The 127861-nt window shown below is 40.0% G+C and overlaps 17 protein-coding genes and 1 long non-coding RNA gene across 22 annotated transcripts; 10 read left to right on the forward strand and 8 right to left on the reverse strand.

The window, feature by feature from the left end:
- The first annotated feature begins 22968 nt into the window (after nt 1-22968).
- LOC123766108 (uncharacterized) lies at nt 22969-24881 on the forward strand. The gene is made up of 5 exons (XM_045754972.2): nt 22969-23053; nt 23190-23264; nt 23780-24345; nt 24422-24613; nt 24693-24881. Exons 3-5 carry the CDS (start codon nt 24181-24183, stop codon nt 24729-24731), a joined length of 396 nt encoding a protein of 131 aa, XP_045610928.2. The 5' UTR covers nt 22969-23053; nt 23190-23264; nt 23780-24180; the 3' UTR covers nt 24732-24881.
- Nucleotides 24882-27945: 3064 nt separating this feature from the next.
- On the reverse strand, nt 27946-30628 carry LOC123766103 (uncharacterized). Its single transcript, XM_045754965.2, has 5 exons — nt 30522-30628; nt 29480-29548; nt 28468-29361; nt 28194-28384; nt 27946-28105 (listed from the first exon to the last, which is right to left on the reverse strand). The coding sequence occupies exons 2-5, from the start codon at nt 29546-29548 to the stop codon at nt 27991-27993; spliced, it is 1269 nt and encodes a 422-aa protein (XP_045610921.2). The 5' UTR covers nt 30522-30628; the 3' UTR covers nt 27946-27990.
- Nucleotides 30629-35132: 4504 nt separating this feature from the next.
- LOC123766111 (uncharacterized) lies at nt 35133-37895 on the forward strand. The gene is made up of 5 exons (XM_045754974.2): nt 35133-35242; nt 36678-36749; nt 36834-37283; nt 37366-37556; nt 37658-37895. Exons 2-5 carry the CDS (start codon nt 36678-36680, stop codon nt 37782-37784), a joined length of 840 nt encoding a protein of 279 aa, XP_045610930.2. The 5' UTR covers nt 35133-35242; the 3' UTR covers nt 37785-37895.
- Nucleotides 37896-41194: 3299 nt separating this feature from the next.
- On the reverse strand, nt 41195-43591 carry LOC123766109 (uncharacterized). Its single transcript, XM_045754973.2, has 5 exons — nt 43504-43591; nt 42379-42462; nt 41792-42280; nt 41524-41714; nt 41195-41447 (listed from the first exon to the last, which is right to left on the reverse strand). Exons 2-5 carry the CDS (start codon nt 42442-42444, stop codon nt 41321-41323), a joined length of 873 nt encoding a protein of 290 aa, XP_045610929.2. The 5' UTR covers nt 42445-42462; nt 43504-43591; the 3' UTR covers nt 41195-41320.
- Nucleotides 43592-46545: 2954 nt separating this feature from the next.
- Nucleotides 46546-48093, forward strand: LOC123766113 (chondroitin proteoglycan 1-like). Its single transcript, XM_069321394.1, has 4 exons — nt 46546-46565; nt 47311-47395; nt 47497-47790; nt 47873-48093. The coding sequence occupies exons 1-4, from the start codon at nt 46546-46548 to the stop codon at nt 47984-47986; spliced, it is 513 nt and encodes a 170-aa protein (XP_069177495.1). The 3' UTR covers nt 47987-48093.
- Nucleotides 48094-51308: 3215 nt separating this feature from the next.
- Nucleotides 51309-53999, reverse strand: LOC123766104 (uncharacterized). Its single transcript, XM_045754967.2, has 5 exons — nt 53860-53999; nt 53148-53225; nt 52229-53046; nt 51960-52150; nt 51309-51477 (listed from the first exon to the last, which is right to left on the reverse strand). The coding sequence occupies exons 1-3, from the start codon at nt 53875-53877 to the stop codon at nt 52504-52506; spliced, it is 639 nt and encodes a 212-aa protein (XP_045610923.2). The 5' UTR covers nt 53878-53999; the 3' UTR covers nt 51309-51477; nt 51960-52150; nt 52229-52503.
- An 851-nt stretch (nt 54000-54850) lies between these two features.
- LOC123766105 (uncharacterized) lies at nt 54851-57311 on the forward strand. Its single transcript, XM_045754968.2, has 5 exons — nt 54851-54970; nt 55562-55639; nt 55749-56561; nt 56642-56832; nt 57138-57311. Exons 2-5 carry the CDS (start codon nt 55562-55564, stop codon nt 57259-57261), a joined length of 1206 nt encoding a protein of 401 aa, XP_045610924.1. The 5' UTR covers nt 54851-54970; the 3' UTR covers nt 57262-57311.
- A 4157-nt stretch (nt 57312-61468) lies between these two features.
- Nucleotides 61469-64272, reverse strand: LOC123766107 (uncharacterized). The gene is made up of 5 exons (XM_045754971.2): nt 64137-64272; nt 62946-63014; nt 62226-62705; nt 61947-62137; nt 61469-61839 (listed from the first exon to the last, which is right to left on the reverse strand). The coding sequence occupies exons 1-5, from the start codon at nt 64233-64235 to the stop codon at nt 61716-61718; spliced, it is 963 nt and encodes a 320-aa protein (XP_045610927.1). The 5' UTR covers nt 64236-64272; the 3' UTR covers nt 61469-61715.
- Nucleotides 64273-71535: 7263 nt separating this feature from the next.
- Nucleotides 71536-73833, reverse strand: LOC138349455 (uncharacterized). The gene is made up of 5 exons (XM_045754964.2): nt 73683-73833; nt 73482-73559; nt 72250-72951; nt 71943-72133; nt 71536-71761 (listed from the first exon to the last, which is right to left on the reverse strand). The coding sequence occupies exons 2-5, from the start codon at nt 73557-73559 to the stop codon at nt 71638-71640; spliced, it is 1095 nt and encodes a 364-aa protein (XP_045610920.2). The 5' UTR covers nt 73683-73833; the 3' UTR covers nt 71536-71637.
- Nucleotides 73834-76437: 2604 nt separating this feature from the next.
- Nucleotides 76438-78620, reverse strand: LOC123766114 (hepatitis A virus cellular receptor 1-like). Its single transcript, XM_045754980.2, has 5 exons — nt 78510-78620; nt 77262-77306; nt 77096-77179; nt 76711-77004; nt 76438-76625 (listed from the first exon to the last, which is right to left on the reverse strand). The coding sequence occupies exons 2-5, from the start codon at nt 77304-77306 to the stop codon at nt 76512-76514; spliced, it is 537 nt and encodes a 178-aa protein (XP_045610936.2). The 5' UTR covers nt 78510-78620; the 3' UTR covers nt 76438-76511.
- Nucleotides 78621-81978: 3358 nt separating this feature from the next.
- On the reverse strand, nt 81979-83886 carry LOC123766101 (putative per-hexamer repeat protein 5). The gene is made up of 5 exons (XM_045754962.2): nt 83745-83886; nt 83575-83652; nt 82657-83427; nt 82387-82577; nt 81979-82195 (listed from the first exon to the last, which is right to left on the reverse strand). The coding sequence occupies exons 2-5, from the start codon at nt 83650-83652 to the stop codon at nt 82075-82077; spliced, it is 1161 nt and encodes a 386-aa protein (XP_045610918.2). The 5' UTR covers nt 83745-83886; the 3' UTR covers nt 81979-82074.
- A 3489-nt stretch (nt 83887-87375) lies between these two features.
- On the reverse strand, nt 87376-88986 carry LOC123766118 (uncharacterized). The gene is made up of 4 exons (XR_006773794.2): nt 88844-88986; nt 88127-88224; nt 87852-87911; nt 87376-87516 (listed from the first exon to the last, which is right to left on the reverse strand). It is a non-coding gene; the product is annotated as an uncharacterized lncRNA (long non-coding RNA).
- A 2217-nt stretch (nt 88987-91203) lies between these two features.
- On the forward strand, nt 91204-93961 carry LOC123766106 (uncharacterized). 2 transcript variants are annotated; one of them, XM_045754969.2, is made up of 5 exons: nt 91204-91291; nt 91420-91488; nt 92303-92941; nt 93018-93208; nt 93787-93961. In XM_045754969.2, the coding sequence occupies exons 2-5, from the start codon at nt 91420-91422 to the stop codon at nt 93905-93907; spliced, it is 1020 nt and encodes a 339-aa protein (XP_045610925.2). In that variant the 5' UTR covers nt 91204-91291; the 3' UTR covers nt 93908-93961. The 2 variants fall into 2 exon arrangements, with proteins under 2 accessions (XP_045610925.2, XP_045610926.2); XM_045754970.2 differs by having other exon boundaries at nt 91212-91299.
- A 3234-nt stretch (nt 93962-97195) lies between these two features.
- Nucleotides 97196-98964, forward strand: LOC123766115 (hepatitis A virus cellular receptor 1-like). Its single transcript, XM_045754981.2, has 5 exons — nt 97196-97308; nt 98138-98182; nt 98266-98349; nt 98425-98718; nt 98807-98964. The coding sequence occupies exons 2-5, from the start codon at nt 98138-98140 to the stop codon at nt 98918-98920; spliced, it is 537 nt and encodes a 178-aa protein (XP_045610937.1). The 5' UTR covers nt 97196-97308; the 3' UTR covers nt 98921-98964.
- A 2945-nt stretch (nt 98965-101909) lies between these two features.
- Nucleotides 101910-115030, forward strand: LOC123766099 (uncharacterized). Of its 3 annotated transcripts, none has more exons than XM_045754954.2 (5): nt 101910-102031; nt 102145-102222; nt 102739-103629; nt 103710-103900; nt 104372-104543. In XM_045754954.2, the coding sequence occupies exons 2-5, from the start codon at nt 102145-102147 to the stop codon at nt 104493-104495; spliced, it is 1284 nt and encodes a 427-aa protein (XP_045610910.1). In that variant the 5' UTR covers nt 101910-102031; the 3' UTR covers nt 104496-104543. The 3 variants fall into 3 exon arrangements, with proteins under 3 accessions (XP_045610910.1, XP_045610909.1, XP_069177297.1); XM_045754953.2 differs by lacking the exons at nt 103710-103900; nt 104372-104543 and adding exons at nt 114180-114370; nt 114852-115030 and having other exon boundaries at nt 101914-102031; XM_069321196.1 differs by lacking the exons at nt 101910-102031; nt 102145-102222; nt 102739-103629; nt 103710-103900; nt 104372-104543 and adding exons at nt 112767-112846; nt 112964-113041; nt 113543-114097; nt 114180-114370; nt 114852-115030.
- Nucleotides 107810-109754, forward strand: LOC138362707 (hepatitis A virus cellular receptor 1-like). 2 transcript variants are annotated; one of them, XM_069321201.1, is made up of 6 exons: nt 107903-107921; nt 108522-108645; nt 108898-108942; nt 109034-109117; nt 109201-109494; nt 109587-109754. In XM_069321201.1, exons 3-6 carry the CDS (start codon nt 108898-108900, stop codon nt 109698-109700), a joined length of 537 nt encoding a protein of 178 aa, XP_069177302.1. In that variant the 5' UTR covers nt 107903-107921; nt 108522-108645; the 3' UTR covers nt 109701-109754. The 2 variants fall into 2 exon arrangements, with proteins under 2 accessions (XP_069177300.1, XP_069177302.1); XM_069321199.1 differs by lacking the exon at nt 108522-108645 and having other exon boundaries at nt 107810-107921.
- A 3639-nt stretch (nt 115031-118669) lies between the features above and the next one.
- On the forward strand, nt 118670-120619 carry LOC123766116 (hepatitis A virus cellular receptor 1-like). The gene is made up of 5 exons (XM_045754982.2): nt 118670-118777; nt 119766-119810; nt 119903-119986; nt 120066-120359; nt 120452-120619. Exons 2-5 carry the CDS (start codon nt 119766-119768, stop codon nt 120563-120565), a joined length of 537 nt encoding a protein of 178 aa, XP_045610938.1. The 5' UTR covers nt 118670-118777; the 3' UTR covers nt 120566-120619.
- Nucleotides 120620-123625: 3006 nt separating this feature from the next.
- On the forward strand, nt 123626-125823 carry LOC138349462 (uncharacterized). The gene is made up of 5 exons (XM_045754959.2): nt 123626-123736; nt 123850-123927; nt 124435-124989; nt 125071-125261; nt 125652-125823. The coding sequence occupies exons 2-5, from the start codon at nt 123850-123852 to the stop codon at nt 125773-125775; spliced, it is 948 nt and encodes a 315-aa protein (XP_045610915.1). The 5' UTR covers nt 123626-123736; the 3' UTR covers nt 125776-125823.
- Nucleotides 125824-127861: the final 2038 nt, after the last annotated feature.

The raw sequence follows: 127861 nt of genomic DNA on the forward strand, positions 1-127861 counted from the left end.
AAATAACAAATACAAAAAGAACATACACATTCACTGATGAATGTGAATCATTCGTCAGAATCATGTTATATAAAATGGCTTCGATTATAGCCATTCAGACACCCCAATCTTAGACTCAAACAAACATTTGTATTTATTTATTTGTTATGAATTTATTTTGAGTTGACCAGACCACACACTAGAAGGTGAAGGGACGACGACGTTGAATATATGAATTTATTTTTTTATATACAAGAGTTCTTATATTCTTGTAAATGTAGTTTCACACACACTCACACCACACTCAAACTCCATCCCACCTCGAAAATCCAAAATGATTCCAACTGAATTATACATTGCCAATATATTTTAGAATACTTTTTCATGGCTTCATCCCACCCTTGTCCTACCCCTCACCACTCCCCCACACACAAGAAGTAAAAAAAATATCTCCACTATCGCTCTCACAGGTACTGTATGCACCACCACCACGAAAATCCTCAGTCCCTCAAGACATATGACGGATAGGATTAGAATGACTTTTTCTCCCCCACTCACATACCCCCCATTGCAGATGGTAAGACCCTGTTACCCCCTAATGCTCGTCCGTAGGGAAGTAGCAGACTCCACAAGTTGCTGAATCTAGTCACGTTTCTACTCATAAGAAGAGGCACCAGAGAGCAATTTTTCCCAAGGAAGCCCTTGGAGATTTGGAAATAATCCTCAGATTCAGCCCAGTTTTCCTTCTGGGCTGTTGTCCCTGGCTTTGTTGGGGAGAAAGAGAGAGAGAGACAGACGGAGCTGCAGCGGTAGTACAGACCTTAATCCCGAAGTCTGTTCCCTTGTTCAGGAGGTGTGTTCGAGACCCATGTTAGGGTGTACGTCATCTTCCTTCTGACAGAGATAGTCGGATACGGGTGATTCTTGGGGTTATGGTGAGTGTGTTGGGAGATGAAACCGTGGAATGTGTGTGTGTGTGTGTGTGTGTGTGTGTGTGTGTGTGTGTGTGTGTGTGTGTGTGTGTGTGTGTGTGTGTGTGTGTGTGTGTGTGTGTGTACTTACCTATTTGTGCTTGCGGGGGTTGAGCTTTGGCTCTTTGGTCCCGCCTCTCAACCGTCAATCAACAGGTGTACAGGTTCCTGAAAACTTATCAAATCCATATGTGTTTGTGTGTGTGTGTGTGTGTGTGTGTGTGTGTGTGTGTGTGTGTGTGTGTGTGTGTGTGTGTGTGTGTGTGTGTGTGTGTGTGTTTGTGTGTGTGTGTGTGTGTGTGTGTGTGTGTGTGTGTGTGTGTGTGTGTGTGTGTGTGTGTGTGTGTGTGTGTGTGTGTGTGTGTGTGTGTGTGCACGCTTACCGGCAGGATTGAATACCATTCTCGTAAGGAAATCTGCTGCAACTGTTTGCAGTTTCATGGGATATTATCATATATGTTTTAAAGTTTCTTGTTGCTTCCCCCCCCCCCCTGCATGTGCCTCAAAATACAACACATGAAGCGAAGGACATCAACGTTCACGTCTCAAAGGACTGTGACTAATCCCGGTAGCGGAGTGGGCTTCGCTTCACTTTCATTCCCTCCGTCATCCCACCGCTGCGCTCGCTGTTCTAAATCTATACACTCAATTAGGAAACATCAGAGCCGCCAACAGTTTAATATTAAAATGTTGCGCCTCTGGGATTAAACTTTAGGATGTAATCTTCTGCGTGGGAGAACTGGTAGGATTTCTGGGAAGAAAGATTTCAGCCAGTAAGGTTTTAGTGTGTAAGATGGATTTACATCACCAAATTATTTGACATGGATGGAAAATACCCCCTCCCCCCCCCCAAAAAAAAAAAAATATTCTTTATTTGTTTATTTCTTCATTTATAATTTAGACATTTATTTATTGTCTAAATTATTTATAGTTGCATATGTTTGATAAGTTTTCAGGCCTTTAGTAATTATTCGTTTATTACAAATGTGGTTTTAATTTGAATTATATATATATTTTAAGACTATTACAGGAACATTCTCAAAGGCAGATATGAGATACTTTCTTGAGTAAGTATCTCATATTAGTATCTCAAAATATTACATCTTTTTAATGCTTCACTCAGCGAGAGTAAACTATATTTTAGTGTTTTTTTTGTAAGAGTATATCCTGATTTAGTGCTTGTCTCTGTAGAAGTATACTCTGCTTTAATGCTGCTCTCTGTGTGAGTATATCTTGCTTTAATGCATGTCTCCCTAAGAGTATACCCTGCTTTAGTGTTTGTCTCTGTATGAATTCATCTTGCTTTAGTGCTAATACTCCACTCTACACCGGTATTCTCCACAGGAGTGTACCCTGAATTAATACTCGTACCTACCTAGTAGTATTTACATGATTTGAGCTCCATCTCTTTGGTCCCATCCTCTCCTCCCCCTCTCTCAACATTCTATCGACTGAAGAGCAGTTTTCGGTCCTATTAGAATCTGTAGGGGAAGGAGAAGGAGGGGGGGGGGGTTGTATAGTCGGCTACAATGCAAGCAAGTGCAAAATGCATAGCATTAAGAATGATTATGTTTGCCAATATATAGTCGATGCCACACACTGATAACATATTATAAGAAATAATTGCAATGCTTGTTTACCTGAGTCAAACCTCGTTCGAACGTTGTAGTAGCGTCGTAATTTCGTCGTGTGTTTGGCGGGAGAAGAGTTGTTGTGGTAGTGGTTGTCACTGCATCAGAACCTGCGGAGGGAAGAGAGGGCGAGGAGTGTGCTCTAGCTCCTTAGCCCCCGCCTTCTGCCCACTTATATCTGACGTGCAAATTGCCTCACTCGATATTTACGGTTTTCATCATATTTAAATTTTATAGTCGTGGATGGAATTGGCTTCAACACGTTCTCCCTTCAATACATTCCACTTTTCAACCACTCGTACAGGGAAAGAGGACTTCCTTACATCTCTACGACTCAATTGCAGGTTCCACCGACGTCCCCTTTGTCCTGTCTCTTTGTAATTTAAATTGGCTAACTGGCTTCCTTTACCCACTTTATCTATTCCACTCGAGATCTTGTACGTAGTTATCATATCCTCTCTGAGGCTTCCCTCCTCTAAGGTTGTGAGGATATTCTCTCAACCTGTCCTGGAAGATGATGCCTCATCGATGCTAGTACTAATCTCATCTCAAACCTCTGAACTTTCCCGAGTTTATTTTTTTACGATTCACAAGGTGAGGGGGTACCATGCTGGAGCTGCATACTCAAGAAATGGTCTCACATAGGTAGTGTGTATAGACTTAAGAACCTGCTTGTTTAGATTGTTAAATAACGTAAGAGAAGAGGTTGTGGTGACAGCAGTAAAAATAGTTTGTATTCGTGGATATATATATAAATATATATATATATATATATATATACACACTCAGGGGAAGACAAACATTATACTAATAAATATTATACACAACTAAATTTTAAAATTAGAAAAAAGTGCTTTTTTTGGTATAACGATATTGAATTAAAGTGTTCTCTGTTGGTGAATAACTTCCTCTGATCACTTTAATAATCTCCAGTGTTCTTTGTTATTTAAAGAACGCCTTCGGTCTTTGTTTTAGCGATTTATAATTTTATTTTTTTGTGTGCGAGTCTTGGCCACATCGGGAGATCCGGAAACTTAATTGTGAGGCAGGATTATTACATCAGCAATGCTGACAGTTGTTCTTTCTGTTGCAATAATTTTTCCTCACTGTCTGTCTGTCTTTCTGTCTGTCTGTCTGTCTGTCTGTCTGTCTGTCTGTCTCTCTGTCTCTCTCTCTCTCTCTCTCTCTCTCTCTCTCTCTCTCTCTCTCTCTCTCTCTCTCTCTCTCTCTCTCTCTCTCTCTCTCTCTCTCTCTCAGCTGAAACACACACATCTACTGCAGGGACCATCAGCTCAGATAATCTAAGTATCTGTAATTGACCATTCAGCGTAAGTGCTCTTAGTGTTCCCAGAAATACAACAACGACAATTCCTACTCGTTCTGGTAATCAAAATGGCCATAGTTGGGGCTTTTGAGCTTGACGGCGATGGTAGCCATTGTGCTACACAATAATTACAGTCTTTGCCCTTATTGGCATTATTGAATTATTTAATTATTGGCAATGTTAAAAATACGAATTTTAGAATATAAATTTTAGTTATGATTTTATTTGAATTGCCAAAATTATTCCATAAATTTAATCAATAAATCGTATAAATACTAATATATTAGTAAATTACTAATTATAAAATACATTACAATAAATCCCCGCTGTTTCGTACCAAAATGAATCGCTAACCTGACCTAATCTAACTTAACCGAACTCAAAGTATTTAAAAAAAAAAAAGTTTTAGGAAACAGAAATTGAGCTATGCGAGACGACTTCTATAAGAATACATCAAAGACAAGGACGACACAAGACTGAATAAATTATACCAATACCTTAAACTTTAATAATCTCTGCTTACTGAACAAATCCACAAGGGCCGTGACGAGGATTCGAACCTACGTTCGTAGGCATCCCGTAGGTTCTGCTTACTGAATTTATAATCGTTCTCGTTTTATGACTGGTCTCGGTTCTGTTTCATATTTGACAGCGGATAAGAGGCATGTTTTCGGTCCACCACTATCCGAATACATACTGTACTTACATAAACAAAATTAAACACTTTACCCCTTAAAAACAAGAACAAAAATCTTTAAAAATCACTCTCAATAAATGTCTGATGAATCATACTAAACAACCAACCACTTGGGCTGGACGGTAGAGCGACGGTCTCGCTTCATGCAGGTCACCGTTCAATCCCCGACCGTCCCAAAGTGGTTGGGCACCTATTCCTTTCTCCCCGTCCCATCCCAAATGGAGTGGGACAAGGTCAAATGACCTTGACCCCCCTTCCCAGTGCTATATAGTCGTAATAGCTTGGCGCTTTCCCTCCCTGATAGTTCCCTTCATACTAAACAAATTTTATCCAACAAAATATCCTTGAGAATTAGATCCAACTTATACACCAGCAATATACGGTATTGTTTATATTTACTTCGTTAATAACAACTACAGTAACATTTTAATTTCTCTCACACTGGCACAAGTGGAAGTGCCAGAGCTCACCAGTGAAACTTCTGTGGAAAAGCAGCGCTTTCTTATTAAATCTTGCTCTCTTTTTTATGCAATTCATTAATTTGACACTGAATACAAAGACGGCGTAATACAAAATTTGTATTCCCTTCTCCCCACCCCCCCACGGAGTAATAAAAAAAATTAAAAAAATCATTGTTTAACAATTAATAACCATTCGTCTCCTTTAGCCCAAGATCCAGTTTTTATTTAAGCGTTTTACAAGTGTCTTTCGTTTTTGAGGTTCTATTTAAAGAAATAATATTACATAATATAATATTAACTAGACCTACTTGAGGCGTCCTTCGAGAAATGACTGACGACCCACCGAAATTATCATACAGCTCAAATGAAGAAAAAAACGGATTATTTGTCTAAATTATCAAATTATAAACATTGAGCGGGATTCGAACCGCATTTCCCGAACGCATCGAGGCCACTTAATGAGTTCTATACCTCAGTAAGGAACTCGGAGCGAGAGCCAGAATGTGGGATTCCAAGATTGTATGACAATGTTAATGGGGCCCCTATTAGGCGCGCCTAATGGGTGAACAATAGCCACGTAATGGGTGTGATCAGAGACGGTATACTACCCGCACTCTGGCTCCATTCCCTGGACGTTTACCCCTAGTGAGAGGGGAGTGTTCCATGAACCTCACTCGATCCCCCTTTACCCCCTGATCACAACCCTTTTCCCCCCACAATCCCTAACAACTACCCCTTTGTCATAGTTCCTCAGTACGACCTCACTTCACTCGAAAAAAGTAAGAATATCCACCCCTGACATTCCTAAAGCACAAACAAAAAAGTTCCCTCATGGCAGTAATTTAGTCGAGGCGCCATACGAGTTTCATTGTAAATTTAGCTTCGTTGAAAATTAAAAAAATACAGCGAGACTTCGCATTCCTGTCTCGCATTCCCTAAACCCGCATTCCTGTTTGGTTGACCAGTCCAGCAACCAGGAGGTCTGGTCGACGACCGGGCCGCGGGGACACTAAGTCCCGAAACCACCTCAAGGTAGCCTCCCAATGGGAAACGTCATCCCAATGGGGTTTGGGGGGGGGAGTGTGTAGGATGAAGGAGCATGGGGGTGAGGGGGAAGGTAAGGAGAACTATCAGGGGGGAAAGCGCCAAGCCATTACGACTATATAGAACTGGGAAAGGTTCAGGTTTGGGATGGGACGGGGGGAAAGGAATGGTAGGAACGATGTTTAATCATGGGCTAAATTATAGGGTGTGGAAGGAAAAGTTTAGTTGAATGGGGAAAATGGGTAAATATGGGTAATTTCTGAGCACTGTAATGCTCAGAAACTTTCAAGGAACGTTTTTCATATGTTTTTAGATCACTCGACCCGGAATTTAAACATTTTATATCTAAAACACAAGTTGTTTTCAGAGCAAAATATACTCAGAGGAAGAACTTTTACTCACTGAATAAAAATACTTTGTTTAATAACCACTTACTTAAGTATGCAAATTTTATTTACCCAATTAAAACTTTATAATCTTTTATAAAGCTCCTCGTCTATTACTTCTTCTCACTTAGACGGGCTTCAGGTAATATTAATGTCAATAGGAATCGTCAAAATATTTAGAACTAACAAGTCTCTGTTAGTTCTAACAGTCTAACAAGAACTCTGGTGTCTACCAAAGGCCAGACTATGGAGTCCACAGCCCACGCTATGGACTCCATAGCCCACACGCTAGAGCTCACATCTCACACTATGGAGCTCATAAGCCACTCAGAAAGGACTTAAGATGAGAATGACGGTAACTGCAGAGGGCCTATTGGCCCATACGAGGCAGCTCCTATTTATATCCACCCAATATCATTCAAATATAAGTCTAACCTACGCTTGAAACAATCAATAGATCATACGTCTATTATGTAACAGGGTAATTGGTTCCACCAATCAACAACCCTGTTGCCTAATCAGTATTTACCCAGGTTTTTTCTAACTCTAAACTTATCCAATTTTTACCCACTTCAATAATTAGCTTAACGTCTATTGTGGGAAAGTTGCTTGAATCGATAATTGCAAGTAACATTAGTCTTCATCTTGAAAAACATAGATTAATAAATGATTCACAACATGGTTTTACTAATGGCCGTTTATGTTTAACAAGTTTACTATAATTTTATTCCATCACAGATTGAGGTAGTTGATAGTGGTATGGTTTGTGACCTTGACTTTAGCAAAGTTTTTGATACATGTTGACAAGACCACACACTAGAAGGTGAAGGGACGACGACGTTTCGGTCCGTCCTGGACCATTCTCAAGTCGATTGTGATACAGATACGATTTTTTTGATACAGTATCAGATGAAAGATTCATTAAATATAAATAATGTTTGAATATAATTTCAACAGCAATGAAACATGAAGTGCAGAACTAGGACTCGTAATTTCTTCTCCCATCACCTCCCACCACTCTTCCACCTCCCATGCCGGCTCTCAAATAATATACCGTTGCAGGGGAAACTGAGGTAGAGCTTAAAATGTTTGAAATATGAAACGTGGGTAAATTTAATGCATTACCCGGACTGTTCCTCGCTGCCCTATTCACACTCAGTATGGTGTTTCGCCTCATACGGTAGGGTTAAGGGAACTACGTTGACCAGACCACACACTAGAAGGTAAAGGGACGACGACGTTTCGGTCCGTCCTGGACCATTCTCAAGTTCGATTTGAGAATGGTCCAGGACTGAACCGAAACATCATCGTCCCTTCATTTTCTAGTGTGTGGTCTGGTCAACATAAGTTAGCCACGTTATTGTGACTCATCTGCCTGCTTAACGGACTACCTGTCTAAGGCCACCTTAGAAGGTGTCCATATTACGGGCTCGTTTATGTACGTTTCGTATGTCCAATCATCCAGCAGGGTGGAAAAGTCGATTCATCGTCGACAATCGACTTGAGAATGGTCCAGGACGGACCGAAACGTCGTCGTCCCTTCATTTTCTAGTGTGTGGTCTGGTCAACATACTTCAGCCACGCTTATTGTGACTCATCGCCTGCACGTCGATTCACCGTCTTCGGAAAACATGGCCTTTGACAGCTTGTTGGTTCCTTCAGCGAGTGCTGCGGAGGAGTAAGAACTGGCACTCCCTCTGCTTTAAGTCGGGATGCACGGGTCCTACCAAGCCGGCTTCAGAGCGCCCTGGCTTAGTTGGCCGCCTCTTCCCATCCCACGGGGGGACGCGAAATCAAATTTCACTGAACTGTACGTGTATGTATCCGCGCTCTCTTTATTTCCTCAGTGGCTCCCTTTATTGGCTGTGATGGATACTTGACTCTGACCTCTGGCGTTGCGCGCCGGAGTGTGTATACCCGGATGATGAATGTGTGTTTGTGTCTTGGAGCTATACCCAGGTATATGTTGACCAAATTGCTTATCTAATAGTGTTTACGATCAAGGGGGGGGGAGGCAACATTTGTTGGGCTCTCGTCTTCAAAATTGATTATCTGGTGAGCATTTATACTTGTCAATTCATATGACTTCTGATCAAATTGTTCCTTTGCCTTCAGCACATTTGGTAACTCTGAACGAGCTATGGACATGCGGTTTTATTTCAACTTAGTTCTACATATTGAACAAGAGTCTCTTTTGGGAGATATTTTGTTCAATATGCTCATATTCTTGTTCATATTCAATATAAACAAGATATATAATATGTGTGTGTGTATGTTTCGCTTATAGTTCGTCCCTGTCTGCTGTGTTGCTTACGTAGTCAGATATAATGGCGTCTTCCATTATAATTGGTAAGACACCACACACCAGGTAGTGTGGAATGAACGCCTCTGTGTGATGCAGAGGTTAGTGAGATGAGGAAGTACCGTATCCTCATAGGAGGAGGAGGACTCACACACGAGAGAGAGGAAATACTGGAAAGGTTATATTCATCTACCAACCTTTCCCACCTTTGGTTGTATGATATTAACTGACTTACCTCTGTACAATATAACTGACTTTGTATAGCGCCACTGACTCTCCTTTCCGTATCGTCAGTGACTCGCCTCTATGTATTGGTTATAGTGACTCATCTTTGTGTACTGTCAGTGACTCGCCTCCGTGTTCCGTCTCTAGCTCAGTCTCGTGTACCGTCACAGACTCATCTGTGCAGGGACTGCACTCGTACCGTTTTCCACCTCCTGTGTACCATAATGCATTACGTGACAGCTGGGCAGAAAATTGGTTAAAGTTGATGACACTATCTCCACCGCCATCACCCGTATACTGCCTCTCTCTCTCTCTCTCTCTCTCTCTCTCTCTCTCTCTCTCTCTCTCTCTCTCTCTCTCTCTCTCTCTCTCTCTCTCTCTCTCTCTCTCTCTCTCTCTCTCTCTCTCTCTCTCTCTCTCCATTGATTGCTCCATCTCTTACTTCAGTTGGAGAGGAAGATGGTTAAAATTGAAGGAGGAAATATTGTTGTGATGAAAGATAATTGCAATGAAAGATATATATGGTTTATATATATTGGGCGAAGATGGATTTTATGGAATGGTAGAAGAGAAGTTGGTTACGAAAAAAGGGCGAAAGATATGATATAACTAAAATAATGATAGAGAGAATTAGAAATATGATAGAAAACTTAAAAATAAATGGCTGTGATAGAAAAGGAATTATTGGGATGGTGTGTAAATGATAAAAGAATGATAGTGGAGAGGCAGCAGATTGTCATGAAAGAGCAGGTAGTTAAGCGGGCGAGATAGTCGTCCGGTCGGATAGTCGTTAGTGGGAAGCTTGTCATCAGGCGTTGGTGTTGGAAGAGGTTAAGACGTTCATTACTTTATTGGTAATAACGCCGAGGGCGTCAGATAGTTGTGATGGTATGAAAGGGTCAAAGCTTCGTGATTCAGGTCAGTGTGTGGGGGACGAAGTTGATGTTTGTGATGAGTGAGTGAGTAGTAGATGATGATTAAGGAAGGGGGAGCTGATGAATGCATTGGAGGTCAGATGATGCATGATAGCAGGAGACGGGGGTAGAGGGTCAGATAGATGGGATGGTAATAGATGGTGGGGGATGTATGGGAGAATCCCATTGTGGTGACAGAGGGAGAAATTGGAGATGATGAATAGATAAGATAGATCAGGGCAAAGTAGAGGTAGACGAGGGTAGATGATATGGAAGAATGATATTGAAGTGTAGAAAGACATCATCGATGAAAGGGAACGAAGATGGGGGATGATGTAGAATAAGAAACAGTTATCATAACTTTGAAAAGAAAGAGGAACTTCCCATTTTCGTGCATAATATACATAATTCGTGCCGGCTTAACCCCCATTCTCTTTCACGTTCGTGCATTCGTATCTGTTAGCTTAGCACTGAAGGTGTGATTGGCTGTGCAAGCACAGCCAACCTAATCGTTGCGTCTAAACTCCCTCTAACTCCAATATATTCCCAAGACTTAACTCCAAGTAACACCAACTCTTTCCCAAGACTTAACTCAAAGTATACCCAACAAAACGTGGGACAAACCTACCTCGTTCGGAAGAGAATCTCCAGGTTAACCCAATATGTTCCCTAAATTTCTTGATTAAACACAATACTTAAAGCTCCCATTTCACCTTTTAAACATGAGATTGCCCCATACAAATTTTTCTATGAAATCCTCCGCTGTAAATCAGCCCATACAAATCCCCGTGTAAATATCGTGAGTCTATTCAGTGCCACAATTCTTCTCATTAATCATTATTTCGGGGATTTTTTTTGTTTACAATAGGGGAAACAGAGAACAAAAATTTCATCACATCCCTCTCCCCCCACCTTACCCCCTTCTCCCCCACACACCCTCCTCTCCCCCACACATCCTCCTCTTCGCCTAGTGATTTGAAAAAAAATTATTTTCTCCCTGAGAATCGCATTACAGACGAAATAAAACTGGAAGAGCACGAATAAATCTAATAATCCCAGCCCACGGATGCGTGAGAGCGAGCGAGCGAGCGAGAGAGAGAGAGAGAGAGAGAGAGAGAGAGAGAGAGAGAGAGAGAGAGAGAGAGAGAGAGAGAGAGAGAGAGAGAGAGAGAGAGAGAGAGAGAGAGACAGACAGACAGACAGACAGACAGAGACAGACAGACAGACAGACAGACAGACAGACAGACAGACAGACAGACAGACAGACAGACAGACAGACAGACAGACAGACAGACAGACAGACAGACAGAGACAGACAGAGAGAGACAGACAGACAGAGACAGAGAAAGAGAGACAGAAACAAAGAGACAGAAACAACGAGACAGAAACATATAAACAGACAGACAACCAAACAGACAGAGATAGATTGGAAGGGTTGTTATGGGTGAACCGAGACACGAGTAACTTGAAGCAGCCCGTCCTCGCATGCAAAGATCCAAGCTCGTTAATCCAGCCACCAAACCCCCTGTTTGTGAGTGAAAAACAGTTTACACACGACTTACAACTGATTTCGTCCGAACACTTCCGGAACAAGTGCTTCACTGACGAATTTTGTTCGAACCACAAGGCTGTAAATGCTTCACTACAAATACAAATACACAATTACACAGCATGTTAAAATTGATGAATGCGTCTGGGGAAGACGGCCGCTGCTTTCACCAGCCTAGTGTGAGGACGGGTCGGTTAAGGACGGGTCGTCTAAGGACGGGTCGTCTAAGGACGGGTCGTCTAAGGACGGGTCGTCTAAGGACGGGTTGCCTGAAGACGTGTTCTGTCCCCGACTGTCACATTAATCAATTATTCTATCTAAAGTTTCTCGACGACTGATAGTGACTAACAGGAGGTCCCCCTCGGCCGCCAGAATGGCATCCTTCCCCCCGTTCTTGTACTTAACCAATGTTTATTTTGTTAATGGATGTAAGGTCACTAATGCGATTCACTTTGTGGCTGGAGAGGCGGCCAATATTATTGCTGGTTTAAGGCACTAGTCACCGGGCGTGCTTGGCAATTGCATTCGTTCTTGCAGAACTTATTCTGCAACCGATAAGGGAAGGGAACTATCAGGGGGGAAAGCACCTAGCCATTACGACTATATAGCACTGGGAAGGGATCAGGATAAGGATTTGGGATGGGACAGTGTGAGGAGGAAAGGAATGGTGCCCCAACCACTTGGACGGTCGGGGATTGAACGCCGACGCTTCTAACTGTGTTAGAAGCGCTTGATTATTTTCTATTGCAGTCAAGGGTCAATATTCTGTAAGTATTTTACGCGAACTATTTAGGAAATCTGTACAACTTTTAAAGAATTATGACGGCTTTGTTTGCGTGTATTAAACAGTTGTTGTTGTTGTAGCTCATGAATCACTACGAGGTTGTTTATGACAATAATAACCTTGGGTGTGTGATCTTTCGAAGCTCGTAAACTGTTAAATAAATGTAAGCGAAGTCGCAGTTATTGAGGAAAGATGTATAGGTTTCGTAAATGTTGCGTATGTGCTTGATGTAACCATCAGTGGCGTGATTTAATTATTGTTTGCTCGCTTTTACAACTGTTCTTTGTTTACACACACAATCGCTACACGGTATCAAGATAGTGTTGGCATTGAGGATCATTTAGTTATCTCTTGAATCTGACGTCAATGCCACTTGCAACTGCTGTATTTTTACGATTTCTTTCAGCTGAATATTTTACAATGTCTTGAATCTGACGTCAATGCGACGCAACTGCTGTATTTTTACGTTGTCGTTGTCTTCAGCTGCATATTTTACACTGTCTTGAATGTAAGATAATTGTTTATTTTCAACAGGTGCCTTCGCTGCCATATATATTCCTTTCCCTTTCCTCTCCGTTTACAATGCAAGTGAACCAGATTCTCTTGTATTACGGTTGAATCATAAAATCATTTTAGATCTGTATTATCAGTTGTTTAAATGGACTTCCTGTCATTACTTCCTCATTCCCAATTCGCACACTCCCCTTCCTTCCTTCCCTCCCCTCTTGCACCCTTCTCTATCACCCCCTTCCACTAAAACCCCCCCCCTTTTACACCTCTCCGCCCTTTCCCATCCTTGTCGTCGTCACACTGCACTCAGAAAGCAATATTAAGCCTCAGGTCGTGTTGCTTACTGTATTAGTAATGGGACTGAGCGTCGTTCCTCTTAATACAGTGATGTCGGATGTATTTACTGTTTGTATCATGCAGAATCGAGCTATTAGCTCTTGGACCCCCAGCCTTTCTAACCAATTTATTTTTCCTCTATTATGTCTACTACATATATTTCTCTTACATACACACACATATACATCCACGAGACAGCAGTCCATAGCAGCTGTCTAACTCCTAGGTACCTATTTACTGCTGGGTAAATAGGGGCATCAGGGTGAAAGAGACTTTGCTCATTTATCTCTGTCTCTGCCGGGGATCGAACACGGGCCCTTAGGACTACTACCCCAGAACGCTGTCCACTCAGCCGCGAGGCCTGTGTGTGTGTGTGTGTGTGTGTGTGTGTGTGTGTGTGTGTGTGTGTGTGTGTGTGTGTGTGTGTGTGTGTGTGTGTGTGTGTGTGTGTGTGTGCGTGCGTGTGTATTTGCTTGATATATTTGCATTTATGAAATATGATTTGGAATTAGCCATTAATTTGGAATTATTAATCAAATCACGTTAAATTGACGCTTGCCCTCCCATCTCTCTCTCTCTCTCTCTCTCTCTCTCTCTCTCTCTCTCTCTCTCTCTCTCTCTCTCTCTCTCTCTCTCTCTCTCTCTCTCTCTCTCTCTCTCTCTCTCTCTCTCGAATAAAAAGATTTAACCACAGGGAAAATGCCATTAACAAACGCTTTATAGACAAAAAATCAAACTTAAATATTTCACAGACTACGAGTGAAACATTTAATAATATATACACAAAATCACAAACACAAACCCATAAATCAAACAGGCACTGAGGTCTAAATCACAATTACGAGCGATTTAATTAAAGCATCAAATTTCTAAAGTCATAAACACAATCATCTAATCACAAGCCAAAACGTCTAATTTGCAATCAAAATCAAAATCCACAAAGATTCAAAGAACACAAACATAAGATCCTTCCATGACCCTCAGAAAGTTTTTTCTTTTCTTTTCTTTTCTCCGATTTGAGCAAAAGCTTTTTAAACCAGATGTTCGTCTTAAAATCTGAAAAGAAGATCGAAATTGTTCGTCTTAAAATATGAAGAAGGAAAAAAAAGGTTCGAAATTGCCTCGTTTCAAAGGAGCCGACAAGTTCTTGATGTGAATTTTTAGCCGTAAACGGGTGCAAGCGGATGGAAAGGTCGTACAATGTCACCTTGACGACGCAGTTCAATTAGTGGATCTTAGACCCGCTCCTTGGAATGGCTGGTGGATACCGAACCATCGGACCTTAACGATATTCCTCGGGGGTCTCCTTCAAAAAGGGGAAACTACAGAGATCAGCTGTGAGTAATTTTGAGTGCGAGAGGCGAGTGAATTATTTTGTGAATTATTTATACAATGGATGAGCTAGCGAATGAGTAACTCGGTGTGTTAGGGAATGATTTATTGAGTGCGTTAGCGAATGACTACGTGAATGCGTTACTGAGTGACATCCCACAACCGCAGCAATAACTACAATCACAATAACAACAAACCCAATCACAGCAAAAAATCAGTCACAACAAGAATCACAATCACATTTTTATCACAACAGCAACAGCAACTGCAACCCCAACCTCAACCAGCAACCACAACCTCAACCAACAACCACAATCTCAACTCACAACCACAACCACCATAACAATGGTCACCAGTTCGAAACCCCACAGCAGCTTATCAAAACTGTAATTAGTCAGGTTCTTATGCAAAATTTAACTATATCTAACGAGTTCTTATTTTTCTCTTTCTGGAGACTAAGTTTCAGAGGAATTATAGGGCAATTTAATGTGACTTTTAAGACGTTATATTTTCAGAAACCAATATGGTCTCATTTCTTATAATTTGACTTGGTAACAGTTTATCTTAAGCTGACATATATAATAGCAATAAACCTTGTACCGCATTGCTTTTATGTTCTAATCTAATTTTGGAGGTAGGCTTTAGTTCTTGGGTCCTGCCTTATAAGTTGTTGGTCCTCAAATGTAATATTTCTCGAGCTGCAAGAATACTGGCATATCTACACCCCCCAAAAAATAATCGATGGATGTGGTTAGTCGCAGTTTCTGTAATTGACCTCGTGCGATTTTTCTCTACTAGTTTTACGCTAAAGAAAAATTTTCTTACACTCCCGAGGTTGATCTCTGTCTCCAGCTGTCGTTCGTTCTGACATTACTCTTGGTGAGATTTTCGTGCGTATCTACTCTTTAATCTGTGGTTTAAACAGTTCCTCAGTGGTCAATGGTCAGCCTGTTCTCCTAGCATGTTCTTCGCCTCCCTGTACTCACCCGAATCAACCTACCCATGGCTTTGCGCCCTGGTGAGGCCACTCCAGACCAGGCCGACATCAGAGCCCAACTCCATAGTCTCCTGAGACTGATGGATGCCTACTACTACTCACCTATTTGTGCTTGCTTACGGGGGTTGAGCTCTGGCTCTTTGGTCCGTGTGAGCGTCTTTCTGGCAGTCTCGGAATTTTGTTTCCTAATCTATTGTTGTTAGTACTGAAGAACTCTTGGTAAGTTTTGGTCACGTTGTTTACCTTTCAAGGTGCTATAGAGGTATTCTCTTCGTTAGCATTTTTACTATTTTATACTAAATGTAAGATATGTATGTATGAAACACTGCTATGTAGTTTAAGGTTTAAGCCTGTCTCCAGGCTTAAACCTGGAGACAGGTTTAAGTAGCTTAAGTTAAAGTTTAAGGCTTTAGTTTATGTAGTTTAAGGCTTTAGTTTATGTAGTTTAAGGCTTTCAACCTGTTCTCAATTCTTCTTTACTCACTACATGTGATATTTTCCAGATTGTATGGCAACTTTTTCCAAGCCTTTGATGCAATGAAAATTGCTACAATAAGAAATTTGCTTTGTTATTAAGTCCACTCAATAGCTCGTTCGATATAGCTTCGGCCTCACACATGTGAGGGAGTGAGTGTAACGTCCTAGTAGCACCTCAAAGTTCCGCACCTGGCCTAACCCCGTGGACTATCAGTATAGTTGCCACCCGTAGCACTAGACTCTCTCTCTCTCACACACACATGTGAGGTCCAAGGTTCGAATCTCCTAGAGCCCCGGTGTATGGATTGCTACAAGTGGCTGACACACCGAGTCTCTACAGCTCCCTCTGGTATACATGGAGAGACTCTGTCGGACTCTATTGCCTTAATGCTTTTGTTGCTTTTTTAGACCTGTACAGAGATCTGCTCTACTGTCTACCTGCCTGATAGACTTAGCTACCACCACTGCCACCAGCAGCAATAAGACCCTAGTACTACCACGATCACTCAGCAATACCACCATACAATCACCGCACCACAACTACCACCACCATCTTCACTGGTACTACCATAACACCACCACCACTACCACCATCTGCGCGTCCCCACCACCACCTGTGGCAAGAGGCTCAGGTTCCCAGAGGTGGCCATCTGTCAGGACCAACAGGTGTTAAACCGTACAACTTGTGTGTGTTGTTTCTCTACAACACACACACACACACACACACACACACACACACACACACACACACAGTTGAGAGGCGGGACCAAAGAGCCAGAGCTCAACCCCCGCAAACACAACTAGGTGAGTACAACTAGGTGAGTACACACACACACACACACACACACACACACACACACACACACACACACACACATACACACATATCTAGAGACCCTAGAGCCGCTAGTTTCCTCTTTCAGCGCCTTAGTGTGGCGATCCAGAGGGGAAATGCTCACTGCATCCATGGTTCCTGCCCGCCTATCTGAGGAGCTGGAGGAACTCTACAACCTGTGACAAGTTGCCTTGTCCCCAATGTTGTAACCCTTTCTGTGTAATGAAATTTAAAAATAAAGTGAGATTTGAGAGAGGGAGAGAGAGAGAGAGAGAGAGAGAGAGAGAGAGAGAGAGAGAGAGAGAGAGAGAGAGAGAGAGAGAGAGAGAGAGAGAGAGAGAGAGAGAGAGAGAGAATGAAGAATATACACTTATCCCTTGTGTCCTGCGTTCTAACGTTAATCTGCACTACATACGATATCTTCCTCTCCCTCTTCCTCTCCCTCTCCCTCTCCCTCTCCCTCTCCCTCTCCCTCACCCTCTCCCTCTCCCTCTCCCTCTCCCTCTCCCTCACCCTCTCCCTCTCCCTCTTCCTCTCTTTTCGCCACAACCTCCAATATATAATGTTGAACTTAGTTTACATAATAAATTCACAATGTGTCGGACACTAGTATTTATTTTCCGAATTATGTCCCGTTGTTCGGAGGACAAATTGTCCGTGTAATGTATCATGGACTTTGTTATTTGAATTTTTTTTTCAGCGTCGGGCTGTGTGGCGTTGGTTTCCAGGCCGACAAATGTTGGACGATTCAAACGGGTTTCGAAAGTGGTGTGGTTGAAAGATTCGTCCTCTGGATATGCTCGTCTAAGTTATACCCGACGCCTAAGCAGCATTTATCAATGTCTTACGTAGAGTTATAAACAATTATATTACTGCATATTATAATTTTGTTTATATTTAAGTCTAAGGTTAGGCTCGGTAAGGTTAGGTTAGGTTAGGTTAGGTTAGGTTAGGTTAGGTTAGGTTAGGTTAGGTTAGAAATTTTGGGTTTATTTGCAATTATTTGTATTTGCAGTGGATGAAACGTTTAAAAATGTGAGCAAAGAACACAAATAAAAAAACTCAATATTGATCAAGAAACGTTAGAACGTCATCAGATATGAGTCACGTGTAATAACCCGGCTTAATCAACACAAGCCAAATGTTCATTTATCCAGCACCCAAACCCCATGTTTATGAATGAAAAAAGTTTGCATACATCCCGTCCTCAGACTAAGTTCATTCCATCCAGCGGCCAACCTCAAAGACACATTCATCAATTTGGTTCATGCTGCTCATTCAAAATAGGTAATTTCTTAAATCTAAATGAATATTATTATATTTTAGCATATTGTGAATATTTAGGACTCTTCTTCCTCTCATGACTTACCCTTTTTAAAGGGTTTCTTGAATCGTAACTCTGTAAATGCTTCACCCACGTACTGCAAATACAAATAATTGCCAACAGAAATTAAACACTTAACCTAACCTAACCTCTTCATAACTATACACGAAATTATAACATAGAACAATGATTTATCTGAAAAATTACAAAATGTGGATACACGATACGATTACATTTATGAATGCGTCTTTGAAGACGGCCTCATCCTGGACTGGATGAGTCCAGGATGAGTAAGACGAGGGTGGAGGATGAGGCTTTTACTGTTTATCTACCTTATTTTGTTCCATATTCATCTTATTTTCTATCTGTAACTTATTTCATCTCGCTCTTTTGTACTAATCTCTCTCTCTCTCTCTCTCTCTCTCTCTCTCTCTCTCTCTCTCTCTCTCTCTCTCTCTCTCTCTCTCTCTCTCTCTCTCTCTCTCTCTCTCTCTCTCTCCTCTCATGAGTTACAGCCACCAACACACACATACTCGAAGTACAACCTATGACAGTGTCGCCAAACATCATGGACGACTCGCTACCGAGCTGCTAGTATCGCATACACATCCTCCACACGTAAAGAAGAATTTCCAACATTATCCGACCATTTGCATTCCGGCGAGCGGTGTGAGGCCCACACAGAAGGCCAGGATGGTGGCCAGGTAGGTTAGGTTGTCTGGCAGGAAGGCTGAGAGGAATGCAAGTACACGAGAAAGCAGGCAGACAGGTAAACATGTAGGCAGAATTACTTTTGACATTTCCTCTACTAAAAATGACACGTTAAATATATTATAAAGGGGAAATTGTCATTCCTTTCGAAAGTAAAATGGTCACAATAAATACTTTACAGTCATTGTTATTTTTTTTTCAAAGTGTCTTGAAAATCTCAACATGTGTAATATTGTGCATGCTGTAATTAATTATGAATTTAAGTTGGGTTACATATGATGAGGTATATGTTGGGTTAGGTAAGATGAGGTACAGGTAAGTATGAGTAAGATGTGGTATGGGTAAGGAATTGGATTACGTAGATGAAGCGAGATTTGATAGAGGGATATAATAGCCAAGAATTAATACAAAAGACTCAGGATGTATGGAAAACTGGAATAATACAATACTCTTATTCTCAAATAATTACACCTCAATACGCAGACTTAATCTCATAATAATTACATCAAATCACTACACATCTGCAACACAACAGGTGACTGGAATATGAATGTAGCTAAGTAAAACAGAAACGTATGTGCTCCCTTAATAAAACCACATATGTTTAGCTCAGTGCTCCTTTGTTTCGTTCAGTACTCATTTGCCTCGTTCCCTGCAGTAACATTGTAATAGAGCCTTTGATGGAGGAGATATTAAGCCCCAATCATACGTGGATCTCAATAATGGTTGCATTTAATACCGGTTTACAAGACATAGAAAGGGGGGATATTATATAACTTTAAACTGTATGATATTCCTATGTTTCAACTACGAGATAAACTGTCCTATTAATTTTGATTTAACTCTACATATAGTCATTACGAAAACTTATGCAATAATTCGATGAATTGTTTAAGAATCAGTCAGAATCATCTGTCAATTATCCATTGAATAATTCTCTCAATTATTTCAGGATTTAATCAATGAACCAATAAATCAACTCGTGTCCATTTTACCAAAAGTCTGAACGCAAGAAAAAAACAGATGTAAATGTCGTTTGCAAGAAAAAAACAGATGTAAATATCGTTTGCAAGAAAAAAACAGATGTAAATGTCGTTTGCAAGAAAAAAACAGATGTAAATGTCGTTTGCAAGGAAAAAACAGATGTAAATGTCGTTTGCAAGAAAAAAAACAGATGTAAATGTCGTTTGCAAGGAAAAAAAACAGATGTAAATGTCGTTTGCAAGGAAAAAACAGATGTAAATGTCGTTTGCAAGATAAAAAACAGATGTAAATGTCGTTTGCAAGAAAAAAACAGATGTAAATGTCGTTTGCAAGAAAAAAAAGATGTAAATGTAATTTGCAAGAGAAAAAAACAGGTGTAAATGTCGTTTCAGCTAATTTTGCAAATGCATGTGTCAATAGGTCGAGAAGTGGCACTTGGCTGATATTAGCATTGGCAAACAGATATCTTCCCCCTTCCTCTTATAAGGAAGAGGGAAGATATTTTCTTATAAGGCATCCAGCGGTTAGATTTCGGAAATTTGAATCACAAGTATTTCTCCAACTCGTTTTCCTCTCCCTCCGTCATATTTCCCTCTCCCTTCCTCGCTCTTCCTACCTCCTTCTCTTTCCTCCTCCACTAAAGAAAGACTTCACGGAAAAAGTTCACAAGCATTGAGCTAAACTACGGGAAATGACGTGAATAAATTAGCCAATGATGTACTGACTGAATGCATGTCTAAACCTAAGACAATGATTATTTCGAGAGTGAGAACGAGGACATCCTAATAGCCTCCTCTGAGACTTTCACTTGGATAATCCAATATAGTTTTGGATAATGTACTATGTAATGAATATGAAGTGTCTTAAGTATATTGCAAAGATGGATAACTAAGGTATGGGGTTTCAATCAGAAAAACTCATTTTTTCCTGTGGGATAGAGAGACCTCAGTATACTCCTCCGGTAGTTCCAGCTAGGAGACCAGACCTCCGTATGTGATAGCCATAACGAGAACCATACTGTACTCTTAATATCGGCTGATAGCAACCTCACTTGTAAACAGAAACATTGCTATAAAGACGACCAGCAAGAAGAGACATGATTGATGTTTACAAAAAAAGATGAAGAGAATTATCAAGAGAATATGGATGAAAGGGTTAATCAAGGGAGTAATATGAATGAAGAGATTTATCATGGAAGATTTAAATATATCTTAAAATATCTAGTCAAATTAAAACTCGAAACAACGGATTGATATTGAGAAACTTTAGATTTAGGAAAAGAAAAATAGATACCCAAACAGATATAGAACTGCTGCTCATTGGAGCAAGTTACCAGAGCAACATTATAGGAACAAATTAAACGGAAAGTTTCATTAGATAAGTGCACGAGTGGAGGAGTTTGTATATAAATTGAAATTGCCTCACATGCCCCAACAAGCCTTCTGCATATATCTTAGGAGTTATATTATAATATCCACGTATATGAAAATGAAAGATTAAATGAAATAATAATAATACACTATATAGATAACAATAATAATGAACGTAGTAATTTAAAATTATAAAAATTATTTCAAACAGTTGGACAAAAAACTTATAAAGCTGGATAAAGTTTAAATACAAAACGAGGTAATCAATTAATTTATTTAAGAGCGGCTAGACTGTTGTGGCCGGCTCTGTGAAATTGTGTCTTATTAAGCCGGGCTACAGTTGCATTAATTACTTTTCCCTGAATAAAGGATCAAGGGCTTAGAAAAAAAAGATAATTACACGATTAGTGTTTATTTAGAGTTGGCAGGACACGAGGTAAAGTGAATGACGCGTGTCATTGTGTGTTTGTGTGTGTGTGTGTGTGTGTGTGTGTGTGTGTGTGTGTGTGTGTGTGTGTGTGTGTGTGTGGGTTTGTGTGTGTGTGTGTGGCAGTGTGTGTGTGTGTGGGTTTGTGTGTGTGTGTGTGGCAGTGTGTGTGTGTGTGGCAGTGTGTGTGTGTGTGTGTGTGTGTGTATGTGTGTGTGTGTGTGTGTGTGTGTGTGTTTGTGTGTGTGTGGCAGTGTGTGTGTGTGGCAGTGTGTGTGTGTGTGTGTGTGTGTGTGGCAGTGTGTGTGTGTGTGTGTGTGTGTGTGTGTGTGTGTGTGTGTGTGTGTGTGTGTGTGTGTGTGTGTGTGTGTGTGTGTGTGTGTGGGTTTGTGTTGAGTGTGTTTGTGTAGAGTGAATGTGAATACGTGTGTGTGTGTGTGTGTGGGATGGGTGTGTTTCTGTGTTGTTGTTGTTGTTGTTGTTGTTTTAGAATCAGCTACTCGGAACAAAAAGATCCAATTATCACGGGCTATGGTGAGCCCGTAGTGGACTGAACTGGCACAGTAGCGGGTCTGTAACTATGTGCTTCTACGTGGAGCCGGTGGCTGAGCGGACAGAACACTGTACGCGTGATCCTGTGGTCCCGGGTTCGATCCCGGGCGCCGGCGAGAAACGATGGGCAGAGTTTCTTTCACCCTGATGCCCCCTGTTACCTAGAAGTAAATAGGTTCCTGGGAGTTAATCAGCTGTCATGGGCTGCTTCCTGCGGGGTAGAGGCCTGGTCGAGGACCGGGCTGCGGGGACACTAAAGCCCCGAAATCATCTCAAGATAACCTCAAGATAACCTTCTGTGTGCTGGGTATGTATTGTGTGGGGTGATATAGGTCAGTGTAGGATTGGTGTAGTCATCTAATTGTGCTTGCGGGGGTTGAGCTCTGGCTCTTTGGTCCCGCCCCTCAACCGTCAATCAACAGGTGTACAGGTTCCTGAGCCTATTGGGCTCTATCATATCTACACTTGAAACTGTGTGATGCGGTGGTTGTATACGTGTGTAGAGAACATAAATAAGCCTTTTAATTTTTATAAGTGCTGCAAATTAGTTTTAACGAAGTCTAGTTACTGAAGCAATCTACATATTTATTTAATAAGAACGGTAAAATAATAAAGAAAGAGTACTTGAGTTACGATCAAAGAATATCGGGGATATTATTGGATATATACAATATCCGGTGGTGTTTGACACGGTCAATAGATGGCGCTATTATGGTGGTATCTGGCATGTCACGATGTGGAGAGCGGCATGTATGTCTTGGCTTCCCCCAACGACCACCCCCCCTCCCGCCCCCCCCCCCCATGTAAAGGGTGGGGGGGCTGGGGGTGGGAGGGGGGGTGGAATACGAAGACAATGAGGTGCCCTACATTCATGTAATGGTCACTCCACTCGCATTGACTGTAGCAGCAGTTCATCCTTCTTATCTTCAAGGTTTGGGTAGTTTTATGAAATATTGGTGTACAAATATTTAATGTCTTATCTCTTTTCAGGTTGTTGTGGTGTTAATGTAAGTTGAGAATTTTATTAAGGTAACATATCTATTTAACACTTTGGTTTTACTCGCCAGATGTCTGGGGTTTGTGCTCTAGTGTGCGGTGTGTTGTCAATACTGGTATTATCAGTGTCCGCTCAACCTGGTTCCGTGAGTATACTGAAATTAATCTTTTTTTTTTTTTTTTAACCTGTATATGCATATATTCCCTTAAGTTTAACCTTGTTAATCTATAGATTTTAAAAACCTAAACTTTGTCAATTAATATTTAACCTGTATTGGTATTAAAGCTTCACATTAATTTCGCAGATTTTAAAAATTAATATCTTTACTTTGTTTACGAATTTAAAATATTAACTTTTAAAAGTACATTCCGCGCGCTTTCAATCGAACTATATAAAACGTAGCGAGGCACCTTCAAAAGTTTCAATGGCGGCTAGTAAAATTACATTTAAACGTTATATTATAGTCTTGCAAAAGTTTAGTAATTACTAAAATTTTAGTAACTAATTTTTTTGTTCACTTTTATAACAAAGAGCTAAAACTTTATTTCGGAATGGCCCTCAATAATTAGTTACTACTACTTTAAAGCCATAAGGTTCTCTAACACTAACGTAGACGGAAGAATTCCGCAAGTTTCAACTAGTTAACTTCTCTCCCTCCAGCCTGGCTCTGGTTATGCTGGCTTGGGAAGTATCTTCAGTGGAAGCCAGGCACGAGGGACGCCAGCAGCAGGAAGTGCTAACCTATTGCACCCTGATCAACAGAGGCCCTCTCAAACTGGCTCCAGCCAGGGTGCTGGAATTAGACGACCCCTTCCAGGACGCCGGTTCTTCTGATGGCTCCAGTCACGCTGGCACTGGAAGCAGCGGTCCAGTGACTGGTTCCAGCCTCGGAGGCGGTGACAGATCTGGTCAGGCTGGCAGCGGACCACGGGTTTCTTCAGCCAGCAGCGGTCCTGTGGTAGGATCTGGTCAGCCCGTTGATACTAATCAGGGATTAGGTGCAGGACCGCGCGTCACTGCGGGCAGCAGTAGCGGTCCGGCATCTTACGCTGGTCAAAGGTATGGCAGCCCTCAGGTCAGCAGGGTGGACGCAGTCTTCCACCCCACTGTCACCCAGCTTAGTCACCGTCGACCGCTTCGTCACCCTGACTGACCAAGCTTTCCAGAGCGTGGCTGTCACCCTAACTTCCCTCACCGTCCAGACTGTCACCACAGGAACGCGTGGAGTAAGTTTAATGAAGTTTACGTGATGTACAAATTACACAAATGCTAAAGACAGAGCTTAAACAATGTCTTACACAGGTGCTGCAGACGCCCGTGGATGACCGCGTCGCCCTCCAGACAACGGTACTCTACAAAACTTCTACACTAACAGTCACGCACGTACAGTCAGACTTTAGGATTGTGACTGAAAGGTCTTTAGACTACGTGACCATCAGCCCACACTTCATACATCATCGTGCAGACTACCTACACCACCACAGCCACCCAGGTGTAAGTAAAGGCACAATACTGTGTTGCAATTGCTAGCCTATTTAATAATTAGGTAATCTAATAAAATTTATCTCTCCAGGCTGTCGTACACCACAACGCTGGTGCGGACCAACATTAAACACGAAGAGCACAGCGTTCACCTGACTACCGCACCATCACCGACTACGGTCCTCGTCCCTGGAGGCTACTATGGTTTCAGACAGTCTTAAGACTTCAAAGAATGCTTCATAAACTGTAATATTAGACCCAATAAAGTGCTTTAAAGAAGTTTCAGTGTATTTACTTTCACGCTTTACATTTGTTACGTATGAATGTTGTGGAACTATCGCCATTGAATTATTGAAATCAACAAGGCTTTGAAGATTACGCCTGGAAAATCTGCAGGAATTGGTTTTAACATGAAATCTATACTACGGTCCCATAGTACTAGGGGGAGGGGGAAATCCTGGATCCAGAATAACTTAGTTAAGCAAGCACTTGCGATTCTTTAAATTTCTCTTTGGCGGCTTTAGTAGACCATTGGTTAATGAGCTCAGAAGTACTGGGAGGATGTTTATATCGGTAACGGTTGCATGGGAAGTTTTCATGCTAGTAAAGACTACTTGTTACAAACGTGCGTCTTTCCCAAATCTTTAAATGTAAGTACTTGTGTAACTCCAGCCCTGGAATTTGATTAGTAAACAAACTAGATTGCTGCCTAGTTAATGCTGTGCGTATTACTGGCTTTGGGCATTTTGTTCTAGTTTTCTAAAATCTAACTCGTCTGGTATGTACTCCCAGATTAACAAGATACGTATTTAATACCTGACGCAAATTAAATGTTAGATTCCTATGTACATAAACTGCATCAAATGGAGTTTATTTTACTTGCACAAGGTTTACCATACTTTAAAGATGACTTGTGGTCTGAGGTGTAAACTAGCTGTTAAAATTAGTCCTGGTATTTGAAACCAATAAAGACTAAGAGGTAATTCTAGTTACTAACTAAACTGTAGTCTGCCATTACTTCAAATACAAAGCTGGGACGACTGTAGCACCTACCCAAGGATTAAATGAGTAAAGGTTCACCTCTTTGATCTAGGACCAAAGCGTTAAATAAATCTTAAGGGGGTAATAATAATGCACTGCCTGAACAGAGGGTGAGTTCGCTATCTATGCCACTCCTCCCCCCCTCCCTCCCCATTCATCGGGTAGTTCGTAAGCAGTGGCAGACGAGACTAAGGGGTTAAAGCCCTAGTTTAAAGGTATTTGATACTCCCAATCTTATGGTGTACCACAGCTTCAACCCAGTATTCCCATAGAGGAATCTGCAGAGGCCGGCCTCTGTACCATTTGGGAAAAGTTTCTGCGGCTAGGTTACAATCTTCCCAGTTTGGTGTCTTTGTGGCTAGGTAATTTAAAGTCTTTCTGCAATAACGTTGGCATAATTTAATGGCAAATCCTTGCATGTAATTCACCAAATTGAATGAGCTACGTGGAACTCTTGCCATTGTCCGGGTATCAGCAGTCCCAGTGGCTAATGACCCCGAACAGTTAAAGCAATTTAAAATTTAAAACCCTAGAGTAGCAATAGTGAATTACTTTCCACCTCGAATATACCGCACTTGGTGCTCCAGACTTGTAGCTTCGTGCCTTTATTGAGGCAACTTATAAATTGGGAAACAAAAACAGCAGCATTCACATGTACAAAGAAACTGAAACTGTAGATCAGGAACAGTTATACAACAGAAAATGAGCATAGCTAACAATGAATAGAAAAAAAACCACTAGAGCATTTTTACCCAAAAATAACTTGGCTGAAAACATAAGGCAACACAAAACTAGAACCACAGTTAATCATCGTATTTATCCGGATAGAAACTATGCGGGTACTACTGCCCGTAGGCAGCCCACAATTCCGCAGACGCATTAACGTGACTACACGAATCCTCACTTAAAATATGTAGTTGTGTAATGTTGTAGGAGCACATGTCTGACAGCGCACCTCGTTATCCTTTAGACAAATGTGTTCCAGGATGCTGGACACTACGGGCGGGGTATTTTCGAAACTTAAAGAGACCAGGTCTATGCTTGCATTGTGTTCAGAGGGAGCTTTAAAATTTAAACATTGCTTTATAAGCCCCATATCAACGTTGAAGATTTCAGGCCAAAGCCGTTTGTTACACATACCGGTGCTTTCCCCTTCAGATACTTAACGATTCTTAGTAAATTTCCCCTATACGAAAACTTATTTTGCCCTGATTATTAAATATTAACTCCAAAATAAGAACTTAAAGAGTCAATGAAGCACTCAAGGGGGGCATATTATGGAAAAATGTGATAAATGAAAAAGGAGTATTTAAAACTTTAGTGGTTGCATATAAAATTTGGTACAACTATCCCAACTCATTGTAGCAAATATAGGGAGGGAAGAAAAAAAAGTCGAAGATTTTCCAAAATGGTTAAAAAGTGTCAAACAAGTCTCAACTGAAGTGTCTGACTAAGCTATCACAATAGTAAAGTATTTTATCCCAAAAGAAATTCAGATGTCTCAAATGCCATTTATCAGCCGATTTGAAAACATTACCTAGAAACACCTTACAGAACGTATGGTCATCTGTAAAGATGCAAGTGAGGAAATTTGAAGTCTACTTCCAACCACAGGTGGCAGTGGGTTTGATTTTTTTTTTATTTCCCCCCCCCAAGTGACAATTTCAATTTTTTTTTCAATTACGTAAAGGATGTAAATTTCGCGTAAGTCGCCGTCTACAATAATCTTAAAACACTTCAAGATCATTTATTGATTTTATAAATCTTTGCAAACATTAAATATTTATATTTGGGGGAAATTTGACTTAGTAAAACATGTTGGATAATCCTTCTAGCCAAATTCTTTATTATATGATGTAATATACGAGTCTCAGAAATGATGTCTTGAAACTTGTGGTTGTAGTCTATTTAAAAAATTGTGAAATTCGTTGGAAGAAATGATGTCTCCTTTCTATATATGGTGCGGTACTGAAACCAAGAACAGTTGCAGCCCTTTATATATTAAGGAGGGGGGGGGGGGGTTGACATTAAACAAAGCTTAATATTCCCTCTTAACGAGGGTACCAATATTTTGTGAAAGTACATGTAATTTGTATTACATGTCTGCCAGCCTAGTTACAGTTAAAGGACAGTAAGTCTCCCAAGCGACACCAGTATTTGCTACCCTAGTTTCGTGCAGTTTAATATTTTGATCTTTGCAATCCTAGGCTTCAAATCAGGCCTTTTTCCAAGGGCTAGTTACCACCCAAGTTGATTACTTCCAAATTCATCTTCCACACATTCAGAGGATGAAAACAGGCAAGAGTTCGAAGAGCGTTTATTGAGGAGTACAAAGCGAGAACAAAGTATTATGCATGGTAGCCTGCGTTGACAAACACCGTATCAGTCACTGTCCTGTAGTTTGTGAAGGTAGTGCTCTGGGTACTGATGTTTGTGCGAACAAGTGTAGCCGTATACGTCAACCTGAAATAAAAGGAATAATTACCAAACTATACAATTTAGCAAGTAATTTTTTTTTTTTTTTTTTTTTTACCTCAAGTTTTCAACTTACACTTGGGTGGCCGTGGTGGTGAAGGTGTACTGGCTGATGACGTAGGACGTGTGGGCGAGGGTCACGTGGGTTAGAGAAGTCTCCGTTACGATCCTGAAGTCAGACTTCACCTCCGTTAATGTTACGGTTCCGGGCCGGACAAACACCGATGTCTGGAGAGCGACGCGATCATCGACGGGCGTCTGCAGCACCTGTGACGAAACATTAGTTAATGCTAGTACTAACGTAGATTAGTTAACAGCATACCATCAGTAGTGTTACAACGTCTACTTACTGCGCGTGTTCCCACGGTGACAGTCTGCACGCTGAAGGAAGTCAGGGTCACGGCCACGCTGTTGAAGGCCTGGTCGGTGACAGTGATGCAGCGGTCGATGGTGATAACTTGGGTGACAGTTGGGGTGAAGAGTGCGTCCACTCTTCTAACTTCAGGGCTGCCAACATTCCTTACAACGTTAACACCCGAGCCACTGGTAGCACGAGGAACATTTATTTGATTTAATGTGCCACTGCCGAATACTGTAGTTCTACTACCAGAGCTTTGACCAAAAATTGCACTAGGTGCCTGCCCCGCAACTACTCCCTGGCCAGATCCTGCACCAGCGAAGAATCCGCTACCAATACCTTGCCCCAATCCAGCATTAGCCGAAGAACCGTGTCCAATGCCCTGTACAAAGCCACTGCCAATAGAAGAATCTCTTCCAATGCCCTGAATAAAGTTGGTACCAATTGAAGAACTGCTTCCAACGCCTTGGCCAAAGCCCGTACTAACAGAAGAACCGCTTCCAACACCCTGGCCAAAGACTGTACCAAGTGAAGAACCGCTTCCAACGTCCTGCCCAAAGCCAGCACTAACCGAAGAACTGCTTCCAACACCCTGGCCAAAGCCGCCAACAAATGCAGAACCGCTACCAACACCTTGACCGATGTACCTGCCGGCATTTATACTACCAACGCCCTGTGAAGGCCCTGTAGTTGATGAATCTATGTCACCACCTTTAATGAAGGCGACGTTAGAGCCACTGGTTGGAACGTTGGAGATCACAGGACGACGAATGCTTAGGAAGTCTTGCAGTGCCCCTGTTGCAGGGCTCAGGGGGAGACCAAGATTCGTAGGTGCATTGCTTGCAGCAGAAGAAGAAATGCCAGAATTTGGCCGGGTGTCTGGGGACTGAAACAGAACATAGGGCGTAATATAAAGTGATGGAAGTTTGAGTAATTGGTCTATTTAACTTCAAATTGTGGAAAAAAAATCCATCTGTGACATCTTAAATCATGTCTTTACCTACCTGTAACTGGATATATTGGCTAGACACACCAATGAGGAGAGTAGTTAGTAGTAAGTTAACGGACCACATCTGGAATTTAAGCACAATATTTTATTTTCCAAGCATTTGAGTAGTAAGCCGTTCTGTTTTACCCAGTGTAATAAGCAAACTATGCACAACTATTTTAAATTTAGTAATTTATACGGGGGGGGGGGGGAAGGGGGAGGTGAAGGGTAATTCCGCATGAAGAGAAATTAGCAATCTTTCGATCTTCGAGACAACGTTGACGCTGTCTTATGTTTTTAGTGTAGAGGGCAAGAATATATTGTTTTTGCTTAGCTGCAATAAATTTTGCCAGAAAAATTTAATTTAAAGAAGGTTTTATAGAGAAGCTATGCTTTATTAGGTAAAGCAAGCAGCATTTAAGAGCTTTGACGAGGTAAGAGGTCAAGGCGTGTTTAAAGAGGTATTAAAAAGTTTGCTTCGTGCAATATTAGACTATATTGCCATTTGTTTATCAAATGGCACCTACAGTAAGTTAAGAATTTCAAAACTTTAGATTTAAAGTGCCATGCCACCAAACTTTGGCGACAGCTGGAAGTTTCCCTTTAAGGTCTCTTAAAGTGTCAAAATACTTTTAAGTATTTTAGCAATTACACTTTAGTAGCAGCAAGGTAACAATTTTTAATTTTCCATCTAGTTTCTTTTGGAAATATATAAAACTCAAAGTTAAAATCCATATAGTATACCAAGTAATACGTACTTAAAAACCCTTTGTGGCGCCGAGGCAAAATAGCGATATATTTTGTTTAGAGTTAAAAATTCTTTAACTAGAGTTAATCAAATATTAATCAGTGTTAATTCTGTAGTACTTAAGTACTCTATTTCTCGATTGACGGGACTGATACAAGCAATTAAGGGCGGGTAACACCACAACGAATTACAAAAAAAATCAAAGCTTATTAGTCTTAATATTTAAGCCCCTTTTCCAGAATCCACTTGTATAAATGAAAAGCATATAGCAGACATAAGACGACCATTAAAAATGTAATATTCTTCAAACCTTGAGATATCTCCCCTTGCCGTTATTACTAGAAAGGTGAGGAGTGCACTGGTCACCTAGTACCCTGCCCGTGCCCGTCAACACCTGCCTCACTCCCTCCCCCCACCCTTCCCCACCCCCCAACCCCCTCACCTGGTCCCTCCCACCTTATCCCTCCCTCCCACCCCCCAGATCCCATCCCCCCCCCCCCCTCCCCCGTGACGCGTTCAGAATAACGCTTTGAGTTCACGTATGTAATTCTCTTTGTTTTGGTTGGATCTTTAAGCTAAAATTTAAGTTTTTTGTCTCTCGCTAAAAACAACCTAATGTCGAATGTAAGCTAAGCAAACTGCCCTTAATGAACGATGCAATTTGGCCATTATGAATAGGGTACAGACATTCGCCCTGCTTGACATGGCAAACATAAGTCATGCGTGGGTCAAACAATTTTACCCATCGAAATGTTTACTAATAAATTTTGTTTTGTCTAACTGCCTCCATTAGGGAAACCCAAGTAAAGAAAAATAGAGTTTTCTCATAGAATCCAAAGTGTACTATCACACATGTGACATAATTGGAAACCCCCCCTCACAGCATATGGGCGTAGCTTGAGGTTTATCATAGTTACTTTCTTTAGAATTAATGTGCAACCAGACTCATTCTTGATTTATGAGTTTTCGAAGCCTGTACACGTGGAAAATGACTTGGGCGAATGATAAAAGTGATTCATTTATCGTATTAGCATCAGTAACTCTTCCCAACAATTGTTTCGACATAAAGAATACACAGCAACTAGTCAAACTGACTGAGTCTTCTTGAGTAATTGTTTTTGATATGTTTAATAATAATAATTCTCGTTGTCGAGGACAGGACGCCTGTGTGTATACATATTTACTTCAGGCTTAAATCAAGGTCGCTCCACAAGGTCGAACAATTGACCTTCCTCAGGATTCAACCCCACAATTGTTGCCCAGCTCCTGGAAACCCATTTATTGCTAGGTGAACTGACACATTAGGTGAAAAGAAACGTCCCCCAGCTATTTCTGTGCCACCCGGGAATCGAACCCGAGTCGAGAATGAAGCCAACGGGAATGAAGTAAGTTCCTGATATTTTTAGGCTACCAAACTTTACATAAAATATCCAAGCTGATTAACACGTTAAGGTCCGAAATATCCTGATTTCATGGGACTTGTTCAGCGATTGAAGTCGAGTGTCCTTCATATTATGTCCGAAGACCAATCAGATTTAAGCGCAACTGTCCATACTTTTGAGATTCGTGCCTTTTGTACCTAGTGAACGCTGATTCATTCTAAGTGGCTCTTGCATTTGTTCCAGTGACCTGTGCTTGGGGACTCCTATTTGGTTCAGATTCCTATTTTACAGAATGGCACTCAAGAGTTGCAGAAGGGACTCTGAAATACTCAAGATTTACCTTTGCATTATACCAAGTGGCACGTTACTAATGTGATGTGACTTTTTTGTACTTGAACAGATTGTACAAGATGATTTGTTATTTTACAAATTGTCTCTCGTGATTAACCCAAAATAACTCGTGGATTATGCTATGTGCTTCAGGGCTTGTGTTTGGGGACTAGTGCAGTACTGTGATTGATAGTTAGTACACAGCTACTCGTGGCTTGTACCAGGTGATTCGAGTCATCAACAAACTGATGAGTTAGGCGACGTAAACTTGTTACATGTACACAGCAACTCGTGGCTCGTACCAGATGGCTCTCGAATTGTACCAGGTTACCAGTGGCTCCTGAATTGAGCCAATTTATATTCTTGGCTTCCAGCATACAAGCTTTTATTATATACCAGGTGACATGTGGCGTTTACCTGGTAATTCGTTACTTGTATCAACTTGTATACTTGTATCAATCGAATAATATACAAATAATCCGATAACTTGTAAAATAACCAGATTTAACACAAAATTTCCGCATTTTACAAAGTCAATAACCATGGCCATTGCGCATGCGTCGTTCAAAAGGAACAACTGCCTGTTATTTTTAATAAACGGGTTGAGACTCATTGTACTAGCACAATAATGTGAAATAATGGCCAATTCGAAACGATATGAAAATAATTTGAACACGTCATGAAAATATTTATAAAACTATTTCAAATATAGTTTTGTATTTTTTTAATATTCAGTACACACATGTTCAGTACATTCGGCTATTAATACTACTAATTGTTTGACTTCTGCTCCTACTTCTTCAGTTATTGTTGTTGGTAATACTTCTGCAACTTCTTAACACTAATCTCAAGGCACATAGAAATGTATCAATGAGAAAATCATATTTTTTCATTGGTACATCATGTGATTTATTTTGTACATGTAAAGAGATGAGTAGAAGATAGAATTCCTAGCCTACAAGGCAGAGTGCATCGGGGTACTGTGTTAAACACTGGTTTAGGTGTTAACTTATGGTGCTTATGCTTAGGTTAACATAAGATTTAGGTTAAGCATAAGCAGGTTAACTATTTATGCTTCATTGTAAGCCTCAGGAACCCTACAAGATTCAGCTGAATCCCAGATTGCATTGTTTTTTGATCATGTGGTGGTGTAGTTGTCTGAGGCGTTTGCTTGCGAGTACCCAGTGCATAGGTTGGAATCCTCCTCATTGCTCCTACTGATTTTTTTCAGTAACCTCAATTTATTTTATATTATAAATGTAAAGTATGATTGCAAAGGAGTATGGCGTCACACACCATACACCATATAAAATGTGGTGTATGGTGTCTAGTAATCCTCAGTATTATAGCAGTGTACTATAATACTTCACTACAGTACTATGCAATAGTACAGCATCTTAGTACTACACCAGAGTACTATACTATAGTAAAATATAGTATAGAACTGTACCACAGAACCGTACGATAGTACAGGACTATAGAATGCGTTTTTGACTAGTCTTCTTTTGTTATCTCATAATAGCATGTTATCTCATAATAGACGGGTGCGACGTTGTATTAAGATATATATTAAGATAATATATATCTATATTAAGACAGAATCTAGGCTCCTGTTCTTCAATAGTTCCTCCAAAGGCTCTTGAATTCAAAATCTATAGAACAGCAGCTCATTGAGTTACCTTTGTTCTTTATACCATTAAACGTAAACTAAATATTGAAATAATGTTTGTTCCTGCGAATATTACATATTTCCTTCCCGAGAGATTGTAGACGAAGAATTTAATATCACATCCACGTCGACAGGAAGGAAAGAGAGATGGAGATATTATACTGTTTCTAAATAATAAAATAAAATACATTGAAAATTTAAACTTTTTCATTTCCCAATTAATCGGTAGATAAAAACTGTACATATTCATTCACTAATGCAAGAGGCATTAAGGCAATTATAACCAAGTTATATGGTCAATATATTTCTTAAGACTTTGAACAAAAGTGGATTTGTCGACTATAGTGACATCACACATGCAGATATTAAGCTGCACAATCGACTTGAGAATGGTCCAGGACGGACCGAAACGTCGTCGTCCCTTCACTTTCTAATGTGTGGTCTGGTCAACAGATACTAATGAATTTAGTAAAAAAAATATGGCAGGTGTGTGGGACCAAACTCAATCATTTATCAACATGTTCAAACACCTAACCACACCCAAGATAGTGGCCCTGCAATGCAAGGACTCCTAAAGCATTTACATGTCAACCTACGAAACCTGTAGATCTTTTCTCAGCTCTGGCAGCTTAGTCTGTACTTATTAAATACTTTATGAACGCAGAGGCTTCACGACGCATGTTTATTATTGTCATTGAAATTCTCGTAGCTCTTTGGAGCACGTAAACCGTTAAATAAAGACAGAGTAAGCCGCCACGACTGTAGAAAGATGTACTGGTTTCGTAAGTAGACACGTAAATGTATGATGAATCCTTGATGAGTCATAAATATAATTTTTTAGGGGTAAATAGTCCTTAGCAAATATAGGATGAGGTTGGGGCAAGGGTCAGCCTTTACTTCACATAGCACTTTATATGTTGTACTTTGGGGGACCATAACATACAAAATAAGACGTATTAGTTGAGAGGACAGGTTGTATATATGACACGTAAATATGAAAGCATGATACAGGTGAGTTGACGTATTATATGTGAAGCCATATATGCATGTACTCACTTCACATATCCCGTCCCTTGTGTTCTCTTTTGGCAAGCCTGTGTAGAAATCGGTCTAGTATTATTCTAGAAAATGTCCCAAAAATTGGAATTACAAAAAAAATTAACGGATTTTTCCCGTCATGAGATATTGCCACCTTTATTTTCCTACAAGCCGAGTTCTCTCAACGGGGGACTTAGCAGAAAAGCGCAATGGTACTAACTATTTCAGACACTTAAGGTAGCTTTAGCAGGTCATGACCTAGGCTTTCAGATATTATATCTCCAATTCTTGGGTCGAGGGACGTGTGTGTGGCTGCGTCAGGCAGCCGAACGTCACTACCTGGTGAATATGGGTCACTTAGCTTTGTTCTCAAGTGCCGTGAATAAATAGTTATCACGTTAAAAATATCTTGTAACTTAGCATTTGTTAACTTAACCCAAATAGCAATTGTATTCTGTGTGTTGTTAACAATAACTGGCTGTGGGGAATCGGCGAGAAAGAAAACGAGAGTTGTTGGTGGTCAGGAGGTGTAGAGGGGGGCAGAGGAGAGGAAGGTAGTCAGTGTGTTCCGCCCCTCAGTACTGCTAGCACCTTCAACACTTCCTTTCCAAGGTTACGTTTGTGGTTGTTTAGTTTATGTTGTCATGTTTGGCCTGTATATTGTAGCAACACATAGTGATAAAGGGAGAGTTTGTACCAAAGAGATATTTATATTTAGTTTTCTAAGAGTTCTTTTGATAGTTACTACTTCATTGGGGGAGAGGTCTTGGCGTCTAGAGTATTTGCTCGACGAATTCGGTTTTACCATAATCTAGTTTTTCTTGCATAGTACTATAAATAGCGTGTTGCCCGATTTAATTTAGAAACCTAGAATTGCCAAATAACCATTTACTACATTGTATACACTTGGGCACTGGTTAAGGGTTTAGGTTCCTGTTGTAGAGTATTTCTAGTACGTGGGGTGAATAATTTGTGGTTCTAAAAACTGGTCAGGGAAGCAGTTTTTCAGGAAGTGTTCAAAACGTACTAATAAGTTTTGAGTACCATGTAACAGCCCGTCCTCGAAGGAAAGACCCAAAAGTTTATGCTGTAAACCAGGCATCCTCTGCTCCCCCCACCCTTGTTCGTATAGTTTCTAGATACATAATCGGGTATGGAGGGTGTAATAATACATAAAGCATATATTTATCAAAAAGTACATGCAGGATATTCTGCTTGTAATTTGCTTCTCGCCCACCTAGATCTTGATACATAACCCCTGTTACCAGACATGACCCCGTGACTTCTAATTATTGGCCTAATGACTAGTCGAGGATACTAGGTTTATCTTTGTTTGAGCACTCTTCTGAAATGTTTGAAAAATCCTTTGTATTAACTAAGCAGCTGTAACCTCGTCTGTAGTAATATGGAACTGACTTTTGACCTATAGTCATGGGTTTGCCAGACTCCTTACTACGTAAAAATAGGATCGCACTGAGCTTCGATATATCTGGTAAACTCAAAATGCTGGCATGTGGGTGAGAACGTTAGTGATTGTAAGGGTCATTCCATGGAGAATGAATGGGTTGAAGGTACTCAGGTTGCCTGGCTGGCTGTTTAGTCGGTTCATACTCGGCATAAACAAATCCAGCCCCTCTTGTACATTTGTGTATGATTAAGTGGTTATAAATGGTGTTCTTTAGTTTAACGTTTGAATGCTTGGAGAAAGTGCAATACAAACTAGTCAAGTCTTGGATATTAAAGTAGGTTAGAAACCGTAAGTGTTAAAAGCCCTGTATCCAACTATTGCTCTAATGGTGATGGTTAATTAGCATGGCTGCGTATGATAGTTAAAATGTACCAACTAGGAATATTAACTTCGCTTTAAGATTTCTCCTTCTGCACGAAACTTCAGAAAGATGTGCTCTTAACTGTTAAGTGTTTATGCAATTGAAACGCTTAGTTATCAAATCTAAAAGTCTTAAATGTTTAAATATTTAAGTGTTAAGCAAAACCTCAATTATATTAAAAATGCTTACTCTAAAATATTGCATTAAATATCCCCCAGATGTATCTACGTGTCACCCTACTTACGTACGTGGCAGTATGTTTGGTGGCAGTTCTGGGACAACCTCGCTCGGTTAGTACCGGAAAAACTTTTAATTGTGCCGCTTCTCTTGCTTACTAACAAAATTGAGACTTGACTAATGTTTACTCTCTTCAGGGCGGCACAACTCCGTATGGCGGTCAAACACTTGGCAGTGCACCTCTTCCTTCTGGTCAGAAAGTCGGAGGCGTTCCATCTGCCTCACCAGATACATCTGCCCAGGGCGTCGGTGGATCTCTTGCTTCCAACCAAATCTTTGACGGGTTTGGACAACTTGGTAGCGGACCGCGCGTCTCTGCGGGCAGCAGCGGTTCAGTTGTAGGAGCTGGTCAGGGACTCGGTAGTGGCCAGCGCGTCGCCGCGGGCAGCAGTAGCGGTCCGGCATCTTACGCTGGTCCAAGGTATGGCAGCCCTCAGGTCAGCAGGGTGGACGCAGTCTTCCACCCCACTGTCACCCAGCTTGTCACCGTCGACCGCTTCGTCACCCTGACTGACCAAGCTTTCCAGAGCGTGGCTGTCACCCTCACTTCCCTCACCGTCCAGACTGTCACCACTGGAACACGCGGGGTAAGGACTTGGTTATATTGGGGTAACCATGAGTGAGGTAAAGACTGATAATCTTAAAGTAACTAAATATAACTTCGCACAGGTGCTGCAGACGCCCGTGGATGACCGTGTCGCCCTCCAGACAACGGTAGTCGTCAAACCTTCAACACTAACAGTCACGCACGTGCAGTCGGACTTCAGGATTGTGACTGAAAGGTCTTTAGACTACGTGACCATCGCCCACACTTCATACATCATCGTGCAGACTACCTACACCACCACAGCCACCCAAGTGTAAGTACATGCTGGTCTCCAGTGCTATATTAAATAGTTAAAATAGAAAATATACTATTTATCTAATGCTTTCTCCCTCCCCCCCCCCCCCCCCACCCAAGGTTGTCGTACACCACAACGCTGGTGCGGACCAACATCAACACGAAGAGCACAGCGTTCACCGACTACCGCACCATCACCGACACGGTCCTCGTCCCTGGAGGCTACTATGGCAACCGCCAGTTTTAGCCTCGACTTGTTGTTATTCTTTGAAATATGTACATTATTATTGACCCGGAAGACTGCTTCAAATGCAGTCCATGCAATATAAACTGACTTAATAAAATTAAACATGCGTAACTTCCGTATCATTTGTCCTCTTAATGTGTGTTGTTGCCGAAGAGCGCTTGCTAGTCCCATCAGACGGGCTCTAAAATACATTAGTCTAGTGCATACAGATGCACCGTTGGTCAGTGACCTTGGGACTACTGATGGACAGTAAGCATGGAAAACATTAGTTTCAGGTATACTTGTACATTAGAAGCCATGCAATCTATACTCTAAGTGTACGTCTTTTTCCCCCCCCCCTCCTAAGTTTTTCCTTCCTACTTCTAGAATCGCCAAAAGCGAATACTCTTTAGGTCGGTTATGGGTTTTCCCCGCACCCAAAAAAATGTAAATGCAACTAGCACCTAATTGCAGATGAAAGCGTTAGGGAAACTTCTCATTCCACTAAACGAATGAAGATCCTCCTAGGGTAAGAAGTAAATAATTATCATTAAAAACACTACAGCAGTGACGATTTTCTTTCGATATTTTCCCTTCAACGTAAACGTCTTCCATCTGGAGGACTAAGAAACAAATGATCGCTTAGGCCCATTTTTTATTGTTCGACGTGACTACATATTAGTCTTCACGTAAACCGTTACACTAACATGGCTATCCTAATCAGAGTAGCTGACAAACCTTATGGTTCAAAGTAGCATGGGGTATGGTGAGCCTGTAGTGGACGTGCCTGAATGATGGTTTAAGAGATTGTTGGTCGTAACAATGTCCATGTAGCATTACATGGACATTTCATGTAGTTTTATACATTTGTAAGTGTGGGTATACCTCGTGAAGATTCGCCTTATCATTAATGCTAGGGATCGGTGACTTGCCTGCTCTCTGCCAGGTTCCATCACTCGGAGGACCATCGAACAGTTATGCTCGAAGTCTAATTCATATGTTTATTACTAGTTGGCTGCCGAATGAATACTGCCTCCTACGATCGTCTGTGCGTGATTACTGTTGTATCTTTCACAGTCTTGTATTAATGTTGCTTAATAACAGTCTCCCTTTTGATATCGTTCGCCTTATGCGTTTTTGTTCTCGTATTGGCATCCTTGGTGATATTTAGCGCCCTCTGATTATTTTGCGTATTTGATGGTGCTACATAGCCTTCCCGGTTTGGTGCCTTCTTTTGATAATTACTTACTTACTTAATAACAGTCTTGCAAACGACAAGTCTTTATTCGTGATCCGTCCAATGTAGCACACATCGGGGGTCTCCAGAGATGTTTTAACTACATTAGTGCACCTCGGTTTGTCAGAGGCAGCAGCTATGCTATTTCTCATAAGTGAAGATGAGAGGTTATAAATGACAGGACGAATCTGCGTTTTCACTGAAAGGTTTGCAAATCCATTCTCACCTTATCCTCCTTGTATGCCTGAGTGAATTATAAAAATGTATACTGCAGTGTCTTCTTGGGGGGGGGGGGGGAAGGAGGCTGATTGTCACTTGCTGGACTAAAAATTTAATTCTGTAATCGTTGCTCAATTCGGCGGATTCATGGTGCAAACTGCAGAAAACGCATTGGACGACGTGTAAAAGCGTCATCCGTGCATTCACTCTTATCGTTAATACAATTTCCTGCAGTTGGTTAACATTACATCCGATAAATATCAATTACAGTCAACGAGAACACTTGTGGAAAGTCAATTTTAACAGCTTGCCACGAAGACTCCAATGTCTGACGTACCTGTAGTCGATACTAACCCTTCCCTCGTCCATGGCGACAATTGGAACCCCAACCTGCAAGGAGAGGTTACCCTCTGGGAACAAAAGGAGGTGGTGCAGGCTTCCAGTTTATTCATTAAGATTGCCCGAGGTACCTTGAGGGAGGCAATTTACATTTGACCTTTTAGGCTAACCAGTAAGGTCTACTCTATGCAAGGAAGCATAGGTGGTTGGGTCAAAAACTTTATGAAAATGCTTAGATGGTTCACTAGAAATACTATCAGAAGCTGCCCCTTCAACATCAATCATGTACAAGTTATTACTTCACTAAGATAGAGTACCGCACTAATAATTTGAGCAGCACTGGAAACCTAGAATGCTGGTTCGATACCGACACCAACTTTCATGGAAAAAATTTGCTACAACAGCAAAAAGTCATACATGTAGGCGAACTCTGCTCCTGGAAGGCAATTCTTTGATACCTTTGAAAATGCAGGCCTAGTCAGATCCGCCACCAAGCTCAGTTTACTTGTAATCACATTATTGCACTGGTAGAACCGTGAGACTTTCCCCATACCGTGAAGCACTACAGGCAACTCCAACGAGCGTAGAATACAGTGACACGTACCACCGATCCAGTTGAAATGCAAAGCATGGCCACAGTAGGAATAATTACTTTCTGAACCGGGCGACATCAACAAAAATAGTCGGGCAAGTATCGCCGACATACATTCATTGAAGTAGAGTTTGATGCAGTGGGAGGAAGCCTTTACTTTCTTCGTGTCAATTGCACTCAATATTTTCTCTGCTATCTTGGGTTACACATTTTTCAGCCTGGCTGCAATCCTGCCAACTGTATAGGACAACTCACTACGCTAAATTTAGTTGCCACTACTTCAGACTCCAAATCTGTGCCTGTACTAAAGTAGAAGCTCGAATACTTTCGCATAATGTGCAACAAAGCAGCTTTCGAGGAATAGTAATTTTTACAGAGGGACCGGTGTGGCAACGGGTAGGTTAAAATTGAGCATCTAAAGATCACGCCATTTTATCTATAAAATTTGAAAGGAAAAGTATAAAAAGGAAACCCTTTAAGACTAGTGATCTGGATGCCGAGGATTCCTAGGGCTTCCTGCTTTTAATTGATAGGAGCATCTCCGGATTAAACCTCGTGGTCTAATTTTAGTACCACTATTATCTTCAGACCTGAAGATAATGTGCATAGTATACTGAAGGTTGGGTAGTGAATATGCTGTTATAGCGTCTAGGGAATGAAGCAAGTACTAGCGTAATTGTTCGAGAAACTGGCGTAGGAGGGTGAAGCGTTAGTTAGTTTTGATTTTTATTGAAACCGGATTTTTATGATTAAGCGTGGCAATAAATTATGTTTGAGACATGCGAGTGCCTACATATGCATTAAGTTTGTTAGAGAAACTTTTCACATGCAACGAATGTTTAGAATTTCACAATTTAGTCAAGAACGATGAGGTATAGCAAGAAAAGAGTCTCACTAATTTTGCAGCTTTATACGAAAGGTATCAAAATGCCGTTCAATAATTTACTACTGCACGGAATGGTCAATATACTAAGAAGTATTCTAGTTAAGGTAGCTGCCGTACAAATTAGTGGTAAAAGTTAAGGTACGTAGTAATGTATCCAATAGAATATATTTTTATTGAAAGTTACCCATAGAAATTTAGTTACGAAGTGCTAGTGAACAGTAACATTTAAGTAATGTTCACCAACACATTAAACCTAGTCATGACGAAAAAGTATGCCAAAAAAATTAAAACTGGCGGTTGCCATAATAGCCTCCGGGGACGAGGACCGTGTCGGTGATGGTGCGGTAGTCGGTGAACGCTGTGCTCTTCGTGTTAATGTTGGTCCGCACCAGCGTTGTGGTGTACGACAACCTAGGGGAAGACCAAGTATTAGGTAGGCAGGACATAACATGTTTAGTACTGCACATAAAGTATATCTTTAACTTACACTTGGGTGGCTGTGGTGGTGTAGGTAGTCTGCACGATGATGTATGAAGTGTGGGTGATGGTCACGTAGTCTAAAGACCTTTCCGTCACTATCCTGAAGTCTGACTGTACGTGCGTGACTGTTAGTGTAGAAGGTCTATAGAGTACCGTTGTCTGGAGGGCGACACGGTCATCCACGGGCGTCTGCAGCACCTGTGTAAGCCATTGTTTAAGCTCTGTCTTTTTAGCATTTGTGTAATTTGTACATCACTTAACTTCATTAAACTTACTCCACGCGTTCCTGTGGTGACAGTCTGGACGGTGAGGGAAGTTAGGGTGACAGCCACGCTCTGGAAAGCTTGGTCAGTCAGGGTGACGAAGCGGTCGACGGTGATAAGCTGGGTGACAGTGGGGTGGAAGACTGCGTCCACCCTGCTGACCTGAGGGCTGCCATACCTTGGACCAGCGTAAGATGCCGGACCGCTACTGCTGCCCGCGGTAACGCGCGGTCCGCTGCTACCCTGGCCAAGTCTGTCACTGCTGCCTACGCCTTGCCCGGCTCCCACAACTGGACCGCTGCTGCCTGCGCTAAGGTGCGGTCCACTACCAAACCTGTCACCAAAGACAGAACTTGAACCCGAAGAACCACCAGGAGCAGAACCAACAGTTTGAGCACTGCCAATTCCCTGGCTCGATGCAGACTGCGATCCGCTGCCGGCTCCCTGGCTAGAACCGGTAGCTGGTCCACCGCTCTGGCTGGCATACGGAGCTGTGCCGGACTGAAATTATTTTAGAAGATATTAAAACCGTCTCATTTATAATGAATATTATATCATTATAACTTAATTATACGAAGCATAAACCACTTGTTACTAACCGAACGAGGTTGTCCAAGGACTAACAGTGTCAGGGATAATGTTAGCGTTCCGTACACAAACAGCATGTTGATGCGGGTAGAGCTCTGAAAACTTTACTGATTAGACAAACTAGCATTTCAGAGTAATTAAAATTAAGTCTTAGGCCTACTTTTCCTATATTCACTAGTTTAGTGAAGACAGTAAGTCTATTCATCCGTGTAAATATATAGAAGTGGAAAACTAGGAAGAGTAAAGTTTAACTTTAAACTTTAAAGCTGAAGCCATTTAAAGTTGGTAAGCTTTATGCAAATCAAATCCTTTGCGTCCTTATTTATAAAGGTTCAAGTTACTCGTAAATGCCTTTACGATAGGCCATGTCATGCTTTGAAGTTAGTAAAGCAAACAAATTTAGCCTTGTTAAACAGCTGAACTCATTGTAAAGGCGGTAGGGTCAAGATAGACGCGCGTAGGGGTGAATGTGTATTTAGCTGGACACAGACGGGGTGATAGATAATACGTACCATATTGTATATATCTTTCACCATGCTGGGTGGCCGAGATTGACAGCCCAGCAAAATGAGGTACCGAGCAATTTCTCCAATTTAAACTGATCCAAAGTAATCTGGTACCATTTGTTTCAGTAACGGGACAAGAGCCATTTTATATTTTGGATTTACTTAATGTCTTACCATAGACGGCAATGTCAAGTGAAAAACATCTTATAAAATTTAATTACCAGATTAAAAAAATGCAGGGGGATGGCTTTGAGTAAAATTGGTACTCATGTTAAAAGTATTTATCCACTCAAGACCTAGCTATTTAAGGATTACATTAGAACCTATTTTAGAAAAAAAAAAAAAAAAACTTTTCAGTGAAAGCAAATTACTGCACGACAAGAGTTGCGCCGTTATTTTAGGGAGTATTTAATGTAACAGATTAAGTGTAGTTTAAGGCGTCCTTTGGGAAAACCTAAAGTACTACCCAAATTCTTTTAACCATTTCCCCCTATAACTGATATCCCGATGAGTAAATATCTCTAAATGTTAAAGAAAAAAAAAAATCACCGAATGCTTAAAAAAATACATTCCCTCACCTACAATCTAAAACCAAAGTAACCAACACTTGCAAATAACACACAAACTAACCACTGGACTCGAGTCAGAGGAAGTTCCGGTGGGAAGGTTGAGTGTGAACTGAGGGCTGTCTACCAGGCGCCCTCCCTTAATGCCTCGGCCCCCCAGAGAGAGTAAATTCCCCCTCATTTCTCATAATGACTACCCATTCACACCCCCCCCCCCCCACCCACCTTTGCCAATATTTTCAAACTATATCATACAGGTATTTTATATTTAGAACAGTTTAAAGTTTCCTTCTATCACTTCACTTAGTGTCTTCCACTTGTTCACTAACCTGACATTGAAACAATTATTTGTAAGGTCTGTATGTTATATTTAGATTCTCAGCTTCCACCTGTGTCTCCTTCTTCACGATGTTGTTGTTGTTGTTGTTGTTGTTATAGATTTAGCTACTTGGAACTAAAATATCTATGTAGTACGAGCTATTGTGAGCCCGTAGTGGATTTTCCTGGCAGAGGAGCGGGGCTGTAACTACCTTGTTCACGGACTGCACATGTTAAATAGTCTGTCCTCGTCTGCTCTATTCCCTGAGTATTTTGCATATGGTGATCAGGGGTACCCTGTTCCTTCTCACTTCGTAGGACGTTAGATTTACCTCCTTTAGTCTTTCTTCGTAACTCATACCTCTAAGCTCTGTGACTAATTTGGTGGAATATCCCTAAACTTTCACCAGCTTCGTTTTGCTTTTAACAAGAAAAAGGATTCCATGCGAGCTATGCATATTTAAGAACTGATCTGACATAAATTGTATACAAGATCCATAACGATTCTTTGCTTCTCGTTCCTTAAGGCAATTTTGATATTTGTCAACTTTCCGCATGTAGCCGATGACATTGATTGATGTGGCCTTGTGGTAACAGGTTCGGAGGCTCTGTCACCCCCCTTCTCCCTTCCTCCCTTCCATCCCTGCATCCCTTCATCAAACCGTTTCCTTCTGTTTGATTCGATGAGTGGCTTCCTCTCCATTGTAGTACCTACAATCTGACCATTTCCCAGCTTCATTGCTTTGCACTTCGTAGAATCAAACTCAAACAGGCACTCATTAGCCATTTTAGGTGTTTTATCATTGTCTCTCAGGCAGCTGAACAATTAAATTAAAAAAATGTGAGACAGAAACCGATATTAAGTATTCACATTGCTGGGAGAGGTTGTGAGGTTGACACCAAAAGTGAGGTGGACAGACACTGCGTTTGCAAATAATGAAAGTAATTTCCTTAGTATTTATAACAAGAACAGTTGAAAAGAAATAGGTAAAGTTAAGAGAAATTATGAAGTGTAGGAATTTTTGTAGATAAATTTAGAAAGAAAGTTTTTGCCTGTACATTAGTACAGACAAAAGGAAATCCTAAAAATGAATTCTTCAGACATCAAGCAAGATTAGGGTGAAGACTGAACCACCTTCCGGGAGAGGGAGCCTGTCGGCCGAGCGGACAGCACACTGGACTTGTGATCCTGTGGTCCTGGGTTCGATTCCCAGGCTCCGGCGAGAAACAATGGGCAGTTTCTTTCACCCTATGCCCCTGTTACCTAGCAGTAAAAATAGGTACCTGGGTGTTAGTCAGCTGTCACAGGCTGCTTCTTGGGGGTGGAGGCCTGGTCGAGGACCGGGCCGCGGGGACGCTAAAGCCCCGAAATCATCTCAAGATACCCTCAAGAAGATAACCACCTGTGCATTTCGGCAGCTTTGGTAACTGATAATGATAAATAAATGTATTATACTCTAAATAATTATTAAGTATTTATAGAGAAGAACTTGGTACTTTATTTCAGCTGAAGAAAGCGAGATTTTTTAAGCATGTTCTATTTATTTTGTTTAATAGTTGAATAGGAAAAATCTCTAAATCAATAAAAAGACGCATTTTAAGGTAAAAATATATTTATTTTAAAAGTAGATTCGACAAAGAAATAACAAAGCAAACTTTTTAATTGAGAGACAATCAATAAAGAGAGAGCTATAATACTAGTAATTAAACATACATCATAGGGAAATCGAATGAAGCAATGTGATTTCACAAAACCCAAATGTATAAATCAACTCAATGTGGCATATAGAGATTAAATAAAATGTTTTGCTTCAAATTTAGATATCCTGTTAAAGTGTTAAACTCTCGTATATTGAGTTTTTGAAGCAATATTGTCGGTCCAGTCCGTCCTCATCACAATGGACTACATTACACACAGAGATCCCACTAACGTGATGCATTAGATGAAGTGTATGAAATGCATCAATTGTAATGATGTAAGGGCGAAGAGGGAGAACGGCCTATTGACATAGCTCGGGATGCAGGGGGGGGGGGGTTGTGTAAAATCCTGGTTTGTGCCTCGGAGATGCTACAGGATCCAGTAAGTTCAGTAGAACTTCGGTTTCAACCCTTTTACCCTGTCGTAGCTCAGTCGATTAAGGCAGTGTCTGGGATGCTCCCGGACGCAGGTTCGAATCCTCGTCACGGCCCTTGTGGATTTGTCCAATGGACTACATAGTCTTCTCGGCATGATATCTCCTTTTGATAATTACTTACTTATAAACAATGACCTCGTTAATCAAGCCTTTAAACCACCTTGTTTACGAATGAAAACGCTGTTCTGTATACACAAGACTCCAATCCGTCCTCAGGCCAGGCTCGTTATAAATGGGATCTACCCCCGTCACATTTATTCATCAATTACGACGAATTGTTTATCAAAAATAGGTTTGTTCTCATTTATTTAAAATAATTAGTATTCTATATTATAACTCTAGATTCAGTTAGTCGTAGGTTAGGTGTTTAAGGTCTATTTGTGATTATTGAATTTAAAGTAAGTGGGGAGGGAACTATCAGGGAAAAGCACCAAGTCATTAGAACTCTATTTGCACTTGCAAGGGATCAGAATTGGGATTGGGACGGGAAGGAATGATGCCTAACCAAATGGACGGTCGGGGATTGAACGCCGATCTGCATGAAGCAAGACCGTCGCTCTACCGTCCAGCCCAAGTAGTTAGATAAGTGGAATGAAGCATTTACAGCGTTGTGATCCGAACAGGTGGGACGCCAGCGAAGCATTACTCGCGAAATGTTCGAATGTTATCAATTGTGAGTCGTGTGTATATCGTTTTTCATTCATAAGCCGGGAGTTTGGCAGGTGGATTAAATAGCTATTGTTGATAAGAATGGGCTGACTGGTAACAACTGAAACTTTCCTGAACGGTGCATCGTTAACGTCTTCTGTTCGAAGCGCAACTGTAAATGCCTCACCCACATCCTTCAAATACAACTAACTGTCAAGCGAAACTAAACACGTAACCTAATATACGGCTGACTATACATGAAACGCTAATACATAATAATATTACCTTATTCACGAGAAAAACAAATTTTCATTATACATTGTTAAAATGGCTGAACATGTCTTTCTGGTCGGTCACAGAACTGACGAGCAAAGCCTTGTGACGGGTAGTTGGGTGGGAGAGGCAACGAGGGGGAGTGCTTACAGGGAACCCACATTCCACGCTGGACACTTGACTGTGTTGTATTGTCTGAACTTACTCTAGACGGTTTTATTGCACCCTGTCATGGTTTGTAGTTCGTTTTATTTCTCGTTGTGTATTTTTGGTCAAGCGTCACATTTAGCATATTAGTTTGATACTTATATATGAATTTTAATTAGAAGTGGATGTTGTGAAAGTAATGTAATTGAAATTTATTGATCTTTCAGATGGCTGTTGCTCTCTTGCTAATAATCTTCGGGTGTATAGTGCAGGTAAGATTTCTATATAAGTTACTCTCTCTTTTTCTATGTTAAGTGTTCGTTATTAGCAATTTGTTTCTATCTCGACAGAGCCAGGGTCAGGCTTACCAACCTTACGGCACCCACGCGCCCGTTCCAGTGGTCACCCCCTACGACCTCTACTGTTACAGCTGAGGTTAGTAAGAAAGTGAACATGGGTTTTAATTTTCTATTTATTACCCTGCCAATAACTTATTAATTAGCAACATTTATCTAATAATTGTCATTCATTTTCAGACGACCCTGACCCACACGCTGCGGGAGACGACGACCTCTGACGTGTGGGTTACAGAGCAGACGGCGATCACCCTGACAGTCACCCAGACAACCACCCAATGGGACTTTGTTCCCCAGTATCCACAGACGGTGACCTCTGTGATAAGGGTCACCTCCACACCGGTAGTGGTTGAGACGGCTACGGTGGGGGTCAACCCAGTGAGCACAATGGTGTCCATCTACAGTCAGTTCGTCACCACCACAGATACTGTTAAATACTGGCAGACTATAACCCACGTCGCTGTCACTCACGAGGTAACTAAAGAGTTAACTTCAAGTAATTGGGGAAGCCGACTTAAAACTTCCTTAAACCTAATTGCTTGTTTTATATTTGCAGATCCAGACGGTGCCTGTGGTAACTACACAAGAGCTCTTTCAAGAGATAGTGACTACGGTCACCCAGATAGTAACGACGACGGTTACCTCCTCCACTGCAAGATACTATGCTTGATCTTCTTACCTTTTGTTTAATTCGTGTCTAGTAATTCTTAATGTTAAATACTCTATTTAGAGTGAAATATACTAAACTTGGGTCCTAATAAAATGAATGTTGCAATACTGGGCTTGCTTACTGTCACTAATATTTAGAAGTACATTAAAAAGGTTAAAGTTCCCTAATGCAGATGAAATGCATTAAAATAAAACGAAGGAATATTTATAGTTTCGTTTAAATCAGTTTAGTTCATTTTAAACTAGCAAGTCTTGGAAGACTTCCCTCGGCTCAAGAGCCTAAAACAAACCATTCACTCAACGCTCCGTCTCGGGTGAACATTTTTTTTATGCAGTATTACAGCAGTTGTAGCTGCAATAATTAGTGTTTGCTCAACAATTTCACGGTCATAACTTATGAATATTAAGACCTACAGAGTTGTAGCATCTCTAAACTTCTTTGAAGCGTACGTGCGATAGTAAAGTTAGTGCTAAAGATTTCTAATTAGATTTCCTCTTAAAGGTGATGTCTTCGCCAAACGTTCGGAAATATCTGTTAATAGATAAAGGGTGGAATTGGCAGGTTTTAGTGCAGTGCGTAAATACCTGGGTTTTACTGGCACTTGATTCTCTTTACTTCCCTGGTAGATTATAGGAAGTTGTGTAGGAAAGAAATGTCCATAGTAATTTATTTACAGGGGGTTTTAAGCTTCGACTTAGACACATTCCATAATGGGTTGATCATTTTAGATTCCGGTGTAAAGAGCCGTTTAGTCTACTGACGGGTTGTACAGGGGGCTAGCAACCTAAAATTGAATTTTAAACGGGCAATGCTTTTAGGGTTTTGTGCCAGAGCAGTTGAGTTTGACAAAAGATCTAGGCAAGTTGACCTTTTTACCTATTCGTTATCTCGCTTGCAGGTCTTTTCATTCGTCTTTCTAATATTTCTCGTATTGTTCCTTCCTTGCCCCCGTGGAGGGTCCCCCTTCCGAAGTTTTTGTACATCCTTGACCCGCATTACTTAAGCTTTGCTACTACTACTACGGTTCTAAAACGCTTCTCACTCCCGCTCAGTTTCCATCTTCACCGATGGGATCTGAGTCTGTGGACGGTGTTGGCTACTGTTTTTCCTGATTGCCCTTGTCGCTTACCTCCTGAGACTAGCATCTTCACGGCGGAACTTTGCTATTCTCTATGCTCTTCGTCTCCTGCTTTCTCGTTGTCAGTCTTCCTTTGTAGTTGTTGACTCTCGCAGTGCCCTCATGGCTCTCGGGTCCTTTAATCCAGTAGTTGTCGAGATCCAGCATTGGCCGTTTCTTGTTCACTATAAATTTAAGTCGGTTGAGTTTTGTTGGGTTCCCAGCCATATTGGTGTCTTTAAATGAGCGTGCGGATGCTGCAGCCAAGGAAGCTATCCGCTCTTGTCCCATCTCTCTTAAAGGCATTCCGTATTCCGACTTTTACCGGTTATCCATTCCTCAGTCCTTTACCAGTGACAGACTACCTAGGTAGTCTGCTACTGGTAACAAGCTTACGTACTCTTAAATGTTGTGTTTCCTCGTGGCCGTCCTCCTTCCACCGAAACCGGCGGTGGGAAACAGCTCTGGCGAGGTTGTGTATTGGCCATACTCGCTTAACCCATGGTCACTTGGAGTGCCGCCCTGCTCCTTATTGTCCTAGTTGCATTGTCCCTCTTACGGTCGTGCATGTCCTTCTTGAATGTCCTGACTTCCAGGACGAGCGTGTGTCTTGCTTTCCGACCGCCCCTCGCGGTCACCTGTCCCTCAATAGAAGTCTTGGTGACTTGATACTTTTGATATCGTTCGCCTTATGCGTTTTTGTTCTCGTATTGGCATCCTTGGTGATATTTAGCGCCCTCTGATTATTTTGCGCATTTGATGGTGCTACATAGCCTTCCCGGTTTGGTGCCTTTTGATAATTACTTACTCGTTGGCAGGCTTATTGGTCTTCTGTTACTGGTAAACTGCGCACTCTAAAGTTGTCCTCGTGGCCGTCCTACCACTGTAACCGGAGGTGGGAAAACGGCTCTGGCGAGGTTGCTTATTAGCCATGGTCACTTAATGGAGCGCCGCTCGGCTCCTTATTGACCAAATTGCATATTTGTTCCTCTTACGGTCGTGCATAGCATATCCTTGGTGAATGTCCCGACTTCCGGGACGAGCGTTTGCCTTGTTTCCCGACAGTCCCTCGATAGTTCTTGGTGACACTATCGTTCGCCTTATGCGTTTGTTCTCTTATTGGCATCCTTGGTGATATTTAGCGCCTATTTATCCCGCACATGTTGCTACAGCCTTCCCGGTTTGGTGCCTTTTGATAATTACTTACTGGCTGGCGCCAGAAGTTCATTCTTTGATTTCAACCCGGTCACTAATGCCGAAATGCTCCTTTCTTCCTACTGTGCGATGGAAACTTTAGTGGGTTTATACTTTCAGGTCCTGCTTTACATATCTAATAGATTTTTGGCCTATTCCTATTGTCTAAGATTTGTCCAGCTAAACCTGGATAATCTTAACCGAATTAGATGTCCTTCAATATCACGGTAGTGATGGTGCCAAGTAGTCCTACCACCCAACCGATGTTTTGCCTTTTATTGGACCATTCTATTTAGTACCTTTGACATTGCCAGTATTTAGAGACAAGATAAATATTCTACAGTATGAACTATGGATCTGAAAACTTAATTCTAATAATTTGCCCGAATTTGAAAGTTGCGAATGTCAATCTACCATGGTAGATCTTTGGCACGAGACTTTGTACTGGGGAGCCAAGTAGTTTGACCCAAGATATAGAAGTGTCTGGTTCCTGTGGTCAAGAAATTTGAGTCTTTTCCTGCCAATTTCCCGCTTTAATATGATCCTCCTCTACTTGAACATTTTTCGTAGGTCAGTCTAGGAAACTAGTTCTTACGGGGTCTACGTAATTTAATTTTGGTTAGTCCTTCCAATTATAACTGGCAAGTTTGTTGGGTTGGGCAACAGTTTGTATGCCGGTTAAAACATTACAGCTCTATACTACCGTTACTTTTAGCCATTTGTGCTTAGATCTGAAGCCACGATAAAGAATGAACCGTTTGAATGTGTTGATAGCTATAATAACCGATGGGCAGAATTAGGAGTAGTTAGCACTAAACTAGTGAAGGTCTAAGTTTATATTTCTTATTTTTCGTTTTAGCGATATTAGCACTACTGTTTAAGCGAACCAGGTTAATTTCAGTCAAATTGGACTAGATTAAGCCCAATATAGTGCCAAGTACCGAAAGTTGAGAGCCTTGACAGGGGCACAATATTAAGAATTCAGGATATTTAAGTAATTAAGAACCCAAATAAAGGCATCGTTTATTGACGTTTAAACACACCAAACAGTATCACATTTCATTGACGATAGCCGTAGCCACTGTTGACGTACACGGTGTCAGTTACCGTGCGGTAATTCGTGAATGTAGTTCTGTGGGTATTTATATTGGTGTGGACCACCGTTGCCGTGTACGTCAACCTGAAAGATATTAGACGGTATATTATTATGCTAATGTCTACCCGACCCCTGTACCCTTACCCGCCCACAAGTTCTTAAGCATAAAGAGGGCCTAGTGAGCTATATTTAGATTTTGATTAAGCATAGTAGCTTCATAGTTCATTTACTATTTAAAGCTAGCTTCCTCGACGCAAAGAGGCTTTAATTTAAACTGTATAGCCCTACAGGGAAGTTACTATGCTTGGGTCAAAGGTCCCGTGTCGGTTCAGAGAGTTGAGGGGAAGTGTAAGGGGGGGGGGGGGGACATGTCAAGCCATTACGCCTATAAAAACTCTTACGGGATAAGGATGAGAAAAGAGGGGGGGGGGGGAGAAAGAAGAGTGCCCAACCACTTTGACGGTCGGAGTTTGAACGCCGACCTGCACGAAGCGAGACCGTCCAGCCAAAGTGGTTGGTCAAGAAATAAGAAAATTATAGCCAAGTTAGGACAGTTTCCAACTTACACTTGGGTGGCCGTGGTGGTGAAGGTGTACTGGCTGATAACGTAGGACGTGTGGGCGAGGGTCACGTGGCTTAGGGAAGTTTCAGTCACGATCCTGAAGTCAGACTTCACCTCCGTTAATGTTACGGTTCCGGGCCGGACAAACACCGATGTCTGGAGAGCGACGCGATCATCGACGGGCGTCTGCAGCACCTGTGACAACACTTTGGTAAGTCATCAGTTTCAGCAATGATTGTAACATTTGAACAAAGACAGTAACAGTCCACGTACCGCTCGTGTTCCCACGGTGACAGTCTGCACGCTGAAGGAAGTCAGGGTCACGGCCACGCTGTTGAAAGCCTGGTCGGTGACAGTGACGCAGCGGTCGATGGTGATAACTTGGGTGACAGTTGGGGTGAGGACTGCGTCCACTCTTCTAACTTCAGGGCTGCCAACATTCCTTATTATGTTTGCTCCTGGCCTACTAGTTACACGAGGAACATTAACCTGGCTAGACCTGTCACTTGTTATAACATTTATTTGACTACCAATGCCATGAGAAAATCTTACTCCTTCAGCTGAAGGAGTAGGGATGCTTTGAACAAAGCCAACAGCAGGACCGGTGGCAAAGCTCGCGCCTGAAGTTTGACCACTGCCAACCCTTGAGCGAAGGCGGCACCAGTACCAAGGCTTTGAGCTGCGCCAACATTTTGACCGCTGGCAAAGGCAACACCAAAAGCTGGACCACCTCCAATGTGTGGTGCAGACACGGCACCAGAAGTTGGTACGCCGATGAAACTTTGGGTAGTGTCTACATCAGGTCCACGGGCAATTATTTGACTGACGCGATTATCAGAACTGGGTCCAGCTTGGTTCTGGTAAGCTGGAAGGCTCAGAGGAAGACCGATAAATTGAGGCGAACTGCTAACGCCTCCCTGAGGAGAGGTGCCACTGGTGGCTGGAGCTGTTCCAAGTGGCTGGCTGAAGAAGGCATTTCCTATGCCAGTTTGGCTGTTCACAGGGAGGTTTTGGAACACAGTAATTGGACGACCTTGGCTGCCAGGTACAGCCTGGAGGAAAGTACCCGTGTTTTGACCGATGACTAGGTTCTGAAAATAATTTAAGTAAAAGATTAATGATGTCGATTAATACTTCAATGTTATTCAGGATGCATAAATAATTCAGGCAAAATTATTTCTTCGAAGCTTACTTGCGGTTGAAGGTACTGGCCTGTTACCGTGGTTACGAGCACAAGTAATGTTACCAGCACGGATTTCGGGCAAGCCATCTGTCAAACAAATTATTGTAATGTTATCTGCGGGTAGCAGTGAAAGGTTTATATAGTATGGGATGGAAAACCAGAGTTTTGTAGGGTTAGATTATGGGAGTTTAGTATTTAGAACTTTGGATGATAAGCAGCAAGATCATATGTAGTTTTAAATTTAAGCAAAAAATTTTTTTTTTTTTTTTTAACTTTTACATCACGCATGTACATTAAGACATTCAGAGGGTTAATTTACAGGCGTTCGTGCGACTAAGAGTTTCAGAAGTTAAACATGGGAAGGGGTTAAGAATTAGGTTTCTAGAAAAATGTATAGGCGTGCAAGAATACACGACTTAACATTACTTTTAGAAACGAAATAAGTACGTTACTGAAAGTAACGAAAGTTAAGTACTTTTGTTCAAATAAATGGGAACTACAGTTATATAAATGTACATGAAAGTCACTCAAACATTTGTGAATAGTTAAAATCTTAAACTTTAATATTTTTCAGTACCCAAGCCTCAATAAATATATAACTAAAGCAAAAATAATTACACAATACCAACAAGTAAAGCACTGTTCCATGCGGTCTAATATTTATACTTGACCAAATTCATTATTTCAAACACATTAAAAACTATCACTACATAAGCCAAACCTTGAGATAATAGTCCATTCAATGTTAACCCAAGGAAGGTGAGGAGCACAGTGACCGCCTCGGTTCCGCCCAGTCCCCTCTACACCTTCACACACACTCACGCACGCACACACACCCGCACGCACGCACACACACACACACACACCACCTTTGCCGCCATCCCGATTTCTCATTTTCTTTGTCACCTAAATCCTATTTAAGGTAAATATGCACTATTTTGGGATTTGTGTTAGGTAGGGGATTTTTATTATCTATATACAATTTTTGTCCCTTATAATTTATCTGCGACTGAGAACAAGGCAAAAATGGTCTTTATACATTTGGGATTAAACAGTAGATTGGTAGGTGTTGTTTTTGTTCCCAGACTCCCATCTTCAACAATCTAATGAAACATAATGATCACATCTTCAATGTCTTGACTTTGATATATTTAGTTATACTGTCCTTGAACTTTCTCGACAGTTTTCTTCCTTAATTTATCCCAGTAAAATTTTGGTATTATATAAATAATATGTCTCATAAACCTCGAACTAAGTCCTGATATATGATTGATTGATGAAGATTAAGCCATCCCTGAGTTGGCACGGGCATGAATAGCCCGTAAATCTTAGCCCCGTATATTTGAACCCATCTCTCCTGACAATATTACTGGGGACCTCGGTCCCGTATTAATCATAATGGTGAATTTATCGGACACACTGAGCTGGACCAGCTCAGTGTGTCAATGATTTATCCAGCAAAAATAAATACACAAATAATCACCACTTTCATAATTTGTCCATTAGCTTCACACCTATGAAACGTAATATTATTTTTTAAGTTTCATTATATTGTGGCCCCATATACAAAAGTGTATTAGCTAAATAAAAAATCACCTTCCTAACGCAAATTCCCAAATAGTACATATCCACATATGGGATTTAGGTGACAAAGAAAACGAGAATTCTGAATGGCGGCAGGCAGGTGGTGTTTAAGAGTGTGTGTGTGTGTGTGTGTGTAAGTGTGTGAGCGTGAGTGTGAAGAAGGTGTAGAGGGGGACCAGTTTGGACCGAGGTAATCAGTGTGCTCCTCACCTTACTGGGGTCAACATTTAATCGATTACACTCTCAAGGTATGGTTTATGGATTTTTTTATTTTTAGAACATTACGAATTCGGTGTGGTTTATATATTAGAATATATGCAAGAGTCAATCATTCGTCGGTTCTGTGTAATTGTTGCATTTTAAACTTCATAGTAAAATTTGCATAATAATTTTAAACTCGATAATTGTTCAACAGTCTTGTTCAGTATTACTTCAGCTCTGCTTTATTTACATAAAGTATTACCTTCTGGTTATTAAAATAACTTAAAGCAACTTAAATCAGAGCTTCCTTCCCGGAATAATTGTTCAGACCCACATTCCCAAAGTCTTGACAAATTTCTTTCTTAAAACCCATAGAGCTCTAGCGTCTAAAACGCTGAACTTCTCATACATGCTTGTTAAATTTGTCAATCCAGTTACTTTGCATAAATATGAAATTGAAGGAAGTCTAAATTTCCTAGGCAATGCCCTAAACGTAGAATTCCTAAACGGTTCTAATAGAAAATGGCCATAAATGTGCATTTAAACTCTTCCAAACTTCTTTAAGTTCAATAAAACTTATTTTATCTGCTAGCTGCAAAACTACCAAAAATAATTGAAAGAATTTTATCTAATTTCAGATGGGTTACCCAAAAACTATGCTGATAACGTTAGTTTTATTCGTAACAAGAATAAAAGGCCAGTACCAACAACCGCAAGTAAGCTTCAACTCTAGTTTTCTTGAAATGGTTTAAGCGTCTAAAATGCTGACACAATAATCTCTGGCATTTAACCTTTGTAAATAAAGTCCGGTGAATTTATTTTCAGAATCTCGTCGATCAAAACACGGGTACTCTTCTCCATGCTGTACCTGGTAGCCAAGGTCGTCCACTTCCTGTATTCCAGAATCTCCCTGGGGACAGACTGCCAGGCACAGGAAACTCTTTCAGCCATCCACTAGGAACGGCTCCAGCCACCAGCGGCACCTCCCCTCGGGGAGGTGTTGGCAGTTCGCCTCAGTTTATTGGTTTTCCTCAGAGCCTTGGTGCTTACCTCGCCCAAGGTGCACCCGCTCCTGACGAACGCTTCAGTCAGATAATTGCCCGTGGACCTGATGTAGACACTACCCAAAGTTTCATCGGTGTACCAGCTTCTGGTGCAGTGTTTGCACAGGGTATTGGAGGCAGTCCAGCTCTTGATGCTGGCTTTAGCAGCGGGCCAAGCGTTGGCGCAGCTCAAAGTTTTCGTAGTGGTGCCACCTTCGCCCAAGGCTTGGCCAGTGGTCAAATTTCAGGCGTAACCTTTGCCAGCGGTCCTGGTGTTGGCTCTGTTCAAAGCATCCCTACTGGTTCAGCTCCTAGAGCAGGATTTTCTCATGATATTGGTAGCCAAATAAATGTTATAAAAAGTGACAGGTCTAGCCAGGTTAATGTTCCTCGTGTAACTAGTGGGCCAGGAGCAAACATAATAAGGAATTTTGGCAGCCAGGAAGTTAGAAGAGTGGACGCACTCTTGACCCCAACTGTCACCCAAATTATCACCATCGACCGCTGCGTCACTGTCACCGACCAGGCCTTCAACAGCGTGGCCGTGACCCTGACTTCCTTCAGCGTGCAGACTGTCACCGTGGGAACTAGAGCGGTAAGTAGACTGTTAAACTGTCCTTGTAGAAATATTACTATCATTACTGTAGCAGATGACTTACTAAAGTGTTGTCACAGGTGTTGCAGACGCCCGTCGATGATCGCGTCGCTCTCCAGACATCGGTGTTTGTCCGGCCCGGAACCGTAACAATAACGGAGGTGAAGTCTGACTTCAGGATCGTGACTGAAACTTCCCTAACCCACGTGACCCTCGCCCACACGTCCTACGTCATCAGCCAGTACACCTTCACCACCACGGCCACTCAAGTGTAAGTTGGAAACGTTCGCATAACTTGTGTACACTTTCCCCCTCCCTCACTTTATTTGTTGCCTCTAGTTTGAGGCAAGATAGTTCCCTCAGTCATGTTGACTTCCCTGGATGACTGAAATATTATTATAGTCCTCCTCCTGGCGTCTAAGACTTCTATTTGTTGGTAGTTAAAGCACTTTAACCCACAATGCTTAATCTCTCCAAATATTGCATACACTTGGTATACGTTTGAGTTTTTGGGATGGATAGGAGTATAGGGACTATTTGGTAAACCCTGACACCGCAGTATATCTTCTTTTCCAGGTTGACGTACACGGCAACTTTGGTGCATACAAATATAAGTACCCACAGAACGACGTTCACGAATTTCCGCACAGTAACGGACACCGTATACGTCAACAGTGGCTACGGCTATCGTCAACAATAAGATGACATATTGTATTTGGTATGGTATAGTCAATAAACTAACTAGGGTTCTCCATTGCTTGAATATCCTAACTTTATTTCTCCTAAAGTTTTGGACTGGGCAGTACCTTCAATTTTCTTATTTCAGTCAAATGAAAATAACCTAGTTTGCTTCAAATTAGTGTTGGCTATTGATGCCTTGCCTAAACAAATCTAATTGAAATTACATCGGTGAAAATACATAAAATTTAATATAGACTGATTAAGACCATAAGTTATGGCTGGCCACGCGTTCAACCAGTTCATTGCCTTGACCCTAAGATAGTAAAGCATAAATGGATGTTAGTAATGGTAATGCAAAGTTGTAAGTTTTGCGACCACGCAAACGGTTGCTAGAACCAGCTCCATTACCTACTATAATTGGTGGAGGGAGTAACCGTGAGCTTTAGTCTTAAATTTTAATTGCGTAAACTTTCTATTAACCAGTAAGAGCACGATGCAGTTTCTTAGGTTGACCTAAAACTTTAATGACAAACGCTGAAGTTGTCCTCTTACTTGCGCATTCAGGTGTTAGTAGCTAAAAATTGCAGGAAAATTACTTTAAAACCCAGAAACTACTTTGCCACTAACCAGAATACTCCGGAATTTGTAAATATTGCTTACTCCACCCCCTTGGAATTTAATCTTCACCAGGACAGATGTGCAATGGTAGACAACTTTGCGAATATGGACGTTTCAAACTAATAGAGGGGGAGTAGATGACTGTAGACTAATTAAGCTCTTTTGGCATTTATTTGTATTTGAAGTACGTGGTGTGAAGAATTTCAACCCATCCTCGACTAGTCCCTTACATCCAGCGGTAGACACCACAAACGCATTTATAAATTTGTACATGCTGTCGATTCAAAACGAATAGTTTTACCAAATGCCTCAACAATTATAGCGCCATAACCGTCTGGTGGTTGTTTAACGACCTTATTACAGCAGATCGAACTGTATCTTTTTAACGTGGGTTTTGTTTCATTTAACGTTCCGTGGTTAACATTTCCGCAGGTACTTGTAATTATTTAAATATCTTTCGAAATCTCTGCAGGATCTTTCACATTCTCATCATACGACTTGGTTGATCAATTAACAATTTGGACCGGATTTTCTCGGTTATAATTCCTTGCATGTATAATCTCTCGTTTCCCATTTGGAAATAATTTGATTTCGGTAGTAATTTTGTATATTTAAAATCTTTATAAAATAATGTCTGTTAGCCCAAAGTTTAAAGCCGGAAGCCTTTGCCTGGTGATGGTATTGAGGCGGATTGGGAGCGGCCTTCAGGAATTAAGTTGGTAAAATCTACGGACTCTGCCCAGAATATTTAACTGATTGTTCATTACTAATTGGTATGCATGCACGTTCTGTGACGTCGGTAGAAGATAAAATGGGAGGTATCTATGGTCCCGTTACTGAATGCAGGTACAGGTTCCGCGTCTGAACACCAGTAGGTGCCGTGAGTAAAGGCAAACCTTCGGTTGTGAAGGAATGGTTAGTACTATTGAATGCTTTGATTTTGCCAGTGTCTAATTACATACTTCGCGACGAAGACTAAACTAGTCTGGAAAGTTTAAAAAGTCTTGAAGCTTCCTTTCGTAAATGTGTTTTCCTCTTTCTTGATACAGTTGAAAATTCTTAAGTGTTTAGTAAAAAATTACTAAGATGGTTTACTCCAGCTGTCTTGCGCCCTGTGACACGCCAACCCGTCCTCATATACAAAGATCCTAGCTCGTTAATCCAGTCGCCAAACCCCATGTTTATGAATGAAAAGGTTTAAATACTCTACTGATGTCGTCCGAACACTTGGTCGGGAAGTGCTTCGCTCACGTCCTCTTTTCGAACCGCAAGTCTATATGTTCAGCCTAAGCGGAAAAAAATAGTAAATGAACAATCACTAAAGTCTAGGGAATCAGCACGGAATATTTAACTTACTGAATTCCTAAAGGTAGTGCAAAGAGGCCGCCTCCAACCCGCCTCTTAACACTATACAAATCACCAAGCAAAGTTCCACAAGGGTTCTGGTTTCCAACTTTGGCAAAGACATTCTATTGTATAGATAAAAAAATTTAACAAATATACAAAATTGCTACCGAAATCAAAAATTTCCAAATGGGAAATGATTGAGATCATACATGCAGTATGGAATTATCACTTACAATGAGAAAATCCGGTCCAACTTATTAATTCATCAATCAGTTCATATAATGATAATTTGAAAAATATCCTGCAGATTATTTCGAAATAAAATTTAATTTAAATAATTATGTTAAAACGATAATAAGCAAACGGTTCGTTCTGCTGGAATAAGGTCTTCAATGAATCACCAGACAATAGATGGACAATAGGTTTGGCAATATTTGGTAACGCTCTAGCCCGGAATGTGTTGTTTTTCTTGGCAAGTAAGTGACTAGCCATCTGTTCTCTACTCTTGATGGGAAAGTAATGAGGTGTGACATTTGCACGTACGTCACATGTCTGTAGTGTTCACTGATTATTCCATTTTAGTGTGCGTGTTTTGTTTGCTCAAGTTCATTACATCCAGCGGTCAACCCCACAGACGCATTCACAAATTTTAACATGCTTTTCATTCAAAACTGAAATTCTCATAATATTAGTATATTGTACATAGGTTAGGTTAGGTATTTAGGTTTTGTTGGCGATTATTTGCATGTGCGGTGCCTTTTGATAATTACTTGCATTTGTAGTACATGGGTGAAGCATTTACAGCGTTGCAGTTCGAAAAAAATTTGTCAGTGAAGCACTTGTTCCGGAAGTGTTCGAACGTCATCAGTTGCGAACCATGTGTAAAGCGTTTTTCATTCATAAACGGGAGGGTTTGGCAGGTGCATGGAATCACTTTTGAGTCTTTCTTTGGATGACGGGCTGGGTTGAGACGGCTATGGTGGTGGTCAACCCAGTGAACCTCTAGTACGTAATTATGAAAGTATGTAATTATCAAAAGAGGGCACCAAACCGGGAAGGCTATATAGCACCATCAAATGTGCGGAATAATCAGAAGTCATCCTCTTAAATCAGTTCCTTTGCTTTGCTTTAGGAACCTCCTGACAAACGTTGTCTTGAGAATTTTCCGCTGTGGGATACGAACCCATAAAGTAGGCTTATCTGACGCGAGCCAGGACCAGGGAGCGGCAGGTAATGCCAGGGGTAAGAGCCTTGAGCAAGTTTTAATTGGCCAGTCTAGTTTTTATTGCCCCGCTTTTCATTACAGCTTTCCATTGCCCCGCTTCACGCTTATCCTTTACTGATAAGACAATTTAAGGTGCTCCGGCGACACGTTCATAAGAGCCATAATGGGTCAGGGAAATGTTAAGTCTTTACTGTTGTTAACTGGTCTAAGTTTAGTTGAGGTATGATCGTCTTTTCAGTGAGGAATTTAAATCTAGTAATTTCTTTACCTTAAACTCTCATAAGTATCCAAATGAATTTGAGACAAGAGCAATATGATGGTAACTTTTGAAAAGGGAGGCTGCTCCTGGGAGGAGCAGCCTCTTGGTATAATTCTTAACCTTTGGTACCCCATTCCGTTTCACCAAAACATTTTTCGAACCAGTGTATAAATCAGAGCAACAGCTGTGAAATCGATAAGAAGCTCCCCTAAATTAGGGCGACAAGGACCCAAGCATGAGCTCTGGTTGTGAGAGATTTATCTTTTTCCAGGATGCAGAGCGGCACGTGGAACTTTAGCGACGTTGTAGCCAAGCTATTTTGTAGCTACTTTACCCTTTAACTGCGGGGATGGAGAGGTTATGCCAAAGACTTCCCCCCCCCCCCCCCCCCTGCTAGCGAAGGTCTTAAGAATACCCGCTTGTTACCTAACATTTTAATTTCCTTCAGGAATCAATCGGGATAAAGGAATTAATGTTATTTACTGTAAGTGTTTTAAAAAGGCGTCGGCATTGTAAGCAAGGTGTTAGAATGCGGAACACTGGCAAGTGAATCATTAATACAAAAGTAATTTGTTACAACATCCAAAAAACAGCACGTAAATCCTTCAAGTAGTTTGAAGAAACTTCAATGTTTTGTTTACCACTATAGTGCATTTAGACCATTTAAGAAATGGTTATGGAAAGTAATCACCTTTATGAACAATTATAACATTTACAGAAATATATAGGTCAGGAGTTATTAACCTGGCTTATGGGGAGGGTAAATAACCACTCTGGAATAGTTGGCATTTTAATTTTGACAAAACTTCATACCCAAAGTAACAACGCTTTCACCAGGTGAAGGCATTTTTTTTAAGTAGTGTACATAATATGCAACAAAACTTTGAACGTTTAAGATCATGAAGCTACTTTTATCGTTAGATGCAGGTCGTTCCTGGGCAATGAAGATTATGTTTCTACAAACTGCAGGCTACGATTAGCTATAGCCCAAGGGAGAGTCGAGGAATGTAATACCGCTGGAAGGCTACTGCGTTCGATAACCATACCCACTATTGACGTAGACAGTGTCGGTCAGCGTGCGATAGTCCGTCAAAGTAGTTCTTTGGGTACTTATGTTCGTCCGCACCAAAGTTGTCGAGAGCGTCACACTGGAAAAATATAAAACGGTAGAAAAAAGTTTTAGTGAAGAGTTATGAGGACAACCCCTCCCTGTCTACACATTTGTTGCACTTCACAGGAACAGAAGTTTACTTACACCTGGGTGGCAGTGGTTGTAAAGGTGGACTGCACGATGACATACGAGGTATGGGCAAGCGTTACACGGTCCAAAGACACTTCAGTAACGATTCTGAAGTCAGATTTCACAGACGTTACCGTTAAAGATGTCGGTTTGTAAACTAATACAGTTTGTAGAGCCACGCGGTCGTCCACGGGAGTCTGTAGGATCTGTAAAAAAAGGTTTACAGTGTATACCAAGGATCAAAATAAAGGAATTAACTAGTTTCATGTCTTATAAGTATTTTAAAAGACTCACCGCGCGTGTTCCGGCCGTGACCGTGTGCACGTTAAGTGAAGTTAGCGTCACGGGCACGCTGTTGAAGGCCTGGTCGGTGACAGTGATGCAGCGGTCGATGGTGACAAACTGAGTGACAGTGGGGACGTAGGGACTGTCTACTCTGACGACACGAGGGCTGCTGTACCTTCCACCAGCGTAAGGAGGAGACCCAGCTGTGTCGCCAACCGTGACCTGTGGTCCGCTCTGAGGAGCCGGCCCAGAACCGACACTCTGCTCGGGTGCACTGGTGGTAGACGAAGCTGGGAACGAGCTATCGCCGAGAACTGCAACTCTAGGAGTATTAGCACCCTTAAGGAGGGAGCCAAGATCAAGCAAGTTACCTTCGGGCCCTTTGGTCTTTATAGGGATCGTTCTGGCCACACCCAAGATTGTAGCAAGAGTGGCAGTAGGAGGTAAAGTGCTGGTTTGTGTGGCGTTAGACGTTCCTATGATGTAACCCTGAGGGAAGCGTTTTGGTTTCTAATAAAAGTAATCAAATTATAAATTTAATAATTCCATTAACTTTCCTAATGTCTTAAAATACTTTGAGTGAAGACTTGCCAGTACTCTATCTCTGGAAGTTATGGAAGTCAAAGTACAAAAAAGTCTTCACATATGCAAATGGTATTAGCAATGTCAACCTTTAAGTTGACCGAAGGATGAAAGATTAAGATGAATCAAAGCAAAGTAATTTATCACCTGAACAGTTCCAAGCTGCAAGGATGAGAGCGCCACGAGAAGCATAGTCAGGGTCGCTGACGGACACATCTGTTAAAAGTAGACATTTATCGACAAATGCATTGTAAAATTTTACTAGTCACCATTGCAGTAACTAGAGAAATGGGGGTGTAAATCAAATGCAAAACCTTCGGTGAATCACTAAGACCTTTTCTCCCCCCCTCCCCCCATTATCTAGGGGAAGAGTTCAATAACCCTAGTGTATAGTATTGAAAAGTTTGGGACACCGCTAGCAGGGGTATAATGAGATTTTGAATCGTGCCGGTAACAAATGTTTCACCGGCTCTTTGGAAACTTAAGAACGAGAAATTTTATTTTTTGCCCAACAAGACTTTAGTACAAGAAGTTAAAACTGAACGGATGGGGGGGGGGGGAAGACTTTGTGAAGGGCATAGGTGGTACTACCGAGGAAAGAAAAAGTTCGAAAAAGTTATGAACGTTAGAAAAAATAAAGCTATATGAACTAAAACTTCGCTACTGATAGCGAATTTTATTACTACCAATGAAAGTAGAAGACTCCTTCGCCTCATGTCAAGCATTTTCCTGAAAAGTATATAAACGAGTGCATCAATTAGTTCCCATAACGGATTGAAGGGGAAAGGGGGGGGGGGGGGGGGAAGGAGTTTTAAGGGTTAACAATCCATGTTTAATTTCAAAAACATTTCCCCTTTCAAATTATTAGTTTGAAATTTCGTTTCTATGGTTTTATTGAAGTAATGCCTAAAGCAAATTATGTAATTTAATCCCTTTTAAATTGTGTCCAAAGCGATCAGAGACCATCTGAAGTAATTCTAAACTACACCAGAATCCGAGCATTAATATATTTTATTTGAAGGGAGGGGGGGGGGGGGTGAAGAAATTATGGAAATAGCAACATTCCAGGAATGTTACATAAAATAAACATTCCGAAAAATCTTTCCCAAAGTCAGTCAGGTATACGGATATTGTCTGTACAAGTTGGGCGCTTCCTTACTAGCTTGGAAGAGAAAAAAAAAATCTTCAGTATTTATAGATTTCAGAATATTATCAAGTTAAAAATCTAAACCAACCAAATACTGAAGTTCTGGAAGGTGCTAAATTAACCATAAGAGTCGGTATATCAAGGAATTAATACAAACCCCTTTCCTAACGCCCAACATAAAAAACTCTTACCTTCCCAACGTTCGTACGATAACAAATACTAAATATGTTATGCCAACAGCGTTCAACAGTACAATGAGCGACCACAGCCCGCACTCCTGACGACAACATCTACCCCGTTCCACTACACTACCCTGCCCACCTCTCAAAAGGTCGTTTTCTGCTTGTCAGACAACCCGTCCACGACTCAAGGCCATTACATCCAGTGGTCGACCCCACAGACGCATTCATAAATTTTTACATATTGTTCATTCAAAACGAGAATTTTCATAAATATAAATTAGTATTATAATATATTAGCATATTGTGCATATATAGGTTAGGTTAGGTTTGGCTAGGTGTTTAGGTTCTGTTGGCGATTATATATATTTGTAGTACGTAGGTGAAGCATTTACAGCGTTGTGGTTCGAATAAAATTCGCCAGTGAAGCACTTGTTCCGGAAGTGTTCGAACGAAATCAGTCATGAGTCGTGTGTAAACCGTTTTTCATTCATAAACTGGGAGTTTGGATGGTACATGGGATCAATTTTGGGTGTTTGTTTGGAGGATGGGTTGAGGATGGGACGGGAGAAAGGAGTGGAAAAGAATGGAAAGGACCGGTCGAAGATTGAGGGCCGACCTGCTAGAAACAAGAGCGTCGCTCTACCATCCAGGCCAAGTGGTTGGGTAGTCTCTGTAACATTTATTACTATATAATAACTGAAGAAAATTACTCTTCCATCAGAACTTTTTAAAATTTGCTGTTGTATTTTGGTACGTTTGAACGAAGCTTCCTTAAACTAAACTTTCACCGTATTACAATTATTTTCTCATAATTGCATTTTTTCGAGCATTGGTCTAATTTTCCCAATTTTATATTTTGCTCGATGCGAGATCAATTAATTTTTTTCATAGGCATTTATTGTAAATTATAATATATTCGTCTTATAAAACGAATGAGTTTAGCCTTCTGAAGTTGAAAATAAAATAATTCGTTTTGTCAGGGACAGACACTATTATATATATATATATATATATATATATATATATATATATATATATATATATATATATATATATATATATATATATATATATATATATATATATATATATATATGTCGTACCTAGTAGCCAGAACTCACTTCTCAGCCTACTATGCATGGCCCGATTTGCCTAATAAGCCTAGTTTTCATGAATTAATGTTTTTTCGACTACCTAACCTAACCTAACTTTTTCGGCTACCTAACCTAACCTAACCTATAAAGATAGGTTAGGTTAGGTTAGGTAGGGTTGGTTAGGTTCGGTCATATATCTACGTTACTTTTAACTCCAATAAAAAAAAATTGACCTCATTCATAATGAAATGGGTAGCTTTATCATTTCATAAGAAAAAAATTAGAGAAAATATATTAAATCGGGAAAACTTGGCTTAATAGGCAAATCGGGCCTTGCATAGTAGGCTGAGAAGTGCGTTCTGGCTATTAGGTACGACATATATATATATATATATATATATATATATATATATATATATATATATATATATATATATTAGTATATTTTGGTAGCAGTCTTTCCTGTAGACATATAATATTAAATATGACCGAAAAAGTAAGATTAATAATTCTAACACGAATTTTCTCAATCTTTCGTACATTACGCTTCACTGTTGGAGGTAAATCAAAAATCACTTCTCAAAAATTCATTTTTATTTCTAGTCTGACGCGACACGGGCGCGTTTCGTAAAACTTATTACATTTTCAAAGACTTCACAAATACACAACTGATTAGAACGTATCTCTGATTTTATATCTACATTTGAGTGAGGTGGTAAGGGTGATGTGGCATTAACACAAGACAGAACAGGAGGGGATATTAATAGGGTATTAAAAGTATCAACACAAGACAGAACAGAAACAATGGGTATTGAATAGAAGTGTTTGTAGAAAGCCTATTGGTCCATATTTCTTGATGCTTCTATATTGGAGCGGAGTCTTGAGGTGGGTAGAATATAGTTGTGCAATAATTGGCTGTTGATTGCTGGTGTTGACTTCTTGATGTGTAGTGCCTCGCAAACGTCAAGCCGCCTGCTATCGCTGTATCTATCGATGATTTCTGTGTTGTTTACTAGGATTTCTCTGGCGATGGTTTGGTTATGGGAAGAGATTATATGTTCCTTAATGGAGCCCTGTTGCTTATGCATCGTTAAACGCCTAGAAAGAGATGTTGTTGTCTTGCCTATATACTGGGTTTTTGGAGCTTACAGTCCCCAAGTGGGCATTTGAAGGCATAGACGACATTAGTCTCTTTTAAAGCGTTCTGTTTTGTGTCTGGAGAGTTTCTCATGAGTAGGCTGGCCGTTTTTCTGGTTTTATAGTAAATCGTCAGTTGTATCCTCTGATTTTTGTCTGTCCAGACAAAAATCAGAGGATACAACTGATTATATATATATATATATATATATATATATATATATATATATATATATATATATATATTATATATATATATATATATATATATATATATATATATATATATATGTGTGTATATCACGAAAATAAACACGTGATTAAGAATGTGACAATGTCAGACCACGGAGGAAAAATGAAACAGGAAATTTCCTTAAGTACTTTCGTATATTAAATACATCTTCAGAAGGTCATTTTACAGATCGAGTGATGGGTATAAATAGGCAGGAGAGAGTGGTGAAGTAAGGTGAGGTACAATACTTGGACAACGCAGAAGGCCCATTGGCCCATCAGATGCACCCAATTAGCCCATCCGATGTAGCCCAATGGCCCATCTGATACAGCAGACATACAAGCATAATACATAGGTAATTATAACATAAAGAGGTAAATATATACAATAAATTAGTGAGACAAATGTTTCTCAATGATTCTACTTAAATCGCCCTTTAGCTGATCTATTAGAAATGGATCTAAGTTATATAGACCACTGCTAATATTCAAATTACTTTCTTTGGTGATCTGTATCAAAGCGGATTCAATTATGTTTCTGTTATAGGTGCTTTTACAATTTGTAAAAGCACCTATAACAGAAACATAATTGAATCCGCTTTGATACAGATCACCAAAGAAAGTAATTTGAATATTAGCAGTGGTCTATATAACTTAGATCCATTTCTAATAGATCAGCTAAAGGGCGATTTAAGTAGAATCATTGAAAAACATTTGTCTCACTAATTTATTGTATATATTTACCTCTTTATGTTATAATTACCTATGTATTATGCTTGTATGTCTGCTGTATCAGATGGGCCATTGGGCTACATCGGATGGGCTAATTGGGTGCATCTGATGGGCCAATGGGCCTTCTGCGTTGTCCAAGTATTGTACCTCACCTTACTTCACCACTCTCTCCTGCCTATTTATACCCATCACTCGATCTGTAAAATGACCTTCTGAAGATGTATTTAATATACGAAAGTACTTAAGGAAATTTCCTGTTTCACTTTTCCTCCGTGGTCTGACATTGTCATATATATATATATATAATATATATATATATATATATATATATATATATATATATATATATATATTATATATATATATATATATATATATAATATATATTTATATATATATATATATATAATATATATTTATATACATACATACCCGGTAGAATCATTTCGAGGTTCACCTCGATCGAACTACCGACCCTCGACTATGCATCCCCGCAACTGTTGATTTATTTACACACAACTGCAAGCTTATTTGCTGCTAAGTGAACAGAGACATTAAATGCTAAACTATTTCTGTCTAACCCGGGATTTCAACCCAGTATTATTTGGAGTCGAGAACTAACCTAACTATACTAACTAAGAGTGGCGATATGATGCCTAACCTCAAACTCAATCATTAGAACTCAAAAGTAACTGAAACTAAAGTTAATCCTCGTTTAAACCATACGAGGCAGCTCGTATTTATATCCACCCAAACTCATTTATATATGTCTACCCTACGCATGAAACAAATCAATCGTTCCCTCGTTTTTATATAAGTAACACAAAGTAGAATATTTAACCCTAGAATCACCATTTATATCCAGCACAAGGACTAAAAGCAAGGATGTATCCAGATAAATAGGGTCGATCATACGTTCAAAATTGGGAAGCAATGAAAATAGGTCACAGCCAACACATTTGAAATTGTTCGAGAAATCCTGCAAAATTCTTTGAAATACTTATGAAGAGGGGGGAGAAATCCAGAAATAAACCGGTAAATAAAAATTCCGACACGATCTGAAAACCCTATGAAACACTGTTTTACATAACAAAAGACAAGGATTCTGTTAGTTATATAAACGAGAACAAACTATATGTCTTTGAAACTACCTAAATACATAATTTGGGATCCCGAAAATATGTGAAAACTAATTTGAAACTTCCTGGCTAAAGAACCCAATAAACTATTCCTTAAACGTGTGATCAGCCATCAATACAGACTGAAATAAATACTAACGTTTACAGTATGAACTAAAAACCATACGACAGCTTACCATGGGAACGATAACTTCCAGGTATGACAGGGTTACCATAAAGTATACGGAACCGTATACGTCCTGACGCAGAGAAAACGTGAACTACCTGAAGCAAATTATGTAGGCACTGTATTCTACCTAAACTAAAATATGCAGGCACTGTATTTTACCTAAACTAAAATATGCAGGCACTGTATTTTACCTAAACTAAAATATGCAGGCACTGTATTCTACCTAAACTAAAATATGCAAGCACTGTATTCTACCTAAACTAAAATATGCAGGCACTGTATTCTACCTAAACTAAAATATAATGAATTGTATACTACCTGAACCAAAGAATACAGCTGCAGCTTATAGTATCAGGCAGAAGATATATATATATAGGAGCTGAATAATATCTGACGGATCTATATAGTAAATAACAAAACATACAATTTAATATAAATTAATGTAATCTGATCAACCGTAACCTAGAAGAAGAAGAAGAAACGGGAATACCTGAAGTTAATTGACCAAAAAGACAAAATAAACCAGGAATAACAGAAAAGAGAGAACTGACCAAGGGGACGAAACAGAAGCAGGATGGCCTCAACCCAGCTCAAGATTAACTAGTCATAAAGGTCAAAACTCAAAAATTCATTACGTTACTGACGAATAACAACACTATTATGAACTATACTATACAACACTATAATGAACTATACGTACATATATATGTATAGTTCATGGACCCCTTCCATGAACTATATATATGTACGGTAGATTCATTTCGAGTCTACCGTAGAATCAAAATCACTATCGAGTCAATAAAATAAAAAGACTTTAGTCTTTTCCTCCCAAGGCGAGGAAGAAATAATGGAATTAAGAGCAAAACAGTAAAGTTACAGAAAAAATCATTAACCGTTATTTTTTTTTTACATGCCAAAGTGTCTACATATATACAATTTATGAATACAATTATCAAACAAACAAAACTACATATATACAATAAATAATTTTTACTGTGTACATAAATACAATAAAATAAAAGGCACCGAACCACCCCAGAACACAAAACACCGAACAACAACTACATCACAAAATCATCACAAGTACAGGAGAACACTTAAAGTACACAGAAGTACAACAGAAATAATGACAAAAGTGCATAACACCATTACCGAACACTGGGGCACAAATCACGAGTACGAAAACAGTAGAACACATACACCCCAAAGCAAGGCCTATAGGTATTTACGCAGAAACGCAGCCTTAGCATACCGCAGACGGTACGCTTCCCAGAGCCCCCAATCCCATTTGTCAAGGCGAACACCGGGCGGCGGCGGCACAGGGCGTTGCTTAAACTCCGGAATCACGTAGAAGAAAGCCCTCTCGCGCTCCACCCACACAGGAGGCAGAGACAAGGGGTCTCATTGACCAGATCCCACGGCGGCCTCCGTCACTCCAGAGGCCGAAGACTCCCGAGCACTGTTTGCTGGGCCGTGATATGACGTGAACGAGAGTCCGTTCGTATATATATATATTTGGGTTGTGCAGTAATATCAAAGGACCCCAATGGCCGGGAAAATCCTATAGCACGTTCCGAATGGCTTCGAACGACACTAAATATCACTCAAAATACCAATACGAGAACATCAAAAGTTGTTGGATTTGCGAAGGATTCGAACGGGATAAAATACCTATATTGACGTCAGGAAACCAAGGTACTATCCTGAAAATAGGGGCATAGTACAAGGACATCCATGGCAAAGTTGGTACAAGGAACAGTTAGGGAGAAATGAAAATCTTGTCACACTTTCATTTAATTTTCCTACACCAGATATTTTCACATCACAAGCAACGTTGACCTTTAATCATTCCGACCAGAATTGCTCTTATTCTGCTTTCTTACCTGAAAGCTAATGAAACAGTTTCTTTACGGCTATTAGTCAGGCGTCAAGTTAAAACTATAACTTGCATAAATACTCTTGGTATACACCCGTTTAAACACTTCAAACGTAGCCACTCACTAAAAGCAAGAGTGACGTCACTCGGTGGAACAACCCAAGGGAACTAGTCAAAGTTGCTGCGGTTTGACGTCGAATACGTTATCTCACTTCAACCCTGAAATATACGTTGGCCGACTGCGTCGCTCCTAAGGAGGCCGCTGGGAATATCCAACCGGAACGTTAATTCAACGGAGAATTGACGTACAACTTTAGTTCTACCTGAAGGAAGAAGAGAAATCTCCTTTTACTTGCAAAATCTAAAGACGAATTCTTGAGATTATGAATTAAACATTCCATAATGGACGCACCACTTTTGTACTAAATTTAGCATAATTTTTAGTGGAGCACGTTCTTTTTTTGGATAAGAGTTAAAGTGGAACAGTTAACACTAGGTAGTTACTCTATGTCAGCTCTTGCTAATCCCGATTGAATTAAGGAGCCTAATTGTTCCAATTTGAAATGGAACTTCATGCTTATTCCATTTCCAATGTCTTACTTTATTTTTAATTAAAATTTTGATATATACACAAGCCGTCTTACATTCATTTCTTACATGTACAGTCACTAGCACTTAGCGTGTTGCGGGTAAGTCTTTAATTCTATGTTCCCCGCCAAATCTTAACCAGGTACCCATTTTACTGTTGGCTAAACACAGGCTGTAGTCAAGCATTAGTTATACAGATACTTTGTGCCGGAGACTTTATATGGTTTTAAGCAAACTTTTTTTAAAAGACCTCTTTACAAACTTGTTTGTGGCAAGCGCGTTTCATGCCTTATTTTATTTTTTTTAAATAATCCCGATATAGATACCAGGCAAGGGCCTTGTTAAGGTTCAAATAAATTTACAATGCTAATCAATTGTTATGACCAAGAGCTTCGAAAGAGGTCTAAGAGGGTTTGAGGGGGGGGGGGAGGAAAAGACTAGGAAAGTTGAAAAATTTTATTAGTAGTCACTCGAAGTTTAGAGAATTGTCATAATGACATTGGTACTCTTTACTTTAAGAACGGTCAAGATTAAGAAAATGCGGCTATCGTGCCCGGTAGCCGTAGGCGCTGTTAACGAAGACAGTGTCGGTGACAGTCTGGTAGTTTGTGATGGTAGTCCTCTGGGTGCTGATGTTTGTACGCACCAAAGTCGCCGTATAGGATATCCTGGAATTAAAAGGTACTTAGTCCTGTGCTGCAATTCTAATAATTATGGAAACTAAAATCCTACAACTTTAAACGTAATCTGGAATTTTTTTTGTTTACAGTACAAGCTTTACCTGAAGGGGCTTTAGCAGCAGTGTTCAGGTTTAATATGAACTGCGATAAAAATGAATATTTAACTTACACTTGGGTGGCCGTGGTGGTGAAGGTGTACTGGCTGATGACGTAGGACGTGTGGGCGAGGGTCACGTGGGTTAGAGAAGTTTCAGTCACGATCCTGAAGTCGGACTTCACCTCCGTTAATGTTACGGTCCCGGGCCGGACAAACACCGATGTCTGGAGAGCGACGCGATCATCGACGGGCGTCTGCAGCACCTGTGACGAAAGTAAATATCAGAAGAAGGCACCAAGCCGGAAAGGCTATTAAGTACGTGATGTAACAGTTACATTAACTGCCTCCAGTATTTATCTTATCAGGAAACTTCACTTACCAGGCGTGTTCCCACGGTAACAGTCTGCACGTTAAAGGAAGTCAGGGTCACGGCCACGCTGTTGAAGGCCTGGTCGGTGACAGTGACACAGCGGTCGATGGTGATAACTTGGGTGACAGTTGGGGTCAAGAGTGCGTCCACTCTTCTAACTTGAGGAGTACCAATAGTCCTTATAATGTTAACACCTGATCCACTGGTCACACGAGGAACAGTTACTTCTCTAAACTGACCGCTACCCACGCCCTGACCGAAGACCGCCCCAGACGCCTGACCGCTGCCTACGCCCTGACCGAATACCACCCCAGACGCCTGACCGCTGCCTACGCCCTGGCCAAAGACCGCCCCAGACGTCTGACCGCTGCCTACGCCCTGACCGAATACCACCCCAGACGCCTGACCGCTGCCTACGCCCTGGCCAAAGACCGCCCTAGACGCCTGACTGCTGCCTACGCCCTGGCCAAAGACCGGTCCAAATACATGCCCGTTACTAATGTCTTGAGGAAAGACGGGGCCGGATGGGCCAGTTAGAATAATGGGAGGCGACTGACTTATGGCAACATCCTGGCCAAGGTGACCCGTCCTGCCCGAGGACCCGAGACCATTTGTAGGTAAATTGTGTGGACCAACGAGTGGGTTAGGAAACCGTGCATCAGGTATGTTGTTGCCGAGAGTAGATCTCTCAGGTACGGAGAGATAAGGGATCTGGAAAATTAAAAATACGTTAAGACAAGCAAATGTCAACATTCCATCCGATTCAATATATATATGTCGTACCTAGTAGCCAGAACGCACTTTTCAGCCTACTATGCAAGGCCCAATTTGCCTAATAAGCCAAGTTTATGAATTAATTTTTTTTCGACTACCTAACCTACCTTTTTCTGCTACCTAACCTATAAAGGTAGGTTAGGTAGGGTTGGTTCGGTCATATATCTACGTTAATTTTAACTCCCATAAAAAATATTGACCTCATACATAATGAAATGGGTAGTTTTATCATTTCATAAGAAAAAAGAAAATATTTTAATTCATAAAAACTGCTTATTAGGCAAATCGGGCCTTGCATAGTAGGCCGAGAAGTGCATTCTGGCTACGACATAATATATATATATATATATAAATCATGCTGCTCTAGCATGATTATTTGTCCATTAAGTTTAGATTTAGGAAATTTATAAATTTAGAAGGAAAATCTCTATTCAGTTCCTTAAGGTATTATGATATTCAAGACTTACTTGAACTGGCCTGTACTGGGCTGACACATTGACTACAAATAGAAACAACGCTCCCAAGATTGCAGTGAACATCGCCATCTGTAAAGACCCAAGTGTATGTTACAATTAAACACGTATTCTCAAGTTGCATTTACAAAATGTAAACAGACAACGAGCATTCGGTACAACAATTTTCCTAAATGCAAAAAGGAAACGCATCACCTTTAAACAGCAGGGAAGTTGATGTTTACTCAGTGAAGGTCAGGAGGCAACTGACTACTCCAGTCCCCGCTGCCTACGTCAACACCTCCCTCACACCAGGGAGGGTTACCACCTCGTCGCTAACCTCGATATTACGACACATTGCTACATACAAGGTCATGATTACATGCCCGCCATGCTGTGCTGTAATGCTGACCTTAGGCTACATGACATGTAATATTATATTTATTAAATTATATTTACTAATTAAAAAGTCACCACGAGTAGATTTAATTTTACTAATTAAAATGTAATAATATTTTTGTAATTTCTATATTTCGAGTGAGAACGAAACTAACTGACGACTATATACCGAGTATTGACAGTTAATATTAGGTATTATGGACTGTCATATCGTTCAGACACAGACTGGCAGTTATCGTTGACGTGACACTATCCGAACACTCATTAAGACAGGTAAAGCCTTGCACAATGAAATCGTATTAACGTGGTGTATCAATGAGAAAATTAGTACGAGCCACTTTGATGTTATTTCATTGGTCATTTGAAGAGAAGTGTTGGAGGTAGAACTCCTTGATCACTGCCAGAGTGCATGGGGGGGGGGGAATGAGTGAAGCCCCTGATTGGGTTTCAGTGGAAGCCTCAGGACCTCCAGAGGATTCAGTTGAATTCCAGGTTGTATTGTTTTTTATCATGTTGTGGTGTAGTGGTCTAGTGCGGGGGTTTGGGAGTACCAAGTGTGCGGGGTTCGAATCCTCCTCGTGGTGACTTATAGGTAAAGGTCTGATAGTAATCTTAACAATGGGGCTACCTGGTTCTCATTCATATATGATGTATTATGTAAATACTTCCTATATCAACGTAGACTCAAAATGTTCAGGCAGTATATTGGCAGTGTTGAAGTAGTATTTTCACAATGTCAAAGCAGTAGGCTCAGAATATCCAAGTGGTTGCCTCAAATTTTCCAAACAATGCTCACAACGTTCAAGCAAGAAGCTCTCAATACTCATGTCCTAAAAAATAAAAATATTAGCGGAAGAAAATACATTCATCCCGTCAAAAGAGATGATTAGCCATCAATATTGCAAGGCCGAGTTACACCGTGACCGAGTTGACAACGCAGATTATTCCCGTTATGTTCACGATTCTGAACATGTTCAGTGTCAGACCCAGGTGCAGGGGTTCTCTTATACCACATCTATTAACATATGGTATATCTTAAGAAATATTCCTTGGTGATATTTAGCGCCCTCTGATTATTCCGCACATATGATGCTACAAAGCCTTCCCGGTTTGGTGCCTACTTTTTGATAATTACTCATTCTTGCTTCCTACAGGTTTTCGCATGGAAACATTTTACGAAATTTCCTGCCACATTATAATACTCATCAATCTTCATTTAAACAGTTTATATACCCAGACTGATGGTATTTTGTATTTGTGCCTGCAGGAACAAGCTGTTAACTTTGGGTTAGAAAGGCGGAGTCAAAGTTGCCTAATGTACTGACGCATTACGTATTTTCCCCTTTCATATCCTCAACATATATTTAACATTTTCTAAGGATAAAATCCGTAGCAGCTGTAACTCCTAGGCACCTATTTACTGCTAGACGAGTAGGGTATCAGTCGAAAAGATACCCACTTATTTACCTCTACCGGGACTAACCCAGGATCTTAGGATTGCGACCCCCGAGCGCTATCTACTCAGCTAAGCACTATATCCACAAACAGCCATGTTACCTACAAACTCGTGCACGATAGCTGCAGAACTTCCCATTAAGGTTTTGACCCAATGACTTGTGTAAACACTTGTAAGAGAGGTCTAACCAATGACCTAAAAATTTAAACCTGTTCGCGTCTGCCGTAAGAAAGTTTGCACAGGCGCCGTGAACAACGAGGTGCTTCAAGATGAAATATTAGTCATTTACTAGAGTCCTTTAGATCAAATTAAGACCATTAGTACAAAAGTTTATACTAGCAGTGGGTTCCAGCGTGAAGTAGATGAATACGTCTTTAAACCGATGGATACCTACTACTATTGTCCCCTGAAGTTAATTTCCCAATCACACATGGCAAGTGCGCGCCTGTACATTGGGAGGGTGGGGGGGGGGGGCTCTTCAAAGTTAAGACTCATGAGGTACGTAAAGTTTTAAACCAGCAACGTCTGACAAGCACGAGTAACCAAGAATACGCACCTCCGGGAGTTTCAAATCTGCATCGGTACAAAATATTTTGTTTACCAGACCACACTAGATAGTGAAGGGACGAAGTTTCGGTCCGTTCTGGACATCTGGATTGTGAAAATCTGCTCTAGAATCTACTAGAGAATGGTCCAGGACGGACCGAAACATTGTCATCTTTACTTTCTAATCTGTAGTTTGGTCAACATTTCAACCACGTTATTGTAACTCTTCGTCTGCAAAATCTTTTCTTTACTGCCAGAGTTTGGTAACAAAAGTTTAATTTTTGAACCGTTATCCAAGTCGAGTCCCTGGTTCACGAATATTAAGTACAGGTCTCAGACCAGTCATGATTATTAGAATAAAGGAGTGGGTTAAGGAGTTATATCACGTCCCCCTAGTTTTGACTACTGCATCACACTAGTTTGCATTTTTAACCACTAGCCTCTTGTGGCTGGCATTGATATCTAGAGATGGCGTGCGCCTTAACCCTCCGACTGACTTTGCGTAACCTCATTTTGGCTACATTCTTTAACCAGTTACTTTCTTGGAAGCAAGGATTTCCATAATACATCTTACTCTTCAATCTTTTATTGTAAAGTTGATACATGGTTTTCAAACTAGTATGCAATGTCTTTGGAGGGTCACATTATGCGTAGTATCTGGCAGTGGTGGAGGTAACCGTGGTTGTCACTATCTGGGTGACTGTAGTAACAATATCTTGTACTAGTTCTTGTGTAGTCACCACAGGTACCGTCTGGATCTGTAATTCAGATAAACCATTAGTAGCAATAAATTTTAGTTACGATGGGTAATTTGTAGTACATAAAACAAGCCTCCTGTGTTACCTCGTGAGTGACAGCGACGTGGGTTATAGTCTGCCAGTATTTAACAGTATCTGTGGTGGTGACGAACTGACTGTAGATGGACACCATTGTGCTCACTGGGTTGACCCCCACCGTAGCCGTCTCAACCACTACCGGTGTGGAGGTGACCCTTATCACAGAGGTCACGGTCTGTGGATACTGGGGAACAAAGTCCCATTGGGTGGTTGTCTGGGTGACTGTCAGGGTGATCGCCGTCTGCTCTGTAACCCACACGTCAGAGGTCGTCGTCTCCCGCAGCGTGTGGGTCAGGGTTGTCTGGAGAGAACCAGTCAAGTTAAGACAGCCAGTTTAAAAATTATATTATGTATACTATATATGTAGACAAATATATTGAAATACTACGTACCTGAACAGTGACTGTAGAAGTTGTTGGAGTGACGACTGGGAGGGGCGCGTGGGTGCCGTAAGGGACGAACCCCTGACCCTGGATCTATGGTGGAAGAGCATCAAAACATTAACATTCATTATGTGTGGTAGACTGTAGTGTATTTGACTAATACTATGGTTCTTACCTGAGAGACCAGGCAGAGAACGGAAAGTAGTGCAAGTGCAGCCATCTGAAATTATAATTAATGTCAGCAGTTTGTCTTTAAGCTTTCTAAAGGGATTTATTTTTAACTAGTAAATGTCAAGGCTTAATTACTAGCTAAATTAGTGCATCAGGCAATGTGAACGTTCCGAGGTCACAGTACGAGCATATTTAACGCCATATTTACTTTATAGCAAAAGAACTTTTACTATAAGCAGTAGTTAAAGCATTGTATTTAAGTTTTGGCGTAGCTAACTTGCGTACACTGGTACACTATGCATTAGTAATAAGACTTAAAAAAGCACTATTAGCATTTATTTTGCCATTGTTTCTAGCTCAATGTGATAATGGTTATATGATAAGACTTCACGTCTTTGAGCTTGAGCGGTGGGCTGGTTTTAAATCTATAGCATGTGATTTAGTGTGTACTAGTACAAACTAGCGTGTGTCTAGGTAAAGTTTCGAGGATGAAAATTTTATTGCCCTTTTAGTTAAATTAATATAGTTTAATAAAAGTACGTACGCAATTTCTTAGGTAACCCTAGCGTTTTAGACACTAGGGGTTGCGACAATGCAGTTTTGAAAGTGCAAGCTTTTAAGACAATCTTAGAAAGGTATGCTATTTAACCATGAGAGGGGAAGGGGGTACCTGGGTGTACGTTTTCCCCTTTAACTTATGTTTAGTTAACCCTGCATGTTTGGTGTAATAGTATGAAACTTTCACCCTGGGAACGGCCATTAAAACATTCTAGCACTTTTAGAATCGAGTTTGAATTAAAGCCTATTAGTTTTAGTCTGCCTATTAAGGTATTACTTTTAGTAGTTAATACCTACTACAAATAAGGTGAAACACTAAAGCAAGTATATTTAGTATATTTATTTGTCTAAACTTAAGATTCTTAAAGAGTAATTTCAAAAGGTTACGATTAGCATGATTAACTAGCCGCCTTTACTAGGAAGAGCTAGATCATACCATGAAACTTCCCTATCGACTTAAAGTACCAGTTAAGATGTGAACGTTTATATAATAGTTGACAACCTAAGTTTTTAATGGTACCACTATTTAGTTATGAAAAACTCCCTCAAAGCCATAAACTTTTTTCTAGACATTACTTACAAAAATAAGTTTCTAAAGCTATTTTAAACGATTTACCAATATGGCTAAATAGCCATTACATTATAAAACTATTCGAAATGCTCAACCACATACAACAATGAACTATTAACTAACCTTTAAGCTAGAAGTCAAAGTTGCTTTACCTACCGCAGGGAACACACTGACAACTGCACGGCAGAAGGCCACCTTGTTGCCTCTCCCTCACCTGGAATGGTTGCCTTCTGAACGATTAGGATGCCTACTAAATTAGCGCCATCTGTTGTCCAGAGAATACCCTAAAGTTGTTATTGGAAGAGAGAAAGGAACGAGGGAAGGGAGAAGATCTTACATTTCGTTTTTGATTTATTGATTTTCATAAAATCACTGGTTTTTCATCTTTTTACAAAATTAGCTTTCAGTAATTTGTTTACACTAATGATTGCAAAAGCATTCAGCATAAATAACAACTGTAAGACGTGTATGGGCAAAAATAATAGTTAAAAAACTAAATCTTTAATTTGTTGTATATTAGAGTAGATTACATGGATAAAAGCGAAATTATATAAGAGAAACATTGTACATAATGTCATCATCATCAGAAGATTAAGGAGCTGACTAGTATTAGACTCGCTTTTAACACTGAGTTCATGTAATAGGATTGTTACTTCGACAGATCAGACCCACTTTGAACAAACAGTTCATGACTTCGAGAGGATCTAGAGTAGTTTTCAGCAAAGCCATTTGTTTGTGACAAGAACTGTGCAATAAACTCCTGTAACCAGCGAGGAATACCTATAGTTAATATACACATTAACCGACTACCAATAGATCACATATTTTGTTTCATTATCGGTTAATTTGTCTTTGGGATTTTTGTATGCAGCGAATAATTAACACGGAAAAAAATCTGTTGTTTTTCCTGACAGTTTTATCAAAGTCCAAGTTATATTTTTAGTAATTTGTGATAACTCGGAGAATAATTTAATGTTTTATACTTTTCACACAGAGATCACACTAACGTGATGCATCAAATGAAAAAATCCACAAGGGCCGCGACGAGGATTCGTTCATTTAGTGTTTTTCTTGGTATAGTTTACGATTCCATTATTTCCGTATCCCCGATGGGATATATACACAGAGGTGTATCCCACTGCTTAGCGGCATGTTCCGGTGTATATTCACAGTGTTTACGACTTTAATATGCTTACTAGTTTTAAAGTTAACTGTTGCCGTGGTCTTAATAACCTTCCAGAGATTGATAGGCCTTAAACTCAACACTAAACGATGACTTACACTCACTACGGATAACGTAATATTACTATACCTGACAGTAACTGACAATATTTCACAATATCAAACAATACCTGACAATACTTGGTAAAATATTTCGAAACCTTTAAATACAAATAATTTGACATTTAGATGATTATGAGAGACTTAAACTACACTCCAGGAGATGAGGATACGACGACGTTTCGGTCCATCCTGGACCAGAATCGACTTATTAATTACTCTGGACAGGCTGAAACGTCGTCGTCTCATCATGTGTTGTGGGGTTTAGTCTTCATATCTTCATCCACATCATTGCGACTCATCGTCTGCACTTAGATGATTATAATCCGAGGATTAATTCTCACTTCTAAATAATTTACTTTGCTGTGGCCTTGGCTTATCTATGTTGGTCTTATCCTATGGTTTCTGGGTTGGAGTTGGTTAAAGCTACGTGCCTTGGGATTTAACTAAAGTTATGTCTGGTAACGAAATTCATGTAACCATATTTTAGCGCTGTAATTAAATTTCCAGCAATATTAGAGCTACAGTTACGCAATAAAGTCTGCCAAACTAACGTCATAAATTAGATATTTTATAACTAGAACCACTAGTAAATAATATATTTAATTTTACCGAGGATTTCCAGTTTTCTCTTCCGCCGTGTGAAATAAGAGGCTTTCGGTTATACGTAGTCAGACTTGTGTTCCTACGTTCAGTTCTATAATCGCAATATGAACATCTCTTATAGAGCTTGTTATTTCTTGTTAATGTCAAGAGAAATAGTCAATGTATATTCAACTGCTAGAGTAAAATTGCGTTTAATGTTCCTGTTATGATTAAATAAAAATCTTGTAAACATTACACTAATTATAAAATGTTAGAAATGATTATAAATTAATAAAATAACCGTATTACAAAACTTTCGATTTGTTAACTTAGTACCTGTAAAATCTTAATGATAAAGAATGTGTCCCAAGATAGGTCAGACGCTTGCAGATAGTTCCATACAAGACAAAACATTGCCTTTAAGAATTATTGCTTGCGACATGTTAAAGTGATAGTTTTCCCCTAATTCTTCCATTTCCTAACGTTTAACATGTATGGATTTTTTTGTACTTTTATGACTTATCACCGTCTTCGATTTGACGTTCTTGAAAGCTGAACTTTTATAGACAACTTATCTTCGCGTCATTGTTGGCAAAACTGTTGATAATTAGTGTTAATCATTTCTTTAGCCGGAATAAAAACCACTGCTACACAACGTTAAAAAAAAAACTTACATTAGGTATAGAAGAAGTTACATGGGTGCCACCTTTAGATTATAACCCCCAAAGATACAAGTTTTTCCGTATGCAATGTTTACCGCTGTATTCTTGCAGATTCTAACAGTATAAGAGTGTCTTATAAAAAAAGTTTAATTCAACAATGTTCCGTTTGTCACCTTTGTAAACTTGTCCCGAACAATACGAGACCTATAGTAAAGTTCTAACTACTATACACAGTTTATCATAATTAAAAGATGACAATTGCACCCTGCGGGTTGAAAACCTTTTTAACCCTATTAAACGTTTTTTTGAACATACAAAGGCAGTTTTCTGCCTTACCATTGTAATGATTCTGGAAGCCTACTTTTTAAACAAGTCTTGGAAAACCCACCCACGTAAAGTGGCCATGTTTCCACAGTCGAGGTAATTGCTGGTGGATTGTATTTTACTTCTAAAATTAGACTGACCGTTTTAGACTAAAAGAAGGCAAGCAAGCCACAAAAAGTACCAAACCGGGACTGCTATGAAGAAAGAATCTAGTATCTTGTTTAATTACCATAGTAATGAAATAACATTGCTTAAAGACATTGCTAGGGTTACTAATGTAGTGGCAAATATACAGTCAAGGGACGAAGTTTGTCCTACTTATATGGCACGAACATTTATCTCTAGGTCGGTTGTTTAGGATGTTTACAGGAAACTAATTTCACACCGTTTTTTGTTATACAAAAATTTGATATATTTATCAGAAAGTCTGATTTATAGTCAAATTAACAGGTTCTCAACTAGAGTATTGGCCGGTGGAGAACTGGTTGGGAGAGTTTCCTAACACCTAAAGGCAGTGTTCACCTTTCAGTAAATAGATACTCCGAGTAGTGTTATCCAGGGTAGGGTAAATTTATCCGGGACAATGGCGGCCATCTCTTTCCCGCCTTAGGGAAAGATGGCATTGACCAACTTTCATACAAGTCTTCAAGAAGAGAAGTCTGGTAATTATAGTACGAGGCAGATAATTTTGTCGTATAACTACAACCAGCGCCCCAAATTACAGGTAGTAAAACATGATAGATTTACTAAATGTTGCATACAATTTATTAGTCTAAGCAAGTCTAGTATTTTAGTTAACATTGGAATATTTAAAAACAGGAGTAAACCGCGCCATTTTAAGCCCTGTAGCCGTAGCCGCTGTTAACGAAGACAGTGTCGGTGACAGTCCGGTAGTTTGTGATTGTAGTCCTCTGGGTGCTGATGTTTGTACGCACCAAAGTCGCCGTATAGGATATCCTGAAATGAAAGTAATCTTAAGTTATAAAGTTAACCCACCTCCATACACACCAAATAGTCATTTTGAACACAAACTAATACGAATTACATACAGTAGAAACTTTCTAAAAGACCGAAATATTTATTTAAAGTTGAGAAAAGCTAGGTTTTAAACCAGTATTAAACCCAGCTTACTTCAGTTTCCAACTTACACTTGAGTGGCCGTGGTGGTGAAGGTGTACTGGCTGATGACGTAGGACGTGTGGGCGAGGGTCACGTGGGTTAGAGAAGTTTCAGTCACGATCCTGAAGTCAGACTTCACCTCCGTTAATGTTACGGTCCCGGGCCGGACAAACACCGATGTCTGGAGAGCGACGCGATCATCGACGGGCGTCTGCAACACCTGTGACGAAACATTGTTAAAATCATCTGCGTCAAGACAGTGTTCTCGACTTTGAATCAGTATTACTGTGTCAACTTACCGCTCGTGTTCCCACGGTGACAGTCTGCACGCTGAAGGAAGTCAGGGTCACGGCCACGCTGTTGAAGGCCTGGTCGGTGACAGTGACACAGCGGTCGATGGTGATAACTTGGGTGACAGTTGGGGTCAGGAGTGCGTCCACTCTTCTAACTTCAGGGCTGCCAACGTTTCTGAAGATATTACGACCTGGGCCACTGGTTACACGAGGCACGTTAACCTGGTTAGACCGTCCACTATCAAGAATTGTAGGTTGACCAATGCCCACACCTTGGCCAAACACACCCGCACCAGACGCCTGAGCACTGCCCACACCCTGGCCAAACACACCCGCACTGGACGCCTGAGCACTGCCCACACCCTGGCCAAATACACCCGCACCAGACGCCTGAGCACTGCCTACACCCTGACCAAACACACCCGCACCAGACGCCTGAGCACTGCCCACACCTTGGCCAAACACACCCGCACCAGACGCCCGAGCACTGCCCACACCCTGACCAAACACACCCGCACCAGACGCCTGAGCACTGGCCACACCCTGACCAAACACGCCCGCCCCAAGAGTGCCAGATCCTACAGAGGAAGGAACGGAAGCGCCATGACTTAAAGCAACACCCTGGGGAAAGTTGACCGTCCCGCTTGGTAAGGGTTGAGAACCAGCAGGGAAGTTATTGCCAGGAACGAAGTTGAAGTGGCCGGTCTGTGCAGGGAACTGGTCGACAAGTATTATGGCAGGGGCGGGTGACTTTGCTGGCAGACCAGTCTCCGAGATCTGGAAATATTAATGATAGAATGTAGTTTAGAAGGAGAGATTTACGGCCACGCCAGAGTGAAAAATGAAGGTTAAGACTAAACAGTAAATTGAGTAATTTTAAATTATTAACAGTGTGCCTTAAGAGCAAGATTAGAAGAAACTTACTTGAACTGGTCTATATTGGCAAGACACATCTGCGACCAGACAAACCAACGCTCCCAAGACTGCAGTAAACAACCCCATCTGTAATCAAGCCATGTGTACATTATACTTCACACACGTTATATTATCACATGTCTAAACGCATCAAACGGTTTTAATGTAATTGAAACTACCTTAAAACCGTAGACAAGTTGATGTTAACTCGGTGAAGGTCAGGAGGCAACTGACTACTCCAGTCGCCGCTGCCTACGTCAACACCTCCCTCACACCAGCGGCCTGGTCGCTATCCTCGATATGACGACACATTGCTACATACAAGGTCATGTTTACATGCCCGCAATGCTGTGCTGTAATGTTGACCTTAGACTACATGACATGTAATATTTATTTAACAAAATATTAAAAAATAACGAAATTCCGAGTGAATGAGGTTAATTGACCACTAATTATCAATTGAACATTGACAGTTATGAAGGAACAGACTGTCAGATATCATGTACTTGACCCACTGGCGTGTATTATCACCATGACACAGGTTGTCACATCACCTTTCAACTAGGTAAGTTCAAGACAAAGTTTGAGAAGATTCAGAGGTATGCCACCAGATTAATCTCAGAACTGAGAAGTATGACCTACAAGGAAAGGCTATGGGAGCTAAACCTCACGTCCTTGGAAGACAGAAGAGAAAGGGGAGACATGACACCTACAAAATTCTTAGGGGAATTGATAGTGTGGACAAATACAATCTATTTAGCATTATTGGAACACGAACATGAAGACACAGGTCAAAACTTAGTACCCAAATGAACCACAGAGATATTAGAAAGAATTTTTTCAGTGTCAGAGTAGTTAACAAATGGAATGCCTTAAGCAGTGATGTTGTGGAGGCTAACTCCATACACAGTTTCAAATGTAGATTGATAGAGCCCAGTTGGCTCAAGAATCTGTACACCTGTTGATTGACAGTTGAGAAGCGGGACCAAACATTCAAAGCTCAAGCCCTTCAAGCACAACTAGGTGAGTAGAAGTAGGTGAGTAAAGACTGTCACGTATAGTGACCTTGACACTGTCTGAACGCTCATTATGAGAGGTGAAAGATTGACAGCCCATCATCTTACATCTGAACAAAAGACTGTCCTGATCGCAATGTATTTCACAAATATTGGCTTATTATCTTGAGGTTATCTTGAGATGATTTCGGGGCTTTTTAGTGTCCCCGCGGCCCGGTCCTCGACCAGGCCTCCAACCCCAGGAAGCAGCCCGTATTAACCTAAATGTTTGTTTTCTTAGACCCATCAACCTGACGACGTTCGAAGCTATGAGACTCATTATGTATTTCGTTCTCTTGTAATCTTTCATGTAAACACTTCTTAAGTCAACTTAGACTCACAGTAGTCAAGCAGTTGGCCCACACTGTTCTTCTTCTAAACAAAATTCTGCTATCTTCTTTGTCTGCCATCAGCAATATTTCAAGAGAAGATTTTTCATCGGAACTGCATACTTTACGTTAAATTAATACTGATAATCGGCCTATAATCTCTCCGTCTGTAAGTTGACGCATATTAGTAATGTTACATTTAAGATGCTGTACAACCTCAGTGCTAGTTCCAGATGCAAGGCGCTCGCTTATACTACATCTGCTAAGTCCCAGATGAGCCACAGAGACGTTAGAAAGAATTTTTTCAGTGTCAGGGTAGTTAACAAATGGAATGCATTAAATAGTGTTGTGGTGGAGGCTGACTCCATACACAGTTTCAAATGTAGATATGATAAGAGCCCAGTAGGCTCAAGAATCTGTACACCAGTTGATTGACAGTTGAGAGGCGGGACCAAAGAGCCAGAGCTCAACCCCGCAAACACAACTAGGTGAGTACATCTAGTAAGTCTTAAGACTTTCTTGCTTCCCAAACACGTTTGTCTAAGGAAACGATTAGGAGAAAGTATTACAAAAAATAATTGAAAGGTCTAAGAGCGCATTACATTATTTAGATTTGTTACATATCCAAACCCAAATCCTGTGGGGTTTTTTTTTCCTCTCATGGCTAGAAGGATGGAGCTTTGTTAGGTTAACCATATTGAAGTGGCAGATTTAGTGGCCAACATGACCATATCTATGAGCGAAAACTACAACCTAGTGGGCAGTTTCCAAGAGCAACGCCAATTCAACGTTCAATTAAAGGCGATTTAACATCGAACAAACACCAATCATGTGTATGTTGTGATCACTGGGAAAACATTCCATTTTCTGATTTTTTTTCCCCTATAACCACTGACTATACTGCCCGTTCTCCTAATGTCTCCCAACATCAAGAAAACGGTTAATTTAAGGTCCTCTGCTAACCTACCAGAGGACCCAAAGCAGAAAACGGGACATTACGTCACTTCCGCGAACAGCTTCTATTTTCTAGTGTGAAAATTTTTGGCCTTATTTAACGCATACGAGCGAAAACCGACGTTCTTTGCAGGACACGTTCAACTATAACCACTGGGAAGATAAGCTACACGTCCTCAAACCAAGTCCATTCCATCCAGCAGTCGACCCCAAAGACTCATTCATCAATTTTAACATGTTCATAATATGAATTCTCATAAATTAAGTTATATATTAACATACTGTGCATATTTAGGTTAGGTGTTTAGGGTCTGTCGACTTATTTGTAGTACGCGAGTGAACCATTTACAGTGATGTGCTTCGAACGAAAGTAGTCAGTGAAGCACTTGAGAAGTGTTCGAACGTCATCAGTTGTGTAAACGGTTTTTCCCCTTTCATAAACGGGGTTTGGCGGCTGCATGGAATGGTCTTTCGCCTTTTGGGACGGAATTAATCTGCAACCAATAACCAGTTCTCGTATCTAGAGAGACCTGAACCTTCAACCTTGCACTTTAGTGGGCATAAATGCAAAACTAGACATTGGTTGCACCTTGAATCAACGCTACGTTAATTTAATGTGAAATGAACGTTATGCTGCGTAGATTCTCAATTTGTGCCAACTTGGGGTACATCTGCCATAATGGGTCGTCCATATAGCGAGGTCCATAAGGTGACCAATATTACCGAGATTCTCGGTTCGAGTTTAGTTTTGATCCAATATTTTCTGCCATATTCATTCCAGTGTATTCCCGGGAACAGGAGAAAACCCCCACCTCGAGATAATAAAATGTTGACTTCGCTCGCAACTATTACCTCAAGATACAACTTTGAAAATGAGATGGTATGGGGGCCGAGGAGGAAGTTTAAGTATTTGGAAGAGGGCACTATGAGTACTAGTCTCAAGACGTCTGATGAAAACGCCAACGTTACTATTTTGTAAGTTTAGTAGAGTATATACATAAAGGCTAGTATCCTAAAGACTTTTCTTCCGTCTTCAGATAATTTCCGATATACCCAATTTTTACCTAGGGCAGCGGGCCGCCAACCTCCGAGGCTCACGGATCACCAAATTCATTATTTTAGGTCCCCGGGACCAAACAAATTAGTCTATTCCAATTATGACATTACATAGCTTAGAAGAAATACATAGGGCATAAATCGTCTGGAGAACAATTAGTGGTCCACGGACCACCAAATGGTGAACGTCAGACTAGGGAATAAGATTATCAACTGAGGGAACCGCTTCGGAAGCATCAGCGAACCTGCCGCCTTTAAGCAATTCCGAAGGGATGGCCACCGCCCTACCAGAGACCGGCAGTGTAATAGGAAGTCTGTGTCCTGTATTGCGAGGTTTAACCGAAACCTTCCTCATTTAACAGTAACACTTAAATCTTCCTACATGGCTTTACTTCTCGTGCAAGTAATTGAAGATCAACGTTTTCTTTAGCTTTATTAACAATCTATATAAATTTTATATTTAACATTAACAATATTTAGTAGACAAGTAGAGTTATCTGGATGACCGTAGTTTCCATCTGGCAGCATTTTGTCGTTACAACAGGAACCCTCTGGACCTGGAATAAGAAAACCATTAATTTGAGAAGCGTTACTACGTGCTTACATATAGGCAGCAAGGAACCAATACAAGATTTCATCGTATCGTTAAAAAATTTTACCACGAGACTGACAACCACGTGGGTTATGGTCTAGTATTTAGAGCATCTGGTAGTGACAAGACGACACCATTGTGCTCACTGGGTTAACCCCACCGTAGCAGTGTCAACCACTACCCGTGTGGAGGCGACCCTTAAATAGGGGGTCACCGTCCTGTATACTAGGGACGAAAATTACCTTAACTAGTTACCATGGATCAATTACTGCAGGAACAACACTAGACTGGTATACTAACGCAGGTTATGAGAGATGCGCACCCTTCATGTACAATTCCGTGAGATAGTGGTACACCATTCTGCAAGAAATAATTATTAATGTAGATATTGGCACTTTCAAAACAAAATTTGAAGCCAATCTAAAATTTCAGAAAAAAAATTTAGTCAGGGTCGTGCTAATGACAGGCTTTTTTTTTCGGGCTATTATAACTAGCGGTAGCTAGTGTCAAAGTCTTTACGCAACTTTATTGAGAAGTTTAACCTAAGTAACCATAATAGTATATTCAAAACATACCTTAAGAAAGCGCCAAGGATTATAAACAGTAGTATTAACAGGATGAAGTACCGTAGTTGCATGACAAAAGTACGTATTTCGCGCCTAGTTGCTGGCATCTGGTTGAATAAAAGTACTTATTAAACAAGCTATTTAAAGCTTCAGGGATAGTTATTTAGAACACTTACGCTTATTTAATGCCTCTAATAATAAAATTTTAGCTTTATTAATCAGGGTAACGTTTGTTGCAGGTACTGTTTCAGTTTCTTAAACCTCTATAGAAATTTATCTAGGACAAGGTCATTATTGGGATGCAAATGAGAACTTAAAATTTTACATCCAAATACCTATTTTAAAATGATTAATTATTCAAGCACCAATAAGCTTTGGAATAGAATAAGGCCTTACACCTTAGGAAGGCAGAAGTATTTGCAATATAGCAAAGTTATTTGATAAGCATTTGATACCATATTTCTTAGCAACACCAATAGAATTAATATCCAAAATTAAGCAACAATTTAAAAGCTGGGGCACTATGCAAATTTTTAAAGATAATTTTGACAAACATAGTAATAAAGTTACACTAATCAAAAATTATCCAATTTTTTTCTGGAGGGAGATTATCAGCACCACTAACCAATGCACAATCTTTACTTAAACACCATTATTACAACACACAAGCATTTACAACTCCCCCTACCCAAAGTCAATAATAAATTTAGTAACTTAAACATTAACCTTTTTAAATTTGAAATGCAAAATTCACCGGACAACAGCAGGGGACAAACTGAGGGGCTCCCAGCAGCAGGCCACCTTAATGCCTCTCACACACACACCAGGACAATACCTCTGAGGCCAGATGCTACTTTAGCGCCATCTATTGTCTGGGGAATCATCTACAGTTCTAGTGATAGAATTAGAGGAAGGACGGGAAGATGGGGGTGGAGGGGGGGAAGAATGTGTATACATTTCATGGTCGATCTATTGAATGTTATAAATGCACAGGTCTTATTTTTCATTTGTTCATCTTTTAAACAATTATTTCAGTAATTTGTTTAGGCAATGGATTAAATGAACAAATTATATATATATATATATATATATATATATATATATATATATATATATATATATATATATATATATATATATATATATATATATATATATATATATATATATATATATATATATATATATATATATATATATATATATATATATATATATATATATATATATATATATATATATTAACTTTCTTAAGTTTATTTTCACACTATATTTATGGTGTGACGCCTAGAGAAACGTTTCGCAAGACACTCCATACATTTTCAAAGACAAGTTTTCCATGCTCTGCCAAGGCTTATATTCGCTTGGGGTGAGTTGATAAAGTACATGATTGAGATAACCAAGTGAATGAATGGCATATGGTGTATTTAATAGGCGTGTTCTATGTTCTTGCTTCTACTGTTTCTGTGTTGGTTCGGGGTTTTGAAGTGGATAGAATTTAATTGTGATATTTTGCTGTAGATTGCTGGTTTTGACTTTTGGATGTGTAGGGCCTCGCTGATGTCGAGTTTCCTGTTGTTGTACCTGTCGATAATTTCTGTGTTGCTTGTTAAGATTTATCTGGTGATGGTCTGGTTGTGAGAGATTATATGCTCCTTGATGGAGCGTTGTTGTTTGTGCATTTTTTTTATTTGCAAACACATAAATACAACCATAACAGAAAAAAACATCATCAGCATTAACTTTAACAAGTCAAGAAAAACATGAACAGAACTCAAGAACAGTATAACAAACACACATGAACAAAAGTCGTAGAATACACATATTGGAAACAAACATAGGTAGACACCTAAACACAGTCAGAAAGGAAAAAGTACCAGGGCACTATATCCTAACACTAACAAGGCAAAAAAAATACACATGAACAAAACTGAGAATAACATAACTATTCTATTTCATATCAATTTAGTCACTGTGAGATATTAGACAGATTATCAACACTAGTAAATGTGATGTAAGCTTTGCATTACTGATGAAAGTCTCCTCTTTACAGAGGGGCTGAAGGCAGATAAAGAAAGTACCAGATTTTGATTATTTTAAATATGAACAGTGTGAGCTTACTGCTTGAACAGTGTGAGCTTACTGCTTGAACAGTGTGAGCTTACTGCTTGAACAGTGTGAGCTTACTGCTTGAACAGTGTGAGCTTACTGCTTGAACAGTGTGAGCTTACTGCTTGAACAGTGTGAGCTTACTGCTTGAACAGTGTGAGCTTACTGCTTGAACAGTGTGAGCTTACTGCTTGATCACAGAATCTACGATTTAAGGAATGTTTACATGATAGATTACAAGTTTTGTTATAAATTGATATACACAATATATACAAAGAAAGCTTAGTGCCAAGGCCCCAGCACAAACACAGGAACAGTGCAAAATGAAAATAACATAAAACACAAACAGATACACAAAGGAAAAAACTCAGAAGCACTAAGAAACTAGAATATAAACAAAACAATAACAAACACAGGAGCACCCAACACAGGGTGCCAGCATAGACCGGGAACGAGGTCAAGCACGCTTGACAGGTTTCTCCTGATACTTATACTTCTCCGGAAACTGTGAAGTGAACGAAATTCATATCGAATCATACATTCGAACGTTGTCAGGTTGACAGGTCTAAAAACAGTCAAACTTTTAGGTTACTAAGTCAAAATGAGACAAATACATTGAGATCCAGACAGCCTTTTGTTCAGATGATGGGCTGACAAAATCCTCCCTCTCCTAATAAGTTTTCAGACAGTGTCAAGTTGATGATACGTGACAGTCTATAGCAAGGCAATGATATGCGACTGTCACGCAAATGATTTCAGTTTTGTTCTAGTAACAATGGTTAATATTCAGCACATAATGGTCAATTAAACTCGTTCTCTCATAATTTAGGAATTTATTAGTATTATTGTTTAAATAAATAAAATATTACATGTCATATAGCCTGAGGTCAGCATTACAGCACAGCATTGCGGGCATGTAAGCATGACCTTGTATGTAGCAATGTGTCGTAATATGGAGGTTAGCGACCAGGCCGCTAGTGTGAGGGAGGTGTTGACGTAGGCAGCGGCGACTGGAGTAGTCAGTTGCCTCCTGACCTTCGCCGAGTTAACAACAACTTGTTTACGGTTTGAAGGTTTTTTTGAGTTTCGCATTTACATTGAATGCGATATTTTAATTTTATTTAATGGGAACGTGGGATAATTTAACATTCGTTTAAAACATGGGGTTGTACATTATTTTTGGTTATTTCCAGATGAAGTTTATCTTTGGAGCCTTGGTTCTTCTGGTCGCCGATGTGTCCTGCCAGTATAGACACTTTCAAGTAAGTACTATCACTGATGTAACAACGTATATTTCTAAATGTCTGCTGCATAGACTACTGTAGCATACACACGCCTTTACACGTTAAATACTGAAATTGGGCTTGATGAGCTATAACTTGAAAAAGAAAGGTAATCGGAATTATTCTCATAACTTTGTTTGACAAATGCTTGTATATAAAACTTGTAAAGGCACTTGCCGATTCTGTTCTATAAGTTTTAGAATAAATGTAATATAGCTACGCGACGAATCTTCAAATCTACTATCGACCCCCAGAAACCTTCAAACTTTCGTACTGTGTTAAACGGTAACTCTTTTAAACAATAATATTTTAGGAATTTTTATTCATAGGTGTGGGTTAGGGGTTAGGTGTTTGGATTTTGTTGCAGTTATTTGTAGTACGTACATGAACCTTTTTATGGTTCCACCGAAATTGGTTCGTGAAACATTTCATGTCTGAAAAATTCAGTTGAATGTAATTTAACTCTTAACAGTTTGTAAAGTGCATGGAATATTTCCACTCAAAAGATGAGCCACCACACCCTAAATTTCAGTGGTTCAAAAGCTTGGGTCAAAAATACCCATAAGCTTTTACATAAACAAGAAAACCTAAATGCTAAAGTTGTACGTTCAGTTTAATAACATAATTTTAATGTTTAAAATTAAAGGCTTCCTTGGGCTAAAATTAAAGACAACCACTACTTAACCGAACTTAACAGACTACTTATGAGTAAGGGGGGGGGGAAATCACTTAGCTATAAGTGATTTCTTAAATAAAAGTAACCGTGACTAATTACGTACGTTTACCTTTCCAGATCCCTGACGTAGATCGGGGCCAGAGCTCGGCTCTCCTGGACAACATAATACGTACCAACCAAGTGCCTACACAAGCGAGCAGTTTTGGCTCTAACAATATTCTTGTAACTCCTCAAACGCAAAGTGGGACGGTGACCTTACCCCAGGGAGTTCTTGGTCAACCCATCCCAGTTACTTTCCCTGGACGGTCTGACACTACGTTTCATAAAGGTAGTGATCAGGTGGCTGGAGGAGTCTTTGGCCAGGGTGTAGGCAGTGGTCAGGCTGCTGGAGCAGTCTTTGGCCAGGGCGTAGGCAGTGGTCAGCCGGCTGGAGCGGTCTTTGGCCAGGGCGTAGGCAGTGGTCAGGCGGCTGGAGCGGTCTTTGGCCAGGGTGTAGGAAGTGGTCAGGCGGCTAGAGTAGTATTCGGCCAGAACCAAGCTGCAGTACTCGGTAGTGGCCGGTTTAGCAAAGTTAGCGTTCCTCGCGTGACTATTGGCAGCCCTGAAGTTAGAAGAGTGGACGCACTCTTCACCCCAACTGTCACCCAAGTTATCACCATCGACCGCTGCGTCACTGTCACCGACCAGGCCTTCAACAGCGTGGCCGTGACCCTGACTTCCTTCAGCGTGCAGACTGTCACCGTGGGAACACGCGCAGTAAGTGGTATCAGACACTGTACTGAATGTATTTCATTAATACTAGTTCGCTCTAGTAAATACTCTTTCGTCACAGGTGTTGCAGACGCCCGTCGATGACCGCGTTGCTCTACAAACTTCTGTATTTGTCCGGCCCGGGACCGTAACACTAACGGAGGTGAAGTCTGACTTCAGGATCGTGACTGAAACTTCTCTAACCCACGTGACCCTCGCCCACACGTCCTACGTCATCAGCCAGTACACCTTCACCACCACGGCCACCCAAGTGTAAGTTGTGAACGTACAGGGAGTGGGGGGGGGGGGGGTCTTTTGTTGGCAAAGAATCCCGTTCTTAAACTTTGTAGTTTCCATGTTGCTAGTAAAAGGGTCGGAACTCTTCCCTCCTGCCCACCCTTCTAGGTTTAATCACTTAAACTACGGCAGCTAACGCAGTTTTTTTTATACTAAATCCTATTATTGCACGAATGTTGGGTCAAGGGTTCAGAGATAATTAATTTTTTCCTTGAAGACCTTGTGAAAGAATAGTTGTGCCATCACCATAAGGCGACTAGTATTCCCTTTCCCAAGCTTCATTGAGCGCTATATTTGCATATTATTCCAAAGTTACTTTCAGTTTCTAAACGGAAATGCTAAATATGTAGTTTAGATTTGTGTAATTTACTTTACCTTAAGAGAAAGTAACTTGCCATAACGTGTAAACAATGTCAATAGTAAAGATGCATTTGAAGCATGTGCTTATTAACACTTTAACAGATTGTTTTATTAGAATTCCATTATTAGAATAATTAAGAATTATTAGTCCTGTGCTGCAATTATGGAATTTAAAGTACCTTCTTTAATTTCAGGATATCCTATACGGCGACTTTGGTGCGTACAAACATCAGCACCCAGAGGACTACAATCACAAACTACCGGACTGTCACCGACACTGTCTTCGTTAACAGCGGCTACGGCTACAGGGCATAATAATCTCTTGTGCTAATCTTTAAATATTAACATTACATAAATTCTATAACCTTGGCTTCAACAGTTTTATTACCAACCTTCGGAAACTGATTAAGACTTTACTTGATAACCCGAAAGTATACAAATAGCTTACTAAATGCAGCTGAAACTAGTTTCCTAAAATTAGACACTCGCAACTTGACCTGTAATTTTTGTAAATATTGGCACCCAGTAGTGAATAATTTAACTAGTGACTATGGACTTAGTTTCCAGGAAACTCTGGTTGTTTAAATGGTTGAGAAAATATAGGTTCTCTCATACAAAAAACCATAACGTTAAAGCAGTCGCACACAGAGATCACACTAACTTGTTGCATCAAATCCACAAGGGCCGTGACGAGGATACGGCCCTTGTGGATTTGTTCATTAAAGCAATCGGTTATTCACTAGGTAAAAAAAAAAAAAAAAAAAAAAAAAAAAATACTTTGTTCACAAGCACTAACAAGTTTTGGTCTCTGGAAGTACTTAAACACGGTAGTTTCAGCAGGCCATAACCTTCAGTGCTCGGTCACATTTCGCCTTCACATTTTATGGTTAAGGTAACGCTTAACACAACTGTAGCAAGTTAATGCACTCTTAAATTATAACTAATTCGTACTTGATGTACACCAGCTTTTAAAATATTATCGATGCCTAGTACTCGGTTACATTCTGCAAATGGTGCTGCTAGGTGAACATACCAACCACTCTTGGTTAATTTGACATGTCTTGCAACGGGACTTTTCCAGTAACACTTTCTTAATGGACCCGTGACAGTCACTTGTGAAAGATTAAACATGTTTGAACACGTAGTAGTAAGGCAAACATGAATTTTTATCTTGGCGCTGAAGTTTCTTGGCAATACGACTCTGTAAAACATATCGTATGTAACTTTGGCGGAGGGTTTCGGTTACAGCCAACATGGATAATTTGAGGAAAGGCCACTACTGAATTCACTAGGTTTCTATATTTGTTAATCTAGCCATTTTATTTGAGTTACTAATGTATTGAACAGTAATCACGTATTCTGACAATCTGATAGTTTTCAGTAATTCTGGCGCTTAGTCAAATATTGCAAAATGGAAAGTCTAGGTACTGCAATATTCGCTAACCATGGCAAGTAGCGGTGAGGGCATCGTGCACTAAACTCCACTGTTAGGTCTAAAGCGTATCGACCTCCTGAAGGGCTACCAAGACCGCTATAACTTGATGACCACGTATGTTTTATCCTGAATACTGTGTACATTGGAACGTGGAACACCTTGTATTCACCTTCAAGTATGTAGATTAGTTGAGAATACCTGTGTTCATTAGAGAACACGGTAATAATGGGGTACAGAAATGACTATAAAATACAAACTAACGCTATGAAAACTATAAATTAGAATAGCAAAGTATACAAAATTAAAGTTATTAAACGTGTAAAAATCCCAAAAATTGATAACCAAATTGAAAGTAATCTGATCCACTCGAAGCTAGAAAATTTCTCTCCAAAAGATCAAATCCGGACGCTTGGGGCTAGCATCATCAAAACTGGCGGATTAAATGCTCTACTGTAAAAGATGGACTTAAGCTGGTCCAGGTTAGCATAGTTCAAAAGGGAACGGCATACCGGGTGTCGCATTCAGACTCCAACGAGAATGTGTTGGCACTGGTCGCCACTACTAAATATTTTCAAACCAAACATTTCCAAACTTTTCATAGTAATATTCGCCATTATTCGCTGATCTTTGGAAAAATAATCATATTTATTGCTATCTGTAATTTGTTCGTGATAGCATAAAATAAGACAATCCTCCCAGAGCTTCTAAGGTTTCTCTAGCCTCAGTTATTTTCTTAAAGTTCTTCTCGCCAGCAACCACCAACACATTAGACAATTATAAAAAAAATGTAACAAAATAGATGAATATATCTGAATTTAATGAATATTTAGATGGATAGATTGATGGAAGAATAGATTCATAGATGTATTGAAAGATGAATATATAGATCGATAGATGGACATGTTCATGGAAAGATGGACCTATAGATATATGTATTGATAGGTACATGGCAGCATAGATGAACAGATAGATGGACACAATAGATAAATGGATAGCTTGATGGATGGACAGATGAGACAGACTCGGAATACGCCGTGTCAACCCCCCCCCCCCCTCTCCCCACTAGTGAATCAATGTTCTAATGGTATTTACTTTTCTAAATTCCCTAAAAAAGGTGCTGCTTTGTTACCGGAGAGTTGCTGTCACAAACAAATGGCAGCAAAGCGGTCTAAATGCTGTCAAAGTTCCTATTACACGAACAGTCTGCTTAAAAACGTTTGTTCCAGAGTGAAAGTGTTCAAAGTGAGTTTGATGTTGTTTAAGATTCCTGTTACGCGGTCTGTTTGTTCAGTCATTCGGACACATGTTGGTGACGGTATCTTCCAGTAATCTACTGATGTCACTTTGTGCGACCTTATTTATTTTTTGTGGGAAGTATTATTTTTTTATTTGTATATGCCTCTAGACTACAGAAATTGGATATTATTCCCATCATATATATGGTTTGGCAGCTTAAGGAAAGACGTCTGCAAAGTACCCAAAGGTACTGATGATGTAAGAAACAGTATGTCAAAGCTCTAGATAAGGAGTCGGCAGCTTCGAGGAAGTCCGTCCTCCAAACAATGAAACAAAAGTGACTAAATGCACCCGCCAATCCCCTTGTTTATGAATGAAAACGGTTTACACACGACTCACAACTGATGACGTTCGAACACTTCCGGAACAAGTGCTTCGCTGACGAATTTTGTTCGAACCACAACGCTATAAATGCTTCACCCACGTATTACAAATACAAATAATCGCCAACAGAACCTAAACACTTAACCTAACCTATCCTATGCCTATATATACACAATATGCTAATATATTATAATGTTAATTTATATTTAAGAAAATTCCTGTTTTGAATGGAATGCATATTAAAATTTATGAATGCGTCTGTGGGGTCGACCGCTGGATGTAATGGACTTGAATCGAGGACAAGTGGCAAATAATCGTTAACAGAACCTAAACACCAAACTTAACCTAACCTACGCCAAACTATTTACATGTATAATAATGTAAATAAATATATGAGAACAAACCAATTTTTAATACACAGTATGTTAAAATTGATGAAAGCGTCTGGGGAGGACGACCGCTGCTTTCAACAGTCTAGTGTGAGGACAGATTGGCTGGTGATTGTTTATAGACAATAGATGACGCTATTAAAATAGTACTTGGCATCTGTTAGGAGGAACTTGTTGAGGGTGTGGGAGAGGCAACGAGGTGGACTGCTGCTAGTCAATCGTCAGTGTATTTCCTGCGCTTAGGAACTCGACTTCGTCCTCCTAGATCAAAGGTTGTGTTTTTATTGTTTTTTTTTGTTTTTTTTTGGGGGGGGGCTTGTTTTGAGGGGAAGTTGAGATTTTGTAAGTTTTATTACGGGGGTTATGGTGAAAGTATTAAAGAGTGTAGGTTTGAATAAACCTTCAAAGTGTTAGAATATGTAGGTTTTCGTATTTCGAAAAGTTGTTTGTTACCCAAAAAAATCTAATTCTTTTTAAATGCCATGTTATAGCTATGTAGCTCGCTCTATTTTCATTTTTCAGTGTGCTAATGTCGGTTATTACTTTTAGTCTTGCTAATGGAAAATTAAAAAAAAAATGGTCTAGTAATCGCACTTCCCAATTATAAAGTTGAAAAAAATCTGAATCTTTAATTTTTCAAATAACTATAAACTAAATTACCTCAATTATATTATCCTCTGGGATTCTGAATTCCCAAACGTGACTATTTTCTCCAGAATAAATGTTTCATTTTATTCTTGTATTTTGCCAAACAACGGTTATAGCTTGATACCCTGTTAAACTAGGTTTCTAAAATACTATTAACTATGTATAATGTGAGGTTAAAGGCCTACACATAACCATATTCGCTAGTGTACAAAGATCGATTTTGCTTGGTGCCACTGCATTGATTAGATTAAGTGGCTGGGAACTTTACCCCGTCCTATTCCAGATCCTAGCAAGATAATAAATGCTAGTTGAAACAGACGGGTATGACTTTCATCCCGTCTTCAGGCCTACTAAACGGAGGCTTGGCTTTAAAATGCCTAGTTTAGTCTTTTCATAACTACATCTATTTGTCTACGAAACCTTACTATAGCCCAAATGCTTTTATCTTTACAGATGGCTCTACTTCCCCTACTGTACCTCTTGTGTGTGGTATCGCAGGTAACCGCTTAAATTATAAATGGCATTGTGTACATAATTGTATAATATGCATGAAACTTTTTTTAATACAATGTCTCTAATAGATCCAGGGTCAGGGGTTCGTCCCTTACGGCACCCACGCTCCCCTCCCAGTCGTCACTCCAACAACTTCTACAGTCACTGTTCAGGTTCGTAAATCCTGTTGTCACTGCTTTACCTTCCTCGGTGTGACCTGTGTCTTACTTTTTTTTTTCTCCCTGCAGACAACCCTGACCCACACTCTGCGGGAGACGACTACCTCTGACGTGTGGGTTACAGAGCAGACGGCGATCACCCTGACAGTCACCCAGACAACCACCCAATGGGACTTTGTTCCCCAGTATCCACAGACGGTGACCTCTGTGATAAGGGTCACCTCCACACCGGTAGTGGTTGAGACGGCTACGGTGGGGGTCAACCCAGTGAGCACAATGGTGTCCATCTACAGTCAGTTCGTCACCACCACAGATACTGTTAAATACTGGCAGACCATAACCCACGTCGCTGTCACTCACGAGGTAAGATGGTGCAAAATAATCGTATCTTGTGAGGGTAGTTGATCTACTGCCTGGGATCATTAGTCATTGATTTATCTTCTGATTGCAGATCCAGACGGTGCCTGTGGTAACTACTCAAGAATTGCTGCAGGAGATAGTAACTACGATCACCCAGATAGTAACGACTACGGTTACTTCTACCACTGCCAGATATTATGCATAATATTAACACAATTTAGTTTGTACCAAATAAAGGTTTGAAGAGAGCGTATGTTTATCAAATTCCCATAAAGAGTGTTAAGACTTGCCACAACTTTAAATAATTTTTGCTTGACTATGGCTGACAAAGCCACATTATAAAGCTTGAAGTGTACTACTTCTCTAATAAATTTTGTCTGTGAAAACTTAAGCCTAAAGTCTAGAGCCAACCTTTTAATCTTGGCAGTTAAAGTGTGAAGAGTTTTATTGTGGTTCTAGTTATATCCTGTGCCTCTTCTTGGTCTCCTCTGGTTCCTCGCCAGTCGGTGGGGAAAAACTTGTGCATTTATCAAAATTGCTATAAACAATAATATTTAAGTTTTGAAAGATGTTTAAGGACGCAGGACCAGGAATTACCCTGAACGACGTTACCGGTTTTTCTTTGGGTCTTAAACATTCGGCCAATAGCGCATATAGATCCGCAAAACTTGGTACACAAGCGAATACCTTCAAAAGGAAACTCTTGAAGCACTTGCTTTATAAACGCGGACACTATCAAAATAAAAGGCTACCACATCAGTGTTCGGTGGACCTATTTTAAACGGTGAAAGAGAACCAAATAAACATCTTAATTTCAAATACCTAGTTGTATATATGATAAGGTAACTTAAACGATTTAAATAAGTTAAATGGTAGATATTACCTAATGTAAACGGAATGACTATTAAAGACGGTATTAAGGACTCCTGGGGTCTCCCATTCGGGTTGAAATCTTCTCGGCTCCTGATAGTACTCGTCTACCAGATTTAATAGAGGGTGTAGATGCCAGAACAAAAAAATTTATTGTTCAACAAACTATATAAAAATTGGCGAGGAATTCCGTAGATTTAGGGTTGCATTCCCGGTTTGGTGCCTTTGGATAACTACTTGGTTGCATTGCCGTTCATGGATTTATGCCCACTAGTTGGTTACTGCAACCCAAATGCCCCACTATCCATAGATAAGTGAATTCAACGCTGAAAGTGGAATTGTTGCCCAGTAGGCAATATTAGTCTTTTTGGCAGTCTACATAATTACAGGGAAAAAATTTAAATGAAAGTTTTGTCGCTATCGTACGTGTGGTTGTTACTTTATTTAGTGGTTTTAGTGCCCATTAACTTGTTGAATTTGCCAGTTCATTATGGATAACCTGGGTAAAACGGCAATCGTATACCCATACAAACACAAGGATGACAGTCTGGATATGTAACGTAAACCCAGTTGATATTATTCGACCCATACATCACAATGAGATAACAATGATTTGTGTACGTTCTGGACCATTATAAAATTGAAGAATGGAGACCGGGAGAGAAACAACGTAAGGTGGAATGAAAGACAGGGATGAAGGAATTGAGATAAAAGAATAAGATGCAGGCAAGATTAAGATAAAAGGAAATAAAAAGCAAAATAGTAAGAAACAAAGTTGATAGAACAATAATACTCTGCGATCTTTAAGTAACTATGTTAATGTTACTCGCCCAGCTTGTCACACAAGTTTGAAAAACGTTTCCTTAAGCAAATGTGTGTGACACAAGAATATTTAATATGAAGCAGATGTGGTGTACGAGAGCGCCCTGATTCTTGGACTCACTGAACGTGTACAGAATCCGAGGAATAACATAACACATCTGTGTTATATTGTCTGTCATATCCGCAGAGAATAACATAGCAAATCTGTAAATGATGAGTTAAAATAAAGTGCCTGAAGATATAAAATACATATATATGATTAGTAATGATGACCAAACCATACCAAAAGATAGAGACGACGACGTTTTAATCCATCAGTCTTCATGATAACGGTCCAGGCTGGACCGAAACGTCGTCGTCTCTTGATCTTCTCGTGTGTGGTTTGGTCATCATAACTAATCTCTTATATTGTTTACAATCTCAGTCACGGGGGGATATTAGTCCGATTATCACTACTAATAACTTCGATGTGAGCTTGACAGTTCTGATGTAAAGTACCTTATCTTGACATAGGGGCTGAAGGTATATACATAAGCTAGTAGAAATTTATTGTCTGAGACATGATTATTGAGCCTTATGCTTGAGCATTATGAGCTGTCTGATATAACATTATGAGCCATCTGATATTACATTGTAAGCTGTCTGATTGAATGTCGTGAGCCTACGTTGACTAAGGAGTATTTACCTAATACAATACAAATGAACGATACTCATATTGAGTCATAGCTTGGAACGTTGTCATGTTGACGTTGCAAAATCAGTTAAACATTTAGGTTAATAAGTCAATATTTGACAAATACAATGAGATCGACAGCTTTCTGTTCAGATGATGGACTGTCAATCTCTTAGCTCTCCTAATGAGACTGTTTAAAGTGTAAAGGTGACTGTATGTTACAGTCAGCGTTAAGGAGATTATACGTGACAAACACAAGATATCACACAGTTTGTACCTAGATAACTGTCAATGTTCTCCACATCGACTAAGATAACTTAGTGATCTATTAGCCTCGTTCTCACTCTAAATTTGATCAATTTTATTATAATGTTATAAATATTTATAAAATATTACATTATATGTTGCGTGAGGTTCACATTTCTGTACAGAATAACGTGCATTTTTCATCTATTGCAATATAACATATTTCTCTCTTACTCAACGCAGGAAGCAGCCCGTAGCGGCTGTCTAACTCCCAGGTACCTAGGTGAACAGAGGCATCAATTCAAAGGATCTCTGCCCAAGGCGATGATGTGTGACAGTCTATAGCAAGGCAATGATATACGACTGTGTTAGACATATGATATCTGACAGTTTGTTCCCCTAATAGCAAAAGTCAATAGTCAGCACATAATGGCCAATTAGCCTCGTTCACTCGAAATTTGGTAATTGTTTAATAATTTTTTAAATAAATAAAATATTATGTTATGTATTATGATGTCAGCATTACAGCACAGCATTGCGGGCATGTAAGCATGACTTTGTATGTAGCAATGTGTCGTAATATCGAGGATAGCGACCAGGCCGCTGGTGTGAGGGAGGTGTTGACGTAGGCAGCGGGGACTGGAGTAGTCAGTTGCCTCCTGACCTTCACCGAGTTAACATCATCAACTTGTCTACAGTTTAAAGGTTTTTTCTAGTTTCTCTTTTATAACATTTAAATGACTGAATTTAGTTTTTTAAATGGGGATATGGAATAATGTAATTAAAGTACACATGTGTAAAATTAATTTTGCTTACAGATGGCGCTGCTTTCTACAATCTTGGGAGTGCTGGTGGTGCTTGTCGTCGGTGTGTCTTGCCAGTATGGACCAGTTCAAGTAAGTATTAAGTAATTAAATATTGGGATTTCTTATGTGTTCCCAGTGTATAATACATATCGATAAAAAATACTCCCGTACCATTTCGACACCAGCATAGTAACCTTTACCTAAGTCAGATTGACAGCCAGTCATCTAAACAAAACTAAATTGGTTAAATACTGATAAATTTACCTAAAAATATACAATGACGCATGCAGGAGAATTTTCTGCTTGACTTTAAGCAACAGAATTGTTAAATCAAACTTTCTTAAGAAAATGGTTGTGAAATTGCGCATTAAAGTTCCTATCCACGTTAGGTAGATTAATGATCTAAATATTTTAATCGGTAAACAGATTTTAACTAAACTAAAAAAAAAAATAAAAAAAATTTAAGAGTAACACTACATGACCGAACCCGACTTACCTTGAATATACCGTAATTTGGAATTCTTCGCCTAACATTCTTTCCTTTAATTTTAACGAGCTTTAATTTTACTTAAATTAGGTTTTATTTTCGTAACTTAATTTTTACAGGTACCTGACATTGGACGCGTCGACAGACCTCTTCTCGGCAACATTATACCTATCGACAGGTTTCCTGCCCAAAACAGCGGATTTGGTTCTAGTAATCATCCTGTAGACCTTCAGACCACACAAGGCGGATCGGTGAACTTACCCCGGGTAGTTTTAAGTCAAGCCGCTCCATTTAGATTTTCCAGTCAGTCGGACATTAACTTCAACCAAGGCAGCGGTCAGGCGGCTGGAGCCGTCTTTGGACAGGGTGTAGGAAGCGGTCAGGCGACTGGAGCCGTCTTTGGACAGGGTGTAGGAAGCGGTCAGGCGACTGGAGCCGTCTTTGGACAGGGTGTAGGAAGCGGTCAGGCGGCTGGAGCAATCTTTGGACAGGGTGTAGGAAGCGGTCAGGCGGCTGGAGCAATCTTTGGACAGGGTGTAGGAAGCGGTCAGGCGGCTGGAGCAATCTTTGGACAGGGTGTAGGAAGCGGTCAGGCGGCTGGAGCAATCTTTGGACAGGGTGTAGGAAGCGGTCAGGCGGCTGGAGCAATCTTTGGACAGGGTGTAGGAAGCGGTCAGGCGGCTGGAGCAATCTTTGGACAGGGTGTAGGAAGCGGTCAGGTGGCTGGAACAATATTTGGACAGGGTGTACGAAGCGGTCAGGCGGCTGGAGCAGTCTTTGGCCAGAACCAAGCTACAGTACTCGGCAGTGGCCGGTTTAACCAGGTCAGTGTTCCTCGCGTGACTATTGGCATCCCTGAAGTTAGAAGCGTGGACGCACTCTTGACCCCAACTGTCACCCAAGTTATCACCATCGACCGCTGCGTCACTGTCACCGACCAGGCCTTCAACAGCGTGGCCGTGACCCTGACTTCCTTCAGCGTGCAGACTGTCACCGTGGGAACTAGAGCGGTAAGTAGACTGTTAAACTGTCCTTGTAGAAATATTACTATCATTACTGTAGCAGACGACTTACTCAAGTGTTGTCACAGGTGCTGCAGACTCCCGTCGATGACCGCGTCGCTCTCCAGACATCGGTGTTTGTCCGGCCCGGGACCGTAACATTAACGGAGGTGAAGTCTGACTTCAGGATCGTGACTGAAACTTCCCTAACCCACGTGACCCTCTCCCACACGTCCTACGTTATCAGCCAGTACACCTTCACCACCACGGCCACCCAAGTGTAAGTTTTAATTTGTACAAAAGGGGAGGTTGTTCTTGGTAATGACTTGGTTTATAAACATTTGCTAGTTCTAGTGTCCACAAATAGGTCAAGCTTCTCGACTTTCCTCTCCAATCGCGGCAGCCTAATGATGGACGTTTAGAAGATAATTTAATTTAAAATTATTAATCAAAGGCTTAAGAATTTGTCTTGTAGACCTTGTGAACGAAAAATATTTACGCCACAACAACATACGAAGACTAATCACACCCGTATCTTTTCCCCACATGTCAAACCTTTGAGGTCTACATATCCGTTAGTTAAGTTCTTAAATTGACTTCAGTAATGTACTCTTCCTCTAGATTAGTTAAATTAAAAGGCATTTCAGTAACATCTAAACTGCCTTTAAATAAAGCTGTATCTAAGCGGATGCTTTAATACTTGACCACATGATTGTATAGCAAGCCTAATGCTGGGGCCTTTACATTTCAGACAAACATATACGGCGACTTTGGTGCGTACAAACATCAGCACCCAGAGAACTACAGTCACAAACTACCGGACTGTCACCGACACTGTCTTCGTTAACAGCGGCTACGGCTACAGACCACAGTAGTCCCTTGTACATGACTTTTATATTTACATTACATACATAATTCCGCAACCTTGGTCTCACTTATTTTTATTACCACCCTTCGGTAACTGGTACGAGTTTTTACTTAACACGAAAGTGTTAAATGTTTTACTAAATGCAGCTGGAACTAGTTTGCATAAACTTGCCAGCTCTATGAATCTGTTAATAAATTTCACTAGTGACCACAGAATTGAATACGCGATAACTTGTCTAGTTTAAATTAATTGCTGAAAATTTTTATTACTTTAAAAAACGCAACTTAGTGTTAACGCTGAAAGTTAATCGCTAGTGCAATAATATTAGAATGCATAAAGAAATGTTTTGATTATTCGAAATATTTGCTTCCTACTGAAAGTACCGTGTAAGTGTTAATATACTCGGTCACACTTCGTATTGGTCAGTGTGGTTAATGCCACACTCGATACAGCCGTGGCAAGTTAATGTCTATCATCATAACAAATTCTTACTTAATGTACGATGGTTTTAAATAGTGTGAAAGCAAGTTAGTGCTTCCAGGGAGTCGGTCGGCCGAGCGGACAGCACGCTGGACTTCTGATCCTGTGGTCCTGGGTTCGATCCCAGGCGCCGGCGAGAAACTATGGGCAGAGTTTCATTCACCCTATGCCACTGTTACCTAGCACTAAAATAGGTACCTGGGTGTTAGTCAGCCGTCACGGGCTGCTTCCTGGGGGTGGAGGCCTGGTCGAGGACCGGGCCGCGGGGACACTAAAGCCCCGAAATCGTCTAAAGATAACCTAGTATTCGGTAACATTCTGCAAACGGTACTGTAATACAAAAATGGCAACCAATAGTTAATTTGTCACGGATATCTTACCGTGACAATACTCCTGATAGTCACGCTTAAGATTAAGTGTCCATGTTTAAACATGTAATAGTAAGGCACACAAGTTTCGTAAGTTATAATAATTTAAAACTGGTTACCGCTCTATAAGGTAAAGAATGAGATTCCTGGAAAGTCTGAATTACTCGCCAGGGTCACTGGGCTTCAGAACTTCAGAGCCTTCCTGGGCGATATAGTTTTCTAAAACCTTTGGTATGAAAGTTTGGCAGACGACTTGGTTAACGCGCAACCCAGTTAATTTGAGCAAAGGCCACCGCAAAATTATACTTTATATTGAAGTTTAGCCCTTTTATTTGCATTACTAATAAGACTTCGTAAGTCGTATTGATAATCTGGTACTGTCTAAATATAATAAGTTGTCGGCTAGTAATTCCGGCAGTCATAAAAGTGTAATGGAAAATTTCCAGGTATTTAAGTCAGTCGGGTATTGCAACTTTACGCTAATGATGAGAAGACGTCAAGACATCGTGTACTGAGAACGCCTTTACAGTTGGGTCTAAAACCTATTGACTTAAGGGCCACTAAGGCAACAATAGCTGAACCAAATATACTTTGTCCTAAAGTGTATAATGGAACAATGCATACAATTCTTATATATATATGAAGCTGAACACCTGTATCCATTCGAAAATACGTTAATAATGGAGCAGAGAACTGGCCATAAAACTGCGATATATCTCCATGACAATAAACTTAGTCAGTATGAAGAAAATTGAGTTTACTAAATGTTTTTTTTTAATCTGATTGCAACAAATCAGATCTACTGGAAGCTGGTTAATCAGTCTCTTTACAAATGTTCGAAGCCAGACGCCTGGGGCTAGCCTCAACAAAATTGGCTGCCTGAATGCTCTAGTGTAAGAGATGAACTCGAGCTGGTCGGGGTCACGAGAATTAATAAAAACGGCATGCCAGGGTCATATTCTGACCCCAACGATGTTCTATCACTGGCCGCCAGTTTCACAACTGCTTTCAAATCAAACGCTTCAAAACCACAGTTTCTTATAGTAATATTCACCACTTCACTTATCTCTGGAAAATTGTCACATTAACTGTCCATAATTTGTCAATAGTAGCATAAGACAATCCTCCCAGAGACTCTTAAGGTTTCTCTAGCCTCACGGTAATTCTTTTCTTTCACAACGCTAAGCTGGTCTCACCAGAGACCACCCACATTTAACAATTATATTTGTTATAAGAGACAAACTAACAGCCAGACAGATTGATAAATGAGTATCTAGATGGATGGACAGACTGATGGATACATATAGAAGTATTAAAAAGATTGATATATAATCAATATGTATGGATAGATGTACGGACAGATAAATGAACAGATTCATGGACATATGTATTGATGGGTAGATGGTTAAATAGATGGACAGATATATAGATGGATAGTTTGATGGATGGGTAGATAAATAGAAGGATAGATGGGAGCCAGACTTGGAATACGGCGGGGTAACCCTTCCATTACTGGATCAATAAAATAAAGGTATTTAGTTTTCTAAATTCCTTAAGAAAGGTGTTGCTTTCTGTTACTGGAGAGTTGGTGTCACAAACAAATGGCAGCAAAGCGGCCTAAATCCTGTCAAAGTTCCTATTGCACGAACCGTCTGCTTAAAAACGTCTGTTTCAGAGTCAAAATCCTGTTGCACCTGCCATGTGTTCAAAGTGAGTTTGATGTTAGATTCCTGTTACGTGGTCTGTTCGGTCATAGTGACACATGTTGGCGACGGTATCTTACAATAATGTACTGATGTCACTTTGTGCAACCTTATATATTTTTTTCTGGGAAGTATTATTTTCTGACTGTATATGCCTCCAGACTAAAGAAAATGGATATTATTCCCATCAAACTTTTCTTTGACAGCTTGGGGAAGACGTCTGGAAAGTACCTGAAGGCTGCTGACGTAGGAAACAACATGTCAAAGCTCTAGATACTGAGTCGGCAGCTTCCCTAAGCTGTCTGAGACAAAGCTCAAAGCAAGACTTGGGGTGAATAATAGCCATTTTCTAAACTTTGGAAGCATAAGCAAGGAACACAAATTGAGTTAGATTATGTAATATTAAATGTTTCTGCTATATGCTTAGGTTTCTTACCATATAATGTGATGTAACATGATATAAATATATGCACGTTAAAGAATTCAGTTTTTTTGGTCAATATTCTACTTACGGTATTAATTTACGCTGTATGATAGCTGTAATCCTTAGTCTAAATAAATGACTGAAATCTCGTTTTGAAAAATAAATATTTTAAATGTAAAATAGCTGTGTATGTACTGTGTATTTATGATAATCAACACATCAACCATGGAACGGCCGCTCCGCTTCCAGCCCTGTCTTCTCAACCCGTCTCTCTCTTCACCACCACAACTGCTGGAGACTGTTTCTAGACAATAGATGGCGCTATTAAAGTAGTACTTGGCATCTGTTAGAAGGCACGCATTGAGGGTGGGGGAGAGGCAACGAGGTGGCCTGCTGCTGTTAACTCGTCAGTCTCTCTACTGTGCTTAGTAACTCGACTTCATTCTCCTAACTTAAAGGTGATTTAGTGTGTTTTGTAAGGAAGGTTTGATATTGTCCACAGCAATAATCGGGTTATGGTAATAACTTACTTAGTGTAGGTTTTGTTTTTTTTTTTTAGCAAGCGATTTGCATGAGATCTTCAAGTTATTGAACGCATGGCGATCTGTGAAAGTCAAATAGTTAAGGGAATCGGTTGACTTTAACACCGGTAGCAAGATCTGATACTTTCTTTGAAGTTTTTATTTTTTTTTTACTAAATGCTGATTTACTCTTATTTATTGCTTTACGCAACTTGCATGACTTTTTTTCTTTTTCCAAATGGATATACTACTAAACAAATGTTGCCAAATTTCTTTACATTTATTTATATAACTTAGAACAGCTTTTTTTTTCCCCATAATATTGCTAGCACAATCGTAGGAATTAAAAAAAACTTTCATATTTACGCTGCGATGCATTAACTTTGCTCACTTGAAACACTTGCATTGACATTGTACATTTTTTATTTAAACTTGGAATAACTTTCTAACATCAATCGTCCTGAATTTCTCTCGAACGAATCTAGATACATATAAGCATGATATTTTGATAACTAAAAGTAACTTTCTTTTCTCTAGTTTTCTTTAACAGGCTGTCAACCAAGGCATCTCCTGGATACAACATATTACTAGTGCCCTAAACGCCCTTTATAGGCCTACGCCCGACCACTTTACCTGGATAGTCAGCATTTTGACTTCAGCTGTGCGTAAATAACCTGCCCGTCAAAGTGACTGGATACTCTTCCGTCCTATCCCAAACCCTTTATATTAAGCACTTAATCCTGAGGGTACATGACTCTTCTTATACTTGCGTCTCCTTTGCCAGGCCTAGTGGACAGTTTTTAACATTAATTAAAACTATAAATAAAAACATTTGTGCATTTCAGCTTTGAAGGAAAACATTTTAAAACGTCTTAACTTATTGCCATGACTAACAATTATTTATTTTTTACAGATGGCTCTACTTCCCCTACTGTGTCTTTTGTGCGTCTTCTCGCAGGTAAAAACTAATTTTTTTTAGTGTATGTATATAATAAATTTATATATATATATATATTAGTTTTTTTCTAATATAAAAAATTATTTAATAGATCCAGGGTCAAGGGTTCGTCCCTTACGGCACCCACGCGCCCCTCCCAGTCGTTACTCCAACAACTTCTACAGTCACTGTTCAGGTACGTAATATTTTATTTATATACATATATACATGTGACTTTTAAACTGACTGTCTGCATAACTTGACTTATTCTCCCTGCAGACAACCCTGACCCACACTCTGCGCGAGACGACGACCTCTGACGTGTGGGTTACAGAGCAGACGGCGATCACCCTGACAGTTACCCAGACAACCACCCAATGGGACTTTGTTCCCCAGTATCCACAGACGGTGACCTCTGTGATAAGGGTCACCTCCACACCGGTAGTGGTTGAGACGGCTACGGTGGGGGTCAACCCAGTGAGCACAATGGTGTCCATCTACAGTCAGTTCGTCACCACCACAGATACTGTTAAATACTGGCAGACCATAACCCACGTCGCTGTCACTCACGAGGTAAGATAGTGCCAATAATTATATCCTGTGAGGCTACAGTTTATCTACTGCCTGGGATCGGTCGTATATTTAACCGTTTTATCTGATTGCAGGTCCAGACGGTGCCTGTGGTAACTACTCAAGAATTGCTGCAGGAGATAGTAACTACGGTCACCCAGATAGTAACGACTACGGTTACCTCCACTACTGCCAGATATTATGCATAATGTACACTATGAAATTTACTTCAGTTTTGTACAAAATAAATGTTTTGAAGATTACGTAATGGATTTCAATTTAAAAATTTAGACTTAAAATGGAATGTCTCCAGAGCACCAATTTCGAATCCATTAATTATCGGATAAATATTGCTAGCAAGGCTTCTAAATTAAAAAGCCTGAAAAATTGGTGTCAAACTTTTCTAGTACATTTAGTCTGTAAAGAGTTTAGGCCATGAGATTTGATGCAGCCTCGGCAACTTTGCCGCCAATGATGGTGTAGAGTATTTTGGGGATCTATCCTGTGCCTCTCCATAGTCATTCTTCTATGCCTCTAAAATCGGGGAAGGGTGACCTAATTTGATAAAGATTGTCATTGGCTAGAGTATTAAACTCTAGATCAAAGTGTTTTACATAACTGAATTGGACCGAATAAAGCTTCCGAAGATAATTGGCCTATACGTTTCCCCTTATAGCAAAGGTAGAGGGGCAAACGTTTGTAGACTGTTAAGCTAGGAAGCAAATGCCTAGAAAAGTAAATTCGGTCTTGAACCGCACAAGTATAAAAAAGTACACTGGAAAGTCTCTAACCCCATATTTGTTAGATAATGGTACATAAAACGTAGAAACTAATAATTAAAACACAAAAAAAATAATGTAATAGACTATAAAATGACACTCCTGCTGAGACTATTTAGGACTCGTTGTGATCCTCCCAGTCTGACTGAATAATTCTCTAGCGGCCGATGTTTACCCAACAGTAAAATGGGAACCTGGTTCTTAGAAGATTTGAGTGGGGGGGGGGGTCGTATTCCGGGAACATAGGATTAAGGATTTACCCGAAAAGATACCCGTGCTTGTGGTTGTACAAGAATGTAACAACTCTCGTAGATATAAATAAAATATAAATACAGTACACGTCTACGTGATTTGAGGGTGTAGATGCCAGGACTTGATAATTTATTGCCCAACCGGCACGGTATTAAAGATGAATTTTCGTATGCGAAGATTGAGTTCATTGATATTGTGCCCACTGTTAAAAAAAACCAATCGCCACCATTTCCATAGACAATCATAATCAACGCTGAATTAGAAGCTACCTAATAGGAAAAAAATACTCGGTTACTGAGAAGTCTAAAAATGGAAGGTTTTATGCCTGTTAAGTAGCTAGCGTACTTGTGGTCATTTTACATTGTGAATTTGCCAGTACATTATGGATAACCAGGGAAAACTTCAATGTTATAATTATACAAACACAAGGATGACAGTCTGGACATGAAACAAAAATCCAATTGATAGTTGATATTCAACCTACACATCGTTTATGTACGTCCTTAACCATTATTAACTCAAGGACTTGAGAGGGGAAGATTTAGTGATGAAAAGTAGAATGGAGGGAGATGAAGGTAGAGATAAAAGATAAGAGTAAGAGCAGATAAGCTAAAAGGAAGGCAAGAAAGAATATTAAAGTTAGTTATTGAAAGATCGAAGAATATCTTACTGTTCCACGTTAAAACTTGTTTAATCTTCCAGCTTGTCACACAAGTTTGTAAAACTTTTCCTAAGACAAATGTGTGAGAAACGAGAATAATTATTATGAAACGGACGTGGTGTGCGAGAGCGCTCTGAATCTGGGACTTTCATTGAACATGTACAAAATCCTGAAAATAACACAACAAATCTACGTTACATTGTCATATTCACAGAACAGCTAATCTGTAGACGATGAGTAACAAAGTGGCTGAAGATAAAAGATATGAGATTAGTTATGATGACCACGCCCCACACTAAAATATGATGAAGACACGACGTTTCGGTCCGTCAATGAACTTGATAATGGTCCAGGACGGACCGAAACGACGTCGTCTCATTTTCTGGTGTGTGATTTGGTCATCATAAATAATCTCTCATATTGTCTTAATATCTCAGTCACGGAGGGATGTTAGTCCGATTATCAATACTAATAACTTTGATGTTAGCTTTATAGTACCGCTGAAATACCTTATCTTCTAGAGGGGTTGAAGGCAGATAAATAAGATAGTATAAATGTATTGTATAGACATGAATATTATTAGCCTTATGCGTGATCTTTATTAGCCTACTGCTTGAACATTGTGAGTCATCACATTGAACATTGTGAAACGTCTAACAGAATATTGTGAGTCGTCTGATTGAACGTTGTGAGCCTACGTTGATTAAGGAGTATTTACCTTATACAAGTGAACGAAACTCATATTGAGTCATAGCTTGGAACGTTGTCATGTTGACGGTTGTAAAATCAGTTAAACATTTAGGTTAATAAGTCAATATTTGACAAATGCATTGAGATCCAGACAACTTTCTGTTCAGATGATGGGCTGTCAATCTCTTAGCTCTCCTAATGAGACTGTTTAAAGTGTAAAGGTGACTGTATGTTACAGTCAGCGTTAAGGTGATTATACGTGACAGTGTCAAACATATGATATCACACAGTTTGTACCTAGATAACTGTCAATGTTCACCACATTAACCACTAAGATAACTTAGTGATCTATTAGCCTCGTTCTCACTCTAAATTTGATAAATTTTATTATAATTTTATAAATATTTTTAAAATATTACATTATATGTTGCGTGAGGTTCACATTTCTGTACAGAATTACGTGCATTTCTCATCTATTGCAATATAACATATTTCTCTCTTACACAACGCAGGAAGCAGCACGTAGCGGCTGTCTAACTCCCAGGTACCAGGGTAAACAGAGGCATCAATTCAAAGGATCTCTGCCCAAGGCGATGATATGTGACAGTCTATAGCAAGGCAATGATATGCGACTGTGTTAGACATATGATATCTGACAGTTTTTTCCCCAATAGGAAAAGTCAATAGTCAGCACATAATGGCCAATTAGCCTCGTTCACTCGGAATTTGGTAATTGTTTAATAATTGTTTAAATAAATAAAATATTATGTTATGTATTATGATGTCAGCATTACAGCACAGCATTGCGAGCATGTAAGCATGACTTTGTATGTAGCAATGTGTCGTAATATCGAGGTTAGCGACCAGGCCGCTGGTGTGAGGGAGGTGTTGACGTAGGCAGCGGGGACTGGAGTAGTCAGTTGCCTCATGACCTTCACCGAGTTAACATCATCACCTTGTCTACAGTTTAAAGGTTTTTTTCCAGTTTTACTTTTATAATAAATAAATGAATGAATTTAGTTTTTTAAATGGGGATATGGAATAATGTAATGAAAGTAAAGTACACAAGTGTATAATGACTTTCTTACAGATGGCGCTGTTTTCTGCAATTTTGGGAGCGTTGGTGGTGCTTGTCGTCGATGTGTCTTGCCAGTATGGACCAGTTCAAGTAATTAAATATTCAGGTTTCTTATTTGTGGTTCCCAGTGTATAATACATAACGATACTCCCCTATCATTTGGACACCAGCATAATATCCTTTACTCCTTAACATTCATTCAGATTGACAGCCCGTCATCTAAACCAAACTAAATTGGTTAAATATTGACCTCTGATAAATTAATCTAAAAAAAAAAAAACATTCCAATGGTGCATGCAAAACTTGCCAGTTTTAAGTCAACAAAATTGTTAAATCATACGCTCTTTTAATAAAAATAGTAATTTGTGAAATTGCGCACCTAACCACGTTAGGTACGTTAATGATCTAAATAATTTAATCGGTAAAGATTTTAACTACAGAAAGAAAGTTAGGAGTAACACTACATGACCGAACCTGACAAATCTCTATTATACTGTAATTTAAGTTTTCCAACTCTTTTACTACTTGAATTTTAAAGCACATAAATTTTATTTAAATTAGGTTTTATTTTCTCTAACTCAATTTTTACAGGTAGCTGACAGTGGACGGGTCGACAGACCTCTTCTCGGCAACATTATACCTATCGACAGGTTTCCTACCCAAAACAGTGTATTTGGTTCTACCAGTCATCCTGTAGACCTTCAGACCACACAAGGCGGATCGGTGAACTTACCCCGGGTAGTTCTAAGTCAAGCTGCTCCATTTAGATTTTCAAGTCAGTCGGACACTAACTTCCATCAAGGCAGCGGTCAGGCGGCTGGAGCCGTCTTTGGACAGGGTGTAGGTAGTGGTCAGGCGGCTGGCGCCGTCTTTGGACAGGGTGTAGGAAGCGGTCAGGCGGCTGGAGCAGTCTTTGGCCAGAACCAAGCTACAGTACTCGGCAGTGGCCGGTTTAACCAGGTCAGTGTTCCTCGCGTGACTATTGGGATCCCTGAAGTTAGGAGAGTGGACGCACTCTTCACCCCAACTGTCACCCAAGTTATCACCATCGACCGCTGCGTCACTGTCACCGACCAGGCCTTCAACAGCGTGGCCGTGACCCTGACTTCCTTCAACGTGCAGACTGTCACCGTGGGAACACGAGCGGTAGGTGGCATCAGTGACAGTTCTAACCGTATGCTGTTAATCCTAGTTAGGAGGCAGATAAATTAAATGTTGCATCTCACAGGTGCTGCAGACGCCCGTCGATGATCGCGTCGCTCTCCAGACATCGGTGTTTGTCCGGCCTGGGACCGTAACATTAACGGAGGTGAAGTCTGACTTCAGGATCGTGACTGAAACTTCCCTAACCCACGTGACCCTCGCCCACACGTCCTACGTTATCAGCCAGTACACCTTCACCACCACGGCCACCCAAGTGTAAGTTAACATTTGTGCATAGTACGTAAGGGTACGTTCTTGGTAAAGATTGTTTTTAAAAATTGACTAGTTCCACTGTACAAATAAAGTCAAACTTCTTAACCTTTATCTCTTCAATCACGGCAGCTGTATGCTTTGAAGTTTAATAATTTTTAAATTTTTAATCAAAGGCCTCGGAACAAATTTATTTTTCTTGTAGACCTTGCAAAAGACTAATTGGTTAATTCCCCTCCCCAATATTGAGGCCTAGACAGACCTGTATCTCTTCCCCCCCCCCCCGTCACACTTTTAATAAATCTACATATCGGTTAGTTGCCTAAAGTTCTTAAAAAATTGACGTCAGTAATGCACTCTTCCTCTCTACTAGTTGAACTAAATTTCCGTAACGTCTATAGATTTAAGTTCACCTCTATAAGTTGATGCTTAAATACTTAACTCAAATCTATATAGCAAGCCTAAAGCTGGGGCCTTTACATTTCAGACAAACATATACGGCGACTTTGGTGCGTACGAACATCAGCACCCAGAGAACTACAGTCACAAACTACCGGACTGTCACCGACACTGTCTTCGTTAACAGCGCCTACGGCTACAGAGCACAGTAGTCCCTTGTACATGACTTTTATATTGATATTACACAAATAATTCCGCAACCTTGTCTTCAATATTTTTATTGCCATCCTTCGGTAACTGGTACCACTCTTTACTTGATAACAAAGTGTTAATTTTTTTACTAAATGCAGCTGGTACTAGTTTGCATAAACTCTCCAGCTCTATAAATTTAACTGTTGGCAGTAGTAAAGTTAATAAATTTCACTAGTGACTCGCAGAATTGATTTCCCGATAACTTGTCCAGTTTATAATTGCTAAAATTTTGTTAAACGTTAGTGTTAACGCTGAAAGTTAATCGCTATTGCAATATTAAAATGCAACAAGAGGTTTTGATCACTCGAAATAATTACTTCCTGCTGAAAATATCGTGTGTAAGAGTGCTTCATTACACGGTCACATTTCTCGTTGGTGTCAGTGTGGTTGATGGCACATTTAATACAGCCTTGGCAATTTAATATCATAACCAATTCGTATTCAATGTAAGATAGTTTGTGAGAGAGTGATTATGTGCCTAGTATTAGGTAACATTCTGCAAACGGTAATGTAATATATAGCAACCAATTTTTTTTTTTTTCGCACGGATATTTTACCGTAGCTATTGACTCCTGATAGTCACGCTTATAACATATTGAGCGTCCGTGTTTGGATATGTAATAGTAAGGCGCACGACTTTGGTTTTTAAATTCTATATAAACGCTTTACCACTCGAAGGTAAAAAAGTCTTAACCCCCCCCCCCCTCTACCAAAAATAAAAAAAAATTGCATTCCTCACCCCATGTCTACTGCAAATTATTCACCAGGGTCACTGGGCTTTAGAACTAAAGACCACTACTTTGAGGACGATAATTTTCTGTAAAACCTTTATGAAAGTTCGGCTTGGTTAACGGGCACCCATGGTCACTTGATGGAGCGCCGCCCTGCTCCTTATTGTCCTAGTTGCATTGTCCCTCTTACGGTCGTGCATGTCCTTCTTGAATGTCCTGACTTCCAGGACGAGCGTGTCTTGCTTTCCGACCGCCCCTCGCGGTCACCTGTCCCTTGATAGAATTCTTGGTGACTCGGATACTTTTGATATCGTTCGCCTTATGCGTTTTTGTTCTCGTATTGGCATCCTTGGTGATATTTAGCGCCCTCTGATTATTTTGCGTATTTGATGGTGCTACATAGCCTTCCCGGTTTGGTGCCTTCTTTTGATAATTACTTACTTGGTTAACGGGCGCGTTGCTGTTCTGGTACTGGCATCCTTGGTGATATTTGGCGCCCTGTGATAATCCCACACATTTGATGGTGCTAAATAGCCTTCCGGTTTGGTGCCTTCTATTAATAATTACTTGGTTAACGGGCATCCTAGTTAATGTGAGCAAAGGCCACCGCAGAATTTTACTTTATTTTGAAATGGGTTAGCCCTTCTATTTGCTTTACTATTAAAAAATTTTAATAGTCGTATTGATAATCTGGTACTGCCTAAAGTGTCGGTTAGTGGTTCCGGCAGTTATAAAATATTGTATAATGGAAAATTTCCAGAATTTTAAGTTAGTCGGGTATTGAAATTTTTCGCTAGTAATGGCGAGTAGAAGTTGGTGCAAGATTCCTTGAAAGCGCTATAACAGTTGGGGTCTAAAACCTATTTACCTACTAAAGGGCTACTAGGGTAACAATAGCTTAACCAAATATACGTTTTGTCTTGCTCTATATAATGGAACAATGTATACACTACTTGGTATATCATTACGAAGCTGAACACCTGTATCCATTCGAAAATACGTTAATAAAGGAGCAGAAAACTGACTAAAACAAAAAGGCGAGTTATCTCCATGAAACTAAAGTATGAAGAAAATTGAGTTTACTAAATCTTAAAATCCTAAAGACAAATTGACATTCTGATTGCAACAAATCTGATCTACTGGAAGCTGGTTAATCTGAGTCTCTTTTCAAACGTTCGAAGCAAGACGCTTGGGGCTAACCTCAACAAAATTAGCTGCCTGAATGCTCTAGTGTAAGGGATGAACTCAAGCTGGTCGTGGGTCACCGGAATTAATAAAAACAGCATGCCAGGCTCAAATTCTGTCCCCCAACGATGATGATCTAACACTGGCCGCCAGCTTCACAACTGCTTTCAAATCAAACGCTTCAAAACTACGGTTTCTTATAGTAATATTCACCACTATTCACTTATCTCGGGAAATTTGTCAAATTAACTATCCATAATTTGCCAATACTACGTTATATTATAAATAAGACAATCCTCCCAGAGCTTTTAAGGTTTCTCTAACCTCATGGAAATTATTTTTCTTTCACAACGCTAAGTTCGTCTTACTAGACACCACCCACACATTTAGACAATTATATATGTAATAAGAGAAACACACAGCCAAACAGATGGATTGATAAATTAATATTTAGATGGATGAACAAACTGATGGATAGTTATAGATGTATTAAAAGATGTATGTATTAAATAGATGTATTAAAATTTATGTATGGATAGATGTACGGATAGATATACGGACATATAAATGAACAGATTAATGGCTAGATGGACCGATGGATATATGTATTGATGGGTAGATGGCTAAATAGATGGATATATGTATTGATGGGTAGATGGCTAAATAGATGGACAGATATATAGATGGATAGTTTGATGGATGGATAGATAAATAGGATAGATGGACAGATGGGAGCCAGACTCGGAATACGCCGGGGTAACCCTTCCATTACTGGATCAATAAAGTAAAATTATTTAGTTTACTAAACTCCTTAAGAAAGGTGTTGCTTTCTGTTACCGGAGAGTTGCTGTCACAAACAAATGGCAGCAAAGCGGCCTAAATCCTGTCAAAGTTCCTATTGCACGAACCGTCTGCTTAAAAACGTCTGTTTCAGAGTCAAAATCCTGTTGCACATGCCATGTGTTCAAAGTGAGTTTGATGTTAGATTCCTGTTACGTGGTCTGTTTGTTCAGTCATTGTGACACATGAAGGTGACGGCATCTTCCAATATTGTACTGATGTCACTTTGTGCAACCTTATTTTTTTTTCTGGGAAGTATTATTTTCTGATTGTATATGCCTCCAGACTATAGAAAATGGATATTATTCCCATCAAACTTATGCTTAGACAGCTTATGGAAGACGACTGGAAAGTACCCCGAAGGCTGCTGACGTAGGAAACTATGTCGAAGCTCTTGATACTGAATCGGCAGCTTCCCTAAGCTGTCTGAGAAAAACCTCAAAGCAAGGCTTGGGGTGAATAATAGCCATTTTCTAAACTTTGGAAGCATAAGCAAGGAACACAAATTAAGTTAAATTGTGTTATATTAAATGTTTCTACTATATGCTTAGGTTTCTTACCATATAATATGGTGTAACATGATATAAATATATGCATGTTAAAGAATTCAGTTTTATCGGTCAATATTCTTCTTACGGTATTAATTTACGCTGTATGATAACTGTAATCCTTAGTCTAAATAAATGACTGAAATCTCGTTTTGAAAAAAAAATATTTTAAATGTAAAACAGCTGTGTATGTACTGTGTATTTATGATAATCAACACATCAACCATGGAACGGCCGCTCCGCTTCCAGCCCTGTCTTCTCAACCCGTCTCTCTCTTCACCACAACAACTGCTGGAGACTGTTTCTAGACAATAGATGGCGCTATTAAAGTAGTACTTGGCATCTGTTAGGAGGCACGCATTGAGGGTGTGGGAGAGGCAACGAGGTGGCCTGCTGCTGTTACCTCGTCAGTCTCTCTACTGTGCTTAGTAACTGAACTTCATCTTCCTAACTTAAAGGTGATTTAGTATGTTTTGTAAGGAAGTTTTGATATTGTCCACAGCAATAATCGGGTTATGGTAATAACTTACTTAGTGTAGGTTTTGGTTTTTTTGTATCAAGCGATTTGCATGAGATATTTAAGTTACTGAACGCATGGCGATCTGTAAAAGTCAAATAATTAAGGGAATCGGTTGACTTTTAACATTTAACACCTGTAGCAAGATATGATACTTTCTTTGAAGTCTTTATTTATTTTTTTACTAAATGCTGATGTACTCCTTTTATTTATTGCTTTACGCGACTTGCGTGACTTTTCTTTTTCCAAATGGATATACTACTTGACAAATGTTGCCAAATTTCTTGACAATTATATAAATAACTTGGAACAATTATTTTTTTCCCCATAATATTGCTAGCACAATCATATGAATTAAAAACTTATTTACGCTGCGATGCATTAACTTTGCTCACTTAAAACACTTGCATTGACAATCTACAGAATTTTCATTTAAACCTGGAATAACTTTCTAACGTAAATCGTCCTGAATTTCTATCAAACGAATCTAAATAGATTTATATAAGCATGTTATTTTGATAAATAAAAGTAACTGCTTTTTTCTCTAGTTTTCTTTAACAGGCTGACAACCAAGGTATCTCCTGGCCACTACATATATTACTAGTGCCCTAAACGCCCTTTATAGACTTACGCCCGACCACTTTACCTGGATAGTCGGCATTTTGACTTCAGCTGTGCGTAAATAACCTGGCCGTCAAAGTGACTGGATTCTCTTCCGTCCTATCCCAAACCCTTTATATTGAGCACTTAATCCTGAGGGTACATGACTATCCTTATACTTGCGTCCCCTTTGCCAGGCCTAGTGGACAGTTCCTTAACACAAATTAAAACTGTAAATAAAATTACATTTATACATTTAAGCTTTGAAGGAAATTTTTTTAAAATGTCTTAACTTATTGCCATGACTAACTCTTATTTCTTTTTTACAGATGGCTCTACTTCCTCTACTGTGTCTTTTGTGCGTCTACTCGCAGGTAAAAACTAATTTTTTTTTAATGTATATAATATATAAATTTAGTATATATATATATAAAGTTTTTTTCTAATAGAAAAAATTATTTAATAGATCCAGGGTCAGGGGTTCGTCCCTTACGGCACCCACGCTCCAATCACAGTCGTCACTCCAACAACTTCTACAGTCACTGTTCAGGTACGTAATATTTTATATATACATATATACATGTGACTTTTAAAGTGGCTGTCTGCCTAACTTTACTTATTCTCTCCAGACAACCCTGACCCACACTCTGCGGGAGACGACGACCTCTGACGTGTGGGTTACAGAGCAGACGGCGGTCACCCTGACAGTCACCCAGACAACCACCCAATGGGACTTTGTTCCCCAGTATCCACAGACGGTGACCTCTGTGATAAGGGTGACCTCCACACCGGTAGTGGTTGAGACGGCTACGGTGGGGGTCAACCCAGTGAGCACAATGGTGTCCATCTACAGTCAGTTCGTTACCACCACAGATACTGTTAAATACTGGCAGACCATAACCCACGTCGCTGTCACTCACGAGGTAAGATGGTGCCAATAATTACATCCTGTGAGGCGGCAGTTTATCTACTGCCTGGGATCAGTCTTATATTTAACTGTTTTATCTAATTGCAGATCCAGACGGTGCCTGTGGTAACTACTCAAGAATTGCTGCAGGAGATAGTAACTACGGTCACCCAGATAGTAACGACTACGGTTACCTCCACCACTGCCAGATATTATGCATAATGTAAACTCTGAAATTTACTTCAGTTTTGTACAAAATAAATGTTTTGAAGATTACGTAATGGATTTCAATTTAAAAATTTCCACTCTTAAAATGGCATGTCGTCAGAGCACCAATTTTAAATCTATTAATTATCGGATAAATATTGCTAGCAAGGCTTCTAAATTAAAAAGCCTGAAGAATTGGTATCTAAACTTTTCTAGTACATGTAATCTGTTAAAAGTTTAGGACAGGAGATTTGATGCAGCCTCGTACACTTTGCGGCCAAAGATGGTGTAGAGTATTTTGGGATCTATCCTGTGCCTCTCCATAGTCTTTATTATATGCCTCTATAATCGGGGAAGGGTGACCTAATTTGATAAAGATTGTCATTGGCTAGAGTATTAAACTCTACATCAAAGTGTTTTACATAAGTGAATAGGACCGAATAAAGCTTCCGAAGTTAATTGGCCTATAGGTTTCCCCTTATAGCGAAGGTGGAGGGGGCAAACGTTCCTAGACTCTTTAAGCTAGGAAGCGAATACCTTCAAAAGTAAATTCAGTCTTGAACCGCACAAATTTAAAAACACTGAAAAGTCTCTAACCCCATATTTGTTAGATAATGGTACATAAAACGTGGAAACTAATAATTAAAACATAAATAATAATAGACTATAAAATGACATTCCTGCTGAGACTTTTATTTAGGACTCGTTGTGATCCTCCCAGTCTGGCTGAATAATTGTCTAGCGGCCGATGTTTACCCAACAGTAAAATGTGGAACCTGGTTCTTAAGATTTGAGTGGGTGGGGGGGGGGGGTCGTATTCCGGGAACATTGGATTACGGATTTACCCGAAAAGATACCCGTGTTAGTGGTTGTACGAGAATGTATCAACTCTCGTAGATATAAATAAAATATAAATACAGTACACGTCTACGTGATTTGAGGGTGTAGATGCCAGGACTTGATAATTTATTGCCCAACCGGCACGGTATTAAAGACGAAGAATTTTCGTATGCGAAGATTGAGTTCATTGATATTGTGCCCACTGTTAAAAAAAAACCAATCGCCACCATTTCCATAGACAATCATAATCAACGCTGAATTAGAAGCTACCTAATAGGAAAAAAATACTCGGTTACTGAGAAGTCTAAAAATGGAAGGTTTTATGCCTGTTAAGTGGCTAGCGTACTTGTGGTCATTTTACATTGTGAATTTGCCAGTACATTATGGATAACCAGGGAAAAAACTTCAATGTTATAATTATACGAACACAAGGATGACAGTCTGGACTGGAAACAAAAATCCAATTCATAGTCGATATTCAACCTACACATCGTTTATGTACGTCCTTAACCATTATTAACTCAAGGAATTGAGAGGGGAAGATTTAGTGATGAAAAGTAGAATGGAGGGAGATTAAGGTAGAGATAAAAGATAAGAGTAAGAGCAGATAAGCTAAAAGGAAGGTAAGAAAGAATATTAAAGTTAGTTATTGAAAGATCGAAGAATATCTTACTGTTCCACGTTAAAACTTGTTTAATCTTCCAGCTTGTCACACAAGTTTGTAAAACTTTTCCTTAGACAAATGTGCGAGAAGCGAGAATAATTATTATGAAACGGACGTGGTGTGCGAGAGCGCTCTGAATCTGGGACTTTCATTGAACATGTACAAAATCCAGAAAATAACACAACAAATCTGTATTACACTGTCATATTCACATAATATTATAGCTAATCTATAGACGATGAGTAACAATAAAGTGGCTGAAGATAAAAGATATGAGATTAGTTATGATGACCACGCCCCACACTAAAATATGACGAAGACACGACGTTTCGGTCCGTCAATGGACTTGATAATGGTCCAGGACGGACCGAAACGCCGTCGTCTCATTTTCTGGTGTGTTATTTGGTCATCATAAATAATCTCTCATATTGTCTTAATATCTCAGTCACGGGCGGATGTTAGTCCGATTATCACTACTAATAACTTTGATTTTAGCTTTATACCGCTGAAATACCTTATCTTGAAGAGGGACTGAAGGCAGATAAATAAGATACTATAAATGAATTTTATAGACATGAATATTATTAGCCTTATGCGTGATCTTTATTAGCCTACTGCTTGAACATTGTGAGTCGTCACATTGAACATTGTGAGTCGTCACATTGAACAATGTGAAACGTCTAACAGAATATTGTGAGTCGTCTGATTGAACGTTGTGAGCCTACGTTGATTAAGGAGTATTTACCTTATACAAGTGAACGAAACTCATATTGAGTCATAGCTTGGAATGTTGACGGTTGCAAAATCAGTTAAACATTTAGGTTAATAAGTCAATATTTGACAATGCATTGAGATGCAGACAGCCTTTTGTTCAGATGATGGGCTGTCAATCTCTTAGCTCTCCTAATGAGACTGTTTAAAGTGTAAAAGGTGACTGTATGTTACAGTCAGCGTTAAGGAGATCATACGTGACAGTGTCAAACACATGATATCACACAGTTTGTACCTAGATAACTGTCAATGTTCTCCACAATGACCACTAAGATAACTTAATGGTCTATTAGCCTCGTTCTCACTCTTAATTTTATAAATTTTATTATATTTTTTTAAATATTTATAAAATATTGCATTATATGTTGCGTGAGGTTCACATTTTTGTACAGAATTACGTACATTTTTCTTCTATTACTATACAACATATTTCTCTCTTACTCAACGCAGGAAGCAGCCCGTAGCGGCTGTCTAACTCCCAGGTACCTAGGTGAACAGAGGCATCAATTCAAAGGATCTCTGCCCAAGGCGATGATATGTGACAGTCTATAGCAAGGCAATGATATGCGACTGTGTTAGACATGTGATATCTGACAGTTTTTTCCCCAATAGGAAAAGTCAATAGTCAGCACATAATGGCCAATTAGCCTCGTTCACTCGGAATTTGGTAATTTTTTAATAATTTTTTTAATAAATAAAATATTATGTTATGTATTATGATGTCAGCATTACAGCACAGCATTGCGGGCATGTAAGCATGACCTTGTATGTAGCAATGTGTCGTAATATCGAGGTTAGCGACCAGGCCGCTGGTGTGAGGGAGGTGTTGACGTAGTCAGCGGGGACTGGAGAAGTCAGTTGCCTCCTGACCTTCACCGAGTTAACATCATCAACTTGTCTACAGTTTAAAGGTTTTTTCCAGTTCCCCTTTTATAATAATTAAATGACTGAGTTTAGTTTTTTAAATGGGGATATGGAGTAATGAAAGTAAAGTACACAAAAGTAAAATTACTTTTGCTTACAGATGGAGGTGTTTTCTACAATCTTGGGAGCGCTGGTGGTGCTTGTCGTCGATGTGTCTTGCCAGTATGGACCAGTTCAAGTAAGTATTAAGTAATTAAATATTGGGATTTCTTGTGTGTTCCCAGTGTATGATACATATCGATAAAAAATACTCTCGTACCATTTCGACACCAGCATAGTAACCTTTACTCTTTAAGTCAGATTGACAGCCAGTCATCTAAACAAAACTAAATTGGTTAAATACTGATAAATTTACATTATAAAAAATACAATGGCGCATGCAGAACTTTCTGCTTGACTTAAAGCAACGTAATTGTTAAATCATTATTTCCTAATAAAAAAGTATATTGAAATTGCGCATTGAAGTTCCTACCCACGTCAGATAGGTTAATGATCTAAATATTTTAATCGGTAAACAGATTTTAACTAACCTAAAAAAAGTTAATAGTATCACTACATGACCGAACCCGACAAATCTTGAATATACCGTAAATTGGAATTCTTCACCCAACTTTCTTTCCTTAAATTTTAACGAGCTTTAATTTTACTTAAATTAGGTTTTATTTTCATAACTTAATTTTTACAGGTACCTGACATTGGACGCGTCGACAGACCTCTTCTCGGCAACATTATACCTATCGACAGGTTTCCTGCCCGAAACAGCGGATTTGGTTCTAGCAATCATCCTGTAGACCTTCAGACCACACAAGGCGGATCGGTGAACTTACCTCGGGTAGTTTTAAGTCAAGCCGCTCCATTTAGATTTTCCAGTCAGTCGGACATTAACTTCCACCAAGGCAGTGGTCAGGCGGCTGGAGCCGTCTTTGGACAGGGTGTAGGAAGCGGTCAGGCGGCTGGAGCAGTCTTTGGACAGGGTGTAGGAAGCGGTCAGGCGGCTGGAGCCGTCTTCGGCCAGAACCAAGCTACAGTACTCGGCAGTGGCCGGTTTAGCCAGGTCAGTGTTCCTCGCGTGACTATTGGCAGTCCGGAAGTTAGAAGAGTGGACGCACTCTTCACCCCAACTGTCACCCAAGTTATCACCATCGACCGCTGCGTCACTGTCACCGACCAGGCCTTCAACAGCGTGGCCGTGACCCTGACTTCCTTCAGCGTGCAGACTGTCACCGTGGGAACACGAGCGGTAGGTGGCATCAGTGACTGTTGTAACCATATGCTGTTAATGCATGTATGAGGCAGCTAAATTAAATGTTGCATCTCACAGGTGTTGCAGACGCCCGTCGATGATCGCGTCGCTCTCCAGACATCGGTGTTTGTCCGGCCCGGGACCGTAACATTAACGGAGGTGAAGTCTGACTTCAGGATCGTGACTGAAACTTCCCTAACCCACGTGACCCTCGCCCACACGTCCTACGTCATCAGCCAGTACACCTTCACCACCACGGCCACCCAAGTGTAAGTTTTAATTTGTACAAAAGGGAGGTTCTTCTAGATAACGATTTGGTTTTTAAAAATTTGCTAGTCTTAGTAATAAGTAGAGCTCCTAAACCTTTATCTAGTCAATAGCAGCAGGCTAATGGACGTTAAAAGATAATTTAACTTATTAATAAAAGGCTTGAATTTGTCTTCTATACCTTGTGAAAGAAAATAGTTGTGCACCCCCCCCCCCCTCATTACGTCCCCTAAGTCTTAGAGTTCAGTAATGTACTCTTCCTCTCGATTAGTTGGAATGTTTTTTAGTAACGTATAAGCTTTAATTTAAATAAAGCTGTATCAAAGCGGATGCTTAAATACTTAACACCATGATTGTATAGCAAGCCTAATGCTGGCACCTTCACATTTCAGACAAACATATACGGCGACTTTGGTGCGTACAAACGTTAGCACCCAGAGGACTACCATCACAAACTACCGGACTGTCACCGACACTGTCTTCGTTAACAGCGGCTACGGCTACAGACCACAGTAGTCCCTTGTACATGACTTTTATATTGACATTATACACATAATTCGCCAACCTTGGTTTAAATTTTATTACTTCCCTTCGGTAACTGGTACGAGTTTTTACTTGATAACACGAAAGTGGTTTGCCTAAATGCAGCTGGAACTAGTTTGCATAAACTCGCCAATTCTATGAATTTGTTAAATTTTGGCAAGCAATAAAGTTAATGAATTTAACTAGTTACCACAGAATTGGTTTCCCAATAACTTGTCTAGTTTAAATTTTTTTATTTTTTTTTTTTTTTAAATAACTACGCTAGTGATAACGTTAAGTTAATCGCTAGTGCAATAATTAGAATGCATCAAGAAAGTAGTGTATCACTATAAATATTTGCTGCCTGCTGAAATTACCGTGTATAAATGTTCCAATACTCGGTCACTGTCTTTAAGTCGGTGTGGTTAATACATCCGTGGCATGTTAATGGCTGTAATCATAACATAAGTACTTAATGTACGATAGTTTTAAAGAGTGTAAAATTAATGTGCCCAGTATTCAGTAGCATTCTGCAAACTGTACTCTAATACAAACGTAGCAAAATAGTTATTTTGTCGCAGGGATATCTTACCGTGACAATTGACTCCTGATAGTCGCGCTAAATAAGCTTGAGCGTCCATGTTTGGAAATGTAATAGTAAGGCACACTAAAGTTTCGTAAACTTATATTTAGATCTGGTTACCACTCTAAGGTAAGGAATGAGCTTCCAAAAAAAGTTTACTATAAATTATTCACAAGGGTCACTGGGTTCAGAACTTCAGAATGCCTTTCTGGTCGATATAATTTTCTGTAAAACCTTTGGTATGAAAGTTTGGCAGATAGCTTGGTTAACGGGCAACCCAGTTAATTTGAGCAAAGGCCACCGCAAAATTTTACTTTTAAGTTTAGCCCTTTTATTTGCATTACTAATAAGAATTCGTAAGTCGTATTGGTAATCTGGTACTGTTAAAAATAAGTTGTCGGCTTGTAATTCAGACAGTTATAAAATATTGTGTAATGGAAAATTTCCAGGTATTTAAGTCGGTCAAGTATTGCGATTTTACGCTAGTAATGGCGAGTAGAGGCATCGTGTACTGAGAACGCCATTACAGCTGGGTCTAAAACAGACTTAAGGGATACTAAGGTAACAATAGCTTGACCAAATATACTTTGTCCTGAACACGGTATAATGGAACAATGTATACAATTCTTAGTGTATATATATCATTATGAAGCTGAACACCTGTATCAATTCGAAATTACGTTAATAATGCAGCAGAGAACTGACCATAAAACTGCGATATATATCCATGAAAATAAACTTAGTCAGTATGAAGAAAATAGTTTACTAAATGTTTTTTTTAATCTGATTGCAACATCAGATCTACTGGAAGCTGGTTATCCTGAGTGTCTACAAACGTTCGAAGCCAGACGCTTGTGGCTAGCCTCAACAAAATTGGCTGCCTGAATGTTCTAGTGTAAGAGATGAACTCAAGCTGGTCGGGGTCACGAGAATTAATGAAAACAGCATGCCAGGGTCATATTCAGACCCCCAACGATGATGTTCTAACACTGGCCGCCAGTTTCACAACTGCTTTCAAATCAAACGCGTCAAAACTACAGTTTCTTATAGTAATATTCACCACTTCACTTAGCTCTGGAAAATTGTCAAATTAACTGTCCATAATTTGTCAATAGTAGCATAAGACAATCCTCCCAGAGCCTCTAAGGTTTCTCTAGCCTCACGGTAATTCTTTTCTTAAACAACGCTAAGCTGGTCTCACCAGAGACCACCCACACATTTAACAATTATATTTGTTATAAGAGACAAACTCACAGCCAGACAGATTGATAAATGAGTATCTAGATGGATGGACAGACTGATGGATAGATATAGAAGTATTAAAAAGATTAATATATAATCAATATGTATGGATAGATGTACGGACAGATAAATGAACAGATTCATGGACATGTGTATTGATGGGTAGATGGTTAAATAGATGGACAGATATATAGATGGATAGTTTGATGGATGGGTAGATAAATAGAAGGATAGATGGGAGCCTGACTTGGAATA

This window comes from Procambarus clarkii, chromosome 9 (genome assembly GCF_040958095.1).
Source record: "Procambarus clarkii isolate CNS0578487 chromosome 9, FALCON_Pclarkii_2.0, whole genome shotgun sequence".
NCBI classification, from domain to species: Eukaryota; Metazoa; Arthropoda; class Malacostraca; order Decapoda; family Cambaridae; genus Procambarus; species Procambarus clarkii.

Bases quoted from the DNA above. Each gene is read 5' to 3' on its own strand.
- LOC123766108 (XM_045754972.2), top strand. From the start codon at position 24,181: ATGGCAGCCCTCAGGTCAGCAGGGTGGACGCAGTCTTCCACCCCACTG. The intron at 24,346-24,421 runs GTAAGTTTAATG...TGTCTTACACAG, and splicing joins TCACCACAGGAACGCGTGGA to GTGCTGCAGACGCCCGTGGA. The intron at 24,614-24,692 runs GTAAGTAAAGGC...TTATCTCTCCAG, and splicing joins ACCACCACAGCCACCCAGGT to GCTGTCGTACACCACAACGC.
- LOC123766103 (XM_045754965.2), bottom strand. From the start codon at position 29,548: ATGTGGTCCGTTAACTTACTACTAACTACTCTCCTCATTGGTGTGTCT. The intron at 29,362-29,479 runs GTAGGTAAAGAC...GTTCTGTTTCAG, and splicing joins GCCAATATATCCAGTTACAG to TCCCCAGACACCCGGCCAAA. The intron at 28,385-28,467 runs GTAAGTAGACGT...GTTTCGTCACAG, and splicing joins TCACCGTGGGAACACGCGCA to GTGCTGCAGACGCCCGTCGA.
- LOC123766111 (XM_045754974.2), top strand. From the start codon at position 36,678: ATGTATCTACGTGTCACCCTACTTACGTACGTGGCAGTATGTTTGGTG. The intron at 36,750-36,833 runs GTTAGTACCGGA...TACTCTCTTCAG, and splicing joins TTCTGGGACAACCTCGCTCG to GGCGGCACAACTCCGTATGG. The intron at 37,284-37,365 runs GTAAGGACTTGG...AACTTCGCACAG, and splicing joins TCACCACTGGAACACGCGGG to GTGCTGCAGACGCCCGTGGA.
- LOC123766109 (XM_045754973.2), bottom strand. From the start codon at position 42,444: ATGCTGTTTGTGTACGGAACGCTAACATTATCCCTGACACTGTTAGTC. The intron at 42,281-42,378 runs GTTAGTAACAAG...AAATAATTTCAG, and splicing joins TCCTTGGACAACCTCGTTCG to TCCGGCACAGCTCCGTATGC. The intron at 41,715-41,791 runs GTAAGTTTAATG...TGGCTTACACAG, and splicing joins TCACCACAGGAACGCGTGGA to GTGCTGCAGACGCCCGTGGA.
- LOC123766113 (XM_069321394.1), top strand. From the start codon at position 46,546: ATGTTCGAATGTTATCAATT. The intron at 46,566-47,310 runs GTGAGTCGTGTG...CTATCTCGACAG, and splicing joins ATGTTCGAATGTTATCAATT to AGCCAGGGTCAGGCTTACCA. The intron at 47,396-47,496 runs GTTAGTAAGAAA...ATTCATTTTCAG, and splicing joins CCTCTACTGTTACAGCTGAG to ACGACCCTGACCCACACGCT.
- LOC123766104 (XM_045754967.2), bottom strand. The intron at 53,047-53,147 runs GTAAGCTTCGAA...AATTATTTTCAG, and splicing joins GCCAGTACCTTCAACCGCAA to AACCTAGTCATCGGTCAAAA.
- LOC123766105 (XM_045754968.2), top strand. From the start codon at position 55,562: ATGGGTTACCCAAAAACTATGCTGATAACGTTAGTTTTATTCGTAACA. The intron at 56,562-56,641 runs GTAAGTAGACTG...GTGTTGTCACAG, and splicing joins TCACCGTGGGAACTAGAGCG to GTGTTGCAGACGCCCGTCGA. The intron at 56,833-57,137 runs GTAAGTTGGAAA...CTTCTTTTCCAG, and splicing joins ACCACCACGGCCACTCAAGT to GTTGACGTACACGGCAACTT.
- LOC123766107 (XM_045754971.2), bottom strand. From the start codon at position 64,235: ATGTTGTCGTCAGGAGTGCGGGCTGTGGTCGCTCATTGTACTGTTGAA. The intron at 63,015-64,136 runs GTAAGAGTTTTT...TACTTTTAACAG, and splicing joins ATCGTACGAACGTTGGGAAG to ATGTGTCCGTCAGCGACCCT. The intron at 61,840-61,946 runs GTAAGTAAACTT...ATATTTTTCCAG, and splicing joins ACAACCACTGCCACCCAGGT to TGTGACGCTCTCGACAACTT.
- LOC138349455 (XM_045754964.2), bottom strand. From the start codon at position 73,559: ATGGCGATGTTCACTGCAATCTTGGGAGCGTTGTTTCTATTTGTAGTC. The intron at 72,952-73,481 runs GTAAGTCTTGAA...TTAATTTTCCAG, and splicing joins CCCAGTACAGGCCAGTTCAA to ATCCCTTATCTCTCCGTACC. The intron at 71,762-71,942 runs GTAAGTTAAATA...TTTTAATTCCAG, and splicing joins ACCACCACGGCCACCCAAGT to GATATCCTATACGGCGACTT.
- LOC123766114 (XM_045754980.2), bottom strand. From the start codon at position 77,306: ATGGCTGCACTTGCACTACTTTCCGTTCTCTGCCTGGTCTCTCAG. The intron at 77,180-77,261 runs GTAAGAACCATA...CTTCCACCATAG, and splicing joins TTCTCTGCCTGGTCTCTCAG to ATCCAGGGTCAGGGGTTCGT. The intron at 77,005-77,095 runs GTACGTAGTATT...GGTTCTCTCCAG, and splicing joins CTTCTACAGTCACTGTTCAG to ACAACCCTGACCCACACGCT.
- LOC123766101 (XM_045754962.2), bottom strand. From the start codon at position 83,652: ATGGGGTTGTTTACTGCAGTCTTGGGAGCGTTGGTTTGTCTGGTCGCA. The intron at 82,578-82,656 runs GTAAGTTGACAC...GTTTCGTCACAG, and splicing joins TCACCGTGGGAACACGAGCG to GTGTTGCAGACGCCCGTCGA. The intron at 82,196-82,386 runs GTAAGTTGGAAA...CTTTCATTTCAG, and splicing joins ACCACCACGGCCACTCAAGT to GATATCCTATACGGCGACTT.
- LOC123766106 (XM_045754969.2), top strand. From the start codon at position 91,420: ATGAAGTTTATCTTTGGAGCCTTGGTTCTTCTGGTCGCCGATGTGTCC. The intron at 91,489-92,302 runs GTAAGTACTATC...TTACCTTTCCAG, and splicing joins GCCAGTATAGACACTTTCAA to ATCCCTGACGTAGATCGGGG. The intron at 93,209-93,786 runs GTAAGTTGTGAA...CTTTAATTTCAG, and splicing joins ACCACCACGGCCACCCAAGT to GATATCCTATACGGCGACTT.
- LOC123766115 (XM_045754981.2), top strand. From the start codon at position 98,138: ATGGCTCTACTTCCCCTACTGTACCTCTTGTGTGTGGTATCGCAG. The intron at 98,350-98,424 runs GTTCGTAAATCC...TTCTCCCTGCAG, and splicing joins CTTCTACAGTCACTGTTCAG to ACAACCCTGACCCACACTCT. The intron at 98,719-98,806 runs GTAAGATGGTGC...TTCTGATTGCAG, and splicing joins ACGTCGCTGTCACTCACGAG to ATCCAGACGGTGCCTGTGGT.
- LOC123766099 (XM_045754954.2), top strand. From the start codon at position 102,145: ATGGCGCTGCTTTCTACAATCTTGGGAGTGCTGGTGGTGCTTGTCGTC. The intron at 102,223-102,738 runs GTAAGTATTAAG...TAATTTTTACAG, and splicing joins GCCAGTATGGACCAGTTCAA to GTACCTGACATTGGACGCGT. The intron at 103,901-104,371 runs GTAAGTTTTAAT...TTTACATTTCAG, and splicing joins ACCACCACGGCCACCCAAGT to ACAAACATATACGGCGACTT.
- LOC138362707 (XM_069321199.1), top strand. From the start codon at position 108,898: ATGGCTCTACTTCCCCTACTGTGTCTTTTGTGCGTCTTCTCGCAG. The intron at 109,118-109,200 runs GTACGTAATATT...TTCTCCCTGCAG, and splicing joins CTTCTACAGTCACTGTTCAG to ACAACCCTGACCCACACTCT. The intron at 109,495-109,586 runs GTAAGATAGTGC...ATCTGATTGCAG, and splicing joins ACGTCGCTGTCACTCACGAG to GTCCAGACGGTGCCTGTGGT.
- LOC123766116 (XM_045754982.2), top strand. From the start codon at position 119,766: ATGGCTCTACTTCCTCTACTGTGTCTTTTGTGCGTCTACTCGCAG. The intron at 119,811-119,902 runs GTAAAAACTAAT...ATTATTTAATAG, and splicing joins TTTTGTGCGTCTACTCGCAG to ATCCAGGGTCAGGGGTTCGT. The intron at 120,360-120,451 runs GTAAGATGGTGC...ATCTAATTGCAG, and splicing joins ACGTCGCTGTCACTCACGAG to ATCCAGACGGTGCCTGTGGT.
- LOC138349462 (XM_045754959.2), top strand. From the start codon at position 123,850: ATGGAGGTGTTTTCTACAATCTTGGGAGCGCTGGTGGTGCTTGTCGTC. The intron at 124,990-125,070 runs GTAGGTGGCATC...TGCATCTCACAG, and splicing joins TCACCGTGGGAACACGAGCG to GTGTTGCAGACGCCCGTCGA. The intron at 125,262-125,651 runs GTAAGTTTTAAT...TTCACATTTCAG, and splicing joins ACCACCACGGCCACCCAAGT to ACAAACATATACGGCGACTT.